This window comes from Gorilla gorilla, chromosome 4 (genome assembly GCF_029281585.2).
Source record: "Gorilla gorilla gorilla isolate KB3781 chromosome 4, NHGRI_mGorGor1-v2.1_pri, whole genome shotgun sequence".
Classification (NCBI taxonomy): Eukaryota; Metazoa; Chordata; class Mammalia; order Primates; family Hominidae; genus Gorilla; species Gorilla gorilla.
This window is the reverse complement of record NC_073228.2, coordinates 183,765,787-183,885,603: the sequence shown is the minus strand read 5'-3', so window position 1 is coordinate 183,885,603 and position 119,817 is coordinate 183,765,787. Positions and strand designations below refer to the sequence as shown.

The window sequence follows — 119,817 nt, the reverse complement described above, 5'->3', positions numbered from 1 at the left end:
GCCAGCCCCTGTGATCACAGATAGAATGCACCGATGGCCTCAGCTGGCATGGGCTCCACCTCCACAGCCCAGGAGTCCATGTGTCTTCACCTGACAGACAAGAGCTGAGCGTTCTAAGGCACGGTTCCCACTGCAGAAAAACAAATGACACTGCACAGACGGGAGAAGTGAATGCTGGGGGCAAAGGCAGCACGTGTCTGACACGTGTGGAAAAGCGCTGGAGCCAGGGGCCGGGCGCGGCGGCTCACGCCTGTAATCCCAGCACTTTGGGAGGCCGAGGCGGGCAGATCACTTGAGGTCAGGAGTTCGAGACCATCCTGGCCAACACGGTGAAACCTCCTCTCTACTAAAAATACTAAAATTAGCCAGGCATGGTGGCACGCACCTGTACTCCCAGCTACTTGGGAGGCTGAGGCAGGAGAATCGCTTGAACTTGGGAGGCGGAGGCTGCAGTGAGCCAGGATCATGCCACTGCACTCCAGCCTGGGCGACAGCGTGAGACTCCATCTCAAAAATAAAAAAATAAAAATTTTTTTAAATGGGCAAAGGACATTTCTCCAAATAAAATATACAAATAACCCAAAAGCACGTGAAAAGATGCTCAACATCATCAGTCATCAGGGAAATGGAAATCCAAACCACAGTGAGATACCATTTCCCACCCTCTAGAAATGAGCATCAAAAAAAAAAGACAATAACAAGTATTGACAAGATACGGAAAAACTAGAACTCTTTTTTTTTTTTTTTTTTTTGAGACGGAGTCTCACTCTGCTGCCCAGGCTGAAGTTGCAGTGGCACGATCTCAGCTCACTGCAACCTCCACCTCCCGGGTTCAAGCAATTCTCCTGCCTCAGCCTCCCGAGTAGCTGGGACAAGCATATGCCACCACGTCCGGCTAATTTTTGTATTTTTAGTAGAGACGGGGTTTCACCGTGTTAGCCAGGATGGTCTTGATCTCCTAACCTTGTGATCTGCCCACCTCGGCCTCCCAAAGTGCTGGGATTACAGGCGTGAGCCGCCGCGCCCGGCCTAGAACTCTTATACCCAGCTGGTGGGCATGTGGAATGCTACAGCTGCTTTGGAGCGCAGTGTGGTCACTGCTTAAAAAGTTAAACATAGTTGTACCACATGACCCAACAATACCACTCCTCAATATATGCCCAAGAGAATTAAAAACACATATTCACACAAAGACTTGTACACATGTTCATGGCAGCATTATTTATAATAGACAAGAGGGGTAAACAATCCAAATGTCCATCCACATGAATAAACAAAATGTGGTGCATCCATACCATGGGGTAGTATTCAGCCATAAGAAGGAATGACGTATCAATACATGCTACAACATGGGTGAACCTCGAACACATTATGGGAAGTGAAAGAAGACAGACACAAAAGACCACATATTGTAAGGTTCCATTTATATGAAGAAATGGCTAGAATGGGAAAAATGTACAGAGACAAAAGATTGATGGTTGCCAGGGCAAAGCCGGGGGGAAGTGGGGAATGGCAGCTAATGGGTAAGGGGTTTCTTTTGACTTGATAAAAATGTTCTGGAATTAGTGATGATGGATGCCCAGCCTAGTGAATATACTAAAAACCACTACGTTTTGTACTTTAAAAGAGTGAAAGTTATGGAATGTGAATTATATCTCAGAAAATCAAAAGAGTAAGCTTAGCACGCACATACTAAGTGTTTGTTCTTTTTCTTCTTATAAAAAATCATTCTCGAGGAGTGGTCTCCAGGTCAGCAGCATCAACATCACCTAGGAACGAGTTAGCAGTGCAAACACCCCGGGAGGGAGGGGGCAGCAACCTGTGTGGCTGTTTTTTGTTTTGTTTTGTTTTCAGATGGAGTCTTGCTATATTGCCCTGGCTGATTTTGAACTCCTGGCCTCAAGTGATCCTATCACCTCAGCCTCCCAAGTGGCTGGGACTACAGCAGCCTGTTTGAATCAGCCTTCCAGGTGATCCTAATGTATACCCAATTTGAGAACCACTGGAATTAAGGAACAAGACGACTCTTTACCTCCTCTCAGGGTGTTAAAAAGTGCAGTTCTTCCAAATTCTTTCCCTCTAGAGAGCACAATGACAATATTAGTTCAAACTTCCAAGGTGTTGAAGAAAGCCCGCCTCTGCATCTTGAAAGCTGATTCCTATATCCAGCAACATTGCAGAAGACCGCAGATCACTCTGGGTGTCAACTGCGTGTACCTGCATCCATCGCACCAAGATTCTTGAGTGCCAATCACAGAAACCCACCTGGAAGCCAGGTCCAGCTCCAAGGATGGTTTAACTGCCCCCTTCCCTTTGCCCTCTAGCCAGACCCTGGTGAGGGTTCCAGCCAGCAGGGTGACCCCACATCCCAGTCGACCCCGGACAGGCCCCAGGCCCGTTGTCCCAGGTGGAGTTGACAGGCCCCTCATGCAGAAGGCCGTGTGTGGACTGGCGCTGCCCCTGCAGGCCAACACTGGGAGACCAGGGACCCGCATTCGCGTGCAGCCAGCCTCACGCTTGCGCAGAAGCCGCCACTGGGCCCAGGGCCGGCCAGCCTCTGTGACCCGTCTGTCAGGGGAGGGGCAGCACTGATTTCCAAGGATGCAGCCCGTATCAGGGCCTCCTGGCACCTGCCCTGCGCTGGAAGATTCTTGTAGTCTCCCGGCCCCAGTGTCAGAATTCTGAGAACTGGCCGGGCGCGATGGTTCATGCCTGTAATCCCAGGACTTGGGAGGCCAATGTAGGCGGATCCCCCGAGGTCAGGAGTTCGAGACCAGCCTGGCCAACATGGTGAAACCCCGTCTCTACTAAAAATACAAAAAAATTAGCCGGGCGTGTTGGCGGGAGCCTGTAATCCCAGCTAAAGAGGCTGAGGCAGGAAAATCACTTGAACCCGGGAGGCAGAGGTTGCAGTGAGCTGAGATTGCGCCACTGCACTCCAGCCTGGGCGACACAGCAAGACTCTGTCGAAAAAAAAAAAAAAAAAGAAAGCTGAGAATTAGGAGGAACTGCAAACCCTTTCCAGGCGCCCTTTGCAGTGCTAACACGCCCCCGGTTGCACGCACAACCAGCCAAAAGCAGCCAAACTCTGCTTCTTGACATCCTTCTCTCACACTGCACAGCTTTCAAAACGCCAGAAGCCCCGCTCTGCACAGCGGCTCCCCTGTCTGCGGACTGGGCCGTTCCGTTCTGGGCCCAGGCCGGAGGCCGCGGGCTGCACCGCTCCACGAGGCCAGGCTGGCGCGCGCCCGAGGCCGGGGCTGAGGGGGCGGCGCGGGCCTCGGGCCGCGTGCGTGAGCGCCACACGCCCGCCAGGGGGCGCCGCCCGCCCGGCCCCGCCCCGCCCCGGCCCGCTCCGCACGCTCCGCTCCGGGACGCCGACGGCGGCGGGCGCTTCCGCCTCGCGGGCCTCGGCCCAGTGCGAGCGGCTCCGCGATGTGGCTGAGCCCGGAGGAGGTGCTGGTGGCCAATGCGCTGTGGGTGACGGAGCGGGCCAACCCCTTCTTCGTGCTGCAGCGACGCCGGGGCCACGGCAAGGGCGGCGGCCTTACGGGTGAGAGGCGTGCGGGCGGCCGGGCCTGTGGGCGCCGCGGCTGGGCTGGCGGCGGGGCTGGCGGCGGGCGGCGGGCGGGTCCGGTTCCGGCCCGGCCTCGGCGCGTCGCAGCGGACACGCACGCCAGCGCGCGGCGGGGCGGGGGCGCGAGGCCAGGACCCGGGAGCCGGGCGCGGAGGGGCCGGGGCGGGGAGGCCAGGGGCTGGCGGGAGGCGAATGCGCCCTCGGCGGGCTCTCCTCAGGTCGGCTTGGGGCGGCCAAGTGGAGACCGGCGGCGGCTTCTGCCCGGATTCGGCGCCCGCGAGCCCCGGGGGCCGTGCAGCTTCCCGGGATTTCACCGCCGAAAGTTGGCGAGACCGCCCTGTCCTCATCCTCCACCTCAGTTTCCCCAGGTGCCTCTAAGGGGCCAAGTGACGCCAGCGCACGTTTTCTTTTGCCCTCTTCTTCGTGCCCATCTCACCAAAGTATCGCCCTTTTAGCAAGATCAGAGGTCCCTGGAGCTGGCCGCACCCCCATTCCCCCAGCTTCTCCTCCCCCACCTTTCCTGCTCCTGGCTGCTCTCAGAGCTGCGCACCCAAGGCTGTGGGTAGCGGCACAGGATGTTCCTGCAAGCTCGCCAAGGTGGCCCTTTGTGGGCCCGGGTGCCACCATCACACAGGATGAAGCTGGACAGGCAGCCTTGGAGTCGTGCGGCCTGTGGGATCCAGGGGAGGCCCACAGGCCACTCCCTCCGCAGGTGGTGTCCAGGGCCCCTCATGCTCCAGGGCCTGCGCCCAGCACTGCAGGAGCCCGGCTGGCTCAGGCTCAGTGCCTATGCTTTTCGGGGCACCGACTGTTGCCCTACAGGATTGCGGTCCCATTGTTGCCAGGTCGTCCAGTTTATCAAGAGCATTTTCTGTGGATCATGCTGATTTTCAGTGTTAGCAGCTAATAGCCAGATACAGACGGAGGCTTCTCCTGGGCCACGTTTCTTCATGTGGAAGAGACTGTTCTGTTCCCAGGAGCGCTCAGTGTTCCCTTCAGCTTCGGGTTCCCTCCCAGTGGGCTTCAAGGATCTCGGGCTCCTGTGCTGGACCCGCCTCCTAGATCCAGCTGTTCAGTCGGCAGCCCCTGTGGCCAACCTCGAAGCTACTGCAAGCCCGATGAAGAAAGCGAGGGACCGGCACCTTTTCTTCCGCCAGCGCGCCAGGGTGTCATCAGCGCACCAGAGTGTCATCAGCGCGCCAGGGTGTCATCAGCGCGCCAGAGTGTCATATTCGCTGGTGTACTGAAACACTTGTGCTGTGCTCGGCAGGCTTATGTGGGTCGTCTCATTGAACGGGCGGGTGCAGGTGCAGCCCGGTCTCTGTACACCTCCTTCCTGCGGGCTCTTCTCCTTTCCACCTCACTCTTCGTGTCCCCTGGGACCGAGCTCCCAGGGTCCCCCCAAGGGAACCCTTCTTTGAACCCTCTCCCAACCTCTCCCCACTGCTAGGTTTGGTGTGTCCTGCTGTGCCCTCTGACAGGGCCTTCCCTGTGCCATCATGGGCATCGTGGCCTCCTGAGTACTGTCCTCCCTGAAGAGGAGCAGACAGGGATGTGGTTTTATTCAAGCCATCTATTAAAAACATGCCAACCTAGACTTTTCATTAAAGAATCTGAATAGCTAGCTTGGCCAACATGGCAAAACCCCGTCTCTCCTAAAAATATAAAATTTATCAGGGCATGGTGGCACGCGCCTGTAATCCCAGCTACTCGGGAGGCTGAGGCACGAGAATCGCTTGAACCCAGGAGGTCAAGGTTGCAGTGAGCCAAGATGGCGCCATTGCACTCCACCTTGGGCGACAGAGCGAGACTCTCTCAAAAAAATATTAATGGACTATGAAAAGTGTTAAAGTTGAATAACAGCAATAAAAATTTTTCTGACATCAACAGGAAAAATGGTAATAAAATATTTTCAGATCATGTCAAAAGCAGCACTTCGTTAAAAGGAAGAAAAAATTTCAAGTAAAAACAATAAACAGGTTTTTAGATTGCTTGATAATTCAATTAGTGAATCAAACAATGATAAAAGCTATATATTTCCTGCTGATTTGTCAGAAAATAGTGACACTGACAAAGATAGCATTACCTAAAATATAAAAACAAAGATAGCGTTGCCACAGACTGCTTTATGTATGTCATCTATCAAATGGGTATATGTGATGAGAAGAAAAACTTGAAATGCCCTAAAATGTTTCAGTTCAGAAATGAAAAAACTTTATATTTTCCCAAATTTGACAATTCTAAAGATCGACTTCTTCAGTTATGATTTTTGAGGCTAAAAGAAACTTCCTTAAACTGTCGGTAATAAAAAATCAGTGAGTCATGGCAAAGGGGAGACATTATCTTTCTGTTCTTGATATGGAAAATAATGTTGCAGAATCATTGTCCTGTGTGTGAAGAAGCGATGAGTACATGACCAGAACTGTCCGGAAGACGTATTTCAGGAGACGCGTCTGGCAGTTAGGAAAACATTGTGTTGGTTTTCTGGATTTTGTGATATTTCTGATATTGTTCTTTTTTAGCTTTAATGTGTAGCTCTGTACTTTCTCAGTCTAAAGCAATACTTGTTTTGTAGTCTAGTTTTGTATACGTAAAGAGGGCTTCCCAGAATTGTTTAAGCTCTGGCCCCATGAAACTTGTATCTGCCTCTGCCTGCAAGTGTTTCTGAGCCAGGAGAAGAAGCAGATGCTTCCAGGAAGAAGTAGAAGGGGATGTTTTTGATCGGGATCAGACACTGGCTGAAGGCCTTTGACCGCAGGGGTTATTCCGGACGTTTCCCTCGTTGGGCTGGACCCTTTGGGTAGCGTCACCATCCTGTCTGCCTCCGGCCAGACTCAGCCTTCAGGGGCCTCAGTTCGGCCCTCCCCTCACCCTCTATGTCTCTCTGCCCTGTTCCCAGGTCTTCTCGTGGGCACCCTGGACGTGGTGCTGGACTCCAGTGCCCGCGTGGCCCCTTACCGCATCCTGCACCAGACCCAGGACTCCCAGGTCTACTGGACAGTGGCGTGTGGTAGGTGCCCTGAGTGGTGAGGGGTGCTGGGCAGGGCCTGCCCTGGAAGGGCCGTTGCCGAGAGGAAGCGGTGTGTAGCCCACATGTCTGGGTGGTGTTCCCTGCTGACAGCACAGCCCAAGGCTGCAAGAGGGAAGTGGAGGAGCCTTCGCTTCCATCTTAGAAAGGCAGCTCCATGGCCCGGTGTGGTGGCTCACGCCTGTAATCCCAGCACTTTGGGAGGCTGAGGCAGGCTGATCACGAGGTCAGGAGATCGAGACCATCCTGGCTAACACGGTGAAACCACGTCTCTACTAAAAAATATAAAAAATTAGCTGGGGGTGGTGGCGGAGGCCTGTAGTCCCAGCTACTCGGGAGGCTGAGGCAGGAGAATGGCGTGAACCTGGGAGGCGGAGCTTGCAGTGAGCCCAGATCGCGCCACTGCACTCCAACCTGGGCGACAGAGCGAGATCCCGTCTCAAAAAAAAAAAAAAAAAAAGGCAGCTCCACTGGTCATGGGGACAGGGCAGGAGAGGACAGCCCCATGGATCCCCATGTACCTCTAGGGCCGCAGGTGTGGGGCTAGCCAACGTCCACATTCTCATGCCACCTTTTCTCAAGATAGACATAGTCAGCCTCATTCAAAGATTCAATATTTGCAAATTGGCCTACTCAATAAAATGTATTTGCAATCCCCAAATCAATACTTCCAGCGATTTTGTGGTCATTTGGAGACACTCATGGACACATGTACGTTCAAAGCAGTGAAAAATTTGAGTCGCCTGATGCCCATGTCCCCAGCTGAGGCGGAACAGAACGACGCTCTGCCTTCTTGATTCAGCTCTCATACTGCACTTGCGTGTCCTGTTCACAGTCTCTGCAGTGCCATGTTTTTCCCATGTTTGTGCTCGTTGCTGATGACTTGGCTGTTAAAATGGCTCCCAAGCATAGCGCCGAAGCGCTCTTGTTCCTAAGAGCAAGAAGGCTGAGTTGTGCCTTGTGAAGGAGATCCGTGCATGAGAGCAGCTTCGTTCAGGCGTGAGTGATAGTGCTGCTGGCCGTGAGCTCAATACCAATCAATCAGGAATACGTATTAAATAAGGCATCTTTAAACAGAAACACATGTAAAACAGTTATGTATCGGTCAGTCGACAGAAGTGTGATTAGAGGCTCCAGGAACCTAACCCTGTGTTCCCCCGGGGTACTGGTTCAGGATTCGCTAACTCAGTGTTCGCAGCCACCTTACAGAATCTGACCACCTGAATAACGAGAATCCGCTGTAGTTGTCCTCCTAGGTGGAAGCGCACTCACCCGTCCAAGAGTGCGGAGGGAAGTCCCCTTTCAGCGGGTACCTGCTGCGTTGAGTTTGCTCTGAGAAAATGACAGTCCTAGCTGACGCTCAGACAGTGCTTCCTGTGTGCCAGGCACTTGCCTGAACCACCCGGTACCTCCAGAAGGCATAAGTACTTCGGTCTTCTCTATGTTGAAGGTGAAGAAACTCTGGCCCAGAGGGGTTGAGTAACCTGCTCAGAGTCACACAGCTGCAGTTTGGACCCTCTCAGTACCTCTCTGAAGCAGAAGCCACAGTGCCCTAGTTCTCCAGGGTAGTGGTTTCCCTTGAAGGCCTGGGAGAAGATGATGAGACTCAAAAGTTTGTCAACCTCATGGCTGGAACCCAGCTACAGGAGGGGAAGGGTCAAGGAAGTAAAAGCACAGGGCAGGCAGCACCCCGGGAACAGCCCCACTCCCAGGTGGGTGCTCTGCACGGGCATCCTGACCAGCAGTACCCTTCTCCCTTGCAGGATTGAATAACTCAGTAAGAGTTAGGAAGGGGAGTTTGTCCAAGGCCAAGCAGGGAAGCCCAGTTAGACCCCAGATCTCTGGCTTCAGAGCCTGAGTGGACCCTGGGGGCAGCAAGAGTTTGCCAGAGGAGGGGCTTCCTGTGGGGAGGGGACCATTTCTGAGTGGGCCAGGAGGTTGGTGTGTGCTGATGAGGAGAGGAGCTGCTTTAACATGGGCCCTTGAGATTTCCATCTCTGGCAGCAAGAGCTGCCCGTCCCTGGGGAGAGAAAAGTACGAGGGGCAGAGTGGGAATCCCTTTAGTCACAGCAGGCCTGGTGCTGGGGAGGGGCCCAGCCACATTCATGCAACGGAGCCCGCGTACGTAGCCGCGTGCCACACACTTGACCTCTCCCCTCCTGCCAGGCCCAAAGCCCTGTACTGGCCCTGGCTGTGCCTCCCTTTCCTGCCAGCCAGGCTAGGCCCCAGAAGCAGCTCACCAAGACCAGACATGGCCCTGCCAGCACCTGCTTAGTGAGTCCTGACCCTTGAGCCTGGTATTCGAGGACACCTGGGGGTCTGCCTGCCTCCATTTCTGGCCTTCTCTCCCCAGCTCACAGCCTGGCCTTCAGCCGGACCACACAGCTGCAGGGCCTGGAGGAGCCACACCCCTCCCGGCTGCTGTGCCTAGTGTCCGCCATGCCAGCTAACCTTCCCTCCCGCTCCTCTGAGAACTGCCCAGACTCCACAGACCCATCCTTCCTCCTTACTCCTCTGGACATGACGTGTCTGCGCACGCTTTTACGTGGAAGCCCATGAGGCCAGGAGCTTCTGAGGGTGAGGGCAGGCTCTGCAGCCAGGCACCCAGGGTTAGGATTCTGGTTTGATCACTTCCCAGCTGTGTGACCTTGGGTAACTTATTTCACCTCTCTGTGCCTCAGCTTCATCTGGTAAAATGAAAATAATGGTACCTGTTTCCACTGTGTTCTGAGAATGAAATAAGATAATCCATGGAAAACTCTGAAAACAGAAACAGCATTTAATACTCTAATTAGCTATTATTTTTATTCCCAGCACCTAGCATAGAGATGGAATAGTTTCTTAGTATGAAATGAAGATTGAGTTACTTTTAACTAATATTTTTTAATGCACATATGTAAAAAAAGAAATGTTTTTTTTTGAGGTGTTCTCTTTCTGTTGCCCAGGCTGGAGTGCCGTGGTGCAATCACAGCTCACTGCAGCTCTCTGGCTAAAGCGATCCTCCCACCTCAGCCTCCTGACTAGCTGGGACTGCAGGCCCATGCAACCATGCCTCATTTTTTCTATTTTTTGTAGAGACAGCCATGTTGCCCAGACTGATCTCAAACTCCTGGGCTCAAGCGATTCCCCTGCCTCAGCCTCCCAGAGTGCTGGGATTATAGGACTGAGCCACTGTGCCCGGCCTATAAATATTTCTAATTAAAGTGCTGACACATCCACACAGGCAGCGAGGAGGAGATTTCTTCTGTTTTAGTTTTCTAGGAATGTTATGTGTAAAAGAAAATAATACAGTAGAGTTGCACCACATGTAAATTTGACTTCCAAATTCAACTGTGGGTTCCTGGCAAAGAAACCAAAAAAGAAATCTCTACCTACCAACTAGGCCTTGGCCTCTGTGCATCAGGGAAAGGAGGCTATAATAGAAATGCAAAGAAACATGAAAAAAAAAGTTTAAAGTAAATTATGGATGACTTAAGGGGCTTCCAGGAGTAATTCTGGGGGCCTTTTGTGACTCACTGCAAGCTGTGTGATTCTGGGTGGAATCGTTTTCCCGTGGGCGTCCTCCCCCAGGCCAATCGGGAGGATCTGTCCTGTGGCCTTGCTTCTTAGGTCAGGGTCTGCTTGAGGAGATTTGACAAAGCAAACAAATCAGTCCCAAGAAGAACAGCCGGGCTGTGACACAGCCTTGAGCGGGTGCCACGGGCTGGAGCAGGTGACAGGCCCGGCCTGGCCTGGAGGGAGGGTCAGAGCTGTCTCAGCTGGCAGAAGAGCCTGGTCAGGGAGGGAAGGAAGGTGGTCGGGGCAGGCGTGCCAGCAGAGACGTCTGGTTCACAGTCACACTGGACTCCCGAGCATAGCGCCGTAGTGCTCTTGTTCCTAAGAGCAAGAAACCTGGGTTGTGCCTTGTGAAGGAGATCCGTGCATGAGAGCAGCTTCGTTCAGGCGTGAGTGATAGTGCTGCTGGCCGTGAGCTCAATGCCAATCGATCAGGGATATGTATTAAATAAGGCATCTTTAAACAGAAACATGTAAAACAGTTATGTATCGGTCAGTCGACAAGAGTGTGATTAGAGGCTCCAGGAACCTAACCCTGTGTTCGCCCAGGGTACTGGTTCAGGATTCGCTAACTCAGTGTTCGCAGCCACCTTACGGAATCTGACCACCTGAATAACGAGAATCTGCCGTGTCTTGGCTGAGGCTGTCTTCATGCCTGGTGGGTGGGCCTCCTGTCCCACCCCCGGACAGCTGAGAACGATTCAGGGTGTCATTCACTCCTCATCCTTGTGTTCATTCAGCACGGGCAAAACCCCAGAAACAGGTGCTGGGGGTAGGGGAGCCAGGCCAGGCAGAGATCTCCCCTCATCCCTTTGCTCTTCCCCCGGGGCTTCTTCCCCCGGGGCTTCTTCCCCGATTCCTTAATGGGAGCAAACAATTCTTTCAGCCTTTGAAAGTGGCATTGTGCTGCCTTCTCTACGTTTTTGTTTTGTGTGTTGTTTTGTTTTTTGAGACGAGGTCTCACTTTGTCACTCAGGCTGCACTGCAGCCTCCGCCTCCCAGGCTCAAGCAATCCTCCCACCTCAGCATCCTGAGTGGCTGGGACCACAGGCACATGCCACCACGCCCAGCTAATTTTTTGTATTTTTGGTTTCGCCATGCTGCCCGGGCTGATCTCGAACTCCTGGGCTCAAACGACCCTCCTGCCTCAGCCTCCCAAAGTGCTGGGATTACAGGCATGAGACATGGCGCCCAGATTTTCTCTAAATTTTTTAAAATTTCCGTTGGGCCTATGGAGGACAGGGACCCCCTCCCTCCTAGGTGGGGCAGACACTAGGTAAGAAGGTGGCCAGGAGAAACTGAAGAGAAGGACAGTAGCTACTCGCCTGCCCAGCAGGAGCCTCGCTGGCCAGGGGCCTGGAGTCTTGTAGGAAGCTCCGGCTGCTTATCTGTGGATACCTAGATGCTCAGGAAAGAGCTGGACTCATTTATACAAAGTATGACTGTGTCTGATTAATCACCTACATAGCAAAAGCCACATTAAGTTCTTTCAACTTGAGGAAAAGTATAAGTTAGCAAGCTTGCAGGCGCACAGACTATTTCTAGGATACATAGGAGACTTAGTGACTCTCCCTGTTGGCTTCAGGGACAGGTGGAAACATTCTCTCCCACACGACTGTGATTCAGCCTGGACGTTTAATTTTTTGTTTTTTTACCAGGACCGTTTATTACTTTTGTTACGCACATCTCCATCAGCTTAAGAGGGAAAAGCAGCTTGAAGATTCTGGTCACTTAGATTTAGCAAATGAGGTCACCCACTTTCATCTCGCTTCTTTGAATGTGCGTTTAAGGCCTGGGGAATTCATGATTTTTCTTTTACTTCACCAAACCTCTTCTAGGTTCTTCCCGCAAAGAGATCACAAAACACTGGGAATGGCTGGAAAATAACTTGCTCCAGACACTGTCCATCTTCGACAGTGAGGAAGATATCACCACCTTCGTCAAGGGCAAGATACACGTAAGGTTTACTCGCCACTCCCTGTTCTCACCCTTCCCTGGCCAGCAGTGTTCTCGTGTATTATCCTATTTCATCTTCACGATGTAGGGTGCGTCCCCATTTTACAAAGGTGGAGACTGAAGTGTCAGCGCTCCTTCTCTTGGAGTTGAAAGGGGCAGAGGAACTCGTGACCCAGGAAAACCCCTTCTTACCCTGGCTGGGCACTGGAGGCTGCTGAAGCTTAGTGCGGGGCTTCCATTCCTACCCAAGTGCCTTGGAAGGCGTACGCAGATAGACGGTTCTGTTTGCCAGAAGAGATGCTGGAAACAATTGGATATTTTGAGTTGTTTTTTATTATAAAACTAACGTTATTTTAAAAGACACATGCCCTTTACCCAAAAATGCCATTCCTTGACGTTTACCCTACAGTGTATTCATATATGCAGAATATACAGTTTAAAGGGCCAGGTGTGGTGGCCCACACCTATAATCCCAGCACTTTGGGAGGCCGAGGTGGGTGGATCACCTGAGGTCAGGAGTTCAAGAGCAGCCTGGCCAACGTAGCAAAACCCCATCTCTACTAAAAATACAAAAATTAGCCAGGCATGGTGGCACGTGCCTGTAATCCCAGCTACTCAAGAGGCTGAGACAGGAGAATTGCTTGAACCCAGGAGGCCGAGGTTGCAGTGAGCTGAGATCGTGCCACTGCATGCCAGCCTGGGTGACAGAGTGAGACTCCATCTCAATTAAAAAAAAAAAGTCCAGGTGCAGTGGCCCAGGCCTGTAATCCCAGCACTTTGGGAGGCCAAGACAGGCAGATCACGAGGTTAGGAGATCGCGACCATCCTGGCTAACACAGTGAAACCCTGTCTCTACTAAAAATACAAAAAAAATTAGCCGGGCGTGGTGGTGGGCACCTGTAGTTCCAGCTAATCGGGAGGCTGAGGCAGGAGAATGGCGTAAACCCGGGAAGCAGAGCTTGCAGTGAACCAAGATCACGCCACTGCACTCCAGCCTGGGCGACAGAATGAGACTTCGTCTCAAAAAAAAAAAAAAAAAAAAGTAGAGATGGGGTTTTGCCATGTTGGCCAGGCTAGTCTCAAACTTCTGACCTTAAGTGATCCACCCACCTTGGCCTCCCAAAGTTCTGGGATTACAGGCATCAGCCACCGCACCTGGCCTGAATGTATATGTCTTTTTCTTTCTGTTAGGTTATTGCCTTAAGTTAGATTCATGGGAGGGCTCTTACCAGGTCAAAGTCGTGTGGTGCAAAGTTGCTTTGGGCAGGCCCTTGTGAATTCCTGATACCAGAACTTCCTAAGCCTGGACAGACATTACCAAGTTTCTCAGCTCTTCTCGGTGCACTTTGGGGTTCAAGGTGAGACCTGGTTACCTCTATCTCCAGGAAAACAGGTGGAGAGAGCAGAAGCAAGCCTTTACTCTGGTGAGCAATTGGGCAATGATAATAATAGTAGTTGTGACATTATTCACTGCCTCCTATATGCCAGGCCCAACAAACGCATCAGCAGAACAAACTAAATGACTCATAGGCCAAGGAAGAAATGGAAATTAGAAAATATTTAGAATTGAGGCCAGGTGTGGTGGCTCACACCTGTAATCCCAGCACTTTGGGAGGCCAAGACGGGTGGATCACTTGAGGTCAGGAGATCAAGGCCAGCCATCCTTTGCCAACATGGCAAAATCCTGTCTCTACTAAAAATATTTAAAAAGTAGCTGGGCGTGGTGGCATGGGCCTGTAGTCCCAGCTACTCGGAACGGAAGACTGAGGCAGGAGAATCACTTGGACTTAGGAGGCAGAGGTTGCAGTGAGCTGAGATCACACCACTGCACTCCAGCCTGGGCAACAGAGCGAGACTCCATCTCAAAAAAAAAAAAAAAAGAAAGAAAAGGAAATGATTGAAATACTACTGCATGTCAGGATGTGTGGGATGCAGTGAGAGCAATACACAGAAGGAAATTTAAAGCCTTCAGTCTTACAAAAGAAGGAAGGATGGGCCAGGCGCAGTGGCTTATGCCTGTAATCCCAGCACTTTTGGAGGCCGAGGCGGGCGGATCACGAGGTCAGGAGATTGAGACCATCCTGGCTAACACAGTGAAACCCCATCTCTACTAAAAATACAAAAAAATTAGCCGGGTGTGGTGGCGGGGGCCTGTAGTCCCAGCTACTTGGGAGGCTGAGGCAGGAGAATGGCATGAACCTGGGAGGCGGAGGTTGCAGTGAGCCGAGATCATGCCACTGCACTCCAGCCTGGGCAACAGAGTGAGACTCCATCTCAAAATACGCTGTGAGGAGCATCTTTAAAAAAGCAAAACTCTAAAGAGAGAGGATGACAAAACAGCCTTAAACCAGTACCTTTAAGAATTTAGACAAAATGGGGCTGGGCGTGGTGTCTCACACCCGTAATCCTAGCACTTTGGGAAGCTAAGGCAGGTGGATCACTTGAGGCCAGGAGTTTAAGACCAGCCTGGCCAACATGGCAAAACCTTGTCTCTACTAAAAATATAAAAAATTAGCTGGGCATGGTGTCGCGCACCTGTAATCCCACCTATTTGGGAGGCTGAGGCACAAGAATTGCTTGAACCCGGGAGGCAGAGGTTGCAGTGAGCCAAGATTGCGCCAGCCTGGGCAACAGAGTGAGACCCTGTCTAAAAAAAAAAAAAAAAAAAAAAAAAGAATTTAGACAAAATGGCACTTTATTAGAATAACATTTATTAATTTCCAGTTGCTTCTGCAATAAATTACCATCAACTTAGTGGCTTAAAAGAACACCAATTTGGCTAGGCGTGGTGGCTCACACCTGTAATCCCAGCACTTTGGAGAGAGATGTTTAGATCGCAGCTGCGGTAGCACTGGTGGAAGAGAAGAAAAACCCTTTTCCTTCTCCCCATTTAGGTTCTTGGCTGGGGCTCTGTTACAAAAGGCAGATTAACAAGACAAAAACAGAAGTTTACTAATGTGTATATCTCATATATTCATGGGAGAAACTTGGATAGGTGACTCAAAAGTTGGAATTGAGTTTACACAGCCTCTTAACACAGGGACAGGCCACTTAAAGAACAATAACAGGACAGACGAAAACAGCTTAGGCTTCCAAGGGCAGGAAACTGTGAGAAGATAAATACATGGGATGAAACTGATGGAGTAAGGTTTGTTTGCAGATGCGTGCGGTGTCATCTCTGGGCCGATAGGAATCTAGAATTGTCTCCAATAAAGGAGAACGTATATCCAGCTTTTAGGGAGAAAGGGGGAGGGAGGGCAGAAAGAGCTTTTCCTATGTTTGCTGCTACTTAATTGCCTTCAGCTCAAAATACTTCTTATGTCAAAAAGGCATATTTTGGGATGGCATATTCTAGTTTCCTTCCCTGGCTACTCAGAAATAGAAGAAATCAGAACAGATCCCACCTTTCAGTCCTCACCTAGGCTCATGGCTGTCCTCGCTGCCCATGGACAGAGGGATGGGGGTGGCCCAGCCACCAGCACTGACCTTGACTGACTTTAGTTTATCTTGTAATTGTCTTTCTAGAAAATCAACATGTACATTTTGAGCTGAGGGCACTGCTGAGGACCTGTTTTACCCCAGGAGGCTTGGGGCTGGCTCTGTGGCCCAGGGGGATGTCTCTGGGCACCCTGAGCCCTGCAACAATGCCAGCAGCATGAGGGAGTATGGACGGACCCTGAACCTGCGGGTCCTGCCGCTGGTTTGTGTGCAGGGCCAAGAGGCAGGAGGCCCCTGGCATACAGGGGGCCAAGTGCAGGACGTCCTCCAGGATGTGATAAGAGAAGCGCTTTACAGAACAGAGCTACAGGGTGATCCCATTTGGGCAAATAAAGGGGGAAAGAGGAAAACATAACATTTGCTTATGAATCCATCGGTGTTTGCATGTCTGGAAGGAACCAGGAAAGTCACTACAGAGAGTGAGAAAAGATTCCCTTTTCACTGAATGCACATTTCTACTATATGCATTTTTTACCATGTTTATGGATAATATATTTCAACAATTTTACATGAAAATAACTGAAATATTCATTTTAAAAGTGTCAGGCCAGACACAGTGGCTCACGCCTGTAATCCCAGCACTTTGGGAGGCTGAGGCGGGCGGATCACTTGAGCCCAGGAGTTTGAGACCAGCCTGGGCAACATGGCAAAACCCCATTTCTACAAAAAGTACAAAATTAGTACAAAAAGTACTAATTAGGTGTGGTGGAGTACACCTATAGTCCCAACTACTTGGGAGGCTGAGGCAGGAGGATGGCTTCAGCTGTTGGGTTGAGGCTACAGTGAGCCATGGTTGAGCCATGCACTCCAGCTTGGGTGACAGAGTGAGACCCTGTCTTAATTTTTTTAAAAAGTCTCTGCTCACAACTGGCGATGACAGTTGTTCGGGGAGTTGCAGGAACTTTGTCTAGAGAGTCACACAGGCAGCGTCTCTCATCCATGTGCCTTGACTGCAAGCCAGCGAGAGCCACTGACTGTTCCCACCTGTGCCTGTAGCCCTTAGACCAAGGTCCATGAGTCCTGTGTTCCTTGGGCCTTTCTGCTCCACCCTTTGACCTGTCCAGGACTGTGCAGGGCAAGCCCTTGTCCTCTTGCCTTCCTCCAGGGAATCATCGCAGAAGAGAACAAGAACCTGCAGCCCCAGGGAGACGAGGACCCCGGGAAGTTCAAGGAGGCTGAGCTGAAGATGCGGAAGCAGTTTGGGATGCCTGAGGGCGAGAAGCTGGTGAATTACTACTCCTGCAGCTACTGGAAGGGCCGCGTGCCCCGGCAGGGCTGGCTGTACCTGACGGTCAACCACCTGTGCTTCTACTCCTTCCTGCTGGGGAAGGAAGGTGAGCCCGCCCTTCAGTGTGCCCCCGCCCCCACACCCTCAGCCCCTCCCTGCCCTCGGCCCCCAGATACTCCATCCCCACATGGCCACCAGAGGGGTCTCCCTGAAACCCAAATGCCACCTTAGCGGCCCAGGATGGGACCGTCCGGCCTTGGCCAGGCGTGCACCTGCTCCCAGCCGACTTTTACCATGCCCACTTGCTGGTAGGGTTCTCTACATGGTGACTCCACGTGCCTGCCCTGCCCTCTTCTGCTGAACTGGCGTCTTCAGGCACACGTCTGCCCCGAATTCCTGGTGATTCCATGTCATGCAATGCCTTGGGTGCGTGCCACAGCCCTCATCTGCTGCAGGTTCCTCCCTACAGACATCCCGGCCGCAGGATGCGAGCCTGATTTCCCAGCAGCTCCAGAAAGAGCCCCAGGGTCTTAGCCATCCCCAAGCCCACCAAGCCCTCCTCCCTCCTCACCTCCCTCAGCCCACAGCCTCCCTGTGCCCCCTCCCGCCCTTGCCGCTTACCTGTCAACGACCAGGTGGCCAGTCACCTCCCGTCAGCAGGGGCTGTGTCCTGTTCTGTGTTGGCCGCGCTGTGCTGTGACTGTTCACACCTCTGTGCGCTCCCACTTAGGGGAGCTGCTGGGTGGGTCTCGGTGGTTCACCTCCGCACATTCGTTCCTTTCCCCTTCAGCCACTGGTGGGGCAGACCCTCACCGTGTGTGGTTGGTCTGGAAGGCAGTGGACACCTCAGTGGCCTGGTCCCTCCACATGGAGGGCGAAACACAGCCCAGACAGGCCTGGGCACACAGGAGGTGCTGCCCCCAGAGAGCAGTTCCCTGGGGTGGGTCTGGGGTACAGATGGGCATCAGGAGCCTCACCCTGCCGGGCCCTAACCTGCAGTGTGTCTATCTGTGTGGGCACAGTGAGCCTCGTGGTGCAGTGGGTGGACATAACGCGTCTGGAGAAGAACGCCACCCTGCTCTTCCCCGAGAGCATCCGGGTGGACACCCGCGACCAGGAGCTCTTCTTCTCCATGTTCCTCAACATCGGCGAGACCTTCAAGCTCATGGAGCAGTTGGCCAACCTGGCCATGCGGCAGCTGCTGGACAGCGAGGGCTTCCTGGAGGACAAGGCCCTGCCTAGGCCCATCCGGCCACACAGGAACATCTCAGCCCTGAAGCGGTGCGTTGCCCTCCAGGGCTGGGGTGGGCTCATGTGAGCCAGGTTCGCTGACCTTGGCTGGGACCTGCCTGGTCCAAGTGTGTAGACCTGGAGAAGGTGTCCACATTCACCCATCATGGGCTCCCCACTTGGGAAGGAAGCCAGGTAAACAGATCATTGCAGTCCCGTGTGGAGAGGCAGCAGGAGATAGCAGTGATGTCCTGAGGATACCACTAACGGGGAGGAAGCTCTTCACACTTTATTCCTCTTGGCTCTATGATGGGAAGGGGCTCTTACCATCCCTAGGTATCAGACAAGGAAGCTGAGGCACAGAGAGGTTAAGTAACTTGCCTGAAGTCCCTCGGTTAGTGAGCAGTGGAGCCAGGATGTAGCCACCTCAGCCAGGGTGCTCTGACGCCCCCAGAAAGGCTTTGGTAAATCTGGGCTCAAGTGCACGGCCTCCGTCCCACTGTGATTGACAGCTCTCCTGTATACCCCGAGACTCCTTGGCCAGAGGCCTCTCACAGCCATGGGACCCCCAGGGGTCCTGAGTTTGATGTGGAAGCAGACCTCTGGGTCTGAAGCCAGCCAAGGAGATGGGCCATGTGTGGGTCTGAGTTCCCTTCTGCCCTGTCCAGGGGACTGATAGGCAGGAACACATAGCCGGCCCTCCCGGGCTACTTAACGTTTGGGTTCCTAGGTTGTAGCTTATGGGAAACTCCAGAGGCTGGACAAGATCTCTGAGGTTCCCTGGGTCCCACAGCCAGCCTGAGCACAGCCAAATTCACACCCTCGTGTTCAGCGACCTCATTCCAACCAGGCCATTTCCTGCATTGCACCCACAGACTATGGTCCAGGCCCAAACTCTGGGGTCCACCTCCAGGACCAGAAAATTGTACAAGCATGTTGTCCTTGGGATGCGAGTGACAGGTTGGCTTGTTGGACCTTTTGGAAAGAACACGAGCAGAGATGGAACGTGACTGCTCCTGGCACTGCCGGTGAGAATGCAGTCAGGCCCTGGTCAGGCCACTGCGGCCCAGGGCAGGCAGGAGGCTCCCTTTGGGGCTGGGAGAGTTTATGTGGACAGAGCCACCAAAGGGGTGAGGGCCTGGGCCAGGCCACTGTCACAGCCATCAGATACACAGGTGTGCATTTCTGTTAGCAGCCGCATGCTTTAGTTTAAGCTCCACACCTCCCTGTGGGGAGCTCCTCACCTAGGTTTCAAGGTGAAACCTGAGGTTAGGCCTGCCCAGGGTGGAAGAGCTGCCCAGGGCCCTCCATCTGAGTGGGACCCAGGGCAGGCGCTCTGGGCTCTGCTTGCCCATCAGTACCGAGGGATGGGTTGCACATTGCCCAGGCCAGCATCTAGGTGTCCTTTTCAAAGCAGTCTCAGGACACATTGCTTGCTGGCCACTTCTCCGCTGGTTATGTGACTGTTTCACCTTCTGCCTGGTCACTCAGCATGCATCTTTTATTGAACTCTGAGGTCCCTGAGCATGACTTGCTCAAGGGACCACCCCAGGGATGCTGAATCTGATGTGGAAACAGGCCTGGGGGTGGCCCAAGGCTTCCTTGAGAGTGTGCTGGTCCTGACCTTGTCCCCTTTCCTCCTGTCCTCCTACCTTGTTTCCCCAGAGACCTGGACGCCCGAGCCAAGAATGAGTGCTACCGAGCCACGTTCCGGCTGCCCAGGGATGAGCGGCTAGACGGCCACACAAGCTGCACCCTGTGGACGCCGTTCAACAAGCTGCACATCGCTGGCCAGATGTTCATCTCCAACAACTACATCTGCTTCGCCAGCAAGGAGGAGGACGCTTGCCACCTCATCATACCCCTGAGGGAGGTCAGCATCCCCTAGTTGAGAGGCCAAGGCCTTTCCAGCCCCGAGGTGTCAGTGGGCTCGGGGACCAACCTGTCCTGCTCTGCCCTGTCTCACTGGGGGGTACCTGGGAGGATGCCGTAGCCCAGGCAGTCACATGTCACTCAGTGATGGAACAGGTGGAGGGTGTAGGACAAGTGAGCCCCTCCACAGGCACCTGCCCTGTGGGGGAGGCAGGTAACATGGTGGGGGCACACTGCTTGCCCTCTCAGGTCACTTGCCTAGTGGAGACAGGGTCTCCCATGCGTGAGTTTCCATCAGGCCTGCCTTCCGGGCCCTGCAGGGCAAAGCACTGCTCCGTGGCTGCGCTTAGAGGACCGTGTTCCTGCACCGGTCCCATATGTCACTCTCAGAGGCCACCTCACCAGTCCTCTCTGGACATACCACCTTGGCGTTGCTTGGCTCCAGCAGGCCATCAGAGGTCGGCTCTCCCCTGTGAGGCTGCATTGGCTCTCACTTGCTCCTTGGGTTTCTTGGACTTCCACAATGACCCTGGTGGGAACAAGGCCATCTGTCCTGCACTGCACTGAAGGGGTGTGGATAGCAAGGACAAGGGTCCTTGCCCAAATAGAAGGCATGAGACTGAGTCAGGACAGGTCCCAAGGTCTCCTTTTCCTTGTGGCCAAGCAGGGCTCTGACTATTTAATTATAAGAAGAATCAAGTGAGATTCTTAACTTAAAGACCTCCCTGCCATTTGCACAAATCCCTCAAGTTGCAGATGTAGCTGAGAATAGGTGTGGGAGAGTTGCTGCCTCAGTTTCCCCAAGGGAAGTCAGAGGGAAGGAACTCAGAAGAGCCACAGCTCCAAAAGCTCCAGGTTGAGAGGCTCAGGTGTGGCCCGGACCCCACATTCTGTTAGCACCAGGGCCCTGTGGATCTGTCCGGGGCACTGTACTGACCTGTCCCCCAGGCCTAGGGGTCTTCCTGACACCTGAGGCTCTGTTTGGATTTCTCCTGCCAGGCGGGCCCTTGACATCTCAGATGGTAGAGAGCCCTGGCGGAGCTCGGGGAGCAGGAGTAGCTCACACTGGAGGACTGAGTGTGCTCTGGTGATGGAGCTCTGCAGCTGGTCAGGGTGGAGGCCGCCTGCCCAGCCAGCGCCGACCCCTCAACACACCTGCTCCTCCACGCTCCAGCCTGCAGGCTTCTGCGCACGCAGCTCACTCTGCTGTGGGTGTAGTGGACTCTTGAATTTCACTCCCAACCACCCGCTTCCATGCTTCCCTTGGGAAGTGACCCCTCTTCCACCCTTTGCCCAGGTAAAAACCACGTATCAGCCTAGATTCCGACCTCTCCCTCCTCCCTGTGTCCTACCTACAGCATGTCTTGCCAGCTCACCCTGCAGAGCTTAGCCCTTCCTCTCCATGGACACCACCTAAGACACCGTCATTTGCTTTAGCCACTCCCTAACCACACTGAACCCCCACCCCGCTTTTTTTTTTTTTTTTTTTTTTTTGAGACAGGGTCTCACTCTGGCCTGGGCAGGAGTGCAGTGGTGTGATCATGGCTCACTGCAGCCTCCATCTCCCGGGCTTAAGTGATTCTCCCACCTCAACCTCCCGAGTAGCTGGGACAACAGATGCGTGCCACCACACCTAGCTGTTTTTTTTTAATTTTTAACAGAGACAGGGATTCGTCATGTTGCCCAGGCTGGTCTCAAACTTCTGGATTCAAGTGATCCTCCCTCAGCCTTCCAAAGTGTTGGGATTACAGGCCTGAGCCGCCACACCCGGCCTAACACACTTAGCCCCTTTATGACGTATCCTCCCACAGCAACCAGCAAAATTTGAAATGTCAGTGGGAGCATGTTGGCACCCTGCTTAGAGTCCTCTAGAGTCTTCTCCCACCTGCCTCCTGTGACCTGTGAGGCCTTCTGTGCGCCTCTCCCCCTCTCAGACCTGCGCCCAGGCATACCCCATGGATATGTTCACACACAGACATAAAAAGTGCACACTCAGGCTGGGCGCGGTGGCTCACGCCTGTAATCCCAGCACTTTGGGAGGCTGAGGGGGCGGATCACAAGATCAGGAGATCGAGACCATCCTGGCTAACACGGTGAAACCCCGTCTCTACTAAAAATACAAAAAATTAGCCGGGCGTGGTGGCGAGCGCCTGTAGTCCCAGCTACTCGGGAGGCTGAGGCAGGAGAATGGCGTGAACCCGGGAGGTGGAGCTTGCAGTGAGCTGAGATCGCGCCACTGCACTCCAGCCTGGGGAAAAGAGCGAAACTCCGTCTCAAAAAAAAAAAGTGCACACTCACCTCCACTACTGCCCAGCTCACACTGTCCTGGCTTCTCTGGCCTTCTCTTCCTCCCTCAGGCAGTCCTACTCCCCTCTGCAGGGTGACTGCTGTGCCCCCACCCATCTCTTCCCCAGCACTCACCTGGCTGGACCAGGTCTCAGCTCAGTGGCCGCCTCCCCTGGGACCACCCAGCCTTCCCTGTTCCCAGCACTCACCCCTGCTGACTGTGCTCAGCTGGTGCATCCCTCGTCCGTCTCCCTGCCAGGCCTTGGGCTCTGCAGAGGTGCCCACTGAAAGCTTGTCCTGTGCCCTCCACACCTCAGAGGGGTTCAGAGCCAAGCTCCAGGACCCCTGCTGTCAAAAAGTGTTCCCTGGGAACAAGTGCAGGGGACAGTCCTGCAAGCAAGGGACTGCTTGCCCTGCTTTCGGACAGCCTTCTGAGAGCCGGTGAAGGCCAGCAGCTGGGCTGAACACTGCATCATCCTCAGAACCACCCTGCACGGCCGGTGTGCTCCCCGCCATCGACAGAAAAACGGGACCTTAGAGGCACAGGCAGCTTGCTCGGGGTTAGGTGCAGCGGGTGGCAGAGTCAGAATGTGAGGACAGTTGGGTCACTTGCTGCATTGTGCCCAGGAGAGGACAGCTGCATGACAGTCTGCCATTCACAAAGCATGCCCAGCTGCAGGGCCTGAGATGCAGACACCCAAAAGAGTTCTTTCACCTTCTCAGGTGACCATTGTCGAAAAAGCTGACAGCTCCAGCGTGCTGCCCAGCCCCCTGTCCATCAGCACCAAAAGCAAAATGACATTCCTGTTTGCCAACCTGAAAGACCGTGATTTCTTGGTGCAGAGGATCTCTGACTTCCTCCAGAAAACACCATCCAAGCAGCCAGGCAGTATCGGGAGCAGGAAAGCCAGTGCTGTGGACCCTAGCACAGAGGTGAGAAGCCCCTTGGGAGCAGCAGGGTCGAGTCGGGCCCAGGAAGAGCCAGGGCATCCATCAGCCTCCCCGCTGGAACCTGACCCCATGGTTCCTGCTGTGGGCCTCCGCCTAGGGGCGGATGTGTCAGAGCTGGCAAGAGACCCCTAGCCCAGACCCACACTGCCCAGCAACATCACAGCCTCTCTGCACCCCCAGCCACACACCGGTACTCCTCACTCCTGCTGGGCCCATTGCCCATGAGGAACCTTCTCTGGCCGTCCTTTCTGCATTGCTGCTGCACTCAGAGCAAAGCCACCCTGTGGAGGCCTGTACACTTCGGCTTTGTTCCCATGACCTTCCCTGCCAGGCGTTCAGGCTGAAGTTCTTGACGGTAGAACTGCAGTATCACTATTGTACCAGCAAACTTAACAAGAATTCCTTAATGTCATCAAGTATTGTATTCACACTTCCCCGTGTGCAAGTGTACTTTTCACGGTTTGATTATTTGAACTGAGGCAGGTGAAAGTCACACTTGTCGCTCTTGGTTGATAGGTCTCTTAAATCCCTTTAATCTACGGGCTTCTGCTCCACCTAGCTCTTGTTTATTCTTCCACGATATTTTTTGGAAGGAATCGGTCACTCGTGCCGTAGAGTCGCTCATCGTCGGGTTTTGCTGATTGCATCCGCTGCGGGCGTTTAGCAAGCTCCTGTGTCTCTTGTTTCCTTTAAGTTGGTTGAGCGGTGAGACCGAGAGCCGTTGATCACATTCAGGCTCAGCTGATTTTGGTTCTGGCAAGTCTGCCTGTGGGCAGGCTCGAGGTGCTGTTTACTCCCAACAAGAGACGTCTGGCAAGCAGCCACCTCTCTATGCTACTGTCAGTCATTGAGAATATGCCTGAATCCAGCGGCCAGTGGCCAGCGGCATGCTCATTCCATTCCTCCTTTCGTCTGGGAGCTGAAATTCTCCCAAAGAGGGAAGCTGACCCCAGGCACGGTTCATAGAGGAAAGGCGGAATACATGTTTTACTCTTTCCTCTTACTCACCAGTTGTCAAAATAATGATGAGTTGGTTTTCTAGTGTCTTCCACATGTGACCAGTGAGTTTTTTGGTTTACTTTTTATTGTAATTATGAACGTATGGATTTAAGCAACTTGATGTGTGTCTTTCCACTGGAATCACTATGTTTATTCTATCTGTGGCCAGAGGGGCTCATCTGGTCTAGCCCTGAGAGTCCCTGGGCATGACACTGGTCGTCTTTGATTCCTTGCTTTCTGGTGTGACAAGATGGATGTGCTGCTGCTGTCGTTGAGTCTGAATTTGCAAAAACATTTGGCCATTAGAAGAGTCCATATGCAAATTCACAGATCCAGCTTCTCTGGAAAAGTCAGTGCCCAGCCCTACAGGCCCCATCCCATTGGGCAGCGGGCGTGGGAGCTGGGGCTGTGTGTGTTCTCAGTGCTCTAGAGCCGTGTGTGGTCTGGCCCAGGCAGGCCTTTACATTGTCCGCCCCAATAATAGATGCTAAATAAATTACTACGTCAGGGAGTGTGTGGGAAGGGGTGGGCGGAATCAGTGTGGATTGGAGACATGAAGAAAGGTGTGGAGAAGGTTGAGCTTCATCTGGGATTTCAAGAAAGAGTGAAGTTGGATTGAGTGGCAGGGGCAGTGAACAGGGTGGTCGAGCCTCCTCTGCCTCTATGAGGCCCCACACTTCCTGAAAGCTGAGTAAGCACCACTCACGGCCCCTCCCAGGCACTCGGCTTCATGCATCCCAACACATTTTATTGCATTCCTGTTAGGTGCCAGCTGCTATTCTAGGCCCCAGGAGTAGAACAGTGAACGCATCGGACAGAGTGCCTGTTCACTTAGAGCTGATGTTCCAGTGAGGGAGGCAGTAAGCAAATAAACATACAATATGTCAGGCAGTGATAGGGGCTGTGGGTAGAAATAAAGCAGGATGAGGGGATCAGGAGTGCCAGGGGAAAGAAGGGGGCTCCATTTTCTCTCTGTTGCTCATGGGCAACCTCTCTGATCAGGCAGCACTGGAGGAGAAACTCGAAAGAAGCAGGCGAACCAGCCATAGCCTGTCTGGGGCAGGGTGTTGGAGGCAGAGAGCACAGCAAGCTGGGAGACAGGATTGGACGTGGCACGGGCTTCTGGGACCAGGGCTTAGGAGACTGACCAGGTGTAGGAGGTGAGACCAGAGAGGTGGCAGAAGGCCAAGTCACCGAAAGCCTGTAGGCCCTGTGAGTGCTGCAGCTTTGACTTTAGGTGAGAAAGGAAGCCGGTGAAGAGTCATGACCAGAGGAGGGCACGACCTGTTTATGTGTTAATGGGGTTACGTGGCCGTCCATGTTGACAGTGGATTAGAGGTGCCCCGTCTAGTACAGCAGCCGCGTGTGGCCATGGAGTGCTGGAAATCCGGCAGGTCCTAGTGGAAATGTGCTGTGAGTGTTCAGATCACTGTACACGGGTTTTGGAGACTTCGTATGAAAAGAAAAACGTAAAATACCTCCATCTTTTTTTTTTTTTGGGGGGGGGACAGAGTCTTGCTCTGTCACCCAGGCTGGAGTGCAGTGGGGCAGTCTTGGCTCACTGCATCCTCTGCCTCCCAGGTTCAAGTGATTCTCCTGCCTCAGCCTCCCGAGTAGCTGGGATTACAGGCATCCACCACCACGCCCAGCTTATTTTGTATTTTTAGTAGAGATGGGATTTTTGCCATGTTGGCCAGGCTGGTCTTGAACTCCTGACCTCAGGCGATCCACCTGCCTCAGCCTCCCAAAGTGCTGGGATTACAGGGGTGAGCCACCGTGCCTGGCCACTCCATCATTTTTTAATTGATTCCTGTTGAAATGCGAGTATTTTGGATATATTGGATTAAGTCAAATATATTGTTAAAATTAATCTCAATAATTTACTGTAGGACTTTTCAATGTGGCTACTAGAAAATTTACAATTACATTTGTGGCTCTCATCATCTCTCTTGGGCAGTGCTGGACTAGAGAGTGGCAAGAATAGAAGCAAGGAGGCCGGCTGGAGCCCATCACAGAAGCAGGGGCACAAGATGATGGAGTCGAGCATCAAGGGTAGGAACAGTGTAGGTGTAAGAAGGGGTCAGATTCAGGAGACACTATTGTGATAAAACACACATAACAACATTTACCATTAAGTACATTGACATTGCTATGCCATCACCACCATCCATCCACAGAACTTTTTCAGTTTTGCAAAACTGAAACTCTGAACCCATTAAACAGTAACTCCTCGGCCCCCACTCCCCCAGCCCCTGGCAAGCACCATTCTACCTTTTTGACTTGAATTGAACTATTCTAGGTAATGCACATAAGTGGAAGGAAGCATATAGTATTTTCCCTTTTGTGCCTGGCTTATTTCATTCAGCGTGATGTCCTCCAGGTTTATCCCTGTTGTAGCGTGCTCAAGATTTCTTTTTTAAGGCTGAATCATATGCCACTGTATGGATAAGCCACATTTTGTTCACCGTTGAAACTTGGACTGCTTCCACCTCATGGCTATTATGAGTAACACTGCTGTGAACATGGGTGTACAGATGTCTGTTTGAATCTTTGCTTTCAGTTCTTTTGGGGACATACCTTGGAGTGGAATTGCTGGATTGTATAGCAATTCTATTTTTAATATTTCGAGGAACCTCCGTGCTATGCTCTATGCACCAACTGTGCACCACAGTTGGAGGCCAGACCACCAACTGTGGCATGACTCTGTGCAGACACAGAGCCAGTAGCTGTGCTGAGGCAATGGTGGGAAGGAAGAGGGGCTCTGATAGTCCTAAGAGCCAAGGAATCCAGAAGTCACCAGAATACCCCTCACAAGAGACCACTCAGCAAATGGAAGCCTCAACAAGTGAATCTGAGAGACAGCCAGTGAAATTGGGAGCCGATTTCTCAGGCTCCAGTTTATAGAGGAGGCTTTTTTTTATTAATGGAAGCACAAAATCCTGCTTTATTTCTACCCATAGCCTTATCGCTGCCTGACATATTATACGGCTGAGGAAAGATCAAGAATGTGAGGGAAACCCATGCCCTTGACAAAAACTTCTCTTCCGAAAGAAAAGAGCTCACCCCAAGAAAAAAAGTACTGGGATTGAACAGAGCAGGAACACTTGGGTTAAAGGAGAAAAGCTTTAGATACAAGAAAGAGGTGGCCAGTCCCAGAAAGTACAGGAGCAAGGGCTACACAGACCGACCACAGCAGGGGAAAGGCCTCTCCAGCTGTGGAGTTCAGAAAGCTACTCTGACCCACAACTGCCCGTACATAGAACATCCTGCTGAAAGAACAGGAAAAGATGCTGATCACACCCTGTACAAAGATATTGCGGGGAGAAAGTGAACCAGATAACCTCCCATAGATAATGAAAGCACACCAGAAAAACATTCCTCCAGGCAGATGAAAACTGTGTCCTGATGTTTCCAAGTGATCTCAAAGGAATTAGAAAAACGACAGAAACTACTAAAGAATGGTATAAATTAAAAATGTTTAAAAAGCTCAGGTTAAAAGTGACTAGTCAACAGAAAAATATGAAGAGAGTTGACAGGACTCAGGAGGAAATAAGAAAAAAAAACATATTTCTGAAATGAAAATCAGGAACACAAGAATGAAAATACATTAAGGTAAATAAGGAAGAGATAGTAGAAAAATGGAGTCAGAGGAGACTCAAACAAATAGAGAAGAAGTTGTCCAGAGAAGGGATAAAGAAGTTAGGCAAAGAAGATAAAACTTATGTATAATCGTAGTGCCATCCCACACCCTTCCCAGAAAAAAGCAGTGGAATAACAGATAATAGAAACTGTGATTCAGGAAAACTGATAAAATAAGCTTGAACTTGTATAGTGGAAGGACACATTGAATGTCTAGAAAAATCAACACAAAATAGTCGATATTGACATATAATCTCATAAAACTGTTCAATTTTAAAGATTAAAAAATTATTCCAGGCTGGGCACAGTGGCTCACACCTGTGATCCCAGCACTTTGGGAGGCTGAAGCAGGCAGATCACTTGAAGCCAGAAGTTCAAAACCGGCCTGGCCAACATGGTGAAACTCTGTCTCTACTAAAAATACAAAACTAAGCTAGATATAGTGGCACATGCCTGGAATCACAGCTACTTGGGAGGCTGAGGCACAAGAATCACTTGAACCCAGGAGGTGGGAGAGGGAGGTTGCAATGGGCCACGATCCTGAGAGATTCCTCCTCAAGAGAGGTATCAGACTTTGTGATACAGTAACAACATTTTCGAGTAACTTTTTGGTGGGGGTTGGGGAGGGTGTCTCCTGGAGTGCAGTGGCACAATCTCGGCTCACTGCAACCTCTGCCTCCCAGGTCCAAGCAGTCTTGTGCCTCAGGCTCGTGAGTAGCTGGGACTACGTGTATGTGCCCCCATGCCTGGCTAATTTTTGTATTTTTTGTAGAGATGGGGTTGAGATTTCACCATGTTGGCCAGACTGGTCTCGAACTCCTGACCTAGGGTGATCCATCTGCCTCAGCCTCCCAAAGTGCTGAGATTATACAGAGTAACATTTTTAAGATATACAATAAAAGAAGCTGTGACCCAGGGATTTTATACCCAGCCAAACTGACCTTCAGGTATAAAGACCACAGGGTGTAAAGAACATGCAGAGGAGTTCAGGGGCTCTCTCAGCTTCTGTGGAGTCTGCTGGAGAACAGACTCCGGATAACCAAGGAGTGATGGAAGCAGCTTGGGCCTAAGGACTGGTGGTAGCATTGATTATATTTAGCTGTGGAATTAAGGTTAGATAGTAGGAATAGAGGTGACAGTATATAAATGTTATAGTCTCTGATGATGGAGACATAGTACAATCAAAACCTGAGATTAGGGAGGTATATGAGGCTGGGCTTGATGGCTCATGCCTGTAATCCCAACACTTTGGGAGGCCGAGGCAGGCGGGTCACCTGAAGTTGGGAGTTTGAGACCAGCCTGGCCAACATGGTGAAACCTCGTCTCTATTAAAAATACAAAAATTAGCCAGGCATGGTGGCACACACCTGTAATCCCAGCTACTTGGGAGCCTGAGGCAGGAGAATTGCCTGAGCCCAGGAGGCAGAGGTTGCAGTGAGCTGAGATCACACCTCTGTACTCCTGCCTGGGTGACAGAGCAAGACTCCATCTCAAAAAAAAAAAAAAAGGGAAGGTATATGGAAAGATATGGAAAGTAGAATAAGCTCACTGATTGCCTTATTAATTAAAAATATATCCTTTTGATCAGATGTTGGCAGAGAGGGAGGAAAGTGGGAAGAAAAGGCCTACTAGCTAATTTCAATATTGCTTGTAGTAGGGAATTGACATCTTAAAAAGAGAGGACTAAGGGAACTATATAATGATATTAGCATAAAATGTTACAGTATAAATAGACACTTTCTAACACAGGGAAAAAAACTTGAAAGGGGGAAAGGAGACAGTGAGATTAAGCATCTCTTTCAAGAAATTTTCTATAAAGGTCAACAGAGAATAACGGAGGTAACTTCTGGGAGGGCTAGAATTTTAATTGAAGTTTAACATATATATCCAAAAGTAAACATACGGTGTACAACTGGATGAATCTTAGCAAAGTGAGCATAATAGGTGAACAGCACCCAGCCAAAGTGAGGGTGGGCTTTAGAGGAGTAACAGTGCAATTCTGTGCTGGAGAGCGATCCTGCAGAGAAGGCAGGGGATGGGGTCCAGGTACAGCAGGTGGGCGGGCAGGAGGACACCCGTGGAGGGCTCAGATTGTTCCCTGTTCTCAGTTAAACAGGAAGAAGTGTGGTTCAGTGGGATGCAAGGATGGCAAGTGGTTTTGGAGGTTTATGTGAGGTGGTTACCTCGGGGAAGAGGGGAGGACTGGACTAGGAATACATAAGATCCCAGGCAGCTCTGAGCGCCCACCTGAGGCCAGTAAGCCCGAATGTAAGGTGGGACTTGAGCCAAGCTTCTGCCGAAAGCTGCCTGGTCCCTGAGCTCGGTGCCGCGCTTGCCGCCTCGCCAGGAGCACACGTCTGCTGCACACCACACACCCGGCGGTCTTGCTCCTTCCCTGGCACTGAGATGTGTGATCCTCCAAGGCACCTCACAGCCCGAGCCCGTGTGTGTCCTAGTCGGTCCCTCTGGGGGAGCTCAGGTGGGAAGCAGGATCTCCAGGCAGGCAGTCGGTCTGCACTGGGGCCGTGCCCACTGGATTCAGGCAGCTTGTCGTCAACATTTGTTTAAGTGGACCCAAAATTCATTTCTAACATCACAGGGGGCAGAGGGGTAGACTGTGGGTGTGAACCTAGCAGAGTTCTCTCTTTTTTTTTTCCTTTTTCCTTTTATATTAATAACAACTTTATTGAGGTAAAATTGATATGCAATACACTGTACATATTTAAGGAATACAATTTGGTACGTTTTAACATGTATATACCCATGAAGCCATCACCAGTCAAGATCAGGGTTCTGTCAAAAAAACACAGAATGTGAAGTGTTTTAGGAGGGCGCCCAGCACCCTGGCAGCTGCCCCAGCCCTGGGTGGAGTGGGACCATGGCCACGGGACCAGAGCCAGTGGGAGGGTGTGAGGGGTAGAGAGCCCAGCCCAGGCCAGAGCCCACCATGGGGAATCGACCACCTGCCCAGCCAAGAAGTTCAGGCAGTCAGCTGGCCCTGGTCGAGCTGGGCTCTCCCCCACTGGACTTTGCTTTCTGCTAAGACAGCATCACTCTCAGGCCCGTGTGGCACCATGATGGCAGCAGCAGGCCTTGCATGCTCCCTGGGTTATCCCAACACTCCTGCAGAAGGGCCACTCATTTCCTTGGTAGCAACCGGGTGACGCAGTCGCCCCAAACCCACCCTGAGCCCAGCCCAACATCACAGGCCATCACCCAGCCCTCTGTGCAGCCCAGGAAGCGTGGGCCCGAGGGTGGGCAGGGATGTGCCTCCACGTTAGGATAGGGCCTCTCCTGTCCTTTGCACTGACCTCACCCCAGAAAAGGGTGAGCCCAGAACCCGCTCCCTGAGACTGACTCGCTGGTGAGAGTGGGTTTAATTAGTGAGGACTCGGTGTCCAGCAGCCAGAGAGGAGCTGAGGGCTGAGCTGCAGCCACAGCCTCCTGCCCAGCCAGACAGGCTCTTCTCCATGCACCGTTTGCCCCCGTGGCCCTTCTTGCACCGAGCCCTGATCCAGCTCCGGTTGGGCGGGCGCATCAGAGGCCACCTGGCAGCACGGTTGTTAGGGCGTCCCCTTCCCTGTTTTATTTTCTAGTCTTCCCCAGCTCCTCAGGAGGTGTCGGAGCAGCCCGCCAGCCCAGCTTCTCCCCTCAGCAGCCGCCAGAGCTTCTGTGTGCAGGAGGTGCCAACCGCATCCCAGGGCCTGCTCAAGCTCTTCCAGAAAAACTCGCCCATGGAGGACCTTGGAGCCAAGGGGGTGAGCCCTGAGCGCCGGCACTCCAGCCTCCGTCAAGAGCGGAGCCCTCAGGAGGAAAGCTGGAGCCAGTCCTGGGCCTGGGCCTTCCCTCAGGGCCCTGGGCTGACCACTGGGCAGTGCCCACCCAGGCTGCACCCCGGCAGCGTGAGACGGAGCAGGCACTCTCTGGGGGGCTCCACTGACCTGCTCAGTGTGCTGTTTGCCACAGACTCCAGGCCTCTGAAGGGAAGGGCCCTCCCGCTGAGGAGCTGGTCTCCTGAGCCTTGGGAGGTGTGGCTCAGCGCGGCCTGGTCTTTCCCGGGAATTGTGAGGAAGGCCACACTTGCTGGCCAGCACTGTCTGGAGTGTTCACGAGGCTTTCACGGTGGCCTAGGCCTCGGCACTCAGATGCGCTTTGGCCCCCAGGCTCCCTGATGCGCTTTTCCCTCAGGCCAAGGAGAAGATGAAAGAGGAGTCATGGCACATCCACTTCTTCGAGTATGGGCGTGGCGTGTGCATGTACCGCACAGCCAAGACGCGGGCACTGGTCCTGAAGGGCATCCCTGAGAGCCTCCGGGGAGAGCTGTGGCTCCTCTTCTCCGGTGAGTGGGGTGCAGCCACCCCCAGCCTCAGCTCAGCCAGTCAGTCCCCAAGCTCTCCCCGTGTGAGCTCGTCTGTCCTGAGCCGGCCTGGAGTTGGCCAGGCAGGAGCTCCCAGCTCTTTCACACAGCCAGGAGCCGGGCTCTGGGCTCTGGCCCGGGACCCAACCAGAAGGAGCATCTTGAGGGACAGAGGCTGGGGAATGGGCACTCTGCTGGCCGGGTGGTGCCCTCCCACCCACCACGGGAGGGAAACAGGTCCCCTAGAGGCCTCCTTTCCTTGGGACAGGCTCTGACAGCATTCACACCCGTGGTTGCTGGAAGAGGCAAGTCAGCCACTTGAACTTTCGGGTAGAGCAGCCTCCCCAGGAGCACAAGGGAAACCTTGCCTCGCAGCTTGTGCTTGACCCCAAGTCCCACCTCTCCTCTGTGGGGCACCCAGTGTCTCCAACCTGCCCTGTTACTGCCCCCAAAGTACCAGAAGAAGGACAGAGACAGCTGGCACCCATGTCTCCCCAGGGGCCTGGAATGAGATGGTGACTCACCCCGGGTACTATGCTGAGCTGGTGGAGAAGTCCACTGGGAAGTACAGCCTGGCCACAGAGGAGATCGAGCGAGACCTGCACCGCTCCATGCCCGAGCACCCTGCCTTCCAGAACGAGCTCGGGATTGCTGCCCTCCGGCGGGTGCTGACTGCCTATGCCTTCCGAAACCCCACCATCGGCTACTGCCAGGTAAGGGGCCTGACAGGGGCCCAGAGACAGCATCTGCCACCAGAGGTTCACAGGAGCAGGTCCCTGTGGTCCCAGGCCTGTGTGGTGACCCTGCCTTGTGTCCCAAGGAAGGAGCCCAGCAGAAAAAGATGTAATTTAAAAACAGTATTAATTGCTCATCGCATCCCCATGCCGAATAGAAGTTGTCGTCTTTGTACTTTTGTCTGAGTCCCAGCAGCATTTGATTGTTGTATGTGTTTGGTGAAACAGGCATATACAGAACATAAAATTTCCCATCTTCACTGTTTTTAAGCGTACAGCTCAGTGCTTTAAGCACATTCACACTGTTGTACACCCATCACCGCCATCCATCCCCAGACCTCTCTTCATCTTGCAAAACCAAAGCTCTGTGCCCATTAAACATGCCCCGATCACCATTAGCAACCACTGTTCTACTTTCCATTGCTATGAATTTGACGACTGTGTCTCATATAAGTGAAATAATACAGTATTTGCCTTACTGTGCCTGGCTTATTTCACTTAGCAAGATATCCTCAAGGGTCATCCATGTCATATGAATGTGTCAGAATTTCCTTTCTTTCTCAGGCTCCATCATATTACATAGATCACATTTTCGTTTCTTTTCTTTTTTTTTTTTTTTTTTTTTTTTTTGAGATAGAATCTCACTCTTGTTTCCCAGGCTGGAGTGCAGTGGTGCAATCTGAGCTAACTGCAACCTCTACCACCCAGGTTCAAGCGATTCTCCTGCCTCAGCCTCTCGAGTAGCTGGGATTACAGGCATGTGCCACCACACCCAGTTAATGTTTTGTATTTTTAGTAGAGACGGGGTCTCGCCATGTTGGCTAGGCTGGTCTTGAACTCCTGACATCAGGTAATCCACCTGTCTTGGCCTCTTGAAGTGCTGGGATTACAGGCGTGAGCCACTGTGCCTGGCCAGTATTTCTATTTTTAATTTATTTTAAATTATTATTATTATTTTTAGAGACGGGGTCTTGCTATGTTGTCCAGGCTGGTCTCAAGCTCCTTGGACCAGGGGATCTTCCTGCCTCAGCCTCCCAGGGCATGTACCACCACACCCAGCTAATATTTTTTTTTTAGACATGGGGTCTCACTATCTTGCCCAGACTGGCCTCAAACTCCTAGGCTCAAGTGATCTTTCTGCCTCAGCCTCTCAAAGTGCTGGGATTATAGGTATGAGCCACCAGCCACCATTCCTGGGCTTTTTTTTTTTTTTTTTTGAGACAGGATCTCCTTCTGTTGCCCACACTGGGTCTCAGTGGCATGATCATGGCTCACTGCAGCCTCCACCTACTGGGCTCAATCGATCCTCCCATTTCAGCCTCCTGGGTAGCTGGAACTACAGGTACACACCACCACGCCCAGTTACTTTTTGTATTTTTTATAGAGACGGGGTCTCACTGTGTGGCCCAGGCTGGTCTTGAACTCCTGGGCTCAAGTGATCCGACCTCCTCAGCCTCCTGAAGTGCTAGGATTACAAAGCGTGAGCTACTGTGGCCTGGCCTATTTTTAATTTTTTGAGGAACTCCATACTTCCTCCCCAGCAGCTGCACCATTTTATATTCCCACCAGCAATTCACAAGGGTTTCGATTTCTCCACATCCTCATCACTTGCTCTATTCTGTTGTTGTTAGAGTGACGGGCGTGAGGGTATCTAATTGTGCTTTGGGTTAGCATTTCTCGCAGCTTTTGATTTTAAATCTAGGCATTTTCCTGGCCAAGTCATATGGCTTTCTCTTTGCCTTAAAGGTCTTGTTAGCAGCTAGGGCTGTGTGTGGTCCTAGCTGTGCACCGCATGGGTGGCCTTGGTGTGGGGCTCTGGCCTTGTGGCTCACCTCCACATCAGCTTGGGCATAATCCCACCTCCAACACCCAACACCATGCCGCACAAGTATGATGTGTTGATGTTCACCTTCTCTGGTTTCCCAGTGCCTTCTGACCCAGTTTGAAGGAGTTGGCAGACTCTCTGTTCAATCAGTTTCCTACAAATTGCCTTTTGACATTTCCCAGAGTTGGGTAGGGGCAGTTTCTCATTACCGGATGCCCAGCCCTCCTGAAGAGGCAGATTTGCTTGTAGGAGGAGGCCATTAATCTTCACCACGAGAACCTGAAAAATAATAAAAATAACAACAACAAAAAGAAGATCATGTGGGCCCTTGCAGGGAGGGGTGGCTGGGAGGGGTGGGGAGAGACAGTTTTATTTGCTGGCCAGCAGTGCAAGCCTTCCCCGGCTGTCTCTGTGCCCGGCAGGCAATGAACATCGTGACCTCGGTGCTCCTGCTCTATGGCAGTGAGGAGGAGGCCTTCTGGCTCCTGGTGGCCCTGTGCGAGCGCATGCTGCCCGACTACTACAACACCAGGGTGGTGGGTGAGTGTCCCCGGGTGCTGCCTCGCCTGGGTCTCCAGGTGCCTGCTGGTTCCATGAGGGTGGCAGCCCTTCCCAGACCAAGCTCCAGGCTTCACGTGGGTTCCCTAGGAGTTAGAGGGTAGTATTACACATTCGGTGGTTTATAAAAGTCCCCTCAGAGCCTAAATTCCTATCCATCTAACTTCCTGTCAACTTTTTGATTATGGAAAATTTCAAACATCAAAACTAGAGAGTATATATCCCCCATGTAACCTGATGCTCAACTTTACTGAACTCATATCCAGTGAAATCTGTTATTAAGTGGAAATGGACTTGCAAGAGTGTTTAATTAGGTTCATATTTAAGCGTGTTATCCTGTCCTTCCCCTGCTGTCTGGTGTTTGGAGTTACCGCTCTTGGGGTCCTTCAGAGCTGCATCTATTCACAGTCATCAGGATGGGACAGAGTCATTGAGGGCGCTGTTTACCTCTCATGCCTTACGGAGAAATCAGTGTTTCCCCAAAATAAAATTCAAGTGTAGTAGAAGAAATAGTTATTTCGCCCAGTGGTTTGGGAGCTGTAGAGAGACTTGAAGGGTTTTTTCGTCCTTGTTTTCTCCCGGCACTCCAAGTCTCCCTCAGCCCTCACTGCAGAGCTGGCAGGGCTGGAGTGGCCAGGGCTCGTAGGCTGCAGGCGAGGGCCCACCCAGGCCACGGGGTGGGCTCACCATCAGCCTCGCTCATCCTGCCCGCAGGAGCCCTGGTGGACCAAGGCATCTTCGAAGAGCTCACGAGAGACTTCCTGCCGCAGCTCTCGGAGAAGATGCAGGACCTGGGGGTGATCTCCAGCATCTCGCTGTCCTGGTTCCTGACCCTCTTCCTCAGCGTCATGCCCTTCGAGAGCGCTGTGGTCATCGTCGACTGCTTTTTCTATGAGGGCATCAAGGTGATCCTGCAGGTGGCCCTGGCCGTCCTGGACGCCAACATGGAGCAGCTGCTGGGCTGCAGCGACGAGGGCGAGGCCATGACCATGCTGGGCAGGTGACATGCCGGGTTCCTTCTCCTGCTGGGGGCTCACAGCAGAACCCCTCACCAGCCCCGGGCACTGTCCAGTCAGCCTGAAGTGACTGTGCCCACCAAGTGCCAGGCTGCAGCTGGACCCGGGGGCACTCTGGGGTCAGGAGGCGGCTCCCTTCTAGTGGGAGATGAAGCAGCACTCAGTGATAGGTGCCAGGAGGAGTAAAGCCGGCACTGCGGGCAGAGCACGCTGGCTGGAGAGCCACCGCTCAGGTGTGGGGTTGGGGATGCTTCCCCTGGGGGCAAACCAGAGCCAAGATCCAGTGACCACAATTCCAGTTGGTGGCACAGCTGGGCATTTCGTGTCCACCAGGTGATCCCGGTCATACCTCTCCAATCTCAGCTGCATTGCAGCCCCCACGCCCTGGAGGGAGCAGGCCTGCCCTGGGCCCGCTGGAACAGCTGGATGAGCTGATGTCCCGCTAGTCACGCCAAATGTCCAGGGTCATGCCAGCCCCTCCAGCCCCTCCTTAGTCCCCACATCCCACCTCTTGCAGATTCTGTCTGGGATCCAGCCCCTTCCCTTCAGCCTGCTGCCTCAGCCCAGGCCCACCATGCCCTTTCCCTGGGGTTCCCCTCTCAGTCTTTGACCTGCCTACATCCCAGGACTCTGATCAGACCTGGCCCTGCCCCTTCCCTGGGTCCTCTGTACAAAGGCACTGTCTGAGCCCCCAGCCTGGCCTTCAAGCCCCGGCCCCTCCTGGCTACACTCTGCCCTGCCCTGAACTCTGTGCAGTCCCACCCTCCTACATAGCGTATTTGTCCGGACTGGAATGCCCCCAGCCCCCAGGAACAGCCTGGGACTCTGCCACTTGCCCGTGGCCAGGCCAGGTGCTGCCTGGGACTCTCTAGATCCAGCAGGGTTGTCACCTCCCTACTGTGGGCCTAAGTAGCTTTTGGTCCACACTGATGTTAAGATACTCAGCCTGTGGCCGGAGTCCGTGGCTGGTTTTCCTGCCGCTTCCTACAACAGGCGGATAGGGCCTCCTCCAGAGCAGGGGTCTGACTGGGGATATGACCAGGGCTATGGGCATGGGGAATCAGCTACCTCCTCCCACCTGAGTGTCAGGCTCAGCCTAGGGACCCAGAGAGGCCATGAACTCTGGTGGGGCTAGGTCAGCTGACCGAGGTAGGGCTCCATCCCCAGGACTGTGTCCCTAGAGAAGCTGATTCCCTGGGCTGCAGCAGGCCTCCCCACACCTGACTTTCTCCTGCGACTCAACCTTTGATCCCTGAATCTTCTTGGCCAGGGCGAGAAGGTCCCATGTCCCCAGGGCCCCGCCAAAGGGAGGAAGCTCGTCATCCTTCCAACTGGGTAGGGTCTGGGGTTATAAGGTGTTCCTGCCCAAGGGACCCTCCCCCCACCACACTGACTAAGAAAACAGCCCAGTGTCCTCAGGGTTAGTGCTCAGGCCTTGTCGGGGGCACTGCCCTGTAGAGGGCTCTCCGACTTGCTGGGGGCGCTGCCGGGGCACACCTCTGCCCTCCTGCAGGGTGCCCAGTCCTCTGCACACTCCTTGTTAGGAGTCTGCGTAAAGATTGGGTCCTTCCGCATCACCCAGCTGTGGGAAGGAGGCTCCCTCTGCCTGGGCGTGGTCTGGACTGTTGTGCTCTGTCCTTTGCAGATACCTGGATAATGTGGTCAACAAGCAGAGTGTCTCTCCTCCTATCCCGCACCTCCGTGCCTTGCTGAGCAGTGGCGATGACCCCCCTGCAGAGGTGGACATCTTTGAGCTCCTGAAAGTGTCCTATGAGGTCAGCACCCAGTGGGGCCAGTTTGGCCAGGCCGCTCCATCTGGAGTGTGGGTTGGGGTGGCTACGGGCAGGTGGTGGCCCTCTGCCCTGCAGTTGGCTTGATCTCACCAAGTCACCTCTGCCTATAGAAATTCAGCAGCCTGAGGGCCGAAGACATTGAGCAGATGCGGTTTAAACAGAGGCTGAAAGTGATCCAGTCCTTGGAGGACACGGCTAAGAGGAGTGTGGTATGGGTGCCAGCGAGGCTGGGCGGGGGCTGGGCTGGGGGGGCAGCAGTGCCTTCCCCACAGAGCAGGGTGGGTACAGGGCTCCACCGCACCCAGTCTCCTACACTGCTTTGGTATGTACATCATGGTAGGATTCATGGGACTGGGATCCAGGGGTGTAGGTGGGAATGTGGGGAGAGGTTCCAGTCACTTTTCTCTGCTGGTGGATGCGTCACCGGGAAGCTTCTCAGATGGCTACCACCCTGAAAGCCACATGCCCAGCCCTCTGGGCCGAGCCCGCCCCGCCTGGCTTCCCATGTCTTCCCTGCCCCACTCCCAGGTAGCAACATGCCGCCACCCTCCACACACCCCAAATGGCATGTGTCTGCCACAAGCTGCTGTTCTCATCTCTGGAGGGGCCAGGCCCTCCCTGCCACCCTGTGCTGCAAGACCTGTTCGTGGTCTCTGCCCCCAAAGGCAGGGACTTCCTCCATTGTTTCCACATTCCCAGCCCTCCTGCAGGCTTGTAGGACACTGTAAGGACATTGGGTCGCAGCACCACAGACTGACTGCTTCGGCCAATTAAAGTACAGGAGCATTGGCTGGCAGGTTCTCGGCCTCCTTCCACAGAGCTGGCACCAGGGTCTCTGCAGGGATCCAGATGACGGGAGCCAAATGAGTATCCCTCACCCTGCAACCTCAGCTGCACGTTGAGGACAGAGGCTCCCCCACGCCCATCCTGGGAAGGGGCCCGGAGTGTGAGAGGCTCCCCGAAGCCCATCCTGGGATGGGGCCCGGAGTGTGAGAGGCTCCCCCAAGCCCATCCTGGGAAGGGGCCCAGGAGTGTGAGAGAGAGGCTCCCACACACCCATCCTGGGAAGGGGCCCAAGAGTGTGAGAGAGAGGCTCCCCCACACCCATCCTGGGAAGGAGCCCGGAGTGTGAGCTGAGTGGTAGGTGGGGGGCCAGGGATGGACTGTGGGCCTCGCTCTCTCCTGAAGGGTCCGTCCTTGAGTGCTGGGCCACTGAGAGGGCGGTTCACACCCTTGCCCTTGTCTGCCGAGGATGCTCTCACAGAGTGCCGTACTTCTGTGCCAGGAGCTTGTGATCCAGCTATATACCCTGTTTCTCCTTCCTTCTAGGTCCGAGCTATACCTGTGGACATTGGTTTCTCCATTGAAGAGCTGGAGGACCTTTACATGGTGTTTAAGGTGACAGCTCAGAGCCAGGGCAGGACCCCTTCCTAGCTTCCTGCCAGAAAAGAAATAGATCTAAGAGTATCCTCTTAGAAGTAGAGGATAGAAATAGGGAATAGAATAGAAAAAGAGAAATAGATCTAAGTGCATCCTCAGATGCAGTTGCCATGAACCTCCTGTGGTAGAATCGAATCCCTCTTGGAGTTTAGGTAGGACCTCTTAAATGGCAGAAAATCCATTCAAGTCATCTTACACAGAAGAGGGAATACATTGCCCCTGTAACTGAAAAGTCTAGCAATGCACAGCTTCAGGCATGGCTGGATCCAGGTGCTGAAATGTGCCGTCAGGCTTCCCCACCTCTGATGTCCTCTGCACTGCTCTTCCTACACCGTGCCAGGACTGTCGTCACAGCTCCAGGGTCATACTCTCTTCTCAGTAATCCCAGTGCAAAGAGAATTTTTCTTTCCCTTGTGCTTTTAGCAAAAGACCCAGCCTTACTGGTTGGAATGACTGCCTTTCTGTTGTTGCCAGTTCCTGTCCACCTCTCCAGCTGCCTCAGTTTCCGTGCTCAAGGTGGCTGCTGCACTGTGGCCCTAGCGTCACAACAGTTGAGCCAGCTCTGCCTGCCTCCTAGAGAGGTCATAGGAGCGAGAGCAAGCCTCAGGCCTCTTGTTTCCCTGGAGCCCTGCCAGGAAGGCTCAGCCCTTCTCTGGGGCCAGCAGACCAGCTCTGCCCCCTGCAGGCTGCCAAGGACTCTGTCTCTCAGCCAACCCCCTCCCCATCTGTTAACAAGGGGCTGATGATAACCTGAGAGCTTTCGGGAGGTGCTGCAGTGTCTGGCCAGTGCTTACCACCCCAGGGCTCCGCAGGCTTGGACAGAGGGGGAGGGTGGACACACCACCAGCCTAGGGGTCCCCTCGACCCACAGGCTTAGCGGCTGGACCGTCTCACCAGACCGTGTCCCACAGGCCAAGCACCTGGCTAGCCAGTACTGGGGGTGCAGCCGCACAATGGCCGGCCGTCGGGACCCCAGCCTGCCCTACCTGGAGCAGTACCGGATTGATGCCAGCCAGTTCCGGGAACTCTTTGCCAGCCTGACACCCTGGGCCTGCGGCTCCCACACACCTCTGCTGGCAGGGCGCATGTTCAGGCTCCTGGACGAAAACAAGGACTCGCTGATCAACTTCAAGGAGTTCGTGACGGGGATGAGTGAGTGCCTGCAGGGCCTACCAGGGGCTTGACCCTCCCTCACCCTTTCCCAGGAAGCCTCCAAATGCCAGCATCTCCTGTCTGTCCCCACTGCAGCAAGTAGGGGGCAGCTTGAGCCCCGGCCCTAGATACGGGAAGAACAGTTTACCTACGGGAGCCGAGATGGGGTCCAGCAGGAGCCTTGCCCGCTCCCCTCCCTCATGCAGTCTGGGGCTGCTAGAAGCTGGTCTGCCAGCCCCAGGGAAGGGCTGAGCCTTCCCAGCAGGACGCCAGGGAGACAGGAGATCTGGGACTCACCCTGTGACCTCTCCAGGAGGGAGTTGGGCAGCACAGGCTGTGAAGAGGGTCCTACTCGGACCCCCTGCAAGGGGCTCTGCAGCCATCTTGCCAGACCCAGCCCTCTCCTTGGCCTTCTCCACAGGTGGGATGTACCACGGGGACCTGACAGAGAAGCTCAAGGTGCTCTACAAGCTACACCTTCCCCCAGGTGAGAGCCTCCTGCCCACTCCCCAACCAGGGTCTCCCACTTGTCCAGAAGTTCAGCTGCAGAGGACAGGCCTCTGTGAGACTGTGGGGCCTCGAGGGGGCACAGCAGCGTCGCAGGCTGGAGGTTCACATTGGAGGAGAGGGAGTGGGAGCTTGAGCACTTCACAGAGGTCTGAGAGCAGGGCCTTGGCCTGGGAAGGCACGTGGAGGAGAATCCCATGGGTGACCGGGTACCGCTGGGTACAGAACTCCCACCGAGGAGGCAGCTGGACCCAAAACCCACTAGGAGGGCCATGAGTGGAGCTTCAGGGCTGGAACCAAAACTGCTGCATTTATTTGTCAAGTTTCTTAAGGGTTTATTCCCAGAGTTTCAGCTAGAGAATCCTGTCACATGGCCATGAGGAGGGGCCACTTCTCTCTGGCCTCTCAGTGGTGCTGTAGCCTAGTGGGGCTGCACTGGCGACAGGCTGTCTGCGCAGGGGGGAGGGCTCAGCAGGAGTGGCTGCATGGACAGTGCTCCAAGGAGGGGTCATCTCCCTCATCACAGAAGGAAACAAAGGCGCAGGCAGGTGGAAATCTTGGGCCGGGCACTCTGCTGTGGCTGGACCTGCCCCAGGTCCCTGCTGTCGCTTTGCCATCTGAGGTTAGCAGCTGCCCTCAGAACCGACCCCGGGGATGTTTAGAATACTGGGGCTGAGCTTCACCCGAGGAGATTCTCACCTGATTGCCTGTGATGGGGCCCAGACCTGTGGTTTTTAAAGCTGGCAGGCCATTGCTCTGTGCCTCCAGAGCTGAAGGCTCTTGACGCAGCTGTTCTCGTTTGTGGCTAGCTCACCAGAGAGGCCGTGGTAGGACAGACCCCACTGGGCCTGGTCCCAGGGTTGAGAGCATGCAGGGCTACCCTGAGACTCCTGAGCCTCCTGAGCCTGCCCTGCCCTGTCCTGTCCAGACACAGAGAACACTTGGGCTCTGGTGGGCTGTGGCCCATGCCCTGCTACACTCACCCAGGACCATGCGATCCGCAACCCTGGGTACTGCTTGGTGACCTCCAGCAAAGACTGCACTGAATGAGGCCGGCCAGCACGCACAACGCGGCCTGATCTCTGAGCTACCCAAAGGGAGAGCAGCAAGTTGCCTGTGCGTGGCTGATTCCTGCGCGCCCATAGGAGCATGAAATGCCCCCAAAGGGCCCACTGGCCAGATGGTCACTGGGGCAGGCGGGCAGCTGCCATTCACTGGACTCCTAATTGTGTTGGTTGGATTTTTACCTGGGACATGTATTTCCTTTTCAAACACAATGTCAAAGTCAGGAAAGCGGCTGGACGCAGTAGGAGGCCCAGGTGGGTGGATCACTTGAGGTCAGGAGTTGGAGACCAGCCTGGCCAACATGATGAAACCTGTCTCTACTAAAAATACAAAAATTAGCTGGGCGTGGTGGTGTGTGCTTGTAATCCCAGCTACTTGGGAGGCTGAGGCAGGAGAATCACTTGAACCCGGTAGGTGGAGGTTGCAGTGAGCCGAGATCGTGCCATTGAACTCCAGCCTCGGCAACAAGAGCAAAACTCCAGGCCGGGTGCGGTGGCTCACACCTGTAATCCCAGCACTTTGGGAGGCTGAGGCGGGAGAATCACTGTAGCCCGGTAGGCGGAGCTTGCAGTGAGCCGAGATCATGTGACTGCACTGCAGCATGGGTGATAAAGTGAGAGTCCATTAAAAAAAAAAAAACGCTGAGGAAAGTAACAAATAACCAGAACCAATCATCACCATCAAAACTATTACCGGGCACTGTCATGGGCAGGTGCTGGGACTGGCCAGGCTCGTGGGCAGGGAAAGCAAGGCTCTGCCCAGGGCTGGAGGGAACTTACTCTGAGAGGATCTCCTTGTTTCCTCCTGCCCTCACTCTGCCTTCTCTCCAAGCACAGCTCTGAGCCCAGAGGAAGCCGAGTCAGCCCTGGAGGCGGCCCATTATTTCACAGAGGACAGCTCCTCAGAAGGTGAGCGGCCACTGGAACACCCGACATGCCCCGCCAGCACTCTGCAGCCACCACCGCCTTCCTGTGGGGCTCGGGCAGTGGCCAGCAGTCCCACCTGGGCTTAGGGAGCAGGCCACATGGGGTTCTCCCCAGGGGACCACGGGCTGGGCCCTGCCATGCTGGCGGGGGCTGGGGCCGCCCCCTGTGGATGTCCTCACTCCTGTTTCTCTTGTGTCTCTGTCTTCCTGGACCTTGGCTCCTCCCCAACTCTGCCCCTCTGCCTCTCCTCTGCTGTCCCTTCCAGCATCTCCTCTGGCCTCAGATCTGGATCTTTTCCTGCCCTGGGAGGCTCAAGGTCAGTCCCTGGAAGGCAGGGGCGCCCCCTGTACCTCCTAACACTCTTCCTGCACTATCAGGAAGCCTGGAAGCTCTTTGTCCCAGGGACCTCTCTGGGACTTCATCCTCTGGGGCATAAGTTCTGAGAAGGACCCAGAAGCAAGCCACTCCTCTGCACCGCCTCCGTGTCTGCTGTAGGTGGGCGGAAAATAAGGCCCCCACACTAGGCGCCAAGCAGGCCCAGGGCAAGGCCTCCACAGCCACATGTTAGAGACATTCTGTCTTCCTGTGAGTAGGAAACAAATACGAAATGCTGTCATTGGAGCGTGTGACAGACACAGCGTGGCTGAGTGGGGGCTGGAAAGAATAGTGGATGCTTTCCTAGGAAAAATCTTCATGTTCCATGTCACTTTTTTTGTTAAGGAAAAACAGGCATGTTGAGTGCCTGTTAGAACTCATCCCTGTGCTATGTTTAAAGCCTGTTGGGAGCATCTGATCCCAGGTGATGGGAGCATGCTAGGCCCTGGGCTTTGGCAGTCGAGCTGGTGACATGCAGCACACTTGCAAAACCGACCATAATGCCACCTGGTGGCTTCAGGTGGGGGATAATGCACACCAAGGAACCGACTCAAAAGAGAACCAAAAATAGTGTGTACCAAGATGCCCATGGCAGTCCTGGTGACAGTGGCAGAGGCTGACTTGAGCTTGAGGACCTTGATTTCAAGGACAGAAACTACAGAAGCAGGTACACCTTCTGTTGTACGTGGAACCAGCAGGCCACTCTAGGCTTGTCCCGCATGCTTCTGAGAGCGGCATGTTGGTGCAGAGCCCTGGCCTCAGACCGCATGTGGCCCCCAGGAAGCAGGGCCTCCATTCCAGGGTGAGTTGCCTGAGCCCAGAGAGGTGTGCCCTTCACTGCCACCACACAGCCAGCGAGAGCAGCTCAGAACTAGGGTGCTGCCGACGTGCCTGAGGTGCCCCCACCAGCCACACTGCCTTTGGGGAACAGCTCCAGGAGAGCTGGTCGGCTGCTTCTCTCCCCAGGTGCATGTTCCCACGCAGGGAGTATAGTGCACGCCAGCTCTGGCAAATGTCCTCCACGAAACGCTGCGCCAAGCACAGGAGCTGTGCACAGACAACCCCTCAGTAACAGGCACAGCAGGCGCGGGTGGAAGGGGTCGTTAGGGTTCCCCTGAGTTCTAGCAGGAACGTTCCCCAGACTTCTAGCAGGAACTATAGAATTCGTTAGTCCTCAGACTGGTCTATAGCCCGCATCATTGTTCACGTCAAAACCAGCATGCTGAGACTTGTATTCATTTGAAAAAAGGAATTGAGGGTTTGGCGGCTTTTATTTTAACCTGACCAAGTGAGGGAATGCTCAGGCCCTTTTGCTCTGGTGCCATAGGGCGGGGCTGGGCGGGCCAGGCAGGAGGCGTGGCATGGGAGACCTGCTCCCCAGGGCCTGGCCTGGGGCTGGCTGTACAGAAACACAGACTACATCTCAAGGACCCCAGGAGCTTGCAGTCCCAACAGCAGAATGTTATTCATGTTCTTTTTATTTTTGCGTTTGTCCAGAAGCACTACCACAGGAAGAGCAAGAAGGAAGTGGAAGTGAGGAGAGAGGAGGTACAGGCCATTCTCTGCCGCTGTTCTTAGAGACCCCAGCGTCGAGGCACCCTTGCTTGCTGGTCTTTTCCCCAGTCACTGCCAGGGAGCCCCCTACCCCGGGAGATGGCGGATGCGTCCCCCGATCAGGGAGCAGGCCTCGGGATGCACAGGAGGCTCCACGCTCTCCACCAGCCCCACGGGCACCCAGCCAGCCCTCTCTTGCCAGCTTCTCTCCAGCTGCCCTGTGACTCCTCATCTGAGAGAAGACATTGTGGATCATTGTCATCAGCTTAGGTCCAACCACTGCAGCAATTTAGGGAAAACCTGTGGCTGTTCTGGGTTTTTTCCCCCATGACCACCTTCCCAGACGCCAGGGTGTTTTATGATAGGGCCCGGTAACTCCATGCCAGAAAACACCCAACTCTTCCTCTCCCTGCTGTCAGCCCGCAGCCCTCTCACATGACAAAGATTAATCTCTTTCCTCCTAACCTGCAGAGGAGAAGGGGACCAGCTCTCCAGACTATCGGCACTACCTTCGAATGTGGGCCAAGGAGAAAGAGGCTCAGAAGGAGACGATTAAGGATCTTCCCAAGATGAACCAGGTAGGCTCCACTGGAGCCCACAGTAGACATTTCTGGAGAGTTCTGACCAAGACTGGGCCCTAACATCACCGCACCCGCACTGCAGCATCTCCTGGTGGGTGGGAAGGCTCCTCCCTGCCTCTAGAGCCCGTTAGTCCTGGTTGCCAGTCAGCGATGATTCCAGAAAGACAAGAGGCCAGTTGCTCCAGGGCCTTGTACGGGGGCATGTTTCCAGATCGAGTGAGTGTCTGTGAACCAGGAGCCGGAGGCTTGTAGGCTACCTTTGACAAGATATGCGTTCCACACCCTGCACCCTCCCAGCCCTGCCCAGGGCTCTGCACACGCAGGCTCACATGCACCCTCCACGCCCGCTCTTCATTCACTGGTCTCGCAGATCAGGAGCATGGTGTCTTGCCAAGGGTCTCACAGCCAGAAAATGGGAGACCCCAGCTCCAAACTGCAAGCGTTGAGCCAAAGGCAAGTCTGGAGCACCAGCCTGACCATGGCCCTCGGGCCAGACCCACGGCCTAGCTGTGCCCAGTAGGGGACCCTGCAATCTGACCACTCCCCCAGCAGGCCTGGAGGGTGGGCACCACGTGCGATGAGGATTCTTCCCATTCTTGGGCCAGGGGGCCTAGACGTGTGGCTTCAGGACCTAGCACCCACCCTCCCCAGGACCCCCCTCCCCAGGATCCCCCTCCCCAGCTGACCCAGGCTGTACTTTCCTCACCATCACCTTCTAAAGAGCTTCATTCAAGGGCTGAGTTGAGGCTGCTTCTGATTAAAACCAAAGGTGATTCTAAAACACAACGGAGAAGTCCTTGTACTGACTGGATTTAGAGTCGTGGTAGAAATCCATCTCCCTGTGCCAACAGAACGGACCTAGAAACAGGGAGGCTCCAGGTCAGACCAGCATGCTCTGTGTGCCAAGAGAAAGGCAGCTGGAGGGGAAAGCCTTTTGAAGAGCTGTGTGGCCTCTCTGAGCCTGTGTCCTGATCTGTGAGATGGGACTGATGAGGCTCATGGAGATGATTAACAAGACGGCAGCCAACATCCTTAGGCTGGCCCTTGTCATCAGTTTGGCTAATATGGACCCCGTCTGACTGGTCTTTTACCATCTCCCTGTTCTTCTGTTTTTCTCCCTAAAAGGAGCAGTTCATTGAGCTGTGCAAGACGCTTTACAACATGTTCAGTGAAGACCCCATGGAGCAGGACCTGTACCACGCCATCGCCACCGTGGCCAGCCTCCTGCTCCGCATCGGAGAGGTGGGGAAGAAGTTCTCAGCCCGCACAGGCAGGAAGCCCAGGGACTGTGCCACTGAGGAGGACGAGCCACCGGCACCCGAACTGCATCAGGACGCAGCCAGGGAGCTTCAGCCCCCGGCTGCAGGAGACCCCCAAGCCAAAGCAGGCGGAGACACACACCTCGGAAAAGCCCCACAGGAGAGCCAGGTGGTGGTGGAGGGGGGCAGCGGCGAGGGACGGGGCTCACCCTCCCAGCTGCTGTCTGACGATGAAACCAAAGACGACATGTCCATGTCCTCGTACTCGGTGGTCAGCACGGGCTCCCTGCAATGTGAAGACCTTGCAGACGACACGGTGCTGGTGGGCGGGGAGGCCGGCAGCCCCACGGCCCGCATCGGCGGCACCGTCGACACCGACTGGTGCATCTCCTTTGAGCAGATCCTGGCCTCCATCCTGACGGAGTCCGTGCTGGTGAACTTCTTTGAGAAGAGAGTGGACATTGGACTCAAGATCAAGGACCAAAAGAAAGTGGAGAGACAGTTCAGCACCGCCAGTGACCATGAGCAGCCTGGAGTTTCCGGCTGATGCCTGCAGCTGTGAGGCCTGGCCCGAGGTGTCATCAGTGGGGCTGGCCTCATCTCCTGCCTTTCCTCCCTTATCAGTTTCTCTTTAAAGGTGTGCCCCTCCTGCTCTCCCAGGAGCAGTGAGTTGTGAGTGGAAAGAAGGCTGGTGCAGACCCAGCTGCCTTAGACAGATTCCCTGGGCCTGCATCTCCTGGCGCCGGCTGCTTCTGGGCCCAGGAAGAGGCTGTGGCTCCCACCTTCCTTACACCCGGTGGGAGCCCGCCTCGCACCAGCTGCACCTGCCTAGCATTAGAGGCTCTCAGATCTGCCCTTGCTTGCCTCATACCTCTGTGCCCCACACTGCGGCCATGCCAGCTGAGTCCCTCCATCCGTGGATGCTTTCCTGCAGCTATGTGGTACAGGGGTCATTCCTGCCTCTTGGCACCAGGTTGGGGGGCATGTGCTTGTTGGGCACCAAAGTGATGGAACCCTCAGGTGCTCTCCGGGAGCCTGAACCTCCTGACTGAGGAACATGGGTAGAACATGTTTATTGCACAGGGTGGGCGCTGCGCACAGGCGTGGCTGTACATGCGCTCTCAGCTCATCATCCTTTCCAGTAACTTTAAAAACATATCCCTCAGGTCCTGATATATTTCCTTGGATTCATTTCACTTGGCTAGAAATTACACTGTGCTCAATGCCTTAATAAATCCCTGAAAGAAATAAAACCCACTGTGTGCAATGCCTTGCTGTGGCCCCCAACCACTGCTTAGGCCTCCCAACTTCTCCCCAGGCCAAGTATGGGGCCCTGGCTGTGTTCTGGAAGTTCAAGACACTTAGTCCTCCACAGTGGGTGGAAGAGTGCAAGGCCTGCCAGGTCAGATGGAGATGCAGAACCTGCTGGTGCAAGCTGGGCAGGTCCTGACCAACCTGCATCAGGGGATGCCCTGAGCTCCACAGGTCTTCATGGGCAGGGGTTGTGGGTCCTGGTGAAGGAAGTGCATCCTCAGGCCTGGGCTGTAGCAAGCTGTCTGCCCTTGGGTTCAAGAACCAGACTGTGGAGCCAAAGGTGACCACAGGGGGCCCCAGGGCTGAGCCACAAGGATACCCTCACTTTGCATGAGGAGCTGAAACTGACCAGTGTCCAGTGTTAGCCCCCACATGGGGCTGCTCTTGCTTCTACTAAAAGATACAGCAGTTACCCCCTTATCCACAGGGGATACAGTGGATATCTAAAACCAGACCCCCAGCGGATGTCTAAAACCACAGATAATAACAAACCTTATACATACTGTTTTTTCCTATGCATACATACCTGTGATTAAGTTTATGAATTAGGCACCTTAAGAGATTGACAACAATAACTAATAATAAAATGTTAACGGTTATACTGTAATGAAAGTTGTAAATGTGGTCTGTCTCACAATATCTTCTTGTACTGTACTCATCTCTTTTCCAGGTGGCTGTTGACTCTGGGTAACTAAAGCTGCAGAAGGTGAAACTCAGAGGTACTATTGTATATCTCTGTGGCTGCTGTTTTTGTTTTAATTAAGTAGCTTTGCCTTTTTTTTTTTTTTTTTTTTTTTGAGACCAAGTCTTGCTCTGTTGCCCAGCATGGAGTGCAGTGGCGTGATCTCAGCTCACTGCAACCTCTGCCTCCTGGGTTCAAGCAATTCTTCTGCCTCAGCCTCCCAAGCAGCTGGGACTACAGGCGTGCGCCACCACGCCCAGCTAATTTTTGTATTTTTACTAGAGATGGGGTTTCACCATATTGGCCAGGCTGGTCTCAAACTCCTGACCTCGTGATCCACCCGCCTCGGCCTCCCAACGTGCTGGGATTACAGGCGTGAGCCACCATGCCCGGTCTGCTTGTTTGTTTGTTTTAGAGACAGACTGGAGTGCTGTGGCATGACCATAGCTCACTGCAGCCTCAAACTCTTGGCCTGAAGTAATCCTCCTGCTGCAGCCTCCCTAGTAGCTGGGACTACAGGCATGAAGCAGCATGCCTGGCTTCAATTTCCTTTCTAGTATTTACACAAACTACCATAAAATAATTTCAAATGATTTATACCAAAAAGACTGTTGTTGGCCTTAATATAATTAAGATATAATAACCCCACATATTTGGCAATTTTAAGTCTTACATTGATTATATTCAATTAGATTTGAATAACTTGGAATTTGGATAAATGGCTTTTTTTTTTCCATTTTTTGTCTTTACAGAGGTAAGATAAATGTTTTTAATATGTGGAAGTATAAGCTTGTGAATACACCAAAGAAATTAAACCAAAGAATAGGAAAGAGGAATCTGGCCTATTCACATGATACAATGTACGAAAATGTACAATAGTACTTTAATCCATAAATCATTCAACCTGGGAAGATAACTCAAAATGTTTAACAACCAGAACAGTAACATTAAATAATATATAGATAATACAAATAAATTTAAATTTTATAAGTAAACATGAATATTTTAAAACTGCTTACCAAGTAATATAAGTTGCATCAAACCACTCAACAAATCATTCTTATAATTTCCAAGAAAAAAAACTATATACATGAATTTTTAAAGGATTACAGGTTAATTGCCAAAAGGAGAAAAATATAGAGAAAAGTAGAAAAACAATTTTTCCTAGTGCTACAGATTACTCAGTATTTTGGTGTTTATTCTGTATTTTTTTTCAGTTTAACTGATGTCATATATGAAATTTTTATTCTACTCTTTTCATTAAGCATAAAACATTTTTTGCAGATGCCTTCTGTTCTCAGCCACAGTAACTCAAACGTAGAAATGAAGGAAGACCACCCAAATGAGAAACAGTATTCAGAGCTTGCTACAGCAAGGGAGTCAGCAACATCACCGGTGTGGGTAGGCGCAAGGACCCAGGGGGTGGAAAACGGGGAAGGCTCCAGGTGGTTCTGACCGCAGGCTGTTGGAAACTGGAGGTGAGCTAACAAGAAGCAGGATGTTTTCTGTGACTGGTTTGGGGAGCGCTTTCTTGGGTTGGTTCTGACATGGGGAGGGTGGTACAAAAAATAGAGGAGCAAGCAGTCCTGACCACGTCCTTCCCAAGCAGCCGACTGCCCGGTTACTGCAGAGGCTGCAGTCAGTTTATTGTCATTCGTTATCTGACCATTGTCTATTGGCATATTGTCTCTCAATTTTTTTTTTTCTGATAACTACTTACTGTACAAAAGTTGGAAAAATTTAAAAATTAGCATTACCTACGACCTTAGCCACACACACACACACACACTCCAGAAAATAATGCCGGTGTCACAGAAGTCAAACGATGTACTGTAATTTTGTAAGCTTGCCTCTCCACAGCACGTTGTCACTTCAAACTCAGGTTCTTGCTGCCTAAGAGTCCGTGCCGTTCTTCAGAACACTGATTTCCATTTCTTCCTAGTGTTCTTCAGGGAACACCAGGGAATGAATAATAAATCACCTAGGTGAAGGGATTCCTTTCTTGGGGTAGCAGTATTGCCAGGTTGCTTTCCACGGTTTTGCATTTGACCGTTCTCCCAGCACCCTGTAAGAGGGGTAGCCCTCCCTGCACCCTTGTCAGGATTGGGTGTTTTCTTCAACGGGATGGTTTCTGCTGTTAAAAGTGAGTGTCGGCCGCGTGCAGTGGCTCACGTCTGTAATCCCAGTACTTTGGGAAGCCGAGGCAGGTAGATCACCTGAGGTCAGGAGTTCGAGACCAGCCTGGCCAACATGGAGAAACACCGTCTCTACTAAAAATACAAAAATTAGCCGGGCGTGGTGGCAGGCATCCGTAATCCCAGCTACTAGAGAAGCTGAGGCAGGAGAATCACGCCACTGCATTCCAGCCTGGGCGACAGAGCGAGGCTCTGTCTCCAAAAACAAACAAACAAAAAACCTCGCTTTTTTTGTGATAGTCACTGTGTAAAAGTTGGAAAAAAAATTAAAATTACAACCCTAGACACCGAGGGTTGTACGGTGGGAGGTAATTTTAATATTTTTTGTATTTTATTTTCCAACGAGGTTACAACCCTAAGCCACACAGGGTTGCGGCGTGAGCGTCGGGCTGCGGGGGCGCCTCCACCCTCCGTAGGGTGGGCCTGGGACGCTCCCGGGGCTGCAGGGGGACCGGCTTCACGCTCGGCGGCCGCGCGCCTCCGCCGCCCTCTCCGGGAAGCGTGGGTCTGGTGAGCCCCTCCGTCTCCCCGTATTCCACCCCGGGCTCCGGTTCAAAGGCTAACTGTTCGCTGCTGCCTAAAAGCACGGCAGCGCAGGCCTGGCAAGGCGGCCCCTCAGCCCCGCTCCGCGTTGTGTCCAAGGACTGGTCAGCGGAGGCCCTGCCGTCTCAATTCCAGTCTCCCCAGGGCCGGAACCGCTGCCTTAGGAAGATGCGGGCACGGCCGTGCTCAGACGACGAGTCGGCTACCAGGAATCCCGCACCCAGGACTCTTTCCGAGGTCGGAGGGGCGCAGATGACCAGCGAGAGGCGCGGCAGGCTAGAGGGATCCCAGTGCGCAGGGGCGGGGCCGCGGCGGCCGGAGCGAAGAGTATAAGCGCATGCGAGACGGCGTAGGGAACTAGAGGGTCCGGAGCGCGTACGTGGGGCGGGGCCGCGGCGGGACAAATGCAGAGCGCACGCGCTTGGCTGGCTGGCGACTGCACAAGCAGGGATGGCGTCGCTTCAGCGTTCTCGGGTGCTACGCTGCTGCAGCTGCCGCCTCTTCCAGGCGCACCAGGTCTGGCGGGTGCCAGCCCCCTCCTCCTCCTCCGGCGCGGGGACAGCGGACGGGGAATGGCGGGGCTGTGGGTGTTGTCTCGAATGGCTCCGGGATGCACCGGGCCCGAAGGAGTGCAGGGACCGCTGAGGGCGGGTCTCATTGGGGTCGCCCCCGCATAACGTTCTGAGCTTTTTATTTGGTTCTTGTACAAACCAGAGGTAATGGTTTCTGCGGAGGTGGCCTCTTGTGAATTGTAGCAGGTAGTGGGAGAACCCGGTTGAGTATAGCATCCTTTACGCAGAGCCTACCCCACGAAGTAGCCCTGTCTCAGTTTCAATGAGAGGGGGAGGACGGTTCTTAGAGACCGAGCGCGCCGCGGCGGCGTCCCTGCTCCACACCTGGGCGCCCTCTCCGTCGCCCCGCGCCTCTGCCGCCGTCCGTTTCCGCGGGGCCAGGGACTTGATATGGCTGTTCGCCGACGCATAAACCACGGGCCCCGGAGTCTTAAAGACAGATGATCTGTGTTTCTAGAACATATTTGCCTCCCTAACTTTCAGCGTGCCAGATAGAGAATGCCACTTAACCTTTTCCGGATCGCACCTGTCTCCCTGCTTGATATCACTTAACACTGCAGTCACCGTATTCGCTTCTGATAGTCCCTCCCTCCTAATTATTGGTAATCTGCTATGCCCTGAGAAAGAATAGCATCAGACTTCTTTTTGTTTTTTTTTTTTTTGAGACGGAGTTTCGCTCTTGTTGCCCAGGCTGGAGTGCAATGGCGCGATCTCGGCTCACCGCAACCTCCGCCTCCCAGGTTCAAGCAATTCTCCTGCCTCAGCCTCCCGAGTAGCTGGGATTACAGGCATGCGCCACCATGCCCAGCTAATTTTGTGTTTTTAATAGAGACAGGGTTTCTCCATGTTGGTCAGGCCGGTCTCGAACTCCTGACCTCAGGTGATCCGCCTGCCTCGGCCTCCCAAAGTGCTGGGATTACAGGCGAGAGCCATTGTGCCTGGCCTGGATCAGACTTCTTTAAGAGGTATGTTAAAAAGTCAGCAAGATGCTGAGTATGTGTCTCTAAGCTTGCATTTAATGCTAAGCGTTTGTAAGGGCCATTTTAAGGGCTCAGAAACTTTTTACTTGTTTTCTTTCGGGAGCTGGGTCCTAAGAGTTGCAAATAAAGGGAGATCATTTGCATTTTTAAATTATTACACGTCTAATGTTTCATGCTCTTTTTTAAAAACAAATTTTCCATTTTTATTTCCGTTTTTTGTTTTTGAGACAGATTCTCACGTCTCACTGTCGCCAGGCTGGAGTGCAGTGGCGTGATCTCGGCTCGCTGCAACCTCTGCCTCCTGGGTTCAAGCGATTCTTCTGCTTCAGCCTCCCGAGCAGCTTGGACTACAGGCGCGCGCCACCAAGCCCAGTTAATTTTTGTATTTTTAGTAGAGACGGGGTTTCACCATGTTGGCCAGGAAGGTCTCCATCTCCTGACCTCGTGATCTGCCCGCCTCGGCCTCCCAAAGTGCTGGGATTACAGTGCTGGTGTTACAGGCCTGAGCCACTGCGCCCGGCCTCTATTTGCTTGTTTGTTTTCCTGTTTCACTCTTCCATGTTCACCAGTGTTAATTTATTTATTTATTTACTTATTTATTTTGAGACAAGGTCTCGCTTTGTCGCCCAGATTGGAGTGCAGTGGTGACAATCACAGCTCGCTGCAACCTGCACCTCCCGGGCTCAGCTGATCCACCTTAGCCTCCCACGTAGCTGGTACTACAGGTGTGGGCCACCATCCCCAGCTAATTTTTATATTTTTTGTAGGAATAAGGTTTCGGCCATGTTGCCCAGGCTGGTCTGGAACTCCTGGGCTCAAGTGTTCTTCGCGCCTTGGCTCCCAAAGTGCCGGGACTACGGGTGTGAGCCAGCGCCCCTGACCCTCGTGGTCATTTTCAACCCTATGAAATGTGAGTTGCCTGGCCCCGGTGGCTCACGCCCATAATCTCAGCACTTTGGGAAGCCCACAGGGCAGATCACTTGAGCTCAGAAGTTCCAGACCAGCCTGGGCAACGTAGCGAGACCTTGTCTCTACTAAAATTCAAAATAAAATAGCTAGATGTGGTGGCGCGCATCTGTAGTCCTAGCTACTCAGGGGCGCTGAGGCAGGAGAATCGCTTCAGTCCAGGAGGCAGAGGTTGCAGTGAGCCGTGTTCACACCACTGCACTCCAGCCTGGGCGACAGCCAGACCCTGTCTCAAAAACAAAGAAAAATTACTTGAAACCAAAGAGGACAGCAAGTCGGCTATGTACTACTTTAATTTTAATTGTAAGTCGGCTGCGTACTACTTTAACACGTTTAACTTCAACATCCTTTGACTTAGGCATCATTCCCATCTTAGAGAAATGAGAAGTCCGAAATACACAGGAATCAAGTGGTTTCTCCCTCTAGTAAGTGGCAGAACCACACTATCTCAGCAGTTCCTGAATTAATTCCTTTACCAGCTTCTGTGAGTCCTAAACTTTTAAAAATGCTTTTCTTGGTCTGGTGCGGTGGCTCACACCTGTAATCCCAGCACTTTGGGAGGCCGAGGGGGGCAGATCATGAGGTCAGGAGTTCGAGACCAGCCTGGGCAACGTGGTGAAACCCCGTCTCTACTAAAAATACAAAAAATACAGGGCATGGTGGCACGCACCTGTAATCCCAGCTACTTGGGAGGCTGAGGCAGGAGAATCACTTGAATCCAGGAGGCAGAGGTTGCAGTGAGCCGAGATCACGCCACAGTGCTCCAGCCTGGGCGACAGAGCCAGACTCTGTCTCAAAAAAAAAAAAACAAACAACTTTTCTTACTTGTTTGTATACTCACAGAAAATCCACAGTTTTATTGGTGTTTTAAGGTAGAAGCTGAGAAGTAAAATTGCTAAGTCATTACCCAGTTCAATTTTTGGTAGGTGCTCATTGTCCTCCTTAGAATCCGTTTGGATACTTCCCCCGAAAACCTCATGATTTTGTATTAGGATCATATTAATCATATTAATGTTAATGGATCAACCTAGACATCTTTGTGGTGTTAAACATGATCCATTAAGTTTCTTCAAGTAACCTTGGTATCCCTTGGTAACATTTTATTTGTTGCTGTTATAAATGGATTCTTTATCAATTATGTGTTCTAATTAGATGTCTGCTCATATAAAAACTGTATTAATTTTTGAAGGTATCTTAATTTTGTACCTAACCACTGTATTAGACTGTCTGGTTTTAGCGGCTTCTCATTTCATTATGTTGGTTTTCGGATAAAAAATTATGTCAGGTAGCAGCCGGGCGTGGTGGTTCATGCCTTTAATCCCAGCACTTTGGGTGGGTCACTTGAGGTCAGGAGTTCGAGACCAGCCTGACCAACATGATGAAACCCTGTCTCTGCTAAAACCACAAAGTTAGCCGGGCGTGGTGGCACATGCCTGTAATCCCAGCTACTTGGGAGACTGAGGCAGGAGAATCTCTTGAACCTGGGAGGTGGAGGTTGCACTAAGCCGAGATCTCACCATTGCACTCCAGCCTGGGCAATAAGAGCGAAACTCCGTCTCAAAAAAATAAAAATTAAAATTAAAATTAAAAAATTGGCTTTTCTTTGGGAGGCCAAGGTGGGCAGATCATTTGAGGTCAGGAGTTATTTCTGGTATTATAATTATGTCTATAAATAATGATAGGGTTTTCCGCTCCTTTATAATTTTTATACATCTTACAACTTTCTTCTAATTCCATTGGCTAGTACATCCAGAAAAAAATGGTAAATAATAGCGGGCAGCCGTGGCTTGTTCTTGACTTCCATGTGGAATGCTGGTAGAGATTCTCCAGCATTAGAGTGGTTTTTAGGCATTTTATATGTTAAGAGAGAACACATCTAGTCAGGTTTAACAAGAATTGAAAATAAATGTTACGGAATTTTTTTTAGACCCAAGTTTAACAAGAATTTAAATATTATGCAATTTTTTTTACAGCTTCAATTTGAGTCTTACGGAGTGTTTTTGTTTTGTTTGGATTTGGTTTTGCGAGACAGGAATATTATGGAATTTTTTTTTACAGCTTCAATTTGGGTCTTTCGGAGTGGTTTTGTTTTGTTTGGATTTAGTTTTGTGAGACAGCCTCTTGCCATGCTACGCGGGCTGGCCTCAAACTCCTGGGCTCGAGTAGTCTTGGCCTCCCTCGTCGCTGAGACTACAGGCTCAAGCCACTGTGCCCAGCCCAATTTGATTGTGTTTCATACAGATAGCCAGTTTTCCCAGCACCAACCCGGACTTGTTAAATAGTCTGTTCTTTTCTCACTTTTAAAGTACCACGTTTATGAGTATGATATGCTAAATTTTTACACATGTGTTGGTTTGTTTCTGGACTCCTTCCATCAGTTTTTAAAATTATTTCAGGCCAGGTCCGGGCCTGGTGGCTCACGCCTGTAATCCCAGCACTTTGGGAGGCCGAGGCGGGCGGATCACGAGGTCAGGAGATCGAGACCATCCCGGCTAACACGGTGAAACCCCGTCTCTACTAAAAATACAAAAAATTAGCCGGGCGTGGTGGCGGGCACCTGTAGTCCCAGCTACTTGGGAGGCTGACACAGGAGAATGGCGTGAACCCGGGAGGGGGAGCTTGCAGTGAGCCGAGATCACGCTGCTGCACTCCAGCCTGGGCAGCAGAGCCAGACTCCGTCTCAAAAAAAAAAAAAAAATTATTTCAGGCCAGGCATGGTGGCTCACACCTGTAATCCCAGCACTGTGGGAGGCCAAGGCAGGTGGATCACTTGAGGTCAGGAGTTTGAGACCAGCCTGGTCAACATGGTGAAACCCCATCTCTACTAAAATACAAAAATTAGCTGGGCATGGTGGTACACACCTGTAATCCCAGCTACTTGGGATTTAAAAAAAAAAAAATTTCAGAACCAATTCCATTTGTTTTTTGTTTGTTTGTTTTTTTGAGATGGAGTCTCACCCTGTCGTGTAGGCTGGAGTGCAGTGGTGCAATCTTGGCTCACTGCAACCTCCACCTCCCAGGTTTAAGCGATTCTCCTGTCTCAGCCTCCTGAGTAGCTGGGATTACAGGTGCCCGCCACCATGCCTGGCTAATTTTTGTATTTTTAGTAGAGACTGGGTTTCACCATATTGGTCAGGCTGGTCTCGAACTCCTGACCTTGTGATCTGCCCGCCTCGGCCTCCCAAAGGGGGATTACAGGCATGAGCCACCGAGTCCAGCCCAATTCCATTTTGTTTTAAATAATTATCTGAGTTGTATTTCTGAAATTTCATTGCAGGTAAAAAAGAGTGTCAAGTGGACATGCAAAGCTTGTGGAGAGAAGCAGTCCTTTTTGCGGGTGAGTCCTACAAAACGGAAAGCAAGTGGGGCGCAGGCCTGCAGTGAGCCCTTCCAGGGAGTCCCAGCATGCCACAGCTGGGATCATCCTCTCTCAAACAGAGTTCCCCAGACACGGAGCTCCTGCTTCCGAGCTTCCTGTTCCTTCAGGAAGTGAAATGGATGGAGCAGAATCTGGAAAGGTACTGCCATTTGATTCTTCATTCAGCAAGTATTTCTTGAGTACTTTCTGTGTGTCAAGCACTAGGGAAACAGTGGAAAGTAAGCCCATTGTCATTCTTGCCCTCACAGATGCACTTGTGTGGAAGGGGAAGAGAAACTAATGCACACATGCATCTACATAATTTAAAACTCGGCTGAGCACAAGGAAAGGAAAGCACTGGGGACTGTGAGAAGATGACAGAGGAATCAGGGCAGCCGGGGAAGGGCAGAGGCCGTTGGTGGAGGTGGAGGTGTGGGATAGTGGGCTCAGGAAGTGGAGGCAGGCAGGGGCAGGCTGTAAATGCTCTCATCCAGCTGTTTGCAGCTGGCATTCAGTACGTCTTTTCAGTCCGTCCGTATTGCCCCTCCTGAACTCTAGGACCCCAAACTGTCCTGCATCCTTTGCCTTACTGAACTTGCTCTTTTCCTGCTCCAGCCCCAGTGCCACCTCTCCCTTCACCTCTCATCTTTCCTCTCCTCCTACAGCCATGTGCTTTCTTTCTGACCTTAAACCCAAATTTGGTCCCTCTTCAGGCCTTTGTGCTCACTGTGGAGTTCCCCTCCCTCTTCTCAGTATCCTATGGAAGTTACATAGTCGTGTGTTTATGCACGGATTGTCCATCTAAGGCTGTAAGTTCCGTGAGAACAGAGGCTTTTTATTTACTGGTGTATCCGCAGCACGTAGCACAGTGCTCGTTGTTTGTGGAGTGAGTAAGGAACCAGCCCAACCTTGTTGGGTATTTAGGTTGATTTCTCTTTTGACTGTTATGCACAACTCTACTGTGAAGCTTTTTACAAAAACCTCTTTATCCATGTGGCCAGCTGTTTACTGTTTACTTAGGACAAAGTCCTAAAAGTTAAATTGCTGTTTTTTGGGGTTTTTTTTTTTTTTTTTTTTTGAGATGGAGTCTCACTCTGTCACGCAGGCTGGAGTGCAGTGGCGCGATCTCGGCTCACTGCAACCTTCGCCTCCCGGGTTTAAGCGGTTCTCCTGCCTCAGCCTCCTGAGTATCTGGGACTACAGATGCATGCCACCACATCCAGCTAATTTGTTTTTTGTATGTTTAATAGAGACAGGGTTTCACCATGTTGGCCAGGCTGGTCTTGAACTCCTGACCTCAAATGATCCACCTGCCTCCGTAGACAAAAACATTTCATAATGTTGGTGAGTGCCTTCACCTGATATTTTTTATTTTTTTATTTTTTTTTAGACGGAGTCTCGCTCTGTCACTCAGGCTGGAGTGCAGTGGCGCGATCTCGCTCACTGCAAGCTCCGCCTCCCGGGTTCATGCCATTCTCCTGCCTCAGCCTCCTGAGTAGCTGGGACCACAGGCTCCCACCACCACGCCCGGCTAATATTTTGTATTTTTAGTAGAGATGGGGTTTCACCATGTTAGCCAGGATGGTCTCCATCTCCTGACCTCGTGATCTGCCCACCTCGGCCTCCCAAAGTGCTGGGGTCACAGGCATGAGCCACCGTGCCTGGCTGATATTTTTTTTAAAAAAAGGAAAAAAAACACTTCAGAATGGGTTCAGCAAAGTTAAAAAATAAATAAATAAATAAATAAATAAATAAATAAATAAATAAAGGCTGGCAAGGTAATGAGATCTCTTAGGGAATCCAAGGGGCAGAACTTCATCCCCGGTCCTTTGAAAAACTAGCCCCAAGAACTGAAAAGCTGCCAACAAGCCAGACATCAGCTTTTCCTGCCCATCACCCAGCTTCTCCCTATATCTTTACTCCATTTTCTCCTCTCCTTCCCTTTCTGTTTCTCCCCAGACTGTTCAGTCAGATTCTCTGCTCCAAGTCCATAGAATCTCATTCCAAGCCAACTGGAAGAGCTGAGTCTCAATTATAAATTCCTAGGAGAAGCAACCTGGTTGGCCCAGGCTGACTCGGATGTCCACCTCTGGTCCAGTCAACTGGGATTGGGTCTCAGAAGAGAGGGGCTGGCTTACCAGGTAGGCAGACACCCCACGTGGTGAGCATGGCTTGTTTGAGATGTATATATTTCTACATTCTCCTTGAGGAAGCCTTCTTACTCCCCTCAATGCCTCTGTGCCGTGTGTGGTATGTGGTGTATGGCTGACTAGGCCACAGTAACAAACACACCAAAATTGTGGTGGCTTAATACAATAGACGTTTCTCTTGCTCTCATAACAGTCCTGGGGAGACGATAAGGTCAGCAGGGCGCTGCCCTTGATGTGGTTGCTCAGGGATCCAAGCTCCTGCCATCTTGAGCTGCTTCTATTCCCTGAGGCTCATCTGTAGCTGCTTCTAGCCACTGAGAAGGGCAGGTGCTTGGAGGAGCTACCGAGAGGCTTTGAGGGCCAGGCTGGGAAGCAAGTAACAGTGCCATGGAAAGAGGCTGGTTTCGTGGCCACCCCTGACCACACGCACACTGGAAAATGACATCTAGTTTTTGGGAAGAATGCGCTTCAATATCCAGCCAGCAGTCCCTGCCCTGTGGAAGAGCACACCGCTACTGGTTATGCCAGCCTGGTCTTTGCCATTTCCCCCTCCAGCTACTCTTCTCCGTTCTCAGGCGAATGTGCTCCAAACAGGACTGCACTCCCTACGTGTCCATTACAATTGCTTTTGTCAGCGTCAGCAGTGGTCGCTGTGTTGCTAAAAACAGTGGTTGCTGTGTTGCTAAAAACAGTGGTTGGTTCTCAGTTCTCACTTGACTTACTAGCTGCCAGGCACTGGGAGTCCCCCGGAATTCTGTGCGCACGGGACATCAACAGTGCTCCTGCCAGTGGGGTGTTGAGGAACAATGGACACGTAAAGTGTGTGTGTCTGATCACAGATGTGCTCCATTGTCCCAGCACACTTCACTTACAAAACACAGGTTCAAAGGCCAGATTGTTAAGAATTTCAAGATGGCGAAAGCAGAGCGGCTGTCACACCCTGAAGCTGATTCTGCCTGTGCCATAGCAGGACGCATGCTCTCAAATTCCATCTCGTACCATCTGCCTGTGCCATAGCAGGACCCAGGATCTCAAATTCAGGCTCTTAACATCTGCCTGTGCCATAGCAGGACTCATGCCCTCAAATTCCATCTCGTACCATCTCCCTGTGCGATAGCAGGACCCATGCCCTCAAATTCTGTCTCGTACCATCTGCCTGTGCCATAGCAGGACCCGTGCCCTCAAATTCCGTCTCGTACCATCTCCCTGTGCGATAGCGGGACCTGAGCCCTCAAATTCCGTCTCGTACCATCTGCCTGTGCGATAGCAGGACCCAAGCTCTCAAATTCCATCTCGTACCGTCTTCCCCTTAGACCCCTCAGCTCCAGCGATGCTGGCCTCTTTGCTGTTCCTCCAAAATTTCAGGCTCAGGGTCTTCACACTCATTCTCATGTATTGCTTCTGCTGGAATGTTCGTCCCCTAGACAGCCATGTGGGTTGCTTCTTCATATCTTCCTGTTTGTGCTCAAACGTTACCTTCTTAGAGATGCATTTCTTGACCATTTTGAACACCTTATGTAAAACGGTATGCTCTTATGTACGACCTCTTTCCTGGCCTTGTCTTTCTCAGGAGCACTTACTAGCATCTGATAGGTTACATGGCTCACTTGTTTCTTTCCTGTCTCTTCTCACTTGAATGTGAGTTCCATGATGACAGGGAGTCTTGTCCATTCCTGTATTGTCTACCCCAAGATGAGGCCTGGCACACAGTTGGTATTCAATAAATATTTGTTGGATGAATTTGTGATTGCTAAGTGGGAAAAAATGTATTTTATTTTGGATTCCTTTGATTATCAGTGAAGGTAAGTATCATTTCATATATTTTTTGGCAGTATGTTATACAATATGGCAATATGTGTTACTTCTCTTGTGACCTTTTTACTCATGTGCACTAACCATTTTGTGTAGGGCTTTGGGTTGAGTTTGGCTTCAGTAGGTAGAGTTCAGGGTGATTGTGGGACAGCCACATAGATGTAAACTATTAGTTCCGAGACTGTTGGTTTGTAAATCATTCTAGAGACAGCCGTCAGTCATTAGGATTCCTGCATGCTGCTTTAGGGGTCTTTGGGCCTTGCAGAATACAGCTTTGTCCTCCCTGAGGTGCATCTCAAATGGATCTGTTTCTCAGCATTCTGCCAGCACTTTTTCAATGTAATATATTTTTTGGTTTCTCAGGCTTATGGTGAAGGCTCTGGTGCTGACTGTAGACGCCATGTCCAAAAGTTAAATCTACTACAGGGACAAGTTTCAGAGCTGCCACTCAGGTACAGTTGTTTGAGAAGAGCGTGGTTGTCTTGCCCTGTTTTCGTCTTGACTAGATAACAGAAGTACACAGTGGAAATCCTGGGCCGGGCACTCTGCTGTGGCTGGACCTGCCCCAGGTCCCTGCTGTCACTTTGCCATCTGAGGTCAGCAGCTGCCCTCAGAACCGACCCCGGGGATGTTTAGAATACTGGGGCTGAGCTTCACCCGAGGAGATTCTCACCTGATTGCCTGTGATGAGGTCCAGACCTGTGGTTTTTAAAGCTGGCAGGCCATTGCTCTGTGCCTCCAGAGCTGAAGGCTCTTGACACAGCTGTTCTCGTTTGTGGCTGGCTCACCAAAGAGGCCCTGGTAGGACAGACCCCACTGGGCCTGGGTCAGTGGAGAAGTCCCTTAGACTTCCACGTCTTACAATATGGCAGTCAAACACCCTGAGCAATTCTCCCACTGAAAATAACTAAAAATGCTAGCTATTTTAAATGCACTGATGAGCTGACAAGAAAGTAACTCTTGGCCAGGCGCGGTGGCTCGTGCTTGTAGTCCCCGCATTTTAGGAGGCCAAGGCAGGCAGATCACGAGGTCAGGAGTTCGAGACCAGCCTGGCCAGCATGGTGAAACCCCGTCTATATTAAAAATACAAAAAAATTAGCCCGGCATGATGGTGCATGCCTGTGATCCCAGCTACTCAGGAGGCTGAGGTAGGAGAATCACTTGACCCCAGGAGGCAGAGGTTGCAGTGAGCCGAGATCGCGCCATTGCGCTCCAGCCTGGGTGACAGAACGAGACTATCTCAAAAAAAAAAAAAAAAAAAAAAAAAAAAGTAAGTAACTCTCAGAGGTCAAAAATGAAGAAGCGGGTCTGATGGTGGTGGGTTATGAGAACTGATTAACATTAGTGTCACTAACGTTGGTATACAACTCTCCACTGCTAAGTTTAACTGGCTTAAAAAAAAATGTAGAAGCCGAAATCCAGAGAGGAAGCACCTGAGCTGCTGGGGTGATTGAAGCCCGGTGCTCTGGAGCCTCCATTTCGACGGCTGGGAGGGGTGCAGGAGGCCCTCAGAAGACAAAACCTACGGCAGTGTGGGCGGACCAGTAGGACACCTCCTAACAAAACTGAGCTCCCGGAGGACTACACCCTCGGTGTACAAATGAACTAGATCCACTCTGCAACAGGCAGCTTGCCTGTATTGACCTTGGCAATGGCTGAAGAGGGGGAAATATCTCTAAGATTTTGGAAATAAAAGGAAGTAGTTGCATGGTTTTTCAGCCTTTTACATACCCTGTGTGAAAAGCCTCAAGCGGAAAATTTATGTTTTAATTGTCCCAGGAAGCAGAGGTAAATGGAGCTCCTCTTTGCAGCAATATATCTTCAATTGCTGGGCCTTAAAGTTCCCACAGAGGCCGGGTGTGGTGGCTCACCCCTGTAATCCCAGCACACTGGGAGGCTGGGGCAGATGGATCATGAGGTCAAGAGATCGAGACCATCCTGGCCAATACGATGAAATCCCGTCTCTACTAAAAATACAAAAATTAGCTGGGCGTGGTGGCGGGCGCCTGTAATCCCAGCTACTAGGGAGGCTGAGGCTGGAGAATTGCTTGAATCCGGGAGGCGGAGGCTGCAGTGTTCCGAGGTGGTGCCACTGCACTCCAGCCTGCCAATAGAGTGAGACTCCATCTCAAAAAAAAAAAAAAAAAGAATCCCCAAAGAAAAAGTTCCAAGTAGCATAATATACTCAGGAGTTTAAAATCATTTAACATTCAAGGAAATACGCCACCAGGAGCAAAAGATAGCAGATCAACAGTCAGAAAAGTCAGACCCATAAAGACTTCAGAATACGTGATATTGCATGTTTAATATATTTAATCCAATAAAAGAAGTGGGTGATAAGATGAGGGCCTTCAAAAAATAGGTGTATTTGAGAGCTTGTTTGGAGGTTCTAGCAGGGGAGTGCAGCTACTCATATACCCTGGACCAAAGACCGCTCCTCCTCTATTGGAGGTGGTCGTCCTGTTCGACCAAGCGCACAGCTTCAGGAGGGACGCACATGGAGTGGTGAGGGAAGAAGGGGACACCACCTAGCCATCCAGATCAGCTAACCAACCCTGGTGATTGATGGGGTGACAGATGGTGCAGCCACATCACCCTCACATCCAAAAAAATAGGTGTATTTGAAAAAGAACCAAAAAGAGGCCGGGTGCAGTGGCTCACACCTATAATCCCAGCACTTTGGGAGGCCAAGGCAGGCGGATTATTTGAGGTCAGGAGTTCAAGACCAGCTTGGCCAACATGGTGAAACCCTGTCTTTACTAAAAATACAAAAGTCAATTGGGTGTGGTGGCACAGGCCTGTAATCCCAGCTACTCAAGAGGCTGAGGCATAAGAATCGCTTGAGCCTGGGAGGCAGAGGTTGCAGTTAGCCAGCCTCCGCCTCCCAGGCTCAAGTGAGGCCTGCACCAGAGTGAGACTCTGTCTTTAAAAAATAAAAGAGTTTGTAGAACTTAAAAGTATAATCATTGAAATTAAAAATTCATTTCAGGCCGGGTGCAGTGGCTCATGCCTGTAATCCTAGCACTTTGGGAGGCCAAGGCAGGCAGATCACTTGAGGTCAGGAGTTCATGACCAGCCTGGCCAACATAGTGAAACCCCATCTCTACTAAAAATACAAAAATTAGCTGGAAATCACTTGAACCCAGGAGGCGGAGGTTGCAGTGAGTCAAGATTGTGCCACTGCACACCAGCCTGGGTGACAAGAGTGAGACTCCATCTCAAAAAAGAAGAAATTAAAAATTCAGTGGACACGTTAAACAGATTAAATGCAGCTGAAGAGAGAATTAGTGAAATGGAAGATAAATCTAGAAAATTATTCACAGTGCAACAGAAAAATGGAAAAGTAGAAAATATAAGGGAAAGTTGAGAGACGTGGAGGTTACAGAGGAGAGTTCTAGCAAAAGATAATTAAGAGAATGGGGCAAAAGCAATAACTGAAGAGATAAGAGCACAGCATTTTCCAGAATCAAAGACATAACATTTTTAGATTAAGGAAACACAGTAAATCCCAAACTGGATAAAAGCATTATTTTATTTGCAAATAGCATGATTGTGTATGTAGAAAATCCTAATGAATCTACAAAAAAGCTACTAGAACTAATAATTTAGCAAGATCACAGGAATACAAGCTCAACATACAAAATTAAATTGTATTTATATATATATGCAGTGGACAATTGGAAAAATGATTTTTAAAATCAAATACCAGCTGGATGCATACTTCACGCTTGTAATCCCAGCACTTTGGGAGGCCGAGGTGGGTAGATCACTTGAGCCCAGGAATTTGAGACTAGACTGGGCAAGATGGCAAAACCATCTCTACAATAAAAAGAAGAAAAAAAAAATTAGCCAGGCGTAGTGGTGCGTGCCTGTGGTCCCAGATACTCAGGAGGCTGAGGTGGGAGGATCCACCTGAGCCCAGGGAGGTTGAAGCTGCAACTTATCTCCATTGTCATGTGATTCCATCTTCCAGCAATCTTGGCTCACTGCAGCCTCTGCCTCCCGGGTTCAAATGATTATCTGCCTCAGCCTCCTGAGTAGCTGGGAATATAGGTATGCACCACCATGTTGGTCAGACTTGTCTCGAACTCCTGACCTCAGGTGATCCACCTGCCTCAGCCTCCCAAAGTGCTGGGATTACAGGAGTGAGCCACTGTGCCCAGCCCCTGGTCATTTTTCAAAGGGCATATGTATGGTCTTCCCTGAAGGTCTCTAGAAGAAACTGTCAGTGCCAGTGAAGAAGAAAACGTGGGACACCAGCAGGCTAGGAATGTGAAGCAGCAGGTAAGCCTCAGGCCCACCTGCCCCAGGCTGGCTCTGTGTCAGGGAAGGGATGAATGCACAGATGTATCCAGTAGTCATTATAGCAAATGTGTGTTGATGCCACCCAATGACAGGCAGTTGGCTTAAAGCTGCAGGGAACACAAAAATAAACCTGTACCTTTTGTAAGGATGGAGGCAGCCATGTGTACCAAGCATTACAATACCCTGCAAAGGACTCTCTCCTCTGCTTGGAGAACTCCTGAATGTAGCTCAAATATGACCTTATACTGCTTCCCCTTTGCTCCCACAGCACTCTGGGCATACCTCTGAGAGGGAAAGAATAATGGGGTAAAACACCTGGGTTTCCGTCTTTCCTTGTTCCAGACTGCAAGCTGCTGTTTTTTTTTTTCCCCTCTGAAATGAGGTCTCACTCTGTCGCCCAGGCTGGAATGCAGTGGCGCGATCATGGTTCCCTGCAGCCTTGACTTCCTGGGCTGAAGTGATCCTCCCACCTCAGTCTCCTGAGTAACTGGGACTACAAGGGTGCCCCACCACGCCCAGCTAATTTTTTTTCTTTTTTGTAGAGGCAGGGTCTCCCTATGTTGTCTAGGCTGGTCTCAAACTCCTGGGCTCAGGCCATCTTCCCACCTCAGCTCCCAAAGTACTGGGATTACAGGCATGAACCACTGCACCTGGCCAGATTCACACTTTGTTATAAGCAGAGGAAGATGCTCTTCTGGTACCTGTGCCTGTGCTTCCAATTCGGTCCATTTACAGACTTAATTTTATATCATTCTCATCAGAAATACTTTTTTGCATCCTAGTTTTCAGTTGTATCATTCTTCTGTGCTGCGGTATAGTTTTCAGTGATTTTCATTTCTTATTTATTAATTTTTGAGACAGGGTCCCCCTCTGTCACCCAGGCTGGAGTGCGGAGGCATGATCGCTGCTCACTGGAGCCCCGACGTCTCAAAAAACAAAGTATTTACAGAATGTAGTAGATGCACCAGTATTGATTCCTTATTATGTGGCATTTAGGTTGTTTCCACACTTCTGCTTGCCTGCCTGCCTGCCTCCCTCCCTCCCTTCCTTCCTTCTCTCCTTCCTTCTTTCCTCCTTTTTCCTCCTTTCGACGGAGTCTCGCTGTGTCCCCCAGCCGGAGTGCAGTGGCGTGATCTCAGCTCACTGCAACTTCTGCCTCCTGAGTTCAAGCAATTCTCCTGCCTCAGCCTCCCAAGAAGCTGGGATTACAGGCACGCACCACCACGCCCGGCTAATTTTTGTATTTTTAGTAGAGACGGGGTTTCACCATGTTGCCTAGGCTAGTCTTGAACTCCTGAGCTCAGGTGACCCACCCGCCTCAGCCTCCCACGGTGCTAGGGTTACAGGTGTGAGCCACCGCGCCTGGCCATGTTTCCACACCTCTGTTCTTTTTTTTTTTTTTTGGAGACGGAGTCTCACTCTGCCCCCCAGGCTGGAGTGTAATGGCACCATCTTGGCTCACTGCAGGCCCCGCCTCCCGGGTTCACACCATTCTCCTGCCTCAGCCTGCTGAGTAGCTGGGACTACAGGTGCCTGCCATCACGCCCGGCTAATTTTTTGTATTTTTTTTTTTTTTTTTTTTTTTTAATAGAGACGGGGTTTCATCGTGTTGGCCAGGATGGTCTCGATCTCCTGACCTTGTGATCCGCCAGCCTCGGCCTCCCAAGGTGCTGGGATTACAGGTGTGAGCCACTGCGCCCGGCTACTTCCGTTCTTATAAATGAAATTTGCTGTTTTTTATAAGACTGGGACTGGCACCTCTGCCTTCTCTGTGTGGAATCACTGGGCCAGGGAGCATAGACTTTCATGAGTCTCTTGGTGGGCCGTTCCCTGCCGCCTTCCCGAGGCCTGTGCCAGTGCGCACTGTCCTGCCAGCATTGCAGGGTATTGGCGTCCATCACCTTCCAGCCGGTGCCTTTCCTAGAGTGGAGCTGGACATGACTCCTGAGATCCTCAGGCCCAAGAGTTGGGCTAGGGGTTTTCGATAAAACTGCCTGGTTTCCAGTACTGAGAATCAACTTTTTTCTCAATCTGGCAGGAAAAATCGCAGCCTTCAGAGAGTCGCTGGCTGAAGTATCTAGAAAAGGACTCCCAAGAACTGGAGCTGGAAGGAAGAGGAGTGTGTTTCAGCAAACAGCCTTCATCCAAAATGGAGGAGCCAGGCCCCCGCTTCAGTCAAGACCTGCCTAGAAAAAGGTACCAAGTGCGTCTCCGTTCCAGCCGTGGCCCAGGGCCTCTGCTGCCTCCAGCATTGGGGCACCAGTGAGCCACTGTGAGCATCAGCCAAGCGCGGGAAGCCTAGGTGGCAAGTGCCAGCAGGTGGGAAATCGGGCAGCTGCTGCCACTGCTGGCCCCACGGCCCGCCTGGGCATTGGGCACTGCCGGTGCAGAGGTGAAGGCTGGGCAGGACACCCGTGTGCACACCCTTTATGATGCCCACTTAATTCTGAACATATCAGACTGTACTGACCCCAGGGGAGTGGTCGGAGTAGCTGGCAGGCCTTAGAGCTTTTAGCTCAGAGAAGCAGAGGCCTCAGACTTGAAGGAAGTTTTCTTCTGCTTCAGGCATTTCAGTGAGATTTTTGGAGAGACTGCTTTAGGTTAAGGATCTAGGGAGGCTCTTAGAGGGCAGGTGCTTTCAGGAGGTAGATTCTGCTTTCAAACCACAACCTTCATCCGGGTACAGTGGTTCACACCTGTAATCCCAGCACTTTGGGAGGCTGAGGCAGGAGGATCATTTGATCCTCCAGTCCGGGCAACACAGGGAGACCCTATCTGTACAACAGATTTTTAAAAACAAATTCATGGGGCATGGTGGTGCATGCCTGTGGTCCCAGCTACTTGGGAGGCTGAGGCAGGAGGATCACCTTGAGCCCAGGAGGTCAAGGCAGCAGTGAGCCATTGCACTCCAGCCTGGGTGCCGGTGAGACCCTGACTGAAATAAAAACAAAACTTTCTAGCACCTAGAAGCTGTGAAGCAGGGGAGTGGGGCCTGGGCGGTGGCTGGACACCCTGAGCAGCTGCCTGGGAAGCCGTAGGAACAAGCAGGTGGCCACCCGAGCCTGTGGGCCATGTGATCGCGGAGTCAGGCTCGGGGTGCCACTGGAGAGTAGCACGGGACTACTGACGGTCCTGTCCTGACAGGAAGTGGAGCGGGAGCACTGTCCAGCCTCCGTGCAGCCGTGGCGTGCAGGACTCGGGTGGCTCTGAGGTCGCCTGGGGACCCCAGAAGGTCAGTGACAGAGAACAGTTTCTCTCTGGTCCCAGTGACCACTGAGCGTGTGTGGGATGATTCTGTCTTTTGTCACAGTTGACGAAGTGTGCGATTCCTACCCGCAGAAAGCACATCTTCCCACCTGGGTTTCTTGTCTTTTCTGTCTGAAGCCAACTCCTTCCTCGGGTCTGTACCCCCTTTTCCCTCCCATGCCTCTCGTCTCCCATGAGGGTAACTCAGGACCAAAGAGCATTGTGACCCTTGGAGCAACTGAGGTTGGCCAGCAGGTCAACCTGACGATGGGTCACGGCCATCGTCTCATTCTGCGTGGAGCACGGGGACCTTTGTCCGGGCAGGAGTCGTCAGCGGGCCGCCCTGAATCCTGGGAGATGCTTCCCTCCACACTTGCATTTGCCCTGCTGTGGACTCTTGTATGTGAGGCACTCTTCACTTAGGGTGTTGTCTTGTTCTTTTTTGTTTTCTGAGACGGGGTCTCACTCTGTCTACCCAGGCTGGAGTGCAGTGGCAGTCATAGCCTACTGAAGCCTCAACCTCCCAGGCTCAAGTGATCCTCCTGCCTCAGCCGCCAAGTAGCTGGGACCACAGATGCACATCACCAGACTGGCTAATCTTTAAAAAATATTTTGTAGAGGCCAGGCGCAGTGGCTCACACCTGTAATCTCAGCACTTTGGGAGGCCAAGGTGGGTGGATCACTTGAGGTCAGGAGTCTGAGACCAGCCTGGCCAACATGGTGAAACCCCATCTCTACTAAAAATAATTAGCTGGGCGTGGTTGTGCACGCCTATAATCCCAGCTACTCAAGAGGCTGAGGCAGGAGAATTGCCTGAACCTGAGAGGCATAGGTTGCAGTGAGCTGAGATTGCATCACTGCGCTCCAGCCTGGGCAACACAAAAAAAATTTTTTTTGAGAGACATGGTCTCACTATGTTGCCCAGGCTTGTCTCAAACTCCTGAGCTCAAGCAATCTTCCCACTTCCCAAAGTGCTGGGACTATAGGTGTGGGCCACTGCGCCTGGCCCGTTTGTCTTGTTCTTGAAGCTTCCAGTCCAGCAGGCCCCACCGCATATCCAGTGCTGCAGAGTGCAGGGTTTGCTCTGCCTGTCAGAGGAGCCAGGGCACAGCAAGGGCACTGCAGTTGGGAGTCCACTGGGCGTCAGTCACTGCCCCCACTCCCACATCAGCCAAGGTCGGTCTCCGCTGGCCTTGCACCACGCACAGAGCACTGGCTCATGCCAAGAGGCAGAATTCAAACTTTGATGTTGCCGCCAACTAGTTTTGTGATCCTGGGTAAGTAAGTGGCTTTGAATCTCCAAATCCTAGAAGAATGACCAGAGAGTCTGCCACGGGCCAGTCCCTGGGCTGCATTGTGTAATGGTATCATTGTGTTTCATGCTCCCTCAAGCCTGTTGCTTTGTTTTAAAGGTGAGGAACTGAGGCTTGCAGTTTTTGTGCGGTCACGGCAAGTTCAGTGGCAAAGCCGACGTCAAGTTTCAGGGCCGCAGAGCCTCTTCCGTACTGCCTGGGTGGCAGTGCTGCAGGGACCCACTCTATCGCTGCTTTCACATTGCTTTTCCCTTTGTAAGCAGCACAACCCAACTTTTTTTTTTTGAGTAGGAGTTTCACTCTTGTTCCCCTGGCTGGAGTGTAATGGCACGATCTTGGCTCACTGCAACCTCCGCCTCCCAGGTTCAAGCGATTCTCCTGCCTCAGCCTCCTGAGTAGCTGGGATTACAGGCGCCCGCCACCACGCCTGGCTAATTTTTGTATTTTTAGTAGAGACAGGGCTTCCCCATGTTGGCCAGGCTGGTCTTGAACTCCTGACCTCAAGTGATCCACCCGCCTCGGCCTCCCAAAGTACTGGGATTACAGGCATGAGCCACTGCACCCAGCCTTTTGTTTTTGAGACGGGGTGTCACTCTGTCACCTAGGCTGGAGTGCAATGGTACAATCACACCTCATAGCAGCCTCCATCTCCCGGGCTTAAGTGATCCTCCCGAGCAGCTGGGATCACAGGCACTCACCACCACAGTTGGCTAATTTTTTGTAGAAGAGGGGGTTTCACCATGTTGCCCAAACTGGTGTCAAACTCCTTGGGCTCAAGCAATCTGCCTGCCTCGGCCTCCCAAAGTGCTGGGATTCAGGCATGAGCCACTGCTCCCAGCCTACAACCCAACTTTCTTTTTTTTTGAGACAGAGTTCGCTCTCTTGCCTAGGCTGGAGTGGAATGGCATGATTTAGGCTCACTGCAACCTCTGCCTCCCAGGTTCAAGTGATTCTCCTGCCTCAGCCTCCCGAGTAGCTGAGATTACAGGCGCCCGCCACCACGCCCGGTTAATTTTTGTATTTTTAGTAGTGATAGTGTTTCGCCATGTTGGCGAGGTTGATCTCGAACTCCTGGCCTCAGGTATCTGCCTGCCTTGGCCTCCCAAAGTGCTGGGATTACAGGCGTGAGCCACTGCGCCCGGCCGACACCCAACTTTCAGAGCATCTTTGGTTCCTGGGGTGAGAGAAGCCAGACCCCAGCACCAGTCCTATCCCACAGGGAGCTCGGTGCTGCCACCTCTGCAGCTGCAGAACCCGGCAGGCTCTGGAGAGCTGCTCCCCGGTGGGAGGTAGCAGAATGGAGCCAGCGCACCCCTTTCCCGATGTCTCGAGGCCCTTCTGCTCAAAATTCTTTTGTAGGCACCGGTAACCTGATTCTAAGGTCCCCAGGAGATGGATCACCTGATGACATGAGAATGTCTTGTTTTTGGAAAGCCTGGTCATGCAATTTAGCAGAAGGTTTGTGGTGAGGTGGAAGGCGTTTATTCGCTTTGTCTTGCTAACCCTCAAAATCAAAGCCTGTCCCAGCCTGACAGCTTCCAGCAGAAAGTGTCAGAACCAGAGGCCCAGCCAAGGCCCAGGCAGGGCAGGTGGTCCTCCTGGGCCCTGGCATTGTTCTTACAAATGGAGGGCATGGCCGTCTTCTCTTTCAGGGACAGGCTGGCCTGACATGGAAGGTGGAACAAGGCAGCAGCCCCTGCCTCCAGGAGAACTCTGCAGACTGCAGTGCCGGGGAGCTGAGGGGTCCTGGGAAGGAGCTATGGAGTCCCATCCAGCAGGTTACAGCCACATCCTCTAAATGGGCGCGATTTGTCCTGCCACCTAGAAAAAGTTCACATGTGGACAGTGAGCAGCCAAGGTCTCTTCAGAGGGACCCCAGGCCAGCTGGTCCAGCACAGGCTAAGCAAGGGACCCCCAGAGCACAGGCCTCAAGGGAAGGCCTCAGCAGGCCCACTGCCGTTGTCCAGCTTCCTCGGGCCACACACCCCGTCACATCCGGGCCTGAGAGGCCTTGCGGGAAGACCTCATGGGACGCAAGGACTCCCTGGGCAGAGGGTGGGCCCCTGGTCCTGGAGGCACAGAATCCTCGACCCACACGACTATGTGACCTCTTTATAACTGGGGAAGACTTTGATGATGATGTGTGATCTGGGACTGGCAGGTTATTAATCGAGATACACTTGTTAGGAGGGACAGGGTTCCCCTAAGGCACTTTTAAAGATACTCTGTAAGAACCATTAACAATAAACTTACTGTCAATCATTTCTCTCTATGCAAACGTCATTGGTTAAAGTGCTGATGCCATTTAATTAGATTGTTTACAAATTTAACAGGATGGCTACAAAGAGATCTTATTTTAAAAGCAGCTGATGGTTTGGAAATGAGAGAACTACAGTGGTGAAGAGACCAGGAGGCAGCTCTCAGTGAAACCAACAAACATTGCGGATGCCCTTCGTGAGCCTTCTCAGTCCCAGCAGGAAGCCCACAACACTGGCCTCCCCAGCCTGCCTGCTGACAACACCTAGGCTTACTTTATCTAAAATCAGAGTGTACCAGGTCTCTAGCAGAAAATCATCAACTAAATGTCAGGGACCTATGAGTCATTTAAAACAAGAGAGAAAGTGAAAGCCATTAGACAAGCTATGTGCTGGGCTGCTAATGTAGCCCCTGCAGGGAGGGGCCAGGAGCGCGCTGCAGTGAGCCTTGGGTCTCGCAGGCCCAGCCCTGCTGCAAGGAGCCAGGGCACCCAGGAAACATCAGCACACACACACACACACAGGGACCCTCCCTTCATGTCACTTGTTTTGCTGCCCTAAATGGCTTCTTGCACCCTAACCCCTGATCCTGGAAGAAGGCAGAGAAACTGGCCCGTACAGAGACCTGCAATTCTACGCGAGCTTAACACAACTACGAGACAGAAGAGGGGGACGCAGAAGAGGTGGGCAAAAGCGGTCACAACGGCGGGGGATGCTTTGAATACTGGATGGTGTCCAGAGCCGCCCCGATGTCATAGTTCTTGGTCTGCAGGAGCCTGGTGAGCCAGCCGCCTTCATCAGAGAAGCCCATGGACAGCATCTGGGAGAGGGACTCAATCAGCCGCGGGTCAGCCTCTGCCGAAACAGTAAGGAAGCCATGAGGAGTGGTGCTGAGCCCTGTGAGTGACCCGAAACACATACCCTCCTGCCTTGGCCAGCCAGGACCAGGGTCTGCCAGTGTCCGAGCCTGCCCAGAGCTCTGGTCCTCACAGGCCACAGTGGACCTGCTTTCCCTGTAAAGGGCCAAGCAGTCTTTTTCACACTGCTCAACTCTGCCACTGCGACACCAGGCAGCCAGGTGGTGTGTAAACAGAACCATCAATGGACAGTGAACTAGGCATTTCACCTAACTGTCACATCTTTTGATTTTAAAATACAAGAACTACTCTTGGCCCATAGGCCATAGCTCGCCATCCCCTGCCCTAAGGCAGAGAAGACACACAGCAGCCGCCCACAGCAGGTTGTGCACACGGACCTTGGTTTACACACGGCTGCCATGTGACAATGAGGAGTTTGTGTCAGCTGTCTCCCCCCCCCCCCCCCCCCACTGCTGCCTGCCACCCCATCCACTTCAACGGTGGCTTCTGCCTGGCTCCTACAGGGATCTTGGCTATGACCCCCTACTCTCAGACCAGCACTCCCTGAGGTGACACTTGAGTGTGAGTAGTAGGGACACACCCAGTGCTGCCCCCTCTCTGTGTCACACCTGCCTTAATTCCTGGTCTGCATGTTAAGTTTTAGAAACTCCTACAATTAATATTCCTGGCTCTGGAGTTTGCTTAAAGAAAAACATTTTTAGAACTCCTGCATTAGCAGAGCTTACTCGCTACTGCTCAAGGTACACATAAGAGGACAAAACCAACTCCTAACCTCCCACACCTACAGACAGCCCTGCAGTGGAGAACATCCCATCCTTCTGTTTGTGTCGCTGAAATCAGAGGGCAGGATGCTCTAAAGGGAAAGGTAGGGATATGTACAAAACCTCTTGGTTCACTTGCCTGGCGGGAGATGCGGGTACAAGGCAGCTTCCTTCAGCCCTGTGGGTCCCTCCTGGGAGGGGTCCAGAGAGCTTGGCCCTTCGGATTCTGGCATCTGTAGGGACTGGAGTTCACCTGTAGACGGGTCCACTTCTTTTGAAGACAGATGGGTCCAGTCATCATCTCCTCCTGAACAGTTATCCGACTCCATCTGTTCCTGGAACAAAACTCACCATGAGCACACAGGAGACACGCGCAACAGGCCAAGCCTGACCATGGCACTGGCTCCTGGCAGACAGTCAGGGAGCATGCATGCACACGTGCGTTTAAGGCTGCAGGGGTCTAGGGGGAACAGTGGCCGCCCACAAAGACCAAGTAACTACAAAGTTCTAGCAGGTTCCCAGCGTGACTTTAATGGCACAGACATCACTGCAGCAGCAGCAGCTCCCTCGGGTTTGTAAGTGGGGCTGCACAGGTGCTGAGGATGAGGCGGAGGTGCAGGCCACAGATCACTAGGCTGGCCGTGGTCCCAGGTGGCGGGAGGGGCACAGGCTTGCCTCAGGGCGCCCCTCGGACTCCAAGGCGATCTTTCTCATCTGCTCTGCCAGAGACTGCGTGGCGCCCTCAACATTCCCACCCGGCTTGCTGGGGTCAGAGCAGCAGCTGCTTGGCTGTGAGCTGCTCTTCTCCTCTGTGCTGGAACTCTCTGGAGAGACGGGGGTCAGGCGGCTTCTTTTCCCTCCGTGCTCCACATCGATATCAACTTCAATGCCTAGAGGCGGAGGAGGAAAGAGCAAGCCGTGAAGTTCCCCCAAGGATGCACCTGCAAGCAGGAGCTTGGCCTGTGGGGACTACAGACTCACGAAGATCTCAACGTTCAGTCCCCACAAGCAGCTAAGTGTCTGGATGGTGGCACTCAGCGTGTGGATGCAGGTGCTAGGTTCTACCCAGCTCGACCCCGGAATCACACAGCCAGTATGGGACCAGACGATACAAACCCATGAGTCAGAGGCTTCTCCCAATATCCCAGCTACAAATCTCTGTGGCTTCTGGAAACATTCTTGGTGTGCCCATGATACTGGACCTTTCTCTTTTCTCCAATTCAGTAAAACATTAACCTCAGCTAGCATCTAAAGTCAGCTTCTGAGCCAGAAAGTCGAAAGAGACCTTTTTCCTAACCATGCAGGACACGGGCCACACGGCAGGTGGGGCCAGGCCCTAAGTACAGGGAGAGCCAATACTGCATGTGGCAGGCGCTTCCAGCCACAGTGATGGAAGCCCATGTGCCTCCTGACACCTGCACACAGAGGCTTTGTGCGACGACACACACGCACACCTCAATGCCGGGGCTCTGCTCTGGGAGGTGGATGGGCCGTGCAGGCGCGGCGTAGGGCCCAACACTGGCCCCACAGGGAACCTGCACACCTCCAGGCTCACGTGACTCACCAGGGACAGAGGGGAGAATCACCTGCACTATTTTTGAAATTAAATGTGTCAAAAGTCTCCACACCCACAGCTTAGAGTCACCAGTTGCCAAAGGCTGTGGTGCGCACTCCCTGCCCCCATCCCACTCCCCAAACTCTCCCTGTGCCCTTTCAGCTCACGCCGCTCTTGCCTGCTGGAGTTCACATCTGTGCATTTCCTACTCTAGACCAGTATCTGCCTCTCCTTCCACTACCCTTTCCAAGACGCAATTTTTTGTTAAAAGAACATTCAGTAGGCCGAGCGCAGTGGCTCATGCCTGTAATCCCAGCACTTTGGGCAGCTGAGGCGGGCGGATCACACGATCAGGAGATCGAGACTACCCTGGCTAACATGGTGAAACCGCGTTTCTACTAAAAATACAAAAAATCAGCTGGGCGTAGTGGCAATCGCCTGTAGTCTCAGTTACTCGGGAGGCTGAGGCAGGAGAATCGCTTGAACCTGGGAGGCGGAGGTTGCAGTGAGCCGAGTTGGCGCCACTGCACTCCAGCCTGGTGACAGAGCAAGACTCCAGCTCAAAAAAAAAAAAAAAAAAAAAAAAACATTCAATGTTTCAGCTAGGACCTCTAAATGTTCTTTGCTGGGTCAAGTAGCAGACTATTTCTTTGTATCGCTTTTTGTTTTCCTACCACTGATAATGGCTTCTCTTTTCCTTTGTTTTGTAGACAGAGTCTCGCTCTGTTGCCCAGGCTGGAGCGCAGTGCCGCAATCTCTCGGCTCGCTGAAGCCTCTGCCCACCAGGTTCAAGGATTCTCCTGCCTCAGCCTCCCAAGTAGCTGGGACTATAGGCACGTGCCACCACGCCCAGCTAATTTTTATATTTTTAGTAGAGACGGGGTTTCACCATGTTGGCCAGGCTGGTCTTGAACTCCTGACCTCAGGTGATCTGCCTGCCTTGGCCTCCCAAAGTGCTGGGATTACAGGCGTGAGCCACTGCACCCGGCCTGCCTTCTCTTTGCATTTGCTAACTTTCCCCATGTTCTCCCACAGCATCTCCATAGTTTTCTACAAGGGTGAAGTAGATCAGACACCCCACTGGTTCTGGTGTTTTCCACAGAGAGTGCCGCTTGCTGTGCAGCCTCCTGTTCCAGCCAGGACTGGCAGCTCTCTGGGCAGAGGCTGCGCTGTGGTGCTGTGACCGCCTTTACTTTCACCCTCTGTCCTGTTAGGTCCCCTGTTTCCTAATACCTCTGTGCTTCATTTTGGGTTTCTCTCTTCATGTGGTTCAAACCAAGGTTAAAATAATTAAGACTGTATACCAGAAAGTAACTTTGTTCTGCCCTGATACTTGATCGTTCTGGCTGGGTATAGAATTCTAGGCTGGACCAGGCACAGTGACTCATGCATGTAATCCTAACACTTTGGGAGAACAACATGAGAAATCTCTTGAGCCCAGGAGTTCAAAATCGGCCTGGGCAGCATGGCAAGACCCCATCTCTGCAAAAAAATTTTAAAATAGCTGGGCACGGGGCTGGGCACAGTGGCTCATGCCTGTAATCCCAGCACTTTGGGAGGCGAAAGCAGGTAGATCATGAGGTCAGGAGTTCAAGACCAGCCTGGCCAAGATGGTGAAACCCCGTCTCTACTAAAAATATAAAAATTAGCCAGGCATGGTGGCGGGTGCCTGTAATCCCAGCTACTCGGGAGGCTGAGGCAGAAAATTGCTTGAACCCAGGAAGTGGAAACTGCAGTGAGCTGAGATCACGCCGCTGCACTCCAGCCTGGGCGACAGCGAGACTCTGACTCGGGGGTGGGGAAAGAAAAAGAAAAAAAAATATCTAGGCACAGTGGCACATGCCTGTAGTCCCAGATACTTGGGAGGCTGAAGCAGAAGGATCACTTGAGCCCACGAGATGAAGACAACTGTACCACTGCTCTCCAGCCCAGATGACAGTGAGACCCTGTTTCAAAAACAAAAGAATTCTAGGCCAAAAAGCCTTTTTAACTGATTTCTGGAGTCATCAGTTGTTCCATTGTCTCCTAGCTGTTCATGTTTGTTTGCTCTTTGTATTCCCAAGTATTTACAATAACCTAGAGTTTTAGAAGCCTCTCTTTCTTTATCCTCAGGGTTCTGACACTTGACAATGATAAGCTTTGCTGTGGGGTCTTTCTCAGTCATTGTCAGGGCCGCTTTCAATCTAGAAGATAACGTCCTCATTGCCAAGAAACTATCTTGCATTTTTGTTTTTTGTTTTGTTTTGTTTTGTTTTGAGACAAGGTCTGGTTCTGTCTCCCAGGATGGAGTGCAGTGGTACAATCCAGGCTCGTTGCACCCTCTGCCTTCCAGGCTCAAGCCATCCCCAACCTCAGCCTCCCATGTAGCTGGGGCCATAAGTACACAACTCCATGCCTGGCTAATTTTCGTAGTGTTTGTAGACACGGGAAGTGGGGGATGGTGTCTCCCTATGTTGCCAAGGCTGGTCTCAAACTCGTGAGCTCAAGCCATCTGCCTGCCTTGGTCTCCCAAAGTGTTGGGATTACAGGCATGAGCCACCATGCCTGGTGCCAAGAAACTATCTTGCATTCTATGTTCATTTCCTCCTTTCAGTTTTCTATTCTTTCTGGAATTCCTACTCATTCTATATTGGGCTTCTAGACTTGTTCCTACATTAGTTTTTTTATCTTTCCTCTCCTTCTATCTCTATTTTGCTTTTGGAATATCTCCTTGAGACAACAGTAGAATCTAAGCCTTCTTTTGAAGTTTTTTTTCTATTTTTTAATTTCAAGTTCTTATTCTGTTCCCTTTGTTATCCTTTTTCTAGTATCCTGTTCCTTTTTCATGCAGACAATACTCTTTTGTATCTCACTGAGGGCATTAACATTCTCTTCCCTTTAAGACCTTTTCTCCCATGTGTGGGGGCTTTCCTCAGATGGCTGGTGACCCAAGGCTGTCTGATCCCACTGAAGCACTAAGGTTGACAGGAAGCCTTCTGTGGGGCCAGCGCCATCACTAACTTTCCCTCTGCAGGGTGCCTGGGGGTCTGGCAGGCAGGAGCTGTAGGACACTTCTCTGGGGGCATTCAACCTCCCTCAGCAGGGACTCCCCACCTCCTGCCTGGCCAGGGAACTGACTGCTGGGCCCATTGCTCATTTGGGATGCCCAGTTTCAGGCTGGTGCCTCACCCTGGCCTGTCTCTGGTATCCCATGCTGAAGCTTCCCTGGGTCAGGTGCTCCTGGAATTAAACATGAGGTCTCCTTCAATTGTTGGCAAGAGCCATCATCTGGCCAAGTGGGCCCTGAAGTCTCTAGCTGACACTCACTAGAGGTTTTCAACCCTCCCCCCTTGTTCCTGTCCCCCGATCACTCCCACCTCTTGCCTTTCCTGGTACCTGAACAGATGGTCTTGCTTCTCACCAGGATGCCCTGTTCTGGCACAGAGATTTCTGAAGCTTCCCTCAGCAGGTTGCCACCCTCCCTCCATGTCCATCTTCCAAAATCTGATCACATCTTTGTCTTTTCCTCTATTACTTTCTTTGTCTATGGTGTTTTCTTTTTTGTGTAAGCCCTTTCCTGTTATTTCAATAGAGTTTAAGGGGGGAGCAGAGGTAAAAGCAGGCTTAACTACAAGTACCTCCATCTGTAATATTTAAATTATTTTTCTCCTTTATTCTTCCCAACTTGTGATTATGAAAAGGTTGAAGCTGCCGGGTACAGTGGCTCACGCCTGTAATCCCAGCATTTTGGGAGGCCAAGGCGGGCGGATCACCTGAGGTCGGGAGTTCGAGACCAGCCTGACCAACACGGAGAAACCTCGTCTCTACTAAAAATACAAAATTAGCCAGGCGTGATGGTACACGCCTGTAATCCCAGCTACTCGGAAAGGCTGAGGCAGGAGAATCGCTTGAACCCGGGAGGCAGAGGTTGTAGTGAGCCAAGATCACACCATTGCACTCCAGCCTGGACAACAAGAGCAAAAGTCTGTCTCAAAAAAAAAAAAAAAAAAAAAGATAAGAAAAAAAAAGGTTGAAACAAACAGAAAAGTTGAAAGAATAGTACAATCAATACCCATATGCTTTTTAAATGGGTAATGAGACTCGCCTGTAAACAGATCAGAGAAATTATAAAATTAGGATCTCTCCAACTTGGTGATGAAAGCGTGAGATTTTCAGGCCTTATCGTAAGACTGGACAGGCTACTTTGTCTATGGAGTAGCCATTCTTGTATTCCTTTACTTTCTTAAGAAATGTGCTTTCACTTAAAAAAAAAAAAAAAAAAAGACTAGACAATGCTCCGTGCCCTGCTGCCTCACAAAGCCTCTGCGTGTCGGTTTATCAAAGATCCCACGACCAGGAGGGGCCCTGTGGCTTCGGGGCCTGCAGCCTCCCAGCCAGGAGCAGCCTGGGTCTCAGTGGTGGCTCCCTCAGCAGGTTCTCACCCCCCCCCCCCCCAACCAAAAGGCCTTGGCACTTCACATGAAAGCCACCGCTTACCCTACATACACTGCCACCGGGAGGCAGCTGTTGACTCGTTCTTTCCCCTTTGGGCCCTGCTCTGGGAATAGTCCCTTCTAGGCAGTTAACCTGTGAGTCATCCGGCTTATAGTTCCTCATAAAGAAAGAAACTAGCCCTAACTTCCACAACAGTCTAAGCCACGCCTCCACTGGCTCTCAGCTGAAACCACTCAGTCTATTTTACTGAAATATTCCTTGTTTGTAGAGCTCCAGGCTCCTCCCTAGTTAGGAGAAAGCAATTCTATCCACTTTAAGCCTTTAGCTTTTAGTGCTCAAAGACATCTGAGGGCCGGGTGCAGTGGCTCACGCCTGTAATCCCAGCACTTTGGGAGGCTGAGGCGGGTGGATCACGAGGTCAGGATATCGAGACCATCCTGGCCAACAAGGTGAAACCCCGTCTCTACTAAAAATACAAAAAATTAGCCGGGTGTGGTGGTGGGCACCTGTGGTCCCAGCTACTCGGGAGGCTGAGACAGGAGAATGGCGTGAACCCGGGAGGCGGAGCTTGCAGTGAGCCAAGATCGTGCCACTGCACTCCAGCCTGGGCGACAGAGCGAGACTCCGTCTCAGAAAAAAAAAGACATCTGAACATTTGCAAGATTATTCCTGTCTGTGCCAAGTGGGGCGTCCAGTTCAGTTCTGAGCTGCTGCACCAGCACAGGTGGGTCTTGAGACAGTGTGACCCCAAGCACCTGGGCAGCCTCCCAGACAAATCCCAGGCCCCACCAACACTCACTCACCAGGGTCAAAAAAGGTAAGGTCTGGGGATCTGCACTGTTTTAAAAGTCTCTACCTGAACCTAGACTTGGTTTTGTGACTTCCCGGGATGTCTCCTTTGTTCTTTGAGCGAAGGACTCTTGTTCATACCTCCAAATTCACCGGCAATCTCTCAGACCTTTACTACGTCCAGAGTGAGTGGCAGGATTTAGGCACAGCTTATCTCTCAATCATGACCTCGGTGCTCCACTGTTTACCCTCCTTGGAAAGCATTAAGAATACTGATTCTTGGCCGGGCTCGGTGGCTCACACCTGTAATCCCAGCACTTTGGGAGGCCGAGGCAGGTGTCGAGATCAGCCTGGCCAACACAGTGAAACCCCGTCTCTACTAAAAATACAAAAAATAGCTAGGCGTTGTGGTGGGCACCTATAATCCCAGCTACTTGGGAGGCTGAGGCAGGAGAATCGCTTGAACCTGGAAGGCAGAGGTTGCAGTGAGCCGAGATCACACCACTGCACTCCAGCCTAGGCGACAAGGGTGAAAGTCTGTCTCAAAGAAAAAAAAAAAAAAAAAACAGACTAGCGATTCTTCTTTCCTATTCTCTGACTTCGCCTCTAAACTCTAGTACAGAAGCCATGTGTGTTTGGGCTGTTTAGTTCAGAAGCAATGCCAAGATGTCACTGCCGCCTCAAAGTGGAATGAGCAAGGCCGGGCGCAGTGGTTCACACCTGTAATCCCAGCACTTTGGGAGGCCAAGACGGGTGGATCACCTGAGGTCAGGAGTTCAAGACCAGCCTGGCCAACGTGGCGAAATCCCGTCTCTACTAAAAAAATACAAAAATTAGCTGGGCGTGGTGGCGGGTACCTGTAATCCCACTTACCCAGGAGGCTGAAGCAGGAGAATCACTTGAACCCAGGAGGGGGAGGTTGCAGTGAGCAGAGATGGCACCACTGCACTCCAGCCTCCGTGACAGAGCAAGACTCCATCTCAAAAAAAAAAAAAAAACAATCGGAATGAGCAGAGTTGGAGCAGATGGCAGTCACGCCCTGTAGCCACAGGAGGCAGCAGGCATGGTTCGGACGCCCCTCCTAGCAGCATTCTTTCAGACACTGAACACAACCTTTGGACAGGCTGGGTGGACACAGCCTGCCACTGCAGTCACAAAAACAAGCTCACTCGTCTAGCGAGAGATGCAAGTGTCCCAGCGATCCATCTGCCATCACAGATCCACCGTCATCTTGAACTAGAAGTTGGCTTCATTCACTGATTCTCACTGCCGCATGCCTAACCCTGCAGCACCCACCCGAGACCCTTAGCCAGACGCAACAGGCACTTTCTAAAGCCCAGCGGGGAGGGGTCTCAGAGCCTGAGCTCATGCCTGGGGTCAGGTGGCACCTTCACCCACCCCACAGACCCACTGTGCAACCTGAGGCACCAGAACCGGGTGTCACCCAGAGCACCTGCCTCCACCTTCTCCCCACTCTGAAGCAGGCCCAGCACTCAGAAGCACCAGAAAGGTTTGGGGGTTGTAAACTAAAAGAAGGAAAAGATAAATAGCATGTCAACTAACTACTACCCAGGTCCTCAAAAGTCCAAATCCCAAGGCCTGGCTTAGGGGAAATTGCAGACTATTGTTCACCCAAAGGAGGGCAGTCAGAGGTGACAGGCAAGACCTGCAACCACAGTCTGGTCACCCTCCCTCACTGGGATTATCCCAACCAAATGCCAGCTGATTCTACTTCACTCCATGTAGAAAGCTCGAGAATGTTGTCAGGGAATTCAACCTTGAGTTGCCCGTGGTCCAGCACTACTAAAGGTTGATTTGAGGCAACAAATCCTCACCAGTGTCAAGGGCATGTCAATTACCCATTCCTTTGCAGTATTCCAGGTGAAAGTTACATAAAGTGCAGGCTGAGTTAGGGAAGCACTGGGCAAGGAGGTGCACTCACCCAGAGGGCTAAGGGCAGCTGCCACACTCTCCCCAACGTTCTTCAGGAAGTTCACACTGGGATCCTCCGATGGACCAGCAGCTTTGATTTTTACAAAGATAAGATAAAGATATCTTTAATGCCTTGGATACCTGTCACAGTCCTGTCACCTTCTTGCCACGGTCCCTGTGTTCCCGGGTGACCTTTAACCCGGATGTCTTGTCCAGTGGCCCACTCAGCATCCCCCTCTCCTTCCTCCCACTCTGCACCCCCTGGCCCTGCACAGAGAGCATCTCCACTCTCCTGTGCCATCTCCCCCTCATCCGTGACCCTGGTGCTCAGCAACCCCACAGAGGCTCAGGCTCAGTACACTGTGGATATTGATCGCCTCCTTGAGTAAATATGTTATTTAGGCAAGGTCAAGCAAACATCCCCATCTTTGTCCTAAAAGGTGAGGTGATTCACAGGACACAGTAACATTAATAAAATCAGAATCCAAAAATCTAGACTACAAAGCTAACGGTAAGTCTTTCACTTATAACTGTGTTTCAAAGGACTTCAGCAACTTTGGCTCTGATCTTCCTGACAACCATCACAAAAGAGAACAAAGTGCATCAAAGACCCCTGGGCTGGAAGGGCCTCCCTGCCTGCACCTCAGCGTACCTTGAGAGGGCAGCCTCCTGAGGTAGGAAGGGCTGTGCAGGTAAATTTGTGGCCTCAGGCACTTAGGCACCTCAGTTTCCCCATTTGGGAAATGCAGAGAATACTCCCCACTTTGCAGGGTTCTTGTGTGATTGTAGGGCACCAGGAAGGTGGGGGGTATCCTGAATTCTTGCCTTGCACACACGCTTTGCACAAGGGCCCTGCACACAGGCTGCCTGACTACTGTCACCAATCAGAAGCCGGTTCCAACACAAGCCTCACCTGATTCTGCCGTGGGGCCAGGGCGGGCCTCCCCTGCACGAGGAGGACGTGGGCTCCAGTTTCCTGGTGGACCCATTTCCCATCCTGGCCACCCGAAGTGTCCGTGTTTCACCTTCCGGAGCCAGCGGCTGTGCGAGAAGCCCTGGGGGAGGAATTAGCAGAGCGGCAGGCAGTGAGCGGGTCAAGGTTCCTGCCACCCTGAGCCCACCCCAGGCCTGCACAGAGGGCCTGCTCACCTCAGACAGGTGCCCGAAGGGGCTGGGGAACGCGAGCTTGCTGTGCCCCCGGTGCAAGCCCTTTCCCTCGCAGACGCTACACAAGTCGTAGTCTGGGCAGACGCTGCACTTGTAGCGGGTTCCTACCACAGGCCCATTGCAGCCATCACAGATCACATTGGGGTGCACCATGTTGCGGGGCGCCTCCTGAGCACACGGTGGGCGGTGGTCCCGCCGGCACTCTTTTTTCTCTACAGGAAGGGTAAAGAGAGCCGCTAGGGTGGGGCCCCCTAAAGTCCTCCCCCTCTATCGTCACTGTGGGGCTGTCACTGCCAGCAAGGCCCCCGGCCCTGCTCTCCAGCATGGAATCCACACAAAATTCAGCCACTTAGGTGAGGGCAGCAGAGCCACCAAGAACCTGCTAGGAGGTTCCCAGTCCCTGTGTCTGTTTGGCCCAGGCAGCAGAGCAGCAGCAAGGGGCCCTGTCTGCACAGCTTTGGCCTTGCCCTTCACCCAAGCACCACGGCACCAGACCCCATCCCTAACCCAAGCACCATGGCACCAGACCCCATCCCTAGAGTGAACATGGACTCCTCTTTCTCAGGTCAGGCACAGCACTTAAAATGTTTTTTTTTTTTTTTTTTGTCGCCTAGGCTGGAGTACAGTCATGTGATTTCGGCTCATGGCAACCTCCGCTTTCCAGGTTTAGGCGATTCTCGTCTCAGCCTCCTGAGTAGCTGGGACTAGAAGCATGTACCACCACACCCGGCTAATTTTTGTATTTTTAGTAGCGACAAGGTTTCACCATGTTGGCCAGGCTGGTCTTAAACTCCTGACCTCAGGTGACCTGCCCGCCTCGGCCTCCCAAAGTGCTGGAATTACAGGCGTGAGCCACCACACCTGGCCTATGTCTCTGTCTTAAACAGCCCTCAAATTCCTGACCCCTTCATTGGTGGAACATCGAGCCCTGTTTTTTACTCAGCAGGGAACTGAGTACAAGCTGAGCTGGCTTCAGGCAGCCCCCAGAGCAGCCCCTTACCTTTAATGTAGATTCGGAAGATGTCATCCTTCACGTAGGACATGGCCATTGTCAATTCCTCGTCACTGGAAAAGGCAACCAAGTCCCCGTCCTCATCTAGATTGTTTAAAAGACAGCACGTGAGCACCCAAGGGTTCTCAGCTGGACATAAGCTGCTGGAATGGGCTGAGGCCAGTATGAAAGGGACACTCACAGGGCTATAAACAAACACACCTACTAGAGCCACGGAGGGCAGGAGTGAGAGGCAAGACTGCCCCCTTGCTCTGGCACCTCCTGGAAGGTGAGTGCTCCGACCTGGGCCCTGGACCACAGCCACATGCAGGGGGCAGAGGGCCTGTGCACAGGGGCAGCAGCTTTGGCTGCTGCACTTATTTAGCCTTGGGCCAGCTGCCTTTTCAGAAACGTGCCACCTCATTCCCCATCCGACCAGGCCCATGTCCATCTTCAACTGTGCGAGATCCCTGCCTGTGACCTGCTCCTGAGGGTCCCAGCCCCACAAAGGCCTTAGACTTCTAGTGGCTTGGGAGTAAAGGAGAAGACAAGGGCATCTGCCTGCTTCCTTCCCTAACAAAGCTGAAAGACATGTATTTGTATGTAGTCTCCATTTGTGACAGATACATGTGAGCTCAAATGGCTTTAAAGCACAGCTGTGCAGACCAAACCACGCCATCCACCGAGGGCACAGGTGAGGCACCCAAAGATGCAAACAACCCAAACGTCTGTCAACTAATGAACAGGTAAACAAAACATGGCCTGTCCACACAACAGAATATTATTCCTCCAAAAAAAACTAGTTCTGATATGTGCCACAACACGGAACACATTACGCTAAGTGAAAGAAACCACTTGCAAGACTACATTGTCTGATTCTATTTACATGAAATGTCCAGGATTGCAAGATGAATAGATACAGAAAGGAGGTTGCTGGGGGCATGTGGATAAGGGGGTGATAAAAGGTATGTATGGCGTTTATAAGGCGATGAAAAGCTCCCACATTGAATATGGTCCACAAACCTATGAAAATAGTGAAAACCACTGACTTGTACACTAAATGGGTGAACCCTTATTTCAGTGACAGCTCAATAACATCACAATTTTTTTTTTTTTTTAAGAATAGGAGAGGGCCTGGTAGGCTGGCAGCACTCCAGAGGGAGGTCCTAGCACTGCACCCTCCCAGGGGCCAGCCTTGGCCACCTCCCGCCCTCCTGGCCACAACCACCTCCCTAACCCCACCCCCAGCAGCCACTGGTCACACCAGCGCAGCAGGAAACAGTTCCTGGGCTTCTGTGCCCACACCAACACTTCTGAAGAACGTTCTCGTCCACTTGCCAATGGGAAAACATCTGTACCCGACCTGGCTTGGAGCGTTCCGCCGGCAATCAGTGCCCTTCTCCCAGGCGCTGTCGCGGCGCTCGCGAGTCCCCCGCACCCCCGCGCTTGTTTACCCGCGTCACTCCCTCCCCTCCGCCGGCGCTCGCCCGGCTCCTCCAGGGCATTATCTGAACCCACCACCTGGCGCAGCAAGGTGTCAGTGTAACCCGAGTGCCCACCTGACCACCCAGTTCCCGCGGAGAGCCAGAGCGTTCGCCCCGGCGCGTCCTTGCCAAAATCCCCAACAGCGCGGGGGGCGGGGGGAGGACGTCTGACGCCCCCAGGCTCGAGCCCCCGGCCGGCAGGGCTCCACCGCCCCGGGGGGCCAACGCTGAGCAGCGGGTCCCGGCCTTGGTCACCACGCCAGTCACCAGGCCGGCTCCCATGGCCGAACTGGGGACCCATGCAGGCCACCGCCATCCAGGGAGCAGCCAGCGCAGACCCCCTCACGGCCCGCCAGGCGTCGCCGAGAAGAGAGGGGGCAGCCACCCCACGGCAGGAGGCCGTGTCCGGCCTGCGTCACCGCCCCCGCCGCTCCCCGGCCCGCTCACCGCGGTAGTGCGCCTGGAAGCCTCCGGGCCGCAGCGCGGGGAACAGGGCGGCCACCCGGCTCAGCAGCCGCTCGCAGGGTCCCGGACCCGCCGCAGCCTCGGCTTCCGCCTCAGGCTCGGGGCTGAAGCAGAAGCTGAAGCGACGAATCTCGCGCGCCGCGTCCTCCTTGCCCAGAAGGTAGGCCTTCACGGTGAGCGACGCCATAGCGAGCGGCGAGCTGGCGGAAAACGGGCCGTCCCGGTCGCAGCCGACGCGCGGCTTTTGTAGCGAACGCGGAGGCCCCGCCCCGCCTCGAGAGGGGCGGAGTCTCTCGCGCCCTCCCCGCCCCCGCCACCGTCGTCGCGGCGCGAGAGCCGCCCTGCAGAGGCCCCTTCACTACTCTCCCCTTCCCCGCTACCCCTCGCTCCAGGTCTCCCGGCCCCCTCATTGCTGACCCCTCTCTTCATTGCCCCGGTGCACCAAGGACCCCAAGAAACCGGCCCTGGCACTCATACAGGCCTGGGCTCCAGCCTCTGCACCTGGGATCAGGGTTCTGGCGGGGGTCCAGCCCCTCGCCCCTCCCAGGCTTGGGCCTGGCCATGACTCAGCAATATCCTCAGTTGGGGGTACCCAGTGCAGGGAGAGGGGGATACAGCCCCCATATCAGGAGGCTGCTAGGCCGCCCAGGGGGCACTGCTGGCCAGAACAAGCTGGCTCTCAGGTTGCTGTTCCGACCCTGCCATGGTCAGCCTGCCGCGGTGGCAGCCCTCTTACAGCGCATGGCATCCTCGGTGATGGGCAGCGCATAGCATACTCGGTGACGGACCCCGACTCTGGCCTGAGCACCAGAGAAGTTCCCAGTTTAGTAGGAGTGGAGTTGAGAGGTGCTGGAGGACCAGCTAAGGTCTCCTGAGTGTCAGTGGTCGCCAAGTGTTCACTGTGGTCCAAGTGACTCCTTATGGGCTCCTCAATTCAGCAGGTAATGCCCATGGCCCTGTGGGGGCTCAGGCCCGTTGGCCTTGTGGGCAGCCAAGGGGGTCAGCCAACAGCCTCCTCAGCTAGGAAGGAAGAGACACTGCTTTATGCCACCAGAGTAACCTGTCCGCCAGAACTGGGGCAAGGAGACGGACAGGACGAGTGGTCACCCTCTGGAGCCTCCCAGGCAAGGTCCTGTGAGTAGGAGGTCAGAACCTGCTGGGTCCAACTCATGCCATTTCAGCCCAGGGCTTGCAGGAGCTGGAGAAACCTCCCAGGGGAGGAAACCCAGAGGGAGGGAAGAGTGGCTGGATGGGGCCAGTCAGGTGCGAAGGTGATGTGTGGGTGTGCGCACAGCAGGGGCTGGTCCACAGGTGTGAATGATCCTTCCCGGAGGGCTCCGAAGTGGGCAAGGCTTCCACCCTGCCCAGAGCAGCCCTGTGGAGAGGGTTCAGGCCTCTCCCTGCATCCGGCGGTGGAGAGTGGAAAATGCCCCAGGGCCTGCTGGAGCCACTGCCTTGCAGACAGGGGCAGGGGACACAGAGGTGCGTGCTGGCAGAGGCTGTGGCCTACCGACAGGTGCTGGCCAAGCGTGACTCAGCAGCCCAGGAGCCTGAGAGCCACGTGGCCCCCGCCGAGGGCCGGCTTTCCTGCCCCAGCCCCCGGCTATGGCCCGGTCTGAGCAGGGTGAGGGACACAAGGAAGGCCTGTGGCTCTGGGAACATAGCTTTGAGGAAGCGCTCAAGGCGCCCCACTCACCCCCAAGAAGGAGCTCCTTTGCCTTCTCGCCATTTGGCCCGTTTGGGATCGCGGGAAGTTTCCGCGGGGGCTAGGGGCATGTGAAGAGACTGGGGGGGGGGAGGAGGGGAGAAGGAAGCACAGAAGGGGGAGTCTTTGGGAAGCTGGGGTGGAGACCCCGGCTCTGGCCCTTCCCCGCACGCCTTGCGGCCCCAGCGGCCGCCCTGCCCCCACGCGAGGCCGAGGCCTCCCGGAGGTAAACAAGGCGCGGCGGGAACCCCCTGGCAGGGCCCTCTCCTCCCGCCGCGGAGGTCAGGTGGTCTGGCCGGCAGTGAGTCAGCGTCCCATGACCGCTGTCGTAATAGGGGGATCCCCGGCCCCTGCTGCCACCCATCTCAGTGACCTCTTACCTGGAGGCTGGGCTGGGGAGTGGCTCCGGGGTCACCGTGAGTCCCCTGAGCAGGAAGAGCGTGCAGCGGCTGGAGCCAAACAGACACTCTCCCCCTTCTCGCCTCTGACTCCTTCCCCTTTCCCGATGCAGTCCCACCCCGCAGGCTCCCCGCGTCCACTGGCCCCTTCCCACCCTCCAGGGCCCGGCGTGCATGCCCAGGGAAGGCTCGGCACCTGAGCCGCGAGACCCACTATGGACCAGCCTCTCATTTCCTCATCTTTCAAATGGGGCTGAAGTGGAAGGATTTGGGCTGCCCTCCCAGGCGATGCCCCGTGGGTGTGCGAGTTGTTCAGCTGCTTTTGGGGCTGTAAGCTGGGGGGTCAGGGCAGGACAGAGACTGCAGGGGGGCTGAGGTGGAAGAGTGGGGAGGGCAGGAGAGGCCTGAGCCAAGCGCCCAGTGGTCCCAGGAGACCAGCCGGGGCAGCCACAGGGGTGGTCTGGTTCTGTCTGTTGCTGCCCAGCATGTTGTAACCACCTCCTCAGTTCCCCCTTCCCCCCTCCCAAATAATCCTATGCCTTGGCAGTGGTGTTCCCAGGTTCGCTTCTTTTCTTTGGGGCGTGGAGTCAAGTGTCCGCGTGGGTGCCGGGGCAGCCAGAGGCAAGGCCACTGAGGGATTCAGGCCGCACCGCTCTGGGCCATCTTTAGGGAGATTGACTATCACAGGGGACACAGGAGATGAGTTCCTCCTCTACAGAGGTCCTGGTCTGTGCGGGGGCCTCCAGGCCTTCTGCGCTGCAGCCACTCCCTTCCACTCACATGGGAGGGCCACAGCCCTCCCTTGCCGTCTTCCTAATCATGCCAGCTCATTCTACCTGGTGACTTTTCCCTGGCTCTCCCTCTGGTCCAAAACCCTTTCCACTCCTGCCCTACATGGCAACTTCCCACCCTAAATGTCTCCTCCTCAGTGGGGCCTTCCTTGACCACTCCCTAGGGAAAATCCCCAGGCACTGGACATCCCTTTTTTTTTTTTTTTTTTGAGACAGTCTCTCTCTGTCACCCAGGCTGAAGTGCAGTGGCACGATCTCAGCTCACTGCAACCTCTGCCTCCCAGGTTCAAGCAATTCTCCTGCTCCTGCCTCAGCCTCCCAAGTAGCTGGGACTACAGGTGCCTGCCACCAAGCCTTGCTAATTTTTGTATTTTTAGTAGAGATGGGTTTCACTATGTTGGCCAGGATGGTCTTGAACTCCTGACTTCAGGTGATCCGCCCACCTTGGCCTCCCAAAGTGCTGGGACTGCAGGCGTGAGCCACCCGCCCGGCCAGACATCACCCCCTTTTAGCCCTTTCAGACAAGCCCAAAGCCCAGGCAAGAAGCACTGGGGTCATGGGAGGGGCACGCCCACAAGGGGTTTGCAAAGATCTAAAAGAAAAGGAGTTCAAGTCATGGACAGACATGGTGAGAGAATTCAGTGATGCCAAGTTGTCAGGCCTGAGAGCCCCAGGGACCCTCTCCTATTGGAAGGCCAGAGCTGCAGAAAGAGGTCCCCTGGGCTGGGCGAATTTCTCCAAATAAATTCAAATATGGCCTGCCTCGGGACGGGGGTGAGACCCTGGGCCCTCAGGGGCACTGAGGGGTCGTCCATGCCGGGGGACATGGCCACTTGGGGGCGGCCCTCGCCAACCGCGGAGTGGGGAAAAGGCGGGGAGGGATGGAGGACGAACGCCCAGCGGTGTCTAAAGGCACAACGCGGAGCAGGAACCACAGCCCTGGTCCCCAGAAAGCGCGCGCGGCCCGGGGCAGAACCTGCCGAAGTTCCAGCTAGGGGCGCAAGGGATGTGGGGGTCACTGGAAGACGGGGCGCGCGCCGCCCGCCGCCCGCCGCCCGTGGGGAGGAGACTGGACCCGAACCCGGCCCACCCCACCCGAGCGGCGATGCCAGCGCTGACCCCAGGCGTGTCCCAGCCCCTGGCGCGGCTCCGGCCCAACCGTGCACGCCCGCGGGTGCTTCCCCTGCCCCAGGCGCGACGCCTCGCACCCGCGTCGGAAGTGGCCTGCCCGGGGCCACCGGCCCGCAAGTCCCCGGTGTTCTCGAGGTCCCTGCCTCGTCCCGCGCAGCTGCAGCCGGCGGGAGGGGCTGAGAGGTGGGTCGCGCTGGGACCTAAGGCCCCGCCCCCTCGCCAGCCTCTCCCTTCCTCCGTCACCGTGTGGCCGGAGACCCGGGGGCACTGCTGGGGTACCCCAAAGCATAGGGCCAGCCTGAGTGCGCAAGGTCCTGAAAAGACGGGGGGGGGCGGCGACAAGGAGTAGGGAGGGGGCTGGAGGAAGACGGCAAAGTGACCCCGGAAGGGTCCAGGCGCCCCAAGCCCATCGAAGACGGGAGGCTCTCAGTGGCACCTGGGGGGACTGTGGGAAAAGCAGCTCAAGAAGGGGAATCTGGAGCGAGGTGGTGGAGAGGTCGGCATGGCCTTCTCTAGGAGCGCCAGCGCCAGACAGAGCGGTGACAGGCCGCATCGGGAGTACCCCGTCTATACTGAACGGGTCAGGAGTGTGGGATCCCGTGGAGGGGGCTGCCCTCGCAGCAGGAGCGATGGCCCTCTCGCTCCCCTCCACCTGCTGCCATCGAAAACCTTCTGGAAGAGGCCAGGCGCGGTGGCTCACGCCTGTAATCCCAGCACTGGGAGGCCGAGGTGGGCGGATCACGAGGTCAGGAGTTCGAGACCAGCCTGGCCAACAGAGTGAAACCCCATCTGTACTAAAAATTAAAAAAATTAGTTGGGCGTGGTGGCAGGTGCCTGTAGTCCCAGCTAGTCGGGGAGGCTGAGGCAAGAGAATTGCTTGAGCCTCGGAGGTGGAGGTTGCAGTGAGCTGACATGGCGCCACTGCACTCCAATCTTGGTGTCTCAACAAAACAAAACAAAACAAAGAAAACCTTCTGGAAGAATTATCTGACTTTGAGGATCTAACCCTTCTTGCTCCCAATGCTTCCCAGCAGGGCCCGCACCCCAGGACGGGTACTTACCGCAGTCCCCCACCTCCGGCTCTGCACACTCGCAGCCCAGTGCCCACTCTTCCCCCTCAGCCTCCCGACCAGACTCAGCTCTTCGACCTCCCTGCGAGTCCCTGTGCACCCACTTTGTTCTGTGCCTCTCCCTGCCCTGACTATGTGGGCTCAGGTAGTTTTGTGGGGTGTGTGGATGTTGCGTGGGAGTGTATGTGTGCCCCGTGTTTCCCATGTGTTATAACCCTGATGCTCTGGAGCAGAAGGCGTGGGGTCATCTGTGGATAAAGGCTGGTATTGAAGCAGGGTCCCCCACCTGTGTTAGGCCACCACGTACTTCTGCGTACAGGTAGGGTGAGGTAAACTCACGGCCCAAGCTTGGCCAACCAGAGCACTGTAGCACCCTGGTCAGGGATGGACATGTGACCCACGCTGGCGAACGAAATGCACACTGGGGTCATCTGGAAGCAGGAGCCTTGGGGAGGGGGGAATCCTGAGCAGATCAAAGCTTGATCTCAGTATCTGACCCCTGGATCCAGGCTGGCCTAATGCTGGATTATAAAACGGCTTAAGCCAGTTGATTGTGGTTTTTGTCAATTGTATCCAAGAGTAGTGACCCATGCCGTATACCCCATGCCTGCTCCAGGTTTTCTTTTCTTTTTTTTTTTTTCGAGACAGAGTCTTGCTCTGTTGCCCAGGCTGGAGTACAGTGGCTTGATCTCTGCTCACTGCAACCTCCACCTCTCGGATTCAAGCAATTCTTGTGCCTCAGCCTCCCAAGTAGCTGGGATTACAGGCGCCCACCACCATATCCAGCTAATTTTTGTATTTTTAGTAGAGACGGGGTTTCACCATGTTGGCCAGGCTGGTCTTGAACTCTTGGCCTCAAGTGATCCACCCACCTCAGCCTCCCAAAGTACTGGGATTACAGGCGTGAGCCACCACACCCGACCTGCTCTAGGGTTCCTGATGGCAGTGATGGTCACAATACAGGCCAGAAACAGTCACAATACAAGCCAGAAACCTGGGAGTCAGCTATGACCATGTGCTCCCCCTCAAGCCACCAGCAGTTCCTGTTGATTGTACTTTCTGGCAATAGCAACAGTAATAATACACATGTAGCACATCTTTTATGCCAGGAAACATTCTAAATATTTTAATTTTTAGAGACAAGGTCTCACTTTGGTCCCCAGTCTGGAGTGCCGTGGTATGATCACGGCACCCATGATCTTCTTGGGCTCAAGCGATCCTCCCACCTCGGCCTCCTACAGTGCTGGGATTAGCGGTGTGGCATTTAACTCACTGTTCCCTTGAGGTGAGACCATGTGATTAATTCTGGCCAAGGACCTGAGCCAGAAGAGCCATATATCACCTATACGCCAAGCATTTATTTATTTGCCAGTGCCAAAGCTTCTAGAGCTCTCTTTCTCTTTGCCAAGAAAGCCTTTGATTTCCACATGGTTATGCCTGTAGCCAGGGCAGGAACTACAATGAGCAGAGACCCCAGGGGACCCTTGAAGGGTATACAGCTTTGAGTATACTTTTATTAGATCAGAGAAATTTGGAGTTGTTAGAGCAGCATAATCCAGTCTATCCTGACTGATTATCCCCACAGGCACAGAAGGGACTAAGTTGCTGTTAACGGACGGAAGCAGAATTGTGAACCCAGAAGGGCCATTCCCTAGGACATCTTGACCTCAGTGATGTACATTCTCCAAAGACTGTCCTGAATCTATCTACTTCTCCTAACTCCATTCCCTACCCCTCTGACCCTCCATTCCAGACTTTCTCCTGGATGGTTATGTCAGGGAGGAAAAGCTTTTCCTCTGCCCTCTTAGATTCAGCATCTGGGGCCTGCAAATTAAACCGACAAAAGACAAATTAGCAAGAGAAACGGAGTTGTATAGCTTTTTGTTTTTTGTTTGAGATGGAGTCAGTATTGCCCAGGCTGGTCAGGAACTCTTATGGTCAGAGGATCCTCCCACCTCTGCCTCTCAAGTACCTGGGACTACAGGCTCACACCACTACCCCGATAGACATTTTTATTCGTGTACTAGGAGGTTAGAATTGAGAGCTCGTAAACCAACAAAAGGTTGGGGGAAAGGGCACTTGGGGAAAACAAAGGACTTCTAGGAAAGATAATATGCTAGTTTTGTGACAGTGTCTGTTTGCCTGTGGTGCCATGTCTGGTGATGAGTCCCTTGTGCTCCCAGGGAGGGGGCTTACCTCTGTTTCCTCTTATTCTCTCCAGCCCCTTTCCATGCCTGCCCAAAAGGTTATATTTTATTTTATTTTATTTTGAGAAAAGGTCTCACTCTGTGGCCCAGGCTGACGTGCAGTGGCATTCAGAGCTCACTGTAACCCAGGAGTCAAGTGATCCTCCCACCTCACCCCCTGAGCAGCCAGGACTACAGGCACATGCCAACATGCCTGGCTTTTATTATTGTTTGTTTTTAATTTCTCACAGAGAGGAGGGTCTCGCTGTGTTAACCAGGCTGGTCTGAAGCTCCTGGCTTTGTATGGCAAATGCTCATTTTAAAATACAAATACAACCCCAGCCTCCATTCCTCTTCTTGTTTTAGACTTTATGCACAGCTTCAAAGGTCAAAACCCAAATTCAATTCCCAACACTGTGTACTAGGTCCTGCAAGCTGTGCTCTGCCCTGCCCAGGTCTGCCCCAGGGCCAGCTTTCCTGGTACTCACGAACCACCTCCCGCTACCCAGGCCGTCCACCCTTACAGGCACAGTTAATTTTCCCATTACAAGTTGTCAGAGTCCCATGGACTCTGATAAGGTGGCTGTGGATGGGACTATAGTAAGACAGTGAGGAGGTCAATGTCAGTGCACATGTGTCTGTATCATTAGTGACATGTGTGTTTGGTACATGGTGAATATACAGAACATTTGCTATGAATGAAACACCCAGCTGCCAGGTGAGGTGAGGCTTTAGGACAGGGCTTCCAAACTTTTACTGTGCCAGGGACACCCTTGGCATCTGCAGAAGATGAAGGACCCCTGGTTAGAAACATGCTTTTTTCTTTTTCTTTTTTTTGGGGGGGGGGGGGGGGGAACCATGTTTTGAATGCATTACATTGCCAAAAAAATTAATATTGAAATGCAAACGTCAAAATATAAAAACACGGCCATTTGCTCTTTTCCTAGACTAGCTATGGCTGGGCCTGGTCAAGCTTTGGGAGGCTGAGGCTGTGGAGTTCCAACCATCAACCTTGGAAGAGCTGTCTTGGAGGCAGGCAGGTCCAGAGCCCCACGTGCCATGGGACCTAAACCGAGAGCAAGCCTGGGCCTGGGCACTGGAGAACTTCCCTGTGCCGAGCCGCCACTCCTGCCAATGCCATCAGCTCTACGGGAGCGCTGCTGCGAGCTGGCTGCTGCACTGCGCCTCTACTGGGCATGGAGCCCTTCCCGGATATGAGAGGGGCCAAAAATGGCCTCGACACTTCCATGTCCAGAAGTCAATGGCTGAAACCATAGATGGGCTCCGGTCACCTCAAGAAGACGCAGATGCTACCGATGGTGAGGTCCAAAGCGGCCTGAAGCAGCCTGGAGATGCCAGCGCCTGCGGAGGTGGAAGTACACACGCCCAGGGCGCCTTCTGCAGTCCAGGCGGCCTCCGGAAGCTGCTGAAAACCTAGGATTCCATCAGGAAGGAACCGCTGAAAACCGAGGATTCCATCAGGAAGGAACCCGAAAAGGAGAGGAACCCCAGCCTTTCTGCAGGCCTGCAGTACGACCCGCTTCAACTGCTGCCCTGGAAGGAGCCCGAGGCACCCAGTGGGGGCCCTCATGCCGTCCCTGCGGACATCTGCACTGGAACTGTGCCCTGCATGCATAACAGCCTTGAGGTCTGTGCGGTGGAGATCATTCCTTAATCTGTTCTTTCTCTCCTAAGCGTCCTAAACATTTTTCATTTAGAAAAACTTTCTTCATGGAGGGGCGGGCGCGGTGGCTCACGCCTGTAATCCCAGCACTTTGGGAGGCCAAGGCGGGAGGATCACGAGGTCAGGAGATCGAGACCATCCTGGCTAACACGGTGAAACCCCGTCTCTACTAAAAATACAAAAAATCAGCCAAGCGCGGTGGTGGGTGCCTGTAGTCCCAGCTACTCGGGAGGCTGAGGCAGGAGAATGGTGTGAACCCGCAAAGCAGAGCTTGCAGTGAGCCGAGATGGAGCCACCGCACTCCAGCCTGGGTGACAGAGAACCGCCGTTCGCCCATCCGTCCAGAAGTAAGGAAAAGGCCATGGAGACCAAGGGGGTGGGGTCACGGTTTCCCCTCCCCTCTCCCTCAGAAGTCCGAAGATAAATAGGCTTAGAGAGGAAAGAAATTTCTTGGTTTGCATCTCACTCACCCTTTCTCAAGCCCCATGTTGCACGCCAAACTGTTGTAGGACTTTCTCCTTAGTTCAGCTAAAAGCCAGGTTCTTGTGCAGCGGCCATGAGAGATTAATCTCGCAGACACTTTGAAGGGTGAGAAAAATGGAATTTATTGGGCAAGAAGGAAAAAAAGGGAAACAGGGACTCTCAGTAAAGCGAGAGAGAGTCCCGCTAGCTGGTTTCTCGCCTCCGAGATAGAATCCCAAGTTCCACCCCGGAACAAGAGACCAAGCTCCTCCCCCTGCATAGCCCCTCCCCCTGCATGCTCCTCCCCCCTGCGGAGCTTCTGTGGCTCTACCCAGTTCTTCCAGTGCTTAGGCAGGTGTGGGAGTTTCTCCTGGACCTCTTTTTTTTTTTTTTTTTTTTTTTTTGAGACGGAGTCTCGCTCTGTCGCCCAGGCTGGAGTGCAGTGGTGCGATCTCGGCTCACTGCAAGCTCCGCCTCCCAGGTTCACGCCATTCTCCTGCCTCAGCCTCCCGAGTAGCTGGGACTACAGGCAGCCGCCACCACACCCGGCTAATTTTTTGTATTTTTTAGTAGAGACGGGGTTTCACCGTGTTAGCCAGGATGGTCTCGATCTCCTGACCTCGTGATTCGCCTGCCTCGGCCTCCCAAAGTGCTGGGATTACAGGCATGAGCCACCGCGCCCGGCCTCTGGGTGACTAAGTTTTAACATTAAGTAACTCATTAACAATTTCTAAGGCCCTTTTCTAAGTGAAAAGCCATTATCCTTTGCCACAAATAGAAGACACCTGTGAAAACACGACAGTTTCCTCTAGAAGGCTCCTATAAGCCCCAGTCTCTAGTTCGGAAAGTTCCAGGAGCACTGAGTGGGGAGCCCTGTCCTTTAACAGGGGGCCTCAGGATCCAGCCCACTTCAACCTCTGGCTCGGCCACCCCCTTCTTGGCATCAATCTCTCTGTCCAGACCCCTCGAAGCTCCCGATTCCACTCAGCCCCAGGTGTGGGCTGGGGCTGAACTAGGAAGACAAAGCCGCATTCAATCTCAGTCTGAGTCCAGCCCCTCGGGCCTCCCCCGGGCGGGCGGGGCAGAGATCCCTGCAGCCTCCACCGGGAACCGGGCCCCTAGGACTGGGAGGTCCAAGCCGGCAGCGGGCCAGGCGCTGCCCAAAGCCTGCCCAGAGGCGGCGCTGGGCCAGTCCCTTTATAATTTGCGCCCTTCCTGGTTCCACAGAGGATTGAGGAACGCCTGAAATTAGAACGCGAATGGGCCGTGCGTGGTGGCTCACGCCTGTAATCCCAGCACTTTGTGAGGCCGAGGCGGGCGGATCACAAGGTCAGGAGTTCGAGACCAGCCTGGCCAATACGGTGAAATCTTGTGTCTACTGAAAATACAAAAATTAGCCAGGTGTGGTGGCGGCCGCCTGTAGTCCCAGCTACTCGGGAGGCTGGGGCAGGAGAATCACTTGAACCCGGGAGGCGGAGGTTGCAGTGAGCCGAGATCGCACCACTGCACTGCAGCCTGGGCAACAGAGCGAGACTCCGTCTCAAAAAAAAAAAAAACAAACAAAAAAAACAATGAAGGCGTGGGCCCCCATCAATATCGGGCTGGGCTGGGCGGGGCGAGGTGGCCCCTACACCACCGGCGGCAGGGCCCGTTGCTCCCGTTAGCGGTGCGCTCGGGCCCCCGGGAAGCCGGTACGGTTCTGGGCTGGTCACTGCTCTGCATCCACGAGCATCCGCCCTGATACCGCCTAGAAAGGCCCATTGTTCCCGCCTCCCGGGCCCCTGCGCGCCTCCGTCCAGAGGCCCAGAGGAAGCTCCTGAGCGGGGAAGCGCCCTGGGCGGCAGCGAAGGCAGCGGTCGCTCCCGGCTTCAACCGCCCAGTCCCCCGCGCCACCCAGAGCCCCTCACGCCCGGGAAAGAGCCCCGAGAACGTGCGAGTGGGGTCGGGGTCCGCGCGCGGAGGAGATGTTGCTGAGAAGGGTACCGGGGTCCCGGAGCGCCGCCCCCACCGCCCGCCGCCCGCCCCCCGCCCCGGCTGCGGTCGACCTGCACTCCCACTCCAGCCTTACCTGAGGCCGACTCGCACGAGCCCACGAGGGGCTGCGGGAACCGGTCGGGATCCCGGCCGCCGGCCTCCACCCCGCCCCCTCGCGGCGCCGGCGACGGCGGTGCTGCGGTCCCTTTAAATCCGGGCCGCCCCGCCCTGCGCCGTCGACTCCGCGGCGGCCCCAGATCCAGGCCCCAGATCCAGGCCGGGCCGCGGCTCTCGCCACCCAGCCCAGCCCAGCCCGGCCCGGCCCGGCCCTGCCGCGGAGGCGAGGCCGCCAGTGTCCCGCGCCCCTGATATCTGCAGTGAGCCTGATATCTGCCTCTGCCCTTCTGAGCCTGTTCCTTTTCCCTGAGTACAGGGCACAAAGCTTGCGCCCTGAGGGGCGGCCGGCGCGCTCCCTGGCCCGGTCCCCGCCCGGCCCCGGGCCCCCCGCCCCTCCCCGCCCCGGGGCCGGGGCCCCTGCCGCCGCCGCCTTCCGAGCCCTGCGCCCCGGCCCCGGTCCCCCGGGCCATGCAGCCTCGGCCCCGCGGGCGCCCGCCGCGCACCCGAGGAGATGAGGCTTCGCAATGGCACCTTCCTGACGCTGCTGCTCTTCTGCCTGTGCGCCTTCCTCTCGCTGTCCTGGTACGCGGCACTCAGCGGCCAGAAAGGTGAGCGCGACCCCCGCCCGGCCCGCACCTGGCGCACCTGGGCGTCGGCGGCGGGAGCGGGCCCGGCGGTGGCCGCGGAAGGCGGCCGGAAGCCGACGCAGGCGCCCCTTCCCCGCCCGGGCGGCGCGGAGGACGCCCCTCCCACCCTCCCCCACTTGTTTGCTGCTGGAGCCGCCGCATTCTCCTCCGGCCCGGGCTGCGCCTGCCCGCCCAGCGCCGGCCGCGCCCGTGGGTGCTCCGGACCGGACTCCGCGGGCGCAGCTGTCCCGACGCTGAGCTGGGGACCCGTGGGGTTCTCGGAGAGGGGCGGAGACCCAAGGTCACAGAGGTCCCGGAACGCCAGCCACAGCCACCTGGGCAGGAGCTGGGGCGGCGTGAGGGACACAGGCGCGGGGGCACCGCTAGGCGGTCAGGCACCCCCCCACCCTGCTGCCTGCTGCCCCGCGCCGGCCTGGGCGACCCCGGCGTGACACCCGGTCCTGGGACTCCCTTCGGCGCCCGAACGCCTCGGCAGCATCCGGCCTGTGGGAGGGGGGAGGGAGGGAGGGAGGCGTCCTGAGCCAGCCCGGCCCCTGCTGCCCTGCGCTCCCGTGCGGCCCCAGCCCGTCCCCCGCACCCCGAGCTTCCCGGGGGCCCTCCGCGTCCGCCCAGCGCTCTTGCAGGCGGAGGGTGCGGACCGATCCCCCCCCGCCGCCCCGCTGGCCGGTCTTGGCGATGGTGGGGCCGAGTAGGGCCTGAGCCCTCGGAGGCGCTCTTCCCCCGGCCTGGAGGTTCCGGGAGAGTGGCCTCCTGCCTGCCTGCCTGCTGGAGGCCTAAGCGGGCTGAGTCCAGCTGCCCCTCGGCCTCCCCGCCACCTGCTTCCCTGTTTCCCTGTCCCGGAGCGCCATCCCAGAGAGGCTGCGGAGGAGGGCGAGGGGACCTGGACCCTTCCGGACCCTCCGAGCTCCATCTACCCACGCCGAGCTCTGCCAGCACGCCCGCCTGCCGCACTTGTTCTGTCAGGGCAGAGGCCTGGGCTGGCCTTGGGGCTCCAGGGCCAGAGAGGCATCACCCAGGGACTCTGCGGGGAGCCTGCCTGACACGGGAGGGATGGCTGGGCAGAGGCCGTGCTGGCGGGGTATATTATCAAGGGCAGGCATGGCTGGGGCAGAATTCTCTGTAGGTAGGGTGTGTCACCTGGGGAAGGACATTCTGGGTCCTTGGCCGGGTGACTATAAAAGCACACTGGCATGAAGGCCTAGGTGGGGCCATATCTGAAGGGCTGGGGCATGCTCTTCGAGTCGTGGGTAGAGCCGTGAGCCCTTGCCCTTTGTCCTGAGCCAGTGTGTGCCTCCCACAGCAGCCACATACCCGCGGATTGATGTCAGGAGCCACCTCTGCAAGCCTGGCTTACCACAGGGAGCCAGGCTCCAGGACAGCAGAGTGAGGGAGAGGCACTGGCTCCATGGCACCCACTGTGTCTGGGGGGCATCCAGGAGGCTGGCTCTCTGAGGGCCTGGGGAACAGGAGAGCAAAGAAGGGGAGCACTTAGATTCAAGAGCCCAGCCCCTAGGGGATGGAAGCCTAAGGATCCTGTGAGGTATGAGTATGGGGTGACTTAGGCCTGCCTTGTCGAGGGGCTGTCACTGTTTCTGTGGTGACCCAGTAGGACCAGGTCTTTGGAGGCCTCAAGAGAAGCTGGGAATCTGGGCTCTTATGTGAACCCAGATGTGACCCATGTGACTCGTTGTCACATGTAGAAAATCTGTCTTAAACCCCTGGTGAAACCAGACGTAGCCAGTCTGAGGCCAGATTGGAACCTGGCCTCCACTTTGCAGCCAGCGGGGGTCCAGGAACTTGAGGGAAGGACCCAGGAAGTGGAATCTGCAGGGAAGGAAGGAGGTGGGCAGGGAACCAGAGAGGAAGGACAGCAGGTGTGGGCATCATCCTGGCAACCCAAGGTCAAGCCCAGGACGGCCTCTTAGACCAACGCAAAATGGACCCTGGAGAAGGGTTTGGGGCCCAATTTCCTATCTAGCCTGTGAAGCAGCTCTGCCAGCGCTCAAACTGTGGCCCTCGGTCAAGCACCTGCTGAGGATCTGCCCAGGGAGGCAGACCCTTGGGGGCAGCCCAGGGTCTCAGCCATGCAGCGCTCCCAGCCTTCAGGCTGTCCGCCTCCCCAGGCCTGGACTTCAGCAATGATGGACACCCTCCTTGACTCCTAGGAGGTTGCAGGGTCTGGAGAGGAGGCAGACACCTGCCACACACATGCATGGTGACAGCAGACCGTTAACGGGCCTCATATCTGCCTATGCTCCTCTGAGCCTGTCCCTTTTCCCTGAGTACAGGGCACAAAGGTTGTGCCCCAGCTTGGCTCTTTAATCTTTCCCCAACCAAGAGGGAAGCAAGGGGAACTGTGGTTTGTGGGCCCCAGGGTGTCCTAATGACTCGCCTCCAGGGGAGGGTGACACAGCCTCCAGGCCTCATTGCTGCTGCTCTTAACAACGTGGTCCTGAGGCAAGAAGGTGTGGCAGGGACTCCCAGGCTGGTCCCTCTCCTCACCTGAGCTGCCTCCCCAGCTCCCGAAGGTTATAGGGTGCCAGCATGGCTTGGCAGAGCCCTGGCATAGGGCCTGGCCCATGGGGAGGCAGTCACAGAGTTGGACCCACAGTCAGAGAAGCTGAGGGCAAGGCGGGTGGAGGAGCTGGCAGGCGGGGGAGGCTGCCCAGGGCCAGGGCCTGCAGTGCGTAGGGAAATGACAGCAGGGTTGGTGTGGGCGGGAGCCCGTGGGGCCCTTTATCTCCTGGTAAACAGGACCCGGGGGAGAGGGGAGGCCCCTAGGAAGGAAGCCAGGGTAAGGCGCAGGCTGTTGCCAGGGTGATTCAGGCAGCATCACCCACCACTGCCCACCCAGCCTGTCCATCTGAGGCAGTCGTGTGGGACAGAGAAAGCCAGGGTGGGGCTCGGGGGTGGGGGTGGGCAGTGGCTGTAAGTAGGCAAGCGGGGACTGGCATCTAGGCAGGAGGGAGGCGCACCTGCAGGTGCAGGTGGCTCTGAACCCATTCCTGATGGCTCTGTAGGCCTCTGCACCTCCAGTCCCATCCCTGTGGGCGACCGCTGCCTACACCTGGTGTCACCCAGCAATGGGTGAGCCCTGGGGGTAGCCAGCTCTGCATTCAAGGGGTTAGGTTTCCAGGGTAACCCAGCCCCTGAGCCCAGCGTGGAGCCTGGCAGAGCCGGTAATCTGACGCCCCCTTCCCTCCCGCCAGGGGCTATCCAGAGGATCTGCTTTGTCTCAGCCTTTAGCTCCAGAGAGGCAGGGTGTGGAGGGTGGGGGCTGGCTTCTTGGGTAAGAGATGCCTCAGGGAAGATCTACCTGGCTCCCTGCTCCTTAAACCTTTCTCTCTTGCCCAGGTCCACCCCTTCCTCTTCCCTGGTCACTTGGCACTTCGACCTCCTGCCCGTTTCGGAAAGGGGTGTGCCCTGAGGTGACTGAACTTTGCCTGATCATGACCTTGATCATGCACAGGGCTGCTGGTGGGGTGAGGCCATCCCACGCAACTCTGGGGTCTGTGAAGCCACCAAGGATCAAGGAATGGAAGAGCTGCCTGAGTGTAGAGGGAGTTCGGTCAGGCTTCTTAAACTTGGAGACTTGGAAACAGAAGGCCTTGTAGGCCACATAGGTTTTCAGAGACTCGCCTGGCAGAGGCCTGGAGCATCCTGCTGCGTGGACTGTGGGCACCGAGCCACCAGGAGGTTGTTGATCTCATTCTTGCTCACTGGTCCCTGCCAGACTGGTGGTGCCTCTCTACTGTCGGGCAGCCCCGCCTGTGTGCTGCCCCATCCACCTACAGCCCTCATGCCTGGGCCCAGCTGTAGGTTCTGACAGGGGTCCCCTGGGGTGGCATGCGGACCCCTCAGGGTGCCCCAGGCTCAGCACAGGTCTCCAGAGACACAGGCACCAGGGCGTTCAGAGCTAGTCCCCTCGCTGCTGTTGACTGTCCTTGAGCAGCCCTAGGGCCGGTTTCTCAACCTCATTTGCTCACCTGAGCAATGAAGTGAGGTGGGCTCCTGGAACTGCAGCAGCCACCCCCCGGGGCCATTGTGAGGCTAAGAATCCAGTGCAGGGTGAGCAACCAGCGACCGCTACAAGGACAGTGAAGAACTAGCACCAGGACCTTGGGTAGCCCACCCCCTGGAAGGAGCGTGTGCTGCAAAAAGCTAGAGTGGGCTTTGGAGGCCAACGGACGGAGCGGATTCGGTCTGAGGCTGTTCCAGCCCTTGCTTAGGATCCACCTACCTAGGTCTGGAAATCGTATTCCCACTTCAGATGCCTCCTCAGAGGATAAAATAACCCCCGGTAGGGGAGAGTACTGGAAGAGGGCTAATTCCCCTGCTTTTCTCCCCACGAGCATTAGTGTCAGTGTAATTTTAGAGTGACCCCAGCTATGTCACGTGTGGCAGGCACAAGAACAGATGTAAATGAGCTATTGCAGAGGTAGACACCCAGATGTGTGCGCTGGCACACTGGAGGGGCCCGTAGGGTGGCTCTAGACTGCCCCCTCGTGACGGCTTGCCTACCACCTGCAGGCGACGTTGTGGACGTTTACCAGCGGGAGTTCCTGGCGCTGCGCGATCGGTTGCACGCAGCTGAGCAGGAGAGCCTCAAGCGCTCCAAGGAGCTCAACCTGGTGCTGGATGAGATCAAGAGGGCTGTGTCAGAAAGGCAGGCGCTGCGAGACGGAGACGGCAATCGCACCTGGGGCCGCCTAACAGGTGAGGTCTGGGGCGGGAGGGGGAAAAGGCGGGGGCGGGCTGGTTGTAGGTTCCCTGGTCTCAGTCCCGATCCTTCCCGACCCACCCAGAGGACCCCCGATTGAAGCCGTGGAACGGCTCACACCGGCACGTGCTGCACCTGCCCACCGTCTTCCATCACCTGCCACACCTGCTGGCCAAGGAGAGCAGTCTGCAGCCCGCGGTGCGCGTGGGCCAGGGCCGCACCGGAGGTATGGGCGCAGACAGGGAGGAGCACGGGGTGGGGGGACGGGTGGCCCCCGCGCCCTTTCCAGCGTCGGGCCTCCGTCCCCCATAGTGTCGGTGGTGATGGGCATCCCGAGCGTGCGGCGCGAGGTGCACTCGTACCTGACTGACACTCTGCACTCGCTCATCTCCGAGCTGAGCCCGCAGGAGAAGGAGGACTCGGTCATCGTGGTGCTGATCGCCGAGGCGAGTGAGCCGGGACGCGGGGTTGGGGGACATTCAGAGGAGCCCCCGCGGTGCAGAACTGACAGCAGGAACCATTCCGAGGAGAAAGCTGTCGGAAGTTCAGTTGCTAGTTTCATCCGCAAATGCTCCGAGATAGAAAGTTGAAAAGAAAGGGCTTTCTGGCACTCTCTACCCCTACCCACCGCCCCCCCCCCACCCCCCAGTCCTTGGCCATGCGAGTCCCAAAGGGAAAGGGCTGTCTCTGGGGGCCCCCTTACTCCGCCCTCAGCACAGCACACTCACTCCCTCCACGTGGGGGGCATCTGAAGCCTGTGCCCCTTCTCCAAGCCCTTCCAGGCCTTTTGGGGCAGCAGCAGGGCTAAGGGAGGGTGCTTGGTCTCCCCACAGACTGACTCACAGTACACTTCGGCAGTGACAGAGAACATCAAGGCCTTGTGAGTACTGGCGACCCCAGAGAGCTGGTGGCGGGAGAGCTCTGTGCGGGGTGTTGTGCTGGCAGGTTCCTGCCTCCCCATGAGATAGTGCCTTTCCTATCTCGTGGGGAGGCAGGGACCTGGTGGGGGAGGGGTGGGTGTGCAGAAGTGGCCCAGCCCCTCTGGAGCTCTGCTACCTCAGTTGGCTGGGTGTAGGGGGTGGTGGGGGGCTGGCACTGGGTGAGCCTCAAGAAAGGGCCACAGTCTGGTGGGCTCGGCCCCTCTCAGCCCCTGGAGGCTGCATACGGACTGGGCCTTCCCGTCCCCCAGGTTCCCCACGGAGATCCATTCTGGGCTCCTGGAGGTCATCTCACCCTCCCCCCACTTCTACCCTGACTTCTCCCGCCTCCGAGAGTCTTTTGGGGACCCCAAGGAGAGAGTCAGGTACTAGTTACTCCCCCATACCCTCAGCAACCCGCCCACCTGTGCTGAGAACCCATCTACTGGTGTTTGAGTCCAGGGTGTTTCCCTGCAGTGCCCTGAATTCTCCATGGGAGGACCCGTGCATGGGGGTGGGGGGACAGAAGCTGCCCACCCAGCGGCTTCTCTTCGGAGCCACAATGGAGGTGGAGGGGTCTGAACTCCTGAGGCCCCACCCCGGCCCACAGGTGGAGGACCAAACAGAACCTCGATTACTGCTTCCTCATGATGTACGCGCAGTCCAAAGGCATCTACTACGTGCAGGTCAGCCCCAAGCCTTGCGTTGCCCTGCCCTGCCCTGCCCTGCGGCGCCCTGCCCTGCGATGGGTCTGGTCCATCTGGGTGCCCTTCCTGAGCCCCAGCCCCTCTCTGCTCACCCCGCAGCTGGAGGATGACATCGTGGCCAAGCCCAACTACCTGAGCACCATGAAGAACTTTGCACTGCAGCAGCCTTCAGAGGACTGGATGATCCTGGAGTTCTCCCAGCTGGGCTTCATTGGTGTGCCCCTCCCCTTACCTGACAGTGCCTTTCAGTCCCACCTGCCTCTGCCATCCTCTCTCCCAGTCCCACACTGTGTCCACTGTGAGCCTTTGCCCAGGTTGGGCCCTGCCTGGTGTGCGTGCTACAGCCCCACCTGGCCTGTTCCCATTGCCTGTGCATCAGACATGTCTGCCCTCATCACCTGTCTGCCCCCCTGCCCCGTTATGCCCACACCTGCCTGAAGCCTGCCCCTGGGTTTGCTGTGGGACTCTCGGGGGCCACTGCAGGGAGAAAGGAAGTAGGCAGAGCAGCACTGCCCACTCAGGCCCCTCCCCACCAGGTAAGATGTTCAAGTCGCTGGACCTGAGCCTGATTGTAGAGTTCATCCTCATGTTCTACCGGGACAAGCCCATCGACTGGCTCCTGGACCATATTCTGTGGGTGAAAGTCTGCAACCCCGAGAAGGATGCGGTGAGCAAGAGCTGGCGGGACTGGCAGGGGCAGGGCCAAGGGGCAGGCAGCCTCCACCCCAAACTGTGTCCCTGTCCTTGTATCTGATCACATAGAGCACTGTCAGCTGTGGGAGGGCCCTGGTAGCCCCCAGGAGAGGCTGTGTTGAGGAAGGAGGGCTAAGCCGAGCCCTGGGGTGTTGCCCACCCTCCACAGAAGCACTGTGACCGGCAGAAGGCCAACCTGCGGATCCGCTTCAAACCGTCCCTCTTCCAGCACGTGGGCACTCACTCCTCGCTGGCTGGCAAGATCCAGAAACTGAAGGTGGGCTGCACTGCACGCTCTCCCTAGGCCGGGATCAAGGTCGGGGCCCACGCCATCACTGCTGTCCCTCCTCTGCTGCAGGACAAAGACTTTGGAAAGCAGGCGCTGCGGAAGGAGCATGTGAACCCGCCAGCAGAGGTGAGCACGAGCCTGAAGACATACCAGCACTTCACCCTGGAGAAAGCCTACCTGCGCGAGGACTTCTTCTGGGCCTTCACCCCTGCCGCGGGGGACTTCATCCGCTTCCGCTTCTTCCAACCTCTAAGACTGGAGCGGTCAGTGCCAGCACCGTGGGTCTGCGATGGGGGCGGGGCTGGGTGGCCACCAGGGTGTAGGCTTCACCAGCAAATTATCCTCACATTCTTCAGTTTCCTCATCTGAAGTGGGCCTCGTAATGGTAGCTACCTTGTGAGGACTAAGTCAGGCAGCCCCTAGGAGCTCAGGGATGTTTCCTGTCACCATCCTCCCAGAGGAAGGCCCTGGTCTCTTTGCACAGCCTGACAGCTGCCTGGGGGGACCCCCTGGCGCAGGCCTGGCCTTTCTCTGCTGGGCCCTGGGTGCTGTGCTGGAACGCTGCGCCTGCAGCAGCTCACAGGCCTGCCTGGCTGCAGGTTCTTCTTCCGCAGTGGGAACATCGAGCACCCGGAGGACAAGCTCTTCAACACATCTGTGGAGGTGCTGCCCTTCGACGTAAGTTCCGTAGGTGTGGTGTGCACTGAAGCCGGGCCTCCTGTGGCCACCTGCTTCAGCCCTTGATTCTGCCCCCAGAACCCTCAGTCAGACAAGGAGGCCCTGCAGGAGGGCCGCACCGCCACCCTCCGGTACCCTCGGAGCCCCGACGGCTACCTCCAGATCGGTGGGTAGGGTTTGGGGGAGAGCGTGGGCTGGGGTTCGGGGACACCCTCTCAGCGCTGCCCTCCCCCAGGCTCCTTCTATAAGGGAGTGGCAGAGGGAGAGGTGGACCCAGCCTTCGGCCCTCTGGAAGCACTACGCCTGTCGATCCAGACGGACTCCCCTGTGTGGGTGATTCTGAGTGAGGTGAGGCTGGGCAGGGCCAGGCCAGGCACGGGGAGCAGCCAAGGAGACCCTGGCGGAGCTCAGAGGCCCTGCTGACCCTGGGTCCGGCTCTTCCAGATCTTCCTGAAAAAGGCCGACTAAGCTGCGGGCTTCTGAGGGTACCCTGTGGCCAGCCCTGAAGCCCACGTTTCTGGGGGTGTCGTCACTGCCGTCCCCGGAGGGCCAGATACGGCCCCACCTGAAGGGTTCTGCCTGGCGTCGGGCTTGGGCCGGCCTGGGGTCCGCCGCTGGCCCGGAGGCCCTAGGAGCTGGTGCTGCCCCCGCCCGCCGGGCCGCGGAGGAGGCAGGCGGCCCCCACACTGTGCCTGAGGCCCGGAACCGTTCGCACCCGGCCTGCCCCAGTCAGGCCGTTTTAGAAGAGCTTTTTCTTGGGCGCCCACCGTCTCTGGCGCGAACACTGGAATGCATATACTACTTTATGTGCTGTGTTTTTTATTCTTGGATACATTTGATTTTTTCACGTAAGTCCACATATACTTCTATAAGAGCGTGACTTGTAATAAAGGGTTAATGAAGTGTGTGCCTCAAATGTGAGCGCCCTGGGCATCTCCCTCTGCCCCTGCGGTTGGCTTCATTTGGTCTGTGCCCCAACATGCCAACTAAGCCTGGCACTGGGCCTCCCCAGCCAGCATCAGCAGCGACCTTTCCCTGCTAAGTCAAGGAGCCAGCCTGGCCTGCAGGCGCGGGGTCCAGCACCTGGCTGTGCAGCTGCAGTGCCACCTCGGCGCCAGCTCACCCCCGCTCCTAGGATCAGGCCACAAAGTCTGTCACTGGTGAAACCAGCTCAGAATCTGGGATCATAATGCCTATAGCAGGTCCCCCGAATGTCTCCCCCATGTCCAAGGCCTGCGATGAGGCCTTCCCTTAGCTCCTCAAGCTGAAGGCATTTCCCAGCCTCCTTGTTCCCCTCCGTGTGTCTCAGCTTGGTCCTCATCCTGGGTCCCCGACACTCCTCTGGCACATTAGGGTCTCCCGCTCACCTCAGGGCCTTTGCACACACCGTTGCCCCTGCTTGGAAAGCTCTCCTTTCTCCGTTTCTCCTGCATACTTGGCTAAGACTCACTTCTTTGTTTCTGTGGGCCTCCCCTGGATCCCCAAGGCTTCTGGACATTTCCTTGAGACCGCCGGTCACTGACTCACTTCGTTCCCATGGTGCCCGCAGCTCTGCGGACCTGGGAGGGCTGCCTTGAACACCTACAGTTAACGAGGGGGATCCAGTGCTGACCAAAAAAACCCCTGCCCTCACCTGGGGAGAGAGCCACAGGCTCTATCTAGTGTCAGCTCTGAAGGCCAGGGGACGAGGGACTGGGGCGGCTGAGAGTCAGGAGAGGGAAGGCCCCTGAGGAGGGGGACCGGTGAGGAGACCGCTGAGCGCTAGGAGGGTGAACCCCGGCAGGACTGGGCGGCCTTGTGACCCCGAGGCTGAGTAGGGAGTGGGGTAGGAGGTGAAGACCGGATCCAGTCCCGCCCCAGGGGGAGGACCCGTTCCTTCGCAGCCACTCTCACGCAGCCACTAGGAAGCCCGCCGGGCTGCCCGGGCTTGGGCTGGGCCCCTCCAGGCTCCGTTGCCCGCGGTGCGCCACCCCCGCGGACCCAGAGAACGCAGCCCGGGTCTCGGTCACTAGAACTTTAATGATAGAGACTAGGACGCGGAAGCGAGCGCCCCTCCCCGGGGCAGCTGGAGGCTCCGGCTCTTCTTTCCCGGCTCCGTCGGCCCGGGGGCCTTGGTCTCAGGCCCACGGCAGCAGCGTCCGGAGCCGTCCGAGGAGCGCGGCGCGCAGCGCGGCCGGGAGGAAGTGGGCGAGCAGGCCGAGCGCAGCCAGCGCCACCAGCAGCCAGAGGGCGCGCGCGCTCGCGTACAGGGGTGCCAGCCTGCGGGCGGCGGCCAGCGGGGAGGTGGCGCGAGGAGGCCCGCTTCTTCCCCGCCGCAACTCCGGCCCCACGGGGACTTCCTCTGGCCGCCGCCAGGGCTCGCCCACCGAACCCCCAAAGGCGCTGGGCTCCGGCCCGTCGCCCGCCCCCAGCTTCGGTCCCGCTCCCCAGGAGCCCCGCCCACCCGCGATCTGTCCCCCGCCTCGCCCCGCTCCCCGCCCGGCCCTCACCTGAGCTGCGCGGAGCGCGCGTAGCCCTGGAAGTAGCGGAGGCGCGCGAACAGGTAGACCAGGCCGCACAGGGCCGCCGCCCCTGCGAGAGGTACGCACGGGCCTGGTGAGCGCCCTGCGCGGGCCCCGGGGGTCCAGCGCGTGCGCCCCTGCCCCACACCCCGACCTTCATGAAAGAAGATGCCGGCGACCCAGAGCGTGGCGAGGAACAGCGGGAAGTACTCGCTGCAGTTCACCCTGCGGTGGGCGGGTGGGATGAGCGCGCCGGCCGGGATGGTCCTGCGACCCGGACCCGCCTGGGGCTCGCTCCCCGCCCCGCGCCCTCCCGCCGCGCCTCACTGGGCTCGGTAGACGCGCTCGAACTCGGGTGGGCCGGTGGTGAGCGGCGGCGACACGCGGAAGGCCCTGCGCGCCGAGATCACCTGCAGGGAGAAGTAGGCTGGGGGAGGAGGGGGAGCAGGAGTCAGGTCTGGACACCCGAAGCCCCAGAGATGGGAGTGGGAGGGATCCTGCAATCTGGCCCTTCACTTGGCCGTGTCCTCTCCTCCCTAAGGCGGAACCCCGCCCCCTCCCCGCCCGAGGAGACCTCTCGTCTCACCCATCCCTGGCCTGCCCTGTGTCCCTGACATTCAGCGAGGAGGGCAGGGCTGAAGCCTGGGGCGCAGAGAGGCCCTGTCCCAACCTGTGAGTGTATGGGGGAGGGTGAGTGATTCAGGCACAGGGACACCTCCGCGAGAGAGACCACTTGAGTCCTTGTTTCTGAATCATTTCACTCGCAAAACACAGGCAAATTCAGCTTTCAGGTCCCTGGCCAGGAAGTGCCTCGGGAGTCTGAGGGCAGAGCTGGCTGCATCCTCCCAGGTGCAAGGAAGCACACTCCCTGTAGCTAACAGTCCCTGGTCACCCACCTACCAGCGCCCACCAGCAGGGCCCTCTGACCCTGCCTCAGGCCGGGATCACTAAAGCCTGCGTCCCTGTGTCTCCAAACCTCGGTTTCTCTGTTCCTGCATTCCGGTCCCAGGCCTAAATCTGACAGACACCTTCTCTCCTGCTCCCAGGAGGTTGCAGCTGGGACTCTCCCAGCCTAACCCCAGGACCCCAGGGCTGGGGTAGTTGCAGAGGGTGGGCTGGCCCTAAAGTTTCTCTGTGGGCAGGAGCCCTTCCCTTGGTCAGGTGAGGCCAGGCCAGACCACACACAGACAGTGCTGGCTGTGCGCTCCCTCCCCAGACCTGCCGTCGGACCATCTCCCCGAGTCCTGCAGCCCTGGCACCTTTGGTGCTGGGCCCTCTGCAGATGGGTGTCACAGGGTGGCCATCCAGCTCAGTGCAGGTGCAGCTGGAGGTCAGGCTGGCCTGTCTGTTCAGCCCCTTCAGAGCCCCCTCCCCAGGCTGTGCCTTATCCTAGCCCACACACTGGAGTAGTGGTGTCTCTTAGGTGGCAAGGATATCTGGCCAAGGAATGTGTCCTTTAGGGCCAGTCTGAGAAAGGCATTAAGCAGGCTCTTTTTAGGGGGCTGGAGGAAGGAGTCCCACCTCTACCCTGCTCCACGTGGTCCCAATATGGAGGTGCCTTTGAAGCAGAGCCAGGGAATGGGGGCTGGATGAAGGAGTCCCACCTCTACCCTGCTCCACGTGGTCCCAATATGGAGGTGCCTTTGAAGCAGAGCCAGGGAATGGGGGCTGCTTGCTGGGACGCCCAGAGAGGGGACAGCTGGAAAGAGCAGAGATCAGCTTCACCAAGCCCATGGCTATCCTACCATTTGTCCTGGCACCCTTGCCACCCCCAAGTCCTACAGCTCTCACAGCCGGGTGCCCCCCAGGTCCCTGAAAGTCCCCACCCTCTTCCAGCTTGGGCCTGGGCTGGAGTCCCCACCTCTGCCCTCCACCTGGGCCTAGGGGGCAGAGGGCAAGCTGTAGGGATCTAAGGCCCACCCTCTTCCTAGATAGGAACCAGCCCACCTTGCAGCAGGACTCCCAGGAGGGTGACGGCAGCCAGTAGAGCTACCTCGTCCTTCATGGTACTGTCGGCGTGGTGGCACGGGCTGTGTGTGGAGGCGAGCTGGGGAACGCTTAGCCCCGTCTGCTGCTCAGAGGTCAGCCCAGGAGAGGAAGAGCAGCCTCGGTGCTCTCCCCGCCCCATCTCAGTGGAGGGGGTGCACGGGGGTGTGACCATACCACACAGAGCCAGGGAGCCAGGCCAGGCCGGCAGGGAGGAAACCAAAGTCTGGGGAGGGGAGAGCAGCTAGCTGGAGACCGCCTCACCACTTCCTGCTTGTTCGTGCCCCTTCCTTGCCTAGTCCCGTGTGGCAGAGCCCAAGCTGTCCATCTGGGTCAGCTCCAGCTGTGGGTGTGCCCCCTGCTGCACCACCCCACTTTCTCCAGGGCCTTGCAGACCCCCACATCATGCCGGAGCCAGCCCCAGGCTCCCGGCTGACTCCTCCACCCACCTTATCTGTTCCCTGCCCCCATCCAGGCTGTTCCTGGCAACCCCTGCCAAACCCTCCTCTGCGGAAGCCCTTCCCAGTGCCTTTGGCTTCAGAATGGAGTCCCAGCGCCCCCCCAGCCACACTGGGCCCCACAAGCTCTTTCTCCTTCAGGAAACCTCATGCCTGCCAGCCTTAGTTGTCGTAGGGGTTCCATGCACAAGGGCCACCCTGCCAGGAGGAAACCTGTCCAAGGCCCCCTGGGTGGTGGGAGGGTCAGCCCTTGTGGGCCATCCCTCTCCCAGGCCTCTCTGGGGCCTCCCACAACAGTCACCTGCCGTGTCTTTCTGCCCTGCAGCCCTCTTGCCTCAAGGTAACAACCCTCCACCACCTTCCTAGACGGCTGCCCTCCCCACACTCAGGCCCTGTGGTCTGGACAGTGCTGACTCCTGCCCCTTCCAGGCCTGTGAGATGGACACTGAGCCAAGGCTGACTCAAGATGGTGAGATGTAGTTCTGGAAACTTCCTTAGAACTTTGGGACAGGAAACTCAGAGTGGGGAGGGGGACTACGGCGGGCCACCCTGAGGACAGAGCCCACGCAGGGCCAGGTGGAGAGGAAAGGTGGCACCCGAGGACTCCTGTCTGGAGTTCTGGGTGTCCCCCTCGCCCCGCCTGGAGCGCCCCTGGCCGCCCCCCTCGCCCCGCCTGGAGCGCCCCCGGCCGCCCCCCTCGCCCTGCCTGGAGTGTCCCTGGCCGCCGGCCTTCCCAGTTGTGCCTAACGGTCACTTCCTCTTTTGGCTTGAGTGGGTTTGCGGTGGCTTTTGGTCAGAAGTGGCAAAGTCCAGACTGACCCAGAAGCACGGGCAGGAGCTGGGGGAGGCCACAGGCCGTGCTGCAGGGGTCGGGCCGCATGGCTCTGCCCTCGCACCTGGTCCTTCCTTGCTGCCCCAAGCTCAGCTCCAGCCTGAGGCTCGGAGCCTGTTGGGCTCTCTCAGAATCCCTTCTTCCTCCTCTGGGTATCGCCCCTGCCCCCAGCAACCAGATATGCCCCAGCTGGGGGCTCTGTGAGCTCCTCCAGGGCAGGGGCCAGGGCTCAGGCCCGGCCCCTGCTTTAGACCAAGCTGTGACAGTCATCTTGGGGCTCAGTGATGGAGGACTGCCTCCTAGATCCCGGACACAGATGTAGTGCCAGGGAGCGATGGTGGCCACGTCCTCGGACTCTGCCCACTCAGCCTCCTTCCTCCCTGAAACCTGCCCCACAGGGCCTGCCTGAAGGGTGGGATGCAGCCCACCACGCAGGGGTTGACGCTGGTGCCAGTGGGCTGTGCCCAGGGTGTCTGTGTGCACCACGCATACATACCTGCATGCCCCTTGGTCAGTTGTCACACACCCATGTCTCTGTGCTTGTGGGTGTCCAAGTGTCTTCGTGAGTCCAGGCCCTCTGTCAGCCAAGCTCTCATTTCCTCCAAGGCCTGAATGTCCTCCCGTCGGAGTTCATCCCCTCAGGCCACAGCAGGAAGCCAAAGCCTAACATCAGCAGCTTCTGAGGAAGTCCCTTGGCAGATGTGCAGGGCAGGGACCTGGGTCTTGGCCCCGGGAGCCCTCCCCGGGTCTCTTGGTTCCCACCTCCCTCCCTCTGAGCCTGCCCAGGCTGTCAGGGCCCTGCCTGGGCTCAAGCCAGCTCAAGCTGACAGGAGGGCCAGCCAAGCCCCCACCCCTGCTCGGGCCACCCAGCTTCCATCTTCCTGTCTAGCTCTGGAGGCACCAGCATCAGGAGGGAAGAGAAAGCTCCTCCCTGAGCCTCCACAGAGCCCTAAGGAGTCTCTGATGCCCACTCACCAGGACCTCTGGGCGGCAGAAAGGCCGGCAGAACCATTGCACAGAGAAGAAATCAGAACTTCTGTGGAGTGGATCATAGGCAGTGCACAACTCAGACCCTGAGCTTGAACAACAAAGTTTATTTAGAAATTATTTTATATTTGAGACAGGATCGTGCTCTGTTGCCCAGGCTGGAGTGCAGTGGCTCAACATGCCTCACTGCATCCTCAAACTCCCGGGCTCAAGCAATCCTCCCACCTCAGCCTCTCAAGTAGCTAGGACCACAGGCTCTAATTTTTTTTTTTTTTCCAGAGATGGAGTCTTGCTATGTTGCAGGCTGGTCTCAAACTCCTGGGCTGAAGTGATCCTCTGCCTCAGCCTCCCAAAGTGCTGGGATTACAGGCATGAGCCACCATGCTTGGCTGAAATTATTTTAGACTTACAAAAAAGTTGCAAAAATCTACAGTCTCGGCCAGGCACGGTGGCTCATGCCTGTAATCCCAACACTTTGGGAGGCTAAGGTGGGCGGATTACCTGAAGTTAGGAGTTCGAGGTCAGCCTGGCCAACATGGCGAAACCCCATCTCTACTAAAAATACAAAAATTAGTCAGGCGTTGTAGCAGGCACCTATAATCCCAGCCACTCGGGAGGCTGAGAGAGGAGAATTGCTTGAACCCAGGAGGCAGAGGATGCAGTGAGCCGAGATCACACCTGAGCGACGGAGCGAGACTCTGTCTCAAAAAAAAAAAAAAAACTTGCATAACCAAAATTCAGTTATATAAACCAAGAGATTTCCATTGATACAAGTTACTAATCAAGTATTTTACAGATCTTATTCAAGTTTCACCAACTGTCCTACTGGAATAGTACAAAGACCTCAAAAACTTTATGCTAAGTTGTGCCAGGCTGGGCATGGTGGCTAATGCCTGTAATCCCAGCACTTTGGGAGGCTGAGGTTGTGGACCACCTGAGGTCGGGAGTTCAAGACCAGCCTGACCAACATGGAGAAACCCTGTCTCTACTAAAAATACAAAATTAGCCGGGCATGGTGGCGCATGCCTGTAATCCCAGCTACTCGGGAGGCTGAGGCAGGAGAATTGCTTGAACCCAGGAGACAGAGGTTGCAGTGAGCCAAGATCGTGCCATTGCACTCCAGCCTGGGCAACAAGAGTGAAACTCAGTCTCAAAAAAAAAAAAGAAAAGAAAAGAAAAGAAAAAGAAAAAAAAAAAAAGCACAGAGAGGGCCGTACTCCCAGCACGAGGTGGGTGGATCATGAGGTCAGGAGATCGAGACCATCCTGGCTAACACGGTGAAACGCCGTCTCTACTAAAAAATACAAAAAATTAGCCGGGGGTGGCGGTGGACGCCTGTAGTCCCAGCTACTCTGGAGGCTGAGGCAGGAGAATGACGTGAACCAGGGAGGCGGAGCTTGCAGTGAGCCGAGATCACGCCACTGCACTCCAGCCTGGGCGACAGAGCTAGACTCTGTCTCAAAAATAAAAAAATAGAAAAATTAAACCATAGACTTAGAGAAAACATTTGTGAATCATATATATGATTAAAAAAATACTTTGAATTCAGAATATATAAAAACTCTCAAAACTGGATAGTAAGAAGACAGTTTCCTGAGTAAATGGGTGCAGATCCCTGTAGGGCAGAGATCACCTGCTGCACAGCTGAGAACTGATTCAGTCTGGAAGTGGCCTGGGATCGTGAGAGCCTGAGTCTTTACTGGGGCAGCTGGCCTGGCTTCTCTCCGCTTCTCTGTTCTTCTTCTTTTCTTTTTTTCTTTCTTTTTTCTTTTCTTTTTTTTTTTTTTTTGAGACAGAGTCTCACTCTGTTGCCCAGGCTGGAGTGCAGTGGCGCCATCTCAGCTCACTGCAAGCTCTGCCTCCCCAGTTCATGCAATTCTCCTGCCTCAGCCTCCCGAGTAGCTGGGACTACAGGCGCCCGCCACCACGCCTGGCTAATTTTTTTGTATTTTTAGTAGAGACGGGGTTTCACCGTGTTAACCAGGATGGTCTCGATCTTCTGACCTTGTGATCCACCCGCCTTGGCCTCCCAAAGTGCTGGGATTACAGGCGTGAGCCACTGCACGCAGCCTTTCTTTTCTTTTTGAGATAGGGTCTTACTCTGTTGCCCAGGCTGGAGTGCAGTGGCGCGATCTCAGCTCACTGCAACCTCCGCCTCCTGGGTTCAAGCAATTCTCCTGCCTCAGCCTCCTGTGTAGCTGGAATTACAGGCGTGCACCACCATGCCCAGTGTATTAGTCCGTTTTCACGCTGCTGATAAAGATATACCCAAGATGGGGCAATTTAACAAAAGAAAGAGGTTTATTGGACTTTGGGGAGGCCTCACAATCATGGCAGAAGGCAAGGAGAAGCAAGTCACATCTTACGTGGATGGCAGCAGGCAAAGAGAGAGGAGCTTGTGCAGGGACACTCCCTTTTTTTTAATTTTTTTATTTTATTTTTTGGTTTTGTTTTTTGAGATGGAGTTTCACTCTTGTTGCCCAGGCTGGAGTGCAGTGGTGTGATCTCAGCTCACTGCAACCTCCGCCTCCCAGGTTCAAGCGATTCTCCTGCCTCAGCCTCCCGAGTAACTGGGATTACAGGTGTCCGCCACCACGTCTGGCTAATTTTTTGTATTTTTACAAAAAATACAGCCTGCCCATGTTGGGCAGGCTGGTCTCCAACTCCTGACCTCAGTGATCCACCCGCCTTGGCCTCCCAAAGTGCTGGGATTATAGGCGTGAGCCACCAAGCCCGGTCCATTTGATGGTTTTAAAAACAGGAGTTTCCCAGGTGGGCCTGTCCTCACCTGAGGTCAGGAGTTTGAGACCAGCCTGCCCAACATGGCGAAACTCCGTCTCTACTAAAAATACAGAAATTAGCTGGGCATGGTGGCATGCACCTGTAATCCCAGCTACTCAGGAGGCTGAGACAGAATCACTTGAACCCGGAAGGTGGAGGTTGCAGTGAGCTAAGACCGCGCCACTGCACTCCAGCCCAGGCAAAAATTCAAGTTATAGCACTTTTGATCTCTTGCCACTAAGAAAGGCACACAGGCCTTGGCGGGCCTCTGGAGGCTTTGGATGCAACACAGTTCACACTCGGGACTGCTGCTTTGACTCCTGCCAGGATGCAGGGCAAGCAACCTCCTGCTTGGTTCAGAAAATCGAGCACACCCCCTGGTGCTAGAAATAGCTGTGGTAGAGACAGGGCCAGGTGGTGTTTCTAGCAGAAGCCTCGTGAGAGAGTCATAGTGCATAACCTTATGGTCCCAGATCAAGGCTGTGCCTTCCCCAGCAGGGAATGGACATTGTTCCAAAAACAAAACAAACGAAAACTGGACCTTGGGACATTGGGGCACCAAGTGACTGCATGGCCAGGGCAGTCTGCCACAGGAGCTGGTTCTGTTGGGCCCAAGAAGTCCAACAGTGTGGCAGGCCCAAGGCCATCCTTCCTGCAGTAGAAGGATGCTCCAGCACCCACGGTGTCCCAGTGCACAGGTTAGCACAAACAAACTCCTATGTCACCCACTGCTGTGGCTCCAGCATGCTCCCTGACAGTAGCCAAAACCTGCCCCAAGGGAGAGGCTCTCTTTCACCAATGGCTTGTGTTTCCCGGCTCCTGATGGTGTCTCCTGATGCACAGAAGCTCTTAAATTGACTGTAACAAATGAATCAGTGTTTTACCTTATGGTTAGCTCTTCTTGTATTTTGTCTAATAAATTCTTTCCAACTCTGAGGTCATCAAGATAGTCTCCTATATTCAGGTCTGCAATCTACTGTAATCCCAGCTACTTGGGAGGCTGAGGCAGGAGAATCGCTTGAACCCGGGAGATGGAGGTTGCAGTGAGCAGAGATTGCGCCATTGCACTCCAGCCTGGGCGACAGGGTGAGACTCCTTCTCAAATTAAAAAAACAACAAAAAAAACATTCATTCATGAGGGTTCTGCCCTCATGACCCAATCACCTCTTACTAGGCCCCACCTCCCAACACTGTTGCATTGGGGACTAAGTCCAACACATGAACTTTTGGGGCATGCATTTAGCAGATTTGCTTTGTCTGGATATTTCATGTAAATGCAACTATACAATATGTGGTCTTTTGTGTCTGGCACAACTTAGCAAAATGTTTTTGAGGTCTTTGAGTATTTTCACAACTTTTTTGTAAGGTTGAAAATATTTCAAAATGAAAAGCTAAAAATAGAAAACATGGCCGGGAGCCGTGGCTCATGCCTGTAATCCCAGCACTTTGGGAGGCCAAGGCGGGTGGCTCACCTGAGACAGAGTTGGAGACCAGCCTGGCCAACATGGTGAAACCCCATCTCTACTAAAAATTACAAAAATTAGCTAGGCATGGTAGTGGGCACCTGTAATCCCAGCTACTCGGGAGGCTGAGGCAGGAGAATTGCTGACTCTTGCCAGGATGCAGGGCAAGCAACCTCCTGCTTGGTTCACAAAATCCGGAGGCAGAGGTTGCCGTGAGCCAGGATTGCGCCACTGCACTCCAGCCTGGGCGACCGAGCGAGACTCTGTCTCAAAAACAAACAAAAAAAAAAGAAAACATGAATTGCTCGTGGCCCCTTCCCGTGTGGAAGGGACTCAGTTTGCACCGGGTGGTGACTGGTTTCCTCACTCAGTCCCTTGAGGAGACCAACGCTGGTCTCTGTCACTGGCAGGCTGGAGACGGGCACTTGGGTGGCAGATCCGGCACTGGTCTCTGTCACTGGCAGGCTGGAGATGGGCACTTGGGTGGCAGATTCGGGTTGGTCTGGGGAAACCAGAGCCACGATGCTGGGATCCCGCTGGGCCCCACCCCTGCCACTGCTGCTTACTGCTCTCGAGCCCACCTTGCTGGGCCCAGCACTCGGGGGCCATGACAGAGGCTGGCTGGTGGTCACTGCAGCTGCAACTGGGACTCAACCTTGCTGTGTTTGCAGCAGACTGCTGTCAGCTGCTAGGGACCATTTGCGTTTCGTTGGGCCCAGACTGGAAAATCAAATGGGCATCTATGGCCAGGCGTGGTGGCTCACTCCTGTAATCCCAGCACTTTGGGAGGCTGAGGTGGGCGGATCACCTGAGGTCGGGAGATTGAGACCAGCCTGGTCAACATGATGAAACCTCGTCTCTACTAAAAATACAAAAATTAGCTGGGCGTGGTGGCGGGAGCCTGTAATCCCAGCTTGGGAGGGTAGGGCAACAGAATCGCTTAAACCCAGGAGGCGGAGGTTGCAGTGAGCCGAGATCGTGCCACTCTACTCCAGCCTGGGCGACAAGAGCGAAATTCCATCTCAAAAAAAAAAAGGCACCTATGAGGCAGACGCCACCCTGTGTCTGACCCACTGGGAAGCAAGGCTCCTTGTCATTTCTTCTCTGGGCCTTCCCCACTGTGGCTTCCCAGGCCAATACCCCGTGTGAGGCTTCTGTCAACTATGAAGTGAGTCCTCTTTGATTAGATATCAAGGCCAAGGAAATGGCTGGGTGGAGCTGTGGACCCAGTGGTCCCACTGGGAGCTGGGCCTAGGCCAGGATGATTCTTCTTGCTTCTTCCTTCTTTCTTCTCCTCTCCTCCTCCTCCTCTTCTTCTTCCTCCTCCTCCTCCTTCTCCTTCCTCTTCTTTTCTTCCTCCTCCTCCTCCATTTTTTTTTTTTTTGAGATGGAGTTTCATTCTTGCTCCTGGAGTATAATGGCACAATCTCGGCTCACTGCAACCTCTGCTTCCCAGGTTCAAGCGATTCTCCTGCCTCAGCCTCCTGAGTAGCTGGGATTACAGGTGCCCACCACCACTCTCTGCTAATTTT

At 54.4% G+C, this 119,817-nt stretch overlaps 5 protein-coding genes and 1 pseudogene across 12 annotated transcripts; 3 read left to right on the top strand and 3 right to left on the bottom strand.

Annotated features, from left to right (window-relative positions):
- Positions 1–3,318: 3,318 nt before the first annotated feature.
- Positions 3,319–48,882, top strand: TBC1D9B (TBC1 domain family member 9B). Of its 2 annotated transcripts, XM_004043141.5 has the most exons (22): positions 3,343–3,553; positions 6,477–6,587; positions 11,999–12,117; positions 16,720–16,948; positions 17,865–18,123; positions 19,738–19,945; positions 22,954–23,163; positions 31,416–31,577; positions 32,008–32,158; positions 32,675–32,889; positions 35,158–35,275; positions 36,008–36,293; positions 37,955–38,084; positions 38,213–38,311; positions 39,432–39,500; positions 40,454–40,694; positions 41,116–41,181; positions 43,103–43,174; positions 43,458–43,508; positions 45,065–45,115; positions 45,593–45,699; positions 46,828–48,882. In XM_004043141.5, the coding sequence occupies exons 1-22, from the start codon at positions 3,436–3,438 to the stop codon at positions 47,506–47,508; spliced, it is 3,753 nt and encodes a 1,250-aa protein (XP_004043189.1). In that variant the 5' UTR covers positions 3,343–3,435; the 3' UTR covers positions 47,509–48,882. The 2 variants fall into 2 exon arrangements, with proteins under 2 accessions (XP_004043188.1, XP_004043189.1); XM_004043140.5 differs by lacking the exon at positions 43,458–43,508 and having other exon boundaries at positions 3,319–3,553.
- A 3,123-nt stretch (positions 48,883–52,005) lies between these two features.
- MRNIP (MRN complex interacting protein) lies at positions 52,006–72,659 on the top strand. Of its 4 annotated transcripts, XM_055386506.2 has the most exons (8): positions 52,066–52,211; positions 57,491–57,550; positions 57,652–57,731; positions 61,897–61,985; positions 65,742–65,817; positions 67,877–68,034; positions 68,983–69,070; positions 72,050–72,659. In XM_055386506.2, exons 1-8 carry the CDS (start codon positions 52,100–52,102, stop codon positions 72,542–72,544), a joined length of 1,158 nt encoding a protein of 385 aa, XP_055242481.2. In that variant the 5' UTR covers positions 52,066–52,099; the 3' UTR covers positions 72,545–72,659. The 4 variants fall into 4 exon arrangements, with proteins under 4 accessions (XP_018882124.3, XP_055242481.2, XP_055242482.2 ...); XM_019026579.4 differs by lacking the exon at positions 57,652–57,731 and having other exon boundaries at positions 52,006–52,211; XM_055386507.2 differs by lacking the exons at positions 61,897–61,985; positions 65,742–65,817.
- A 21-nt stretch (positions 72,660–72,680) lies between these two features.
- Positions 72,681–99,278, bottom strand: SQSTM1 (sequestosome 1). 4 transcript variants are annotated; one of them, XM_031011354.3, is made up of 9 exons: positions 99,130–99,278; positions 96,544–96,652; positions 85,169–85,264; positions 84,151–84,380; positions 83,915–84,056; positions 83,012–83,092; positions 74,967–75,181; positions 74,431–74,626; positions 72,681–73,507 (listed from the first exon to the last, which is right to left on the bottom strand). In XM_031011354.3, exons 3-9 carry the CDS (start codon positions 85,215–85,217, stop codon positions 73,350–73,352), a joined length of 1,071 nt encoding a protein of 356 aa, XP_030867214.3. In that variant the 5' UTR covers positions 85,218–85,264; positions 96,544–96,652; positions 99,130–99,278; the 3' UTR covers positions 72,681–73,349. The 4 variants fall into 4 exon arrangements, with proteins under 4 accessions (XP_030867214.3, XP_063562005.1, XP_004043182.3 ...); XM_063705935.1 differs by lacking the exon at positions 99,130–99,278 and adding an exon at positions 98,604–98,718; XM_004043134.5 differs by lacking the exons at positions 96,544–96,652; positions 99,130–99,278 and adding an exon at positions 87,091–87,388.
- On the top strand, positions 99,100–108,180 carry MGAT4B (alpha-1,3-mannosyl-glycoprotein 4-beta-N-acetylglucosaminyltransferase B). Its single transcript, XM_031011353.3, has 15 exons — positions 99,100–99,234; positions 103,804–103,989; positions 104,079–104,219; positions 104,306–104,439; positions 104,827–104,873; positions 105,183–105,296; positions 105,521–105,596; positions 105,717–105,831; positions 106,154–106,284; positions 106,480–106,587; positions 106,669–106,862; positions 107,199–107,277; positions 107,356–107,443; positions 107,513–107,625; positions 107,722–108,180. The coding sequence occupies exons 1-15, from the start codon at positions 99,138–99,140 to the stop codon at positions 107,743–107,745; spliced, it is 1,647 nt and encodes a 548-aa protein (XP_030867213.2). The 5' UTR covers positions 99,100–99,137; the 3' UTR covers positions 107,746–108,180.
- Positions 108,181–108,263: 83 nt separating this feature from the next.
- LTC4S (leukotriene C4 synthase) lies at positions 108,264–112,858 on the bottom strand. The gene is made up of 5 exons (XM_004043137.4): positions 111,726–112,858; positions 110,106–110,205; positions 109,933–110,003; positions 109,767–109,848; positions 108,264–109,536 (listed from the first exon to the last, which is right to left on the bottom strand). Exons 1-5 carry the CDS (start codon positions 111,937–111,939, stop codon positions 109,395–109,397), a joined length of 609 nt encoding a protein of 202 aa, XP_004043185.4. The 5' UTR covers positions 111,940–112,858; the 3' UTR covers positions 108,264–109,394.
- Positions 112,859–112,862: 4 nt separating this feature from the next.
- LOC101149614 (uncharacterized) lies at positions 112,863–113,650 on the bottom strand (annotated as a pseudogene).
- Positions 113,651–119,817: the final 6,167 nt, after the last annotated feature.

Coding starts and splice junctions, on each gene's coding strand:
- TBC1D9B (XM_004043141.5), top strand. CDS start 3,436: ATGTGGCTGAGCCCGGAGGAGGTGCTGGTGGCCAATGCGCTGTGGGTG. Junction 38,312..39,431: donor ACACGGCTAAGAGGAGTGTG/GTATGGGTGCCA, acceptor CCTTCCTTCTAG/GTCCGAGCTATACCTGTGGA. Junction 45,116..45,592: donor TGGAAGTGAGGAGAGAGGAG/GTACAGGCCATT, acceptor CCTAACCTGCAG/AGGAGAAGGGGACCAGCTCT.
- MRNIP (XM_055386506.2), top strand. CDS start 52,100: ATGCAGAGCGCACGCGCTTGGCTGGCTGGCGACTGCACAAGCAGGGAT. Junction 57,732..61,896: donor ATGGAGCAGAATCTGGAAAG/GTACTGCCATTT, acceptor TTGGTTTCTCAG/GCTTATGGTGAAGGCTCTGG. Junction 65,818..67,876: donor CTAGGAATGTGAAGCAGCAG/GTAAGCCTCAGG, acceptor TCAATCTGGCAG/GAAAAATCGCAGCCTTCAGA.
- MGAT4B (XM_031011353.3), top strand. CDS start 99,138: ATGAGGCTTCGCAATGGCACCTTCCTGACGCTGCTGCTCTTCTGCCTG. Junction 104,874..105,182: donor ACAGAGAACATCAAGGCCTT/GTGAGTACTGGC, acceptor CCCGTCCCCCAG/GTTCCCCACGGAGATCCATT. Junction 105,297..105,520: donor GACCCCAAGGAGAGAGTCAG/GTACTAGTTACT, acceptor CCCGGCCCACAG/GTGGAGGACCAAACAGAACC.
- LTC4S (XM_004043137.4), bottom strand. CDS start 111,939: ATGGTCACACCCCCGTGCACCCCCTCCACTGAGATGGGGCGGGGAGAG. Junction 110,004..110,105: donor GAGCGCGTCTACCGAGCCCA/GTGAGGCGCGGC, acceptor CGCCCACCGCAG/GGTGAACTGCAGCGAGTACT. Junction 109,537..109,766: donor GCGCGCTCCGCGCAGCTCAG/GTGAGGGCCGGG, acceptor CGCCGCCCGCAG/GCTGGCACCCCTGTACGCGA.
- SQSTM1 (XM_019026576.4), bottom strand. CDS start 86,959: ATGGCGGTGGCCTGCATGGGTCCCCAGTTCGGCCATGGGAGCCGGCCT. Junction 83,093..83,914: donor TGGCCCCACGGCAGAATCAG/GTGAGGCTTGTG, acceptor TAAAAATCAAAG/CTGCTGGTCCATCGGAGGAT. Junction 74,627..74,966: donor AGTCCGAGGGGCGCCCTGAG/GCAAGCCTGTGC, acceptor GTTTTGTTCCAG/GAACAGATGGAGTCGGATAA.